Raw genomic sequence first — 144179 nt, forward strand, 5'->3', positions numbered from 1 at the left:
ACGCCTCACTGGGTTTCCTTGCAGGCCCCATAATCAGAGGAGGAAATCACACAGGTGATTAAACAAATGGTGCATCGTAAGGCCTTTGATTCGCAGCTTACTCTGTGCCTCTTCCATGTTTACGAATCGGCACAGGAGATGGGGGTACTTCCCGGATCTCTGAGAGAGGTGCTACTGGTGGTCCTGCCCAAAAAGGAGAGGGATCCTCTGTTAATTTGAACTTATCACCCTTTATCCCTTCTTAAAACAGACTGGGAAGGAGATCCTGGGGAAGGTGCTAGCCAATCAGCTGATATGGGTAGCTAAACACTTGATTGATCCCAACCAGAATGGGTTCATTCCTGGCTATAACTCCTTCCTAAATTGACATTATCTCTTTATGCTACTGGACTGGAGAAGGGCCTCTGGGGCGGCTCCCTGGGTGGCCTTCTTCAATATCAGAAAGCATTTGACACCCTGGGGTGGGCATACCTGATGGAGGTTCTTAAGAAGCTGAGTGTGGGTCCATGGTCTTTGGTTTGGGCCTCGCTGCTCTACAATTCATCACTGGCAAGGGTAAAAATTGGCACCACTATATCAGCCCTATTTCACATTGACTGAGGTACTTAGCAAGGTTGCCCCCTATCGATGATTATCTTTGCACTAGCCATGAAGCCCTGGCATGTGCACTTTATGCCATGGCTCCAGACTGGGGTATCCGGGTCAGAGACAGGCGGCACATAGTCTCCCTCTATGTGGATGATGCTCTATTGTATCTTAGAGATGAAGCAGACAACATCCTGTGTCTCATTGATCTCTTGCGCCTCTTTGGGAAGGCATCTGGGCTCAGGGTAAACTGGGACAAGTCTCAGCTTTTCCTCCTCAACACTCCCCTTCCCTGGAGTTTAAACACTAATAAATACCTAGGGGTACGAGCACATCACTTGGATAAAGATGTGATGGACGCTAACATAGGTAGGGCACTAACAATGATATAGAGTTCTATGCCATTCTGGACCGGCCTCCCACTTTCCCCTATGGGTCATATAGCAATTTTCAAAATGTTGGCGCTCCTGAGACTGCTTTACTTCCTCTCTGCCATCCCTATCATGCTGACCAAGGGGTTATTTGTTGGAATTTGATCACTTTTGATCACCTTCATATTGGGCAAAAGGAGGTGTTGAGTAGCAATCTCTAAATTGCATGCCCCTTTTACTGCATCAGAGTTGGGACACTGGTTTGTAAGGAAAGCTGTGCCAGAGACATTGCAGTGGCTGCTGGGCTCTTAAGCAGTGGTTCCCAGAGGGGAAGGTAACATCCTCATGAGAGTGGCTAAAACCTGCTAGTCCACTTACACCACCAATTGTCACTTGTTCATGCCCTATAAATCAGACTTGCCCCTCTGGGTGATACTTGGTTGTACTATGCTCTGGCGATGACAGCAGGCAACCAAGTGGATAGAGGTGGGCATCACTACTACCTGGGGAGACCTATTCAATGACATGGTCCTGTACATGTTTGAACGTCTGATAGAAACATATGACATCCCCCTGAGCTCCTTTCTGATGTATGCTGCACTCGTGAGTCATCTACACTGGGTTTGGCATAGACCTCATGATGAACCAGAAACCTCACACTTCTTGCAAACACTGCTCACACATGGGGTGGGCAGCCAGGCCATCACATGCCTCCATGGCCCTTTATGCATGAACAATGTAACACTACTCCAATCACCGAATACTTCCTGGGAGACAACATTAGACACACCCCTGGCAGAGGAACAAAGAGAGAAATGCATAGGAATTTCTAAAACGATCTCTGTCAATGTCAGACTTAAGTATATGCAGGTTCACTATCTAAATCATACCTACCACACTCCTGCAAGGATAGCACAGATACACCCAGGAACTGTGGATACCTGTCCACACTGTACCTCCGCTGAGGCGGATTTTATCCATATGGTGTGAGAATGTCCCTTCATCAGTAAATATTGGTACTAGGTACTCACCCATACCTCAGAGATACTGGTTTCTTGCTTACCGAAAGATGCCTTGCATTGCATACTTGGGATTTTCACATGTACTGCTGTATGTTAACCCCTCAGAGTTTTATTGACCTGCCCTTTGTACTGGCCAAGAGTTGCATATCCATGGGTTGGAAATCTCCCTTTCCCTCACCTATGCAGCTATGGCTCAACAACCTGCATTTTGGTATAGTAGCTGAGCAGAATAGGCTATGTGGGCTGGCCCTAGGACAGGGTGGGACAACTGGACCCTCAGATTGGGACAGATACCTGGCAGCAGTGGAAGCCAAATCAGACATGAGACCACCCTGAATTATTAGCCAGCATTACTACCTCAGGGGGTCACGCAGGCTCTTTGTGAATCCCACAGGGCACCACAGTTCTTGGTGGTGGACTCCCCTTGCATGTGGGATGGTGTGGTCCCACCCCAACTTCAGCCTGCTTGATGTCCCTGGCTGCCCTGCCATGCATCACCTCCCTTTTTTCTTGTCTTTTCATTTTCCCAATGCCGATACCACTGTGGCTGTCTGCTTTTCCCACCTTAACCCCTGCTACCTGGTACAGACCCCACCCCTTCCCCACTACATTCCCTGCTCCTTTGTTTTCTATAGAGTTGGGGACTTGCAAACTTTCTCCGCTCCCATAGAGATGTGGCCTACACATGCACACTACTGAGTGGTTGAGCTAGTTGCTCCTTCACTACTTGGAAAGGGAATCTATGTTTAATGAATGCCTTTAGTCAGCAACCACACACAAATGCACAGGGTGCTCTTTACTGAAGACTGTCAATGTATGCCTGTATTATTCTGCTAACTATACACGTTCCCAGGTTGAAGACTATTAGGCACTGTAAATATGTGCTGTTCTTTACTTATGCCGAATGTGCATATGCTATTAAAGATTTATTTTTAAAAATAGCTTGGGACTGAGACAAATCCAATTCAGACTCACTGCGTATTGCCACCAGTGCAGTGTCTGCCTCACTGAGAGACATGGGCTTGCTTGGACTTTTGGTGGGGTGGTGCCATTGGTCATGCGGGAGTGCTGCTCCCAGCGTGCTGCTCCCAGCTTGCTGGCTGGAGGATGGTGCGGCAAGCACACAAAGTTTTCCTGAATAAGGAGGAGGAGGGCAGCAAGCCAGTGGCAGCAATCTGCTTCTTCTCCTCTTCAATGGCCACTTTCTTGTTTATTGTTGTTGTTTGACTATGTGACCAAGCCATTTTGTGTATTCTGCCAGTGTGTTTTTGCCATACACCTGCACTTGTTCTTGTTGCACTTCTTACTTTGGGCCCATTTTCAAGCTCTGACAGCTGGCAATTAGCTGCACAAGCGGAAGCAGAGGAGGACTCATATGTTGTGGTCAAATCACTTTTTGCCGGCCTTCTTTCTCGCAGTACTGTAAGAGATGTTTCTTGTGCATCTTCAAGCAAATAAACAAGAAAAAAACATTTACTGAAATGTGGCATTTATTCAGTTGAATTATTCATAGTATGGACAATTTAATTTAGTGAGGTTATCCCGAATAATGAACAACATCAGTGAGTCAATTCCAATCCACACTGTAGCATAATATTTCAATCGGGATAACAACATACAGATGTAACTGTTTGCTTTATGTGCATCTAAGGGGAGACACCTGTGGCAGGCAGGCGTGTGCAGGGAAAAATTGAATAATCCTTAAAAACTGAATGCTGGTGTGGGCCTGTGGCAGGCAGGGGGTGCAGGGGAAAATGGAATAATCCTTAGAAAATAAATGCTGGTGTGTGCCTCTGGAAGGCATGAGGTGGAGGGGACTGAAATAATCCTTAAAAAGTTCATGCTGGTGTTCTCCAATGGCAGGCAGGTGGTGCAGGGAAAAATTGAATAATACCTTAAAAGGTGATGCTGTCGTGCAACTTTGGCATGGGATGCAGGGGAAAATTGCCAAACAACAACATCAAGCAAAGAGGCATGGAAAACAAGAAGACATGCAGGCCTATGGCAAAAGCAGTGATGCACACTGACAAACTGCACAAAGTAGCTGCCAGCCACATGGTCAAACAGCAACAAGAAGCAAGAAGAAATGGACAACAAAGAACACATGCAGGCCTATAGCAAAAGCACACTGACTGGCTACACAAAATGGCCACCGGCCACATGGTCAAACAACAAGCAAGGAGGCATGGACAAATACAGGCCTATGGCAAAAGTACATTGATTGGCTCCATAAAATGTCAACATGTTCAAACAACAGCAACAACGAAAGAAGTATGGATAACAACAAACACATGCAGGCATATGTCAAAAGCACACTGGCTGACTGCACAAAATGACAGCCAGTCACATGATTAAACAACAACAAGGAAGGAGGCAGGGACAACATAGAACACACTCAGGCCTATGACAAAAACACACTGAGTGGCTGCACAAAATGGCCACAGGCCACATGACTAAACAACAATAAGCAAGGAGGCATGGACAGCAAGAACACATGCAGGACTATGGACACTGACTACACAAAATGTCCGCTAGCCACATGGCATGGAGAACAAAGACAAAATGGTGGCCTATGACACACACACACACCCACACATACACATATCCACACACACACTAGCCAGACAAAGGAGGCAAGGTAAACAATAAAGAAAACACAACCAATATTTTAGCAATGCCAAAAACGTAAGTTAAGTCAGATATGACATTTTTGACCAAAACATTACAACACACATCCTCCCAAAACATGATATTAACCCACCAGCATGTTTCATTTAATCCAATGCCATCCCTGGCCTAAATCATAGATGTTTTAAAAAACATATATCACAGAAACAGTTGTTTCATATACCCAAAGACTAGTGGTGACTGCATGGCCCATGGGCAGATTAGGCAGCATGATCAAATATATGATTAGTGTGAATGTAACAAACATGCAGAAAATGAACTTCCCTTATAAAAGATAAAAAATGTAATACAAAATAAATAATAGGCCCCTACTGCAACTTCAGGCCACCCACCACAACCACAATCAAATTTACAAATTGTAAAAAGTACAAATAAATACTGGTGCATGCTCTCAAGCAAACAACATCCTAATCAGAAAGTTTTTGAACTTACTTGTTGTGAGGTCACTAAAACATAGGGCCAGATTTAAGAAAAGCTGCAATGCACCCAGTGCAGCTCCACTTTTCTGGATCTCCTTAGCGCCCCCTAATGCCACCATGTGTGCACCATATCTATGATGCGGAGCACCATGGAGGTAGTTAGTGAACTAGCATCAGAATTTTTATGCTAATTCGTAGCTTTGCAGGATTAACATAAAAAATGTTGACACTAATCCTGCAAAGCCCAAAGAGGCCCATTGCAAACAATGTTGATCCTCCTTTTGAGACCTCCTCTGAGCAGGCGTTAAAGGTAGCGCAAAGGGTTACAAAGTGGTGCAATGCATCTAGCGATTTTTGCCTCATTGGGACACATTAGCATAAAAAATGACGCTAATGTGGTGCAAGGAGGCGTAAGGAGCTTTTAAATCTTTCCCATAATCCTTAAACTCCAGTAGTATATGTACAGTAGGAATTTGAGACAAAGAGAGTGATTCTTTCACCTTGAAATTCAAATGAAAAGTGACCAGAAGCTGGACAGAGCACTGGGAGGAGCCCTTTGGACAGGAAGAGGAAGTTGGAGTCCCTAAGGCACTTCCTTCCTGTTGACAAAAAGAAAAAATTAAAAGAATGTTTTCTGCAGTAAAAAACATCCTGAACCATCTGTTTGAGCTGAATATTCATTTGAAAAGGTATTTATGAGAGGATTTAGCTGCTTCTTGGATAGAAATGCTACTTGAGAAGCAGCCGCGACTGCTTGCAATCACCACCATCACAAAATGGTGCCAGAAGGCTCTATGGAGACCAGAAAGTGTGCTAGGAGGTGGCAAATTTCGTTCACACTAGCAAGCACATGTTTACAGAGCCTTGCAAGTGCAAATGGGAATATAATTCAGCTACATGCTGGATGGCGATATTTGATAGGAACTAAGCATTTCAAGCTTCATGCAGATTTACCTGAATTCTGCCAATAACGCGAGTGGAATTATATTTGCTCCAGGCCTAAAGAGAAGTTCTGAAAAAATCACAACTAATACTGCCTATACCCCTAAGCCTTTGTACTAACCTTCCTTATACCTATATACTCAACCTGATTCAGGCAAATATTCTTGAAAGTCTAGTTGCACTCCTGAACACTGGAGAAAAACAACATACTATAGTGAACCTTTGCCTACATATTGGGCGTGAGTCTCAAAGGTAAACTTAGACCATAAGTCTAAGGCCCACATTTATACTTTTTTAGCACTGCGTTTGCGCCGTTTTTTAATGCAAAAGCAGCGCAAACTTACAAAATACAATTGTATTTTGAAAGTTTGCGCCGCTTTTGCGTAAAAAAATTACGCAACCGCTGTGCTAAAAAAGTATAATTATGGGCCTAAGTTTAGATCTAAAGTTTAACTTTAGTAGTAGTAAATTTAGACTTTTGGTCCAAGTTTAAACTTTTGGTCTCAACTTTGACCAAAAGTGTAAACTTTGACTTTTGGTCTAAGTTTACCTTTGTAAAATCGGGCTCCAAGTCTTTGATCAGCTTCTTGATTTAACATATTATTTGCATTTATCAAATTACCACTGGTCCTCACAGCTCCTTCACAGAGAAGACATAAACAATCTATCTGTGGTTCCTGTTTAGACACCTACTTCAGATTCACTTACTTAGTCCTGCGTTGTTATCTTTGTGTACATTTCTATGCACTTGCATTAGTCTCAAAATGCTGGTTTACACAGATTTATTATTACTAGTTTTATTATTATTATTTTCTGCCTGCCTTTGGCATCCTGTGGAATGCATACTTTAACCTCTGAGTTTTCTCTTCAAGTACCTGGGATGTGAATTGAGAATTCTGAAAATTGAGCAAACTAAAAAAAGGATTGACTGAGTGAGGTGGGAGTATGTCATTGTAGAGTGATATTAAGATGCATTGTTTACCTCAGTTTTGAACCATTTCATTGAATCCATCTGTATTATATTCAGGGTTCTATATCTAATAAACAGGTTATTAGATTACAGTACTAGTTAGAGGAACCATTCATTTCTGATTGCAGTTGGGCGTCATCTTTGAAGGTCTATTATTTTAGCATAGTCTTCTGGATAAGTGATAACAGAAGCTAAGTACAAATGCCAGAAAAAAGGCCATAATCAAGACCTCTGGAACACACCACATTATGACCTAGGGCCCCATTATAAGGTACTGGCAGTTTGGAAACTCTGAACAAATAAACATAGTTACTCTGTGTTAACACCCCACCAGAGTTCTACTTAAACTATAATACTTGTTCTATCTGAATTAACTGCATAGACCACACAGAATTGCCACTTCATTGAAGATTAATCTTCCCACTTACCACTAGCACTAAGAAGGTAAAAAATGGGAGAAAGAAGGGTGGTGCAGGGTGAGGGTTATTGTGAGGTACGAGAGAGGGTGTCGAAGGAAAGAGGAGAATGTGGCTTGGGAGGGGGGAGCATCAAATCCTCACCCATTCTTTAAATAGCTCTATTAGCATTTTCTAGATAAAAACATGGCAGAGAAATTGGACAGTAAAACATATATCCCCGGGTTTTATATCAGAGCAATACAAGAAATAACAGTTAAAACAGTATTTTTGGTAATGGATATGGAGAAATGAGATAGGAGGCTGAGCATATAGGACAACAAAGCCAGCAAAGTCAGTGAACATTGCCTCATAGGGTTTGCGTACAGTTCGTCAGAAGTACAGTTACCAATGTGTTAAAAAAACAAAAACCATGTGAACATTTATAGAAACTTCTGATTAGATGGCGTGTGGAGGGGGGTGTATGGAATGGGAATATACGATACAATATCCATGACCCACATGGAGCGAAGGGGATGGGGAGGGAGTCATAAAAATACAATGTGAGCGGTCTGTAAATGTAATTTCCAAATCAGTTAGTCCTACTGTACCATAGATGGTCCATCATGACCGAGTAGTGAGGCCATCGACAAGGCCAGCCCATTTGAGGAGATGAATTAAGGGTGGGTGAGTTTAACTTTATCCAACTATTTGAGAACATAGGTATCCCAAATAGTAGCTTATGCTGCACCACCCCATTAGAGCTAATCAGACACTATGACGCCCACTTCGGCCAGTGCCCATTTAAAACCAGTTAAATAGTGTGAGCGGTTGTGCAGCTTTCTAAGTCATGGCTATCAATCTCTTGAGCAGGGCCAGAGAAAGGTCTACCAGTTTCAGGTTGTATTTAGTACATTTTATGTATTTGGGAATCCCCCATAGGCAGAGGAGTGAGTCTGGGGTCAGCTGTATGTCAACAATTGTGGATATGTGGTCCAGCGCTTGAATCCAGACTTGTGCAAGCATCAGCCACTCCCATACCATATGTACAAATATAGCAGTGGCATGGCCACACCTGGGGAATGTGGGAGGTATCCCGGGGGGACATCACATACACATGCTCACCCATGTTTTAAAAGTGTGTGGGATGGGAGCTGGGTACAGAGACTGAGTTCCACTTGCAGCCCTGTCCCCCCAAAAAAAAAATTTGGCCACTATCGTAGCCAGGTTTTCTGGTGCTCTGGTCTGGTATACCCGAGCATGGGCAATCTAACTGTAAGGTCAATGGTGATTTGATTGACCAGAAGCCACATGTACCACTCCACTCAACTTTTTATCAGCGCTAATGATGGAACAGTGATATGACTCCATTGGGCCTGTCATGGACTGATAGCCCAGAAGGATCCCAGCAAAATTAGGCCCAGATTTGTGGTGGCCTAGCGCCATTCCAACGCCACTTAAATGTAATTTTTTTAAGCTAATGTGGCAGTGGTAGGGCAAAAAACGCTGCACCATATTCACAAAGTGGTGCAATGCTTACCTTTTGCCACTTTGTAACCCCTTGCACCTCACTATGCCTGTGACAGGTATAATGTATGCAAGTGGGCTTTCGGGCGCTAGGGGGGCCATAAAAATAGCGCAAAGGAATCTCTGAGAGTGCTTTGTGCCATTTGCATTGACATTTTTTAACGCCTGCTAAGTGCAGGCATTAAAAAAAGGCTCCCATTGTGTTTAATCGGCCTCTGGGGGCTTTGCAGGATTAGCGTAAAAATGTTGATGCTAGTACTGCAAAGCGCTGGACTAGTATAAAAATGATGACACTATTCCCCCTGACTACCGCCATAGTGCGCTGTATTTTAAATACAAAGCACACATGGTGGCATTAGGGGCGTGCTAAGGGGTGCAAGAAAAGTGGCGCTGCGCTAGGTGCAGCGCCACTTTTCATAAATCTGGGCCTTGGTTTGTAGTCAGCAACATAAGCTACTTTTTAGAGTACTTTTTAAGCCTGCTTAGCACCATTATCTAATGCCTGGTCAGGCCAGGCGTTAGGGTGCCTGTGGACCTACTTCCATGGTCAAAACCATGTAATGGGCCCACAGATGCCCACCCCAAGCCCCAATAACACCCCCACCCACACCAGAGGGACACCACACCCTCCCAGGCAAGTGGAGGTAAGTATTTTATTTTTATTTTTAGGTGTGCCATTGGGGACCCGTGGCATGGGACCTTCTGCCTGGCACTGGGTCTAATGGCCCTGCCCAGGTCCCCTGTGTTGGCCATTGGGGTGGTGGGCATGACTCCTGTCTACACTTAGACAAGGGTCATGTATGTGGCTTTTTGTGTGTCAGAAAATGACTCTAGGCTAACCAGCCTAATGTAATTTCAGACCACCAGCTCCATATTCCCTAACGCCATCCCTGCCCAGCTAGCGTCGTTTTTCAGGACGCTAGCCATTCTTTAGCGCCATCTTACATCATTCCATAAATATGAGGTTAAAATGGCTCTTAGAAATGGCGTTAGCTGGCGTTAGAGCAGTTTTGTGGCAAATAACATAAATATCGTCCATGGTGTCATTAGGGGGGTGCAAGAAAAGTGGTGCATCAAAGCTGATGAGCCACTTTCTTGTAAATATGGCCCGGAGAAAGCCGGAAAAACTGTCACCAGGGGAGAAAGCAGGAACTTGCAAGACTGAGATAAAGGACTAGGGAGTGTCTGGCAGGAGGCCTGATGTGGATTCAGAAAAATGCAGGCTTGGCCAACATGGCAGCTAGCATCACAGATGTGGCAGCAAACCTCCGCATTGTCTAGTGATGTCACATGTTGCATCACCTTGGTTGCCTGCGCTCTTTTCTAATGCTTGTACAGCGCAAATCTTTCCAATATTCAAAGTACATTTATGAACTTTAGCTCACTGTTTGCCTTTTATTTCGGGAACATACTATATTTCATTACTTTTCTGACAGTTTTAATCTGGAGGAAAGTCAACGCTGCTTGTCTGCTGAGCAGAAATATTTGCTAAGCATTGAATACCTCAGGGTATTTTAGGATGCTCATGAATTTATCCCACTTCTCTCTTGTGTGATGCGCGATTTCCTAAGAAGAAGACTCGTCCCGTGTTCACAAGGGTCACTTTAGGGGCATTCCAGACAACCAGACGATTTGCAGAGGCCTCATTATTATTTAATTGCTACTTTCAATAATTCCTAGAAAGAGGAGTCAGCTAAAGGTTCACCATTATATATACACTTGTCAGCTGCTGTCTTCTGCAAATAAATAACACTAAGCTCCACAGGTGCATATTCAGAACAGCTAGGAAGTGAGATTCGTCAGCAAGATCCTTAAAGGAGACTGACAGAAACGCATATCAGATAGATGCTCTAATATTGTGCAAGGAAGCGGAAATTAAATGAACGCTGCCAGGTGACAGGATAATCCCATCTCCAGGCATTTTTATCTTTAAACATGACTATCATCTTGCGCACTGAAGAATTTACTAAATCGATGAGGAGATTGAACTCCTGCCGCAGGCGCTTCTTTAGAGAAATCACAGCACCCAGTTCTTATGCAGTAAAAAGGCCTCTTGGGCACATTGCAACTACGTATTCTCTCACATTTGGAACCCTTCTAGATTGCCAGTTAACAGGTATTATGAGCCATGCCAAAGGTCATCAACACAGGTGTGTAAGAATCTCCTAACAACTATAGCCACCACGCCGAGGACCCAGCTAGTTCTTCTTCTTCCATAGTCCACAAAGTTGCATCTTGATTGGTCAGTATACACAGCCCATGCTGGGCATCCAATGTCTCGTATGGCTATCACAACTGGAACATTCACCAGAAATGCTCCCTCCTGTGGCTAGCTTCCACTTTACCTTTTTGGGGCACTTAGGAAGCGTCATACACACATGTTTTGTGGCTGACATCAGACCAAAGTTTTCCCAAGGAAGGAGGACTTCTGTGACCAATCAGAGTGAGATATGGCCTGCAGAGTATAGAGTTGGATTCTATCTCCATGTGTAACTTATTATCTATCCTCCATGGACAACGGTTTGCTGGAAGAAAATAAAAATCTTGCAGAGCTCAATGGAGCTGTAATGGAATAGGAACATCTGGAACCAATGAGGGAAAATGGAAGATGGTCAAATGTATGTTTATTCTGTCAGGAGGAAGCACTGCCTGGGATAACTTTTGGGATCATTGCTACACGAACAGCGGATTGAAGTCAGTCTTACCTACTCTCCACTCATTCGCTTTCCAACTTGCAGGCCCATTGTGGCTCGTGGAAAGTACTGGCCTGTGCTGGATTCCAAGGTCATTCTGAGACTGGGGCATGGCTGTCCCTGGCCTTGGCCTTAGGAGGCAGATCAGAGGATTGCATTGTTCAGAACATATGTGAGATAGCTAAGTCGCACATGGCAGAGTGCTACAAAGTGAGGCCTTGCAGTAAAAGAGATGAAGAAACTACGTAGTACACTGATCTGTGAATCAGCATTTGCCCAGTGCAGTCCCTGTGCTGAACCATGTGCCTTATCACATAGTGGGACATGAAGTGCCGAGAGTGGTAAATGCTGCAAAGAGGACAGATGAATAGATATCCTAACTACAGTTGCTGAGGAGAGGTGAAGTGGCACTAAAACCACACATGGGTCGAGTGAATCCTTCATTTCGTGGTTGATGCCCTCAGTGTTCCCTTCCTCATGTAGTGGATTCCTCCTGACCCTTCCATCATCGACAAAAGGCTGCATATTTGTTCAAGATCAGGAAAAGACAATCAGGCCTCAAAAACAAGTGCATCTGAAAAAAATCATATTATTTTCCCACCCCTAATTTACAATTACTGGGGTCTTGATAATTTTCAAGAGCATGGCAATAATGATAATGAAAAGGTCAGGGAGAATAAGAAGCAGTAATCGGTGTTACTGTGCAAAATCTGCATGTTTTCTCTCAGTGTTTCACACAGTATCTCTGTGTGAAAAACGCAAACTTTGAATTTTGACTGGCCAAGTAACATACAGTACCAATCCATAATAACGTACGGGCAACTTGTAATCGATGTTCCAGTAGAAGTAGAATACCTGACCTAAAAGGAAGAGAAAAACAACTACATGGTCAATCATGTTAAGAAAAAGATCCTGATTGACCCATGGAAACAAATCAAAGACACTGCTCCAGAATATAGAGAGAGAAAATAAGTCATTGGGAATGGCTTCCATATTATAATCCAATGTGTTGATTTCAATCTCCTACTACCTTAATTGATAGGTCAGAAAGTAGTTTACATGTAATACTATGCTCAGGTGGGAAATCCAGATGAGAAATACTCTACTTTAATGGTATATTCAGACTATAATCAGCTTTGTAGTCTTCTCTTCATTTTGAAAGTCTGAGCAGCTATTATTAAAAACCTCAGGTCAATAATCTGTCAACAAGTAATTACATTTATTTTTCTGGCTTTATTATTGATTAGAGAACCCCACCTATCCATTCTCAGCATCTACCGAAATCAGCACTCTTTTTTTTACCTTTAATAAATGGAAGGTGACAGCTATAACGTAATATTTTTGTGATCTATTCCATCCTACACACAGAATTAGGAGAACTTACTCTGATTAAAAGTGACCTTCTCACATATCATGTAACCAGTGCATCCATCACAGGAATCCTCTGTGTCCACCAACAAAACAATGTATCCAATGCAACAGCACATTAGCCATAAACAATTGCTCATAAACAATAGCATGCAACTCAAACCAATTGCATGCTTGTGATCATAAAAGGAGTGGGAACCTGGGTAGCTAAGCAGATTAAACAACTCATCACTGACAACAAACTCCTAAATCAAAGTTAATATGCCTTTAGAGAAGGATGCAGCATTGAATTGGTCCCACTAAAAGCAATTCAATGATGAGGCAAGGAAACTTAGGCCCTTATTTATAACTTTTTAGCGCAGCATTTGCGTCATTTTTTTATGCAAAAGCAGCACAAATACAGTTGTATTTTGTAAGTTTGCGCCGATTTTGCATCACAAAACGACGCAAATGCGGCACTAAAAAAGTATAAATATGGGCCTTAATGTTGGACAATCTTGCTTCCTCATTTTCTCAACCGTTCGACTGTATTTGAAACAACCATCAGACATTACGAAATATTCTGAAAGAAAGAGCTGTCATAGAAGACAAAGGGGGTCATTCTAACCCTGGCGGTAAAAACCGCCAGGGCGAACGACAGCGGTAGCACCGCCAACAGGCTGGCGGTGCACCGCTGGGCATTCTGACCGCGGCGGTTCAGCCGCGGCCAGAAACGGAAAGTCGGCGGTGTCCCGCCGACTTTCCGCTGCCCTTGAGAATCCTCCATGGCGGCGGAGCGCGCTCCGCCGCCATGGGGATTCTGACACCCCCTACCGCCATCCTGTTCCTGGCGGTTCTCCCGCCGGGAACAGGATGGCGGTAGGGGGTGCCGCGGGGCCCCCGTAAGAGGGCCCCAAAAATAATTTCAGTGTCTGCCTAGCAGACACTGAAATTCGCGACGGGTGCAACTGCACCCGTCGCACCTTCCCACTCCGCCGGCTCAATTCTGAGCCGGCGTCCTCGTGGGAAGGGTGTTTCCCGCTGGGCTGGCGGGGGGACTTTCGGCGGTCGCCCGCCAGCCCAGTGGGAAACCCAGAATGACCGCCGCGGTCTTTTGACCGCGGTACGGTCTTCTGGCGGTTCCCGCTTGGCGGGCGGCTACTGCCGCCCGCCAAGCTCAGAATCACCCCCAAAGTATTTAATTGGTTCTTGTTATGCCTTGAAAACAGAGGTGTAAGAATAAAAATATCTGTCTACTTTTCTAACTCACTAAGGTGGCTCACACTGTTCCATACTACCACTGATTCATTGAAACTAGCCCCTAGCCTCACTACTTAACAATGAAAAGAACCATGTTACTTATTTGCTTATGATGTTCAACTGCACATCAAGAGGTCTTCATCAAATAACATTACAGCTGTAGCTGTTCCACTCAAAGATCTGCTCGCATAGATGAAACATCACCTCCTCAAGTTGAACATCTCAACATGGAATTTATCTCACACAGGAACATTTTGATGCAATAAAGGCTCAACACTTTGTACTATCCTGACCACCATCCAGAAACTGTACATTGTGCTAAATCGGTGGGTTTTGTGCACCTTAAGGTACAATCACATGTAAATGCACTAATGGAGCCAATATCAACTGTTACTAGTAAGAGGAATTATACATCTTATCACAGTAGAAGACTTTAAACATGTAACTCAGTTTTTAGGGCTTTCACGGTTGATCAGCTGCTAAGCTCTGCTTTGTGGAATTCTCAAAAACATTTGATCTCCTCTTAAAGCAATCCTGCATGCAGCATCCCGGCTCTTTACAGCAGTGTTAAAATTCAACATTACTCCCAAGCTGATCTCACTCAGCTAGTTAGTTACTAGAAACCAGTACAAAGCAGCTTGCATAAACAAAATCTATACATTCTGGAGCTCCTAAGTAACTGGCCCAAAAAGTGACCATCTCAGGCAGTTACAGTTCCTAGTCAATTAACAACTGGCCGCCTGCCAAATCATCAAGAACTCTAGTAATGTATGTTCCAAAGCTATTATCTCCTGAATAGCCCTTCTTTGACCTGCACTTCCAGTGGAGTCTCTATCACCTTAACCGGGACTTTACCTTTAGCTGATCTTTTTTGGCTGAATATTTTACTTTGTTATGTAGCACTATGTTGGACTAAGTCATGCTTATTATTTTTTATCTTACTATTACTACCACTTATACTACTGTTGCTACCACTACTACTACTATTACTAATAATAAAGATGATACTGATGATGATGGTGATAATTATAATAATAAAAATGATGATTATGATGATGACGATAAAGGTGACCATATTTGTGCACTCTCTTTTGATGTGAAGGCTGTAATAGCAGGCAGGAGAGGTTGCAAAGCCACTTGTACTTTCCCTTAGTCTAATGTTTTGTCAAAAACGTAAAGAGGAAAGTGACGTAAAATTACAGGATCCCACCCCCATTGTGACCCTTCCGTTGTGTACAGCAGTGTTCTGATCAAAATAAGCATTTTCCTGAGACACCAAGAAGTCCGGATCTCTCATTTCCAGGAGGTGGAACATATCCTAAATATACAATATCAGGGCACATACATTAATACTAGAAACGTTCAGGACTTTAAAATTCGCTATTCGTATTAGATTCTTACATGTGCCACTCCATTTATAGAGATGTTCTAGGTATGAGCTTGAGGGCTGTCAAATCCTAGGTTCAGTCTCTGTGAACCTTATTTAAAATAAAGAATAACTTGATCCCTTCCAAGTTATCAATCATCTAGTCAGATCCTGATTCAACATCAGAGGAGCAAAGCCTGATGAGTCAAATGTGGCACAGAAAATAATAATTAGGCATGGCTAACTTCAGATGACTTTGTGCTGTTAGCTTTCTCTGCACTTAAACCCCCGTATCACTGTTGATTTTAATTATCTTGAACAGTTAGATGGATGTAAATTCTGTCAAACTAACTCAATTCAAGTCACTTGAGGGCACTGGTTCTCAAACTTTTTAATGCCACTCCCCCACCCAGTGGGGAAAATTAATAATCTCCGGGCCCCCCTAAGAATTTTTCACAATTATTCAATTAAGTTGGAAATGTTTAAATATGTCTAGACTTATTTACACATTGCAGTTAGGTTATGTTACCTTTTTAAACATGCAATGTGTTTTTCTGCTTAAAAAGCAGTGTTCTCTCTATAATGCCCCTTTTGGCCAGATCCTGGTACCCCTCCCCGATTACCTGAGGGCCTGCCCCCCAGTTTGAAGACCCCTGCTTGAGGGGATGGGTTATAAGTGTGCTTCATCTCCCAACATTTCTTTGACAATGCTACAAAGTGCTTGGCAGACATTTCTGGAAAGTTGTTTGGATTCTTTGCAGCTTACTTCTAGTCTGTATCTTTGTTTGATTGGTCGGTTGGTGCGTGTGCTAAAGGTTGGGGTGGGGTCTGGCCGGGATTGCAGTTTGCACGTTGGCACTGTCATGATGCAGTGCGCGCCAATGTGCCAACAGTGGGGCATATTTATACTCTGTTTGCACCGGAATTGCGTCGTTTTTTTTTATGCAATTCCGACGCAAAACTAACTCCATATTTATACTTTGGCGTTAGACGCGTCTAGCGCCAAAGTCCATGGAGTTTGCGTAATTTTTTAGCATGGACACCTACTTTGCGTTAATGACATGCAAGGTAGGCGTTCCCGTCTAAAAAATTGACTCCGAGGCATGTGCGCCGTATTTACACTCCCGGGCAAAATTCACGCCCGGGAGTGGGCGGGTCAAAAAAAATGACGTCCGGACGATTTTGCGCCGTTTTTTAGCGCCTGGTCAGGGCAGGCGTTAAGGGACCTGTGGGCTCGGAAGGAGCCCAGAGGTGCCCTCCCAAGCCCCAGGGACCGCCCCTGCCACCCTTGCCCACCCCAGGAGGACACCCAAGGCTGGAGGGACCCATCCCAGGGACATTAAGGTAAGTTGGGGTAAGTATTTTTTATTTATTTTTTTGTGGCATAGGGGGGCCTGATTTGTGCCCCCCTACATGCCACTATGCCCAATGACCATGCCCAGGGGACATAAGTCCCCTGGGCATGGCCATTGGGCAAGGGGGTATGACTCCTGTCTTTGCTAAGACAGGAGTCATTTCAATGGGGGTTGGGAGTCGAAAAAATGGCGCAAATCGGGTTGAGGCGAAAAATTTGCCTCATCCTGACTTGCCCCATTTTTTGGCGCCCAAGCTCCATATCCCCCTACGCCGGCGCTGCCTGGTGTACGTCGTTTTTTTTCACGCACACCAGGCAGCGCCGGCGGCTAACGCCGGCTAACGTCATTGAATAAATACGGCGCCCGCATGGCGCTTCAGAATGGCGTTAGCCAGTGCTAATTTTTTTGACGCAAAACTGCGTTAGCGCAGTTTTGCGTCAAAAATGATAAATATGGCCCAGTGTGTCTTATGAAATTTGAGCGTGACCTTAGGAATGAGTTTTGCGAGCCTTCACGTTTCTTGATTGGGTTTGGCATCGCCACTTACTGGACGTTTGCAACATAAGATAAACGTGCTACTGATTTGTTATACTGTGCTGTTGGGGACACACCATTGGCTTGCAGTTATTTGTCACCTCCCCTTTCCGGATTGACTTTTATCGTCATTACTCGTTTTTCCTAGAAGATCCATGTAGGTCACTATCACGGCAGTTCCACTCAAAGCCTGGATGAGGAGTGCGACAATGTCATAAGGTCTGCCCCTCCCCCCCCAACCCCGCTGCACATTGCCAAAACTGCTCTCCAAAGCGTTATCATTGTCAGGACCACTACAGAAGCCATAATTGAGAAGCAAGGCTATCTAAAAAGGACATTTTGGAGTACATTCTCTGTCAATAGTACTTTCAATAAGTGGAGTTTGAAAAAATCATTGTTGACATATCTGCAAATTATGTGGCAAATTATCAAACAACTGTGGTAAATCCATCGTGATATGGTAAATGCTGTAGCCACTGAATGGCATAAATCCACCGGCACTCGCCACTGTCCATTGCTTTATCAACAATTTATTTCAGGTACAAGGAATCTAAATATTTAATTTTTCATCAATGCTCATTATGCTCCACACCTTTAAAAAGAGTATTTTTAAGTTAACTGTCCCAAAATAAATATGTAAATAATACATAACAGCTTACGTGCGTAATGTAATGCTGTATTGCTATCTCAAGGTTCTGGTGAAATTTACAAACTTCTTGGTCGACAGTTTCTGCTTCACTGTGTCACTGAACCCTTTCATTGTGACACAAAGGACCTGCAGAGCGAGGGCGGTGTGCGACACAAGTTGTGAAAATAGCAGTCTCAAATATGAAGAACCGATGAAAAGTATTTATTTTTTATCATTTTCTATTCCTACTTATATTTTGCTCGTTTAGAATAGCGCCACCTGGTGGTGAGATCCAGACTAGTCCTGTACGATGGTAAAACACATTTTATACATCTTTGGCGCCACCTGCAGTTTTGAAAGCCATTTTTAGAATTCAAAGACAATCGCCGTTGAATTAATTTAAGCACTAATATGAGTGACAAGGGTACTATTGCCCGATTTTGTTTATTAAAAGAGCTACTCAGAATATTGAAACTATTGATTCATTTTCCAAAAGATGAAGCGTGTGTTCGCTGCTTCTTGCTGGGGCACAGAAATGTTTTTTTTGCAAGTTATGAGAAATCTCATTATTCATACGACCTATTAATGTACTGCGGGGCATTTATATTTTGATGTTAGACACATCTAACATCAAAATATAGGAGTTTTCACAATTTTTTGGATGCAAGGAGGGGCTAAATAATGGTGCAAAGCAGGCTTTGCACCATTATTTAATGTTTGGGGACCTGTGGACCCATTTCCATGGTTGAATACCATGGAATGTGTCCACAGGTGACCTCCCCAAGCCCCAGGAACACCCCTACCCACACCAGGGGGACACCTGAGGATGGGGGACCCCATCCCAGGTAAGTAGGGTAAGTATAGTTAAGTATGTTTTTTTTTATTTTTTAAGTGCCATCAGGGGCCCTAACTTGGGCCTCCCTGCATGGCACAGGGTGCAATGGCCATACCCAGGGGTCTCTTGTCCCCTGTGTTGGCCATTCGGTTGGTGGGCATGACTCCTGTCTTTCTTAAGACAGGAGTCATGATTTTGGTGGTTGTGCACCAGGAAATGGCGCTAGTCTAGTTAGAAGCATTTTTTTTGCCTCTAACCAGGCTAGTGTCATTTTCTGATGCATAACCCCTTCCTTCCCTGCCCCACGCACCACCCGGGTAACGTCTTCTTCAACAGGCCAAGTTTGGCGCTGGATTGTGCCATTCAAAAATATGGCGCCCGGCTGGCATTGTTAAATGACGCAAGCCGGCGCTAAACCTTTTGCTGCAAAACTGCACTAGCGCAGTTTTGAGGCAAAAAGCATAAATATGGGCCTGCATTTGTTTACATGCATCTATAACATTGTTTTAACAATTTGCACTTATGATTCATTAACGTTTTCATCTATTTCTTTCGACTTGTTTATTTTGCACTGTGATATAGGCGAACTCGGCCAAAGAGCATCGGAGCACTTTACAAGCACCCCAGTTACTTTGACGAAGGTCAGATACATGTTGTTTTCAGGAAGCGGGAATGTAACTGCTTTTTCTAGAATCACAGGATGTTGAACCGATGCTGGGGTTCCAACCTGGTTCCCTAGTTCCAAAGGCGGGGACTTTGGTAAAAATGGCCCTGATTTCAGAGGGCTTAGCTCCACTTTAGTGCTTCCTTAGCGTCATTCTTTTTACGCTAAGGTGGCGCTATGGTGGCACTAAGGTGGACTTTTCCCTGCACCATATTTACAAAGTGGCGCAATGCATGAATTGTTCCACTTTGTAACTCTTTGCGCTACATTATGCCTGCGCCAGGGAACTAGCGTCAAACATTGTGACACTAGTTCCCTTACTACTGCCATAATGCACCGTATCTTAGATACGGCGCACACATGGTGGCGTTAGGGGGCGCTAATGGGCAGCGCCACCTTTCTTAAATCTGGGCCGATATATCCTTCTCTTTGGTAAAAGAACAGGTTCCACTTTGGAAACTTTCATAGTTGCAGTCTCCCACAAGTCCTCAGTTGCGGGATTTCACCACAAAATTGAAACGTGGGCACCTACTTTAGTGGCGTAAATTGCGAATAGAGGGCGAACACTCGACTGGTCGCTTTCACTGATTTCCAGACATCTCGCAGAAAGTGCACACAATCTTGCCAAATTCTTAGGTAGGAGTTGCTCTATAGACGCTAGATGGCAGTGTAGGATAATTTAGAAGAATAGCGCTCCGATTCCCAGACCTCTGTTTTTTCCATTTTCTTTAAGGTGGACCGAGTCAGTTGTAAGACGTGAGGCCCCTCATCCTCGGGATCAATTTAGTGTGTGCGTTTTACAAAAAGCCCACGACTTTTCGGTAAACTGATGAATATTTAATAAAATATAATGATAGCTCAACAGGCTAGAATACAACAGGATCGGATACTTTATATAGATAATTCGCTCTAAAATGTACTATCGATCGATTGCTGATTGATGACCGACTACCGCTTTTCCGCATGGTGGCGCACTTCAGCATGATCGTGAAAGTACGCGAGCAAGGCGAATAACTTTAAAATAAGGTGCAGCAACCTTCACGGAGCATCTCGGCGCTGTAATTCAGACTGACAGAGAGGAGAAGCAGTAATAATTGAAAAGGACGCGACGGCAGCCGGGTTGTGCAGTGTCTGTAGAAAGGCTCAGTGAGCACGCGCAAGTGTCCCGCCGAGGCGTGAGATAGCAAGCAAATGACACAGATAGACAGATTTACTAATATTTAACTCAACACGACTCAAACCGTAGTGCAAAAGTTACCCTTCCAGTACAAATTACTATTCTTAGACACATCTCTGAACTTTTCCCACTTTGTGTGTGTGCTGTATAATGCTGCACACTTAAAAGTTTGGAGAAAAACACTTTTCCCCCCATTTTGTGCCTACCGCAGGGAAGCGTACTTTTTGGCGCACAGCGCCCTTGATGCAAAGTAGTGAATCACACTACCTTGCTCTATGTACTTTTAGACAACTTTTCAGTGTAAATAAAGTTTTGCACTACAAATCAAAACTTTGTGCTGGTTTGCATCACATTTGGGCCTATATTTATACTTTTTTAGCACCGCGTTTGCGCTGCTTTTTTACGCAAAAACAGCGCAAACTTTCCAAAATACAATTGTATTTTTCAAGTTTGCACCGTTTTTGCGTAAAAAAATGACGCAAACGCGGCGCAAAAAAAGTGTAATTATGGGCCTTGGTGACATAGAACTGGCGCGAAGTGATGCATTTTTCATATGATTGAGGTTATTTTATTTCAAATGAAGTGTGGTATTTAAACAGGAGAATAAGTTACCAATAGTAGGAGAATAATACATCAGGTTCAAACAGCAAATTAATAAGTATTATCTGCGGCATTTCAGATTCAAATAGCTCCTGTTGTTTGCCACATTTGGATGGTTGTAATACATGAGCAGCACACATAGAAAGAGGAAAAAAACGGGGAGAAATAAAGATATTTCTCTCTATTACGTCACTCTTACACCACCCGTGATGTTGCCTAGGAATCTGACACATTCCCAGGCTTGAAAATATGGGAAAGCATCAGATTCCTTCAGGTTCATGGGTGTTGTGAGGGAACACCATAAGCAACACATATCTAACAGCCCTTTCATGCAGTCTAATGCATGAAAGGGGTCCATATTTATAAGGCCATGAAAAGCCACACAAGGTGGCTTTGCATGGCCTCATAAGAATGGGCTGGCACACTGTGCCACTAGTGCATAAAATACAAAATGATGCACTGGTGGAGCAGGGTGCCACTAGGGCCTCGTAAATGAGGGCCATCATTTTTAATAGAAATCTCCCTATTTCATTTGGTGCTGTGTTTTGACACGTGCATTTGTAAGATATTCAAGCAGCAGAGAATATGGTATATTACATTGATGTATAATTGTTTATTAGTCTCTTTTCAATTATATAGCCTCTTGAAACTTTGTACAGACATCAGTTTGTGATTGTGATTCATCCAGGGATTTTGTCTCAAACCACATTGGTGTGGATGGGTTGTTTGGAGGGAGTGAATTATCCTCACAGAGGTGTTCTATAAAGGGGTGGATCTTACAACCTTCCAGCATAACCCATGTGAATGATAAATATGTACTGTGTTGTCTCTCTGCATGGTGGTTCAAAGTTTGGTTCATGAGGCTTTGTCTCTCACACCAGTCAACTAGTGAAGTAATGTCACAGAACGGTAATAGAAGAGGTCCATTGTCAGAGTTTTCTATTTCAGTGGTCAGTATTCTCCAAATGTTGGGTTCTCTTGCACCTGCGACCCAGTCAATACGATTATTATGGGCCTTATTCTGAGTAGCTCTGTATTTTGGGAGTAATAGTATGCCAAGTGAATATCAAGCCAGGATGATGCAGTATGTGCTAAGTACAGTATTCTTGAATTCTTGAGTTTCACTAAATTATTGGGTGCCCACCTGGAAGATTACCTAAGACAAAAAAAGGAAACTGTGACCTTTTCGGACAAAAGCAAATTTGGCAGGTATATCTCATCCCTTCCATTGAGTTATGCTCATCTGGAGGAGGATGGAAGGAGCTAAACAAACATGTCAGGGAATTGTTCAGCAACAGGTATAATGAGGAGCCCCACCATGTAGTCCAAAATCAGCTGCACTCACCGAATTATTGATATTTTACAATAGACTGATTTATATTATTATCTTCCAAATAATATGAGTGCGAATAATTGGCCTGGTTGCTAGTGACTCAGAGAATATAAGTGGAATGTGAATGAATCCTAAAGGCATTCCAGTCATCTTTTTGTACACGTCTCTAACCAATTAGTCTGATTTCTATGTTCTAACGAGCTGCTTCACAACATCATCTGTTTTAGAAGATCAATGCCGACTGGTACCTCCAAGCATAGCTTAGTGCCTTAAGGCCTGACGCTGGAGATTTGTCTCATAGCATCCCTTAACCACTGCCCATCTGCCTTGCCCAACATCAATTAGTGTTATACCTTTTTTAAATGGTAGTCTGCAGAGCAAGGAAGGGTCATCCCATGCTGTACTTATTTCAGTTTCTCTTCAAATTTCAGGACTCATGCAGTGGATACTGCTACCGTACCTTGCAGTTCCTCTGATACAGAACTGAGCAAGGCTGTTTATAGCTGCTGAGCCTCCTGAGAGCCAGTGCCTTAGTTTGCTCTAGAGAAGTGTCCGTGCTCTCGCATTAAAAGTATTGGAGCAGTGCTGATAAGTGCAGGTACTCCTGTTTTCAAATGAAAGAAGTGCAGGTACTCAGTACAATACCGGACAGTACCTGCCCTTTTAAAGCACTGGTAAGAGCTAACCACTTCAGAGACTAGAAGAATGCCTTCTCTGCCTTACGGGAGTGAGCAACTGAAAAATGCAAAAATACATGACAACGGAACACAATCAACTAGTAAAGCTGAAAAGAATGTGTCATGAAAGGCTTTTCTTAATCAGGGCCAGGGCCAGACTCTGGACGAGGCCGTGGTTGGAGTCGGAGTGAGACTGGAGTGAGACCGGAAGCAGCGAGGCAAAGGTGAGCTAAGGCGGATGGCCGTGAACGACATCAAGCACTCACTTACACACAGTTAAATGTCAGAGTCAGGCTCATTAGTGCCTTCAGCACAATTGGTGTTCCTCTCCCTATTCCCTGTAATCATTACACTCTGCACTCTATACTCTGTGCATAGGTTCCTAACCCGGCACAGTGTCCATTGACATATTTGTCTCTAGGGGAGGTCTTACAGTATCAATACATGTGGACACACACTCAGAAGAACAACTCGAGACCAATTTAGCAAAATACATCCGATTTTTATAAATTTTTTAAGACCAAGATCATCAAAATTGGGTAACTACTTTTTAAGCTATGATTTTTCAAAGCTTAGCAAAAATTATCTTTTTGTGCGTAATTACGCAACATAGCAATCAATAGGAGAAAACTTTAAAAATGCATATAAAATCAGGCAATACATTTACCAATGTCTCCTTTCATTTATAGGTTGAGGTTGTTGAGCTGTCCTGTGAACCAGATGGGGAAGTTTGGGCCACTCCTGGTTTCGGCGGGAGCAGCTGCTGAGAAAGTCCTTGAAGCTGGTAAAGGGCCCATGGAGGCCGGGTGCAGAGCAGATAGGTGAGCAAGGAGCTGTGTGCAAAGTTGCCCTTGGAAGCATGAGGCAGGACACTTTTAGGGTGATTTGCAGGTCAGAAGGGCCAAGCTCGGGGTGGATCTTACATGTCCTGAAGTCTCTCGACTGGGGCTTGGTCCTGGTCCTTTGAGAGTCTGGAGTGCACTTTTCTTCTTGGTGTCCAATGTTGGGTTTCCAATACCCTGGGCTAGTGCACCATTCAGCCACTGGAGGTCACAGTGCCACCAAACATGGCACACTTGCAGGACTTGTTCTCTGGTTCTGTCGGGTGGAATTTGGTCAGATTGCTGTGTCCGGTTCTTTGGTCAGCGACCGGTCAGTGAACTGGAATTCACTGGTCTTTCGCTTCTTTGTGGCAGGGAGTGATGCCTTCAATCTGGAAGGAGATCTTTGGTGATTTTCAGAAGGGTGGAGGTCCTCTCTGGTTCTGTAGAGTCTGTCCAATGTCCATGCAACCCCTCAGCAGCGATTGTCGAGTCCTGGATGCAGCAGGCAGGGTTTGGTGCCTTTTTCTTCTGGCAGCAGGAATGCAGTTCTCCAGCCTTGGGTCTTCTTTGTTACAGGCCTTCTTGTGTCCTTGAAATCTCATCTACAGGTCTAGGGTGCCCACTAAATACTGCATTTAGTGGGTGTTTAGGGGATTCCCTAGCAATGGGTCATCTACCTAAGGGTGGCTACACCCACTATGTGACCACTTCCTGTGGGCAGAGGTCACTTCTCTATCTCTGATAGGTTATTTTCCTACCATGCAAGATGGAGGACAATAAAATGGAGGGTTCACCTCGCATGCAACACCTTGTTGCATGCAAGGTAACCCCTCCTGTCCTTTGTGCATTTCCCCAGCATTGCTCTAGCCAAAAGTGGGGGTTTGCAATGGGGGTGGCCAGCTGTTGCTAGCAGCAGGGCTGGGGGTGAGTTTCAAGGAAGGTAAGCCATTTGAAGCTCACTGGCAGGGCAGTTCACATTCCTGGGGGAGGAGGTGTGACACCTTCTCCCAGGAAGGACTTTGTTTTCTGAACCCAGAGAGCAAGGGCTCTCACCCAGGGTTCCAGAATCGTGCCTGGTGGTGGCAGGCTGGTTGTGACTGCCAACAACCATGCCAGGGTTAGTAAGCTTTTGCAGGGGGCACCTCTAAGGTGGCCAGTGTGACAGTTTGAAAAAAATCCAATAATGATTCCAGTTTGGATTTATTGTTCTGAGTTGTTTGACACCGAACAACCCAGAGTTCAGAGTGGCCATCATGCAGATGTGAACCTTATACTGACCAGTGTCCAGCACATGCATTTAAATGGTTGCTCTGGTCACTTACTATATCCAGGGTTTGGCAAGGACACGGTAGAGGCATAATGATCATGCATCTATGCCCACACATGGATTATAGAACACCCTGCCTTGGGGCTGGAAGGCCTGCCAGAGAGGTGGCTTACCTATATTGCATGCAGCGTGTAGTGGACAGGTCACACAGACTGTATGACATGTCAGTTTTGCATTTTGGAATTGCACCAGGACACTCATCCTGCAATGGCAGTGCTGGGTGAACTTTAATGCATAGTCCCTGAGGGTGGCTCAATCTGTTCTGCTGCCCTCAGGGGTTTACCGTTAGTACCCCATGCCATGGGTACCTAGGTACCATTTAGTAGGGACTTATGGTGGCAACTAAAGGTGTTGTGAATTGTGCCAATGCACCACAACAGTGTTGGGAAAGACATCATGCCCAGGGAACCTGGTTAGCAGGGGCACCTGGCACTAACAACTTTGAATCCACATCAGATACCAGGCAAATAGTGGGGGGCTAACCATGTCAAAAGAGGCACTTTCTCACACTGCTAACCAATGGTAAAGTGCTTGTGCTCTCCCTTTCAAACCTGGTAAAATTGGAATATACTTAATTGAGACATTTAATTTACTTATACACCTCTAGTATAAGGTACATCATGTACCCCCGGCCTGCAAATTAAATGCTACCAGTGGGCTGTGGCACTTAAGGTGCCACCCACTAAAGTAGCACTTTAAATCACATCTCCAGGTCTGCCCCTGCAGTCAGAGTGTGCAGTTTTAAGCTGGAATTTCCACCTGGCAAAGCAAACATTTTACTAGGCCTAAACTTTCTTTTTTACTAACTACAAGTAACCATTAAGGCAGATCATAAATGCCAACAGGGCAGTTTCAATTGTATTTATGAAGTAGGGCATGTATATGATAATTAATGTTTTATGTGCCCTGGCTTTGAGCACTTCTCATAGTCATCTTCACAGTGTCAAGGCTGGCTCTGTCACAGGAAAATTTTGAATTACTATTTTGAAAATAACACTTTTAGAGAGTTTTCATTTTCATGCCAAAGGGGGCTTTCTACCAGTGTGCAGGATTCATCGCACTGCTAATAGCTCTCCTATGGTGAGATGTGAATCGCTCCCAGACAGTGGGCAAAGGGGTTAGATGTGGAGAGGTGTTTAACTCTCTTGAGCAGAATGGCCTGGGGGCTGTGCCAGCCCCTTCCTGATCTTTAAAGGATACCTACCCAGTCACTGACAGATGTAGCTCACACCTTGGCCTGTCTTTCTTTTGTCTTGCTAATCAGCCTGACTCCAAGCCCACTGGGAGGGAGGAGATGCCCAAGAACTGGTTTGGAGGCACCACAAGTGAGGGTTTGCCCATTATCATAGCCAGACCTCTGGATGGGCACAGGGAACTCTGACCAGAGGAAGAAAGGTTCTGCTACTTTGGATTTAATGCTGGAAGAAAGGTTCTGCTACTTTGGATTTAATTAGAGATTTCATTATAGAGCAGCAGTGTGGGGTAATTTACAGTAAAACACTTAGGAAGTGCCGCAAAAGTGGGCCAGGGCACCCCTGGGAACTTTTACTCATTTTTCCCATTGGTTAGGGAGTGGCCAGGAGTTTCCCTCACCCACAGGCTGGCACTGGGTATAATTATGGAAGCCCAAGTATCCTCCTGAGATCACATCTGGACCTGTGAGGAATCAGGAGGAGAACTGATATGCTGTCTAAAGAACTTGATAGAAGACTGGACCTACTTGCCTTGAACCCAGGACCTCAGAAGTGAATGCAGGGGTAAATTGACTGACCTTTTGTTTGAGCTACAGGGATACAATAAGCTTCCAGAGGACTTTCTCCTTGCAACTGCCCATGTGAGCAATTCAAACTGAACCTGTCCTGGACCCTGCTGCTGCTGGCCTTTGCTGGATTGCTTCCTAATTCTCAAATGGTGCCCCCCAGACCTGGGCTCTTGGTTTGTGTTAGATGGTACTCCTCATGTCCCCCAAACTGCAAGAAATGGGACTTACAAACATTGTGCCAATGTTATGCTGGGAAAACCAATGGAGCCCAGGAGCATAGTTGAAGACTCAGTCATAAACTTTGAATTGCTGGATGGCATCAGATTGCTGTTTTCCCCTGCTGAAGGCTGTATGAATTACTGAAAAGTTTGTAATCCTGAACATAGAAGGCTTTACTGAAAGCGATGCTGAGCTGAAGCCAATCGGCATCCAGTCCTTTCTGGGCACAGAATCTGGAGTTTGCCCACTTGAGACTTTCTGGCCTGTATTGCCCACTGCATCAGTAACCCAGCATTGTCAAGCCCCACTTCAGATGCAGCATGCAGCTTGCAAACCAATGATTCATCGGTGACCACTATTACTCCATATAAGATTCTAAATCCCAAGGTAAACTTTCCCCCAGGTCAATCCTGGTCCCAGTATCTGACCCTACTCCATTAAGCTCAGCCTTACTGTTTTACTTTGACCCGGTCTAGCGTGACCACATAACTAAGATTAATGCTTTGTGCTTTACGTCACTAGTTTTACATTTTAAAAATTAATATCTCTGGTTATACTTACTGTATTTTTGTCATTTTGGTGTTGTTTTATTTATTAAAATGTATTCTATTATTCTAAATTCCACTTTATTGCTGCTTGTGTACTGCAGCAATATTACATATATTGTCTCTCAGTTAAGCCTGACTGCTTTTTGCAAAGATTTCAGAGGGCTAAGGACAGGTTCATTTAGTGACTTTCACAGTTCCCATCACAAAAATGTGATTATTTGAGGTGGATTCTGATCCCCTCACTAGAACTCCAATTTCTTACAGTTTCATATCCCAAACACACTTATCCATCATAAAAATGTTTTAATAACATTATGACTTTCAGAGTATTGCCTTAGCGTACCCTGATAAAATCATTCAAAAAGTTAGATCGGGTTCCCTTCCTTGATGTTTGCCCTCCTCAGTTTTGGTCCGGGCAGGGGCTTTCATCATTCCGGAGATTAAATCTCAGTTTAATTTGTCCTTGGAACAAAGCACAGTGCCTGCCATGTGGAAAAAGGCATTGGTGGTGCCACTTTTGAAGTAAGCCAATGCTGATCTTTCCATTCTAGGCAACTATAGGCCTATTTCACTCCTTTCCATTTAGGGAAAATGTTGGAAACATTGGTTAATGTTCAGATTGCCAGCTATATCGAAAGAAATAATATTATCCACCTTTCTCAATCAGAATTTCGTTCCAGTTTCAGCACAGTCAGTTCTTCTGGAGCTCACTGAGTTTATAAGATGCCATCTTGACTTGGGAAAAAAGGGTAGTCATTTTGTGAGATTTGCCTGCCGCATTTGATACTGTGTCCCACAAAATACTGCTACAGAGGCTTAAAGTAACGGGGATTGTAGATAAGGCTCTGAACTGGCTCAGCTCTTATCTTTCTGAAAGGTGACAAGCAATGTTCCAATCACTCTACATTTCCTAGAATGGGAAAATGTGTTGTGGGGTCCCCCAGGACTCGGTCTTAAACCCTATATTGTTTAATATCTATTTCGCCCCCCCTTACTTCCTTTGCACAAAACTGAGACTTTAATATAGCCTTTTGTGCAGATGAAACTCAGCTTATGTTATTTTTTCACAATGTGATGATACCATGGCCGATAAATTTTAGGGCTGCCTGTCTGCTATTGCCAGCTGATTGAATAGCACCTTTTTAAAGGCAAATTTGAAAATTTCGTTTTTGGTAGAGTCTCCTCTACAGATTTCTCAAGACTGTGGCCAAGGGAACTTCTAGTTGCCCCTTCACCGACCACCACAGCTAAGAATCTTGGGGTTTATTTGGATGCCTCTCTTTCTTTTAACGCCCATGGGTAGGTGACCTCTACCACCTGTTTTCTCCTTCTTGAATCTCTCCGGAAGACTTTGAAACATCTCTTTTTTACCACCCGGAAAAATTTCACGTTCATTTATACATCCAAATTAGACCATGCAATTTTCTTTACCTGGGAGCCCCACCAAAGTTGATAAATCATCTGCAGCGTATTCAGAATGCAGCGGCATGTCTTAAGTATTCACAGGAGACAATCAATTCAACAATATCTCAAACAACTTCACTGGTTACCAGTCAGTTTGAGAATCACATTCAAAGCCTTCTTGTTTATTTATTGGGCTTTCCATATAGTTTGCGCACTTTGTATTCAATAAAAAGTTATCAGATACTCTAACAAGAGGGTTCAGCGCTCTTCTAATTTCCATTTTTTATGTACACCTAAAGTGTATAAAAGCAGATTAGATGGGAGATCCTTTTCTTTTCTCAACCCTAGGCTATGGAACTCCTTACCTGCTTACCTGTGAGTTAACTCCACTGAAAGCTTTTTCAGGCCTCACTGGAAGAATTTTCTCTTCTGTGAAATGGAACTTGGACAGTTTACTTCCTATATCATCTCAGCACTAATACACTTCATCTCAAAGCATCCATTTGCACTCTGTAAATTACATTTCATTCATTCATTCTAATCAGTAACACATATGTGAGTATAAAATGCAAAATGATGGTCATACATTGTTATGTACATTTGCAAAGCAAAAGTAATATTATTACAATTTATTTAATTCTAATATTAAAATATTTTCAGACGGAACAAAAGCAAGTTCAAGACATATCACCTCACAGAAAAGCAAAAAATTACTCTAGCACATGGGCTACACTAACAGCCAACAAAGCAAATGTTCAGAGATTGTTAATTGGAAATGTACTAAATACTTCTCTAATGCATGTTGTGGGAGGGCTGCTATGAAAAATGATGTTGTTATTAACATGAGAGACAACAACCACCCCCCTCAAATGTCACTGAAATCGAAGTAAGAACAATACTTTAAGATTTAAAAGAGACAAGCACTAGTTCCCAAAAGCCCACTACCAACATTCTAAAATATATACCCCTAAAGTACATGAACACAACACAGGTCAGCTACTAGTGAGACACGCTCTAAAACGCTTAATAGCACAAACTAAGAAAGCCACTAGTGATACTTATGCTGCCCCCAGAGTATATGAAGACATCCAAATTCCTGAACACTTACCCACTACACATAATAATGAACCCTTCCTACATGATAACCTAAATAATGACAAAGACCCTATTATATTTGCTACAGCAGCCAATTTATTAAAACTAAGCCAATGTCAAACATGGATGATGGACAGAACATTCAAGATATGCCCTAAACCATTCACTCAGATATACACTATCAATCAATCAGTAAATTTGTACAGCGATTCTTGTCACCCATGAGGGTGTTCAGGCACTGGCAGGGTCCACTTCATTAGCTGAATAGCCAGGTCATCGGGTACCTTTTGAACTCTGGATGAGATGATGAGGTCCAGATTTGAAAGCGTAGCGAGCTTGTCACATGTCTTTGCTGCTAGGTAGGAGTAGCAGCGACCTCTGCATCTACTACATCAGATGTGGGTGTGAGGGTTAAAGAAAAGGAAGCCGAGTGGAAGTGTCTTGTGGACTGATGGAAGTTCAAGTAGGTGGGTCCACAGTTGTGTATGGCCTTGTATGCGTGGGTCAGGAGCTTGAACTGGCCTCTTTTCCGTAGAGGGAATCAGTGGACTTCTCCGAGGTAGGGGGTGATGTGGGTTTGTCTATGGACATCCAGGATGAGTCTGGCTGTGGCATTCTGTTTGGTTTGTAGTCATCGGAGAAAGTGAGCTGTGGTCCCTGCGTAGTGAGTGTTGCTGTAGTATACCCGACTGGATAGGAGGGCTGGGATGATGTTGCATCTTGAGCTTTGTGGTAGCAATTTAAATATCTAACAAAGCATGCAGAGGATGAAGGAGCAAGCAGAGAAGACAGAGTTGACTTGAGTCATCATGGTTCCCGTGTTGTCCAGAATAATGGCCAGGTTCCTAGCGTGGTCAATGGGGGTGGGAGTAGATCAGAGTTCTGAGGATCATTAGGCTGCGTTCCATGGGAAGCTTTTGTTTCTGAAGATCAGTACATCTGTCTTGTCCATGTTGAGCTTCAGGCAGTTGTCCTTCGTCAAGTTGGTGACATCTGTCATGCAGTTGTGGAAGTAAGTCTTGGTGTTGAGGGTGCCTTCAAAGAGGGAAAGGATGAGTTGTGTGTTTTCATCATAGGATATGATGTTGAGTCTGTGGAATTTGATAACACTGGCCAGCGGTGTCATATAAGTTTTGAAGAAGGTGGAGCTGAGCGAGGATCTTTGGGGTACTCCACAGATGATTTCCTTGGGTTCGGAGAAGAAGGGGGAAGGCAGACTTTTTTGGTTCTTCCAGTGAGCTAAGAGGCTATCCATCTAAGAGCGGCTCCTTTGATGTCAATATTGTGCTGCCTGGTGAATATGAAAACACAAATATACTTCTCATATATGTCTTGCTACCTAATGAACAATGTAGCCCCTACTATGAACTACTAAACCTAATTAAAATTAAAGCTGACCACTTACCCCCACACAAAATAATAATCACCTTTGAACAAGCTATGATACAAACAATACTTAACCTGTACCCACATACAACCATTTTATGGTTGTTACTACTACTTTAATCAAAACATTTATAGACATCTCCAACAAGCTGCATTAAAAGTAGAATATGTAACAAACAGGCAGGCTGCCTTTGAAATAAAAAAAAAAACAAATGTATAAGCCTGTGTCCATGTAGCAGAGGTTGCTAAACTCTATATCTTACCTACAGAAAAATAATTTTACCAACAAAACTAACACAAATTATGTCCTGTAAAGGACTACTTTGAAGACACCTGTGTTGGCAGACTGCACTGCTCTGGACACAGACACCAACCCAAATTCCAAATACCATAGTGAAATGTCTACAGCAGGGTCATGGCTCAAGAAGCCAAAATCAACAATGCAGTAGAAGGGTGACACAATGCCTTTCAAATCACACTAGGGAGAACCCAACCTACACTCTATAGATTCATAGAAGCCCTTCCAAAAGAACAATGCTACAAACAAGAAAGAGTTGCACAATCAGTCCCCAATTAAACCTATAATACGTAAACTAACCAGTAGAATGTACAACATGGTACAAAGTAAATTTAGAATCTTTTTCAAACAACAAAGGAGCACACTGCTTAGAATTAAAAGCTATCTACACACTACCCAACAAACCTTAGCAAAGGTACACACTACTACAACTTAAGGATTTTTAAATAAATATTAAAACATTTATTTTTATAGACTAGTTAAAAAACATACACAGAAAACAGAGAAGAAGACAGATAATAACATTTCTAATAATGAATGAAAATTGACACATCAACAAGAAAATGGCACAGTATTAGAAATAAACACAAAATGGAACCAAGTAAATCCAACTCATAGAAATCTAAACTAACACATTGTTTTTACAGCAAATCCACATGCAAACACACATGCATGATAAAAAATAATTTTCCAACCCACAAATAAATACATTACACTTATAGTCCTGTGGCTGTAAATCTTCATCCATATGCCAGATATAAAAATATAATCCATCAAAAAGAAAACAAGAGGAGTCTAAAAGCCCCAAACAATGTAAAAATGATAAAAGTCCAAGGTAGATCCATCAAAGTTATCTAAATTCATGAGGAACCATTAAAAGACAGAAAAATCAAAAACAGAAACACTCCAGAAATGTAAAAAAGTATTTTTTAATTTTTACTTTTATTTTTAGAATGCTTGAGATACAGCTTAAACATATTTCAATGTGGACACTTAATACAATATTTAGATAAAAAAAAATATTATAATACAGAGAAAATTACAGAAAAAATATAACTGCTCAGGTAAACAAATGGCCGCCACATCATTGACCTTAAAGTGCAAGCACATGCAAATTAACAGATTTATTTATGCCCTAAATATCCAGAGGTAAAAATTAATTCCCCCCCCAAAAAACATAAATAAATCTTTCCTAGTGCCTAATCATTACTACACAGTATCCTTGAACGTATAGCACCTAAATTCTGCACTCTTCCTATGTAATTTATTGTTCCATGAACAGAAGGTAATTCCAAAGTACTGTGTCAATATTAATCTAACAACTGACTCAATAAAGTGACAGTGCAGATAGAGGACTTATATAACCAACATATTTAGCCACTAATTTTATCCGTGTGGATAAAATGCTTGCTTCCCTCTATATCAAAAAGAGATCAGAATGTGAATATGCTGCTTACTACTCACGTGCAAAAGAACCAATCTCTCCTAAGGAGTTTCTTCCACTGCACAGCGCCTAATGTTCACTCTGATTACTGGGCTACCAGAATGTGTCCTTTACATAGGCTAATGATGTCTGGGATTGGGCAGCACCATACATTGTGTACTGAACATCATCATTGTGATGTGTGAAGTGCGGAAAGCCCTATCTTAATTGGTGGGGTATGTACCCATATATGCATCTACTGCTTTCCTGGGAGCTAGGAGTCATGGAGGCATTCAGAACATGCTAACTCTGCAAACATGTCTGCCTCTTACTGCATGAGCTGTGAATTTACCCTGGAATTACCTCTTTAGAATGGTAAGTGCAATTTCCCAACTATCATTGAGTGTAGCTCATGTCTCAGAAAATAAGTTGTCTGTGAACTAGAAATACCTCACAAACACCTTCAGAGTGCCACAGTCTTGAGCACACATGTGGAATTACCTTCAGTTGCAAATTATCATTTTGAAATGCATAAAATGTGAGGTTCACTTTGGATTGTTATGCTATGGCAGCAGTTAGCAAGATGTGAGAATGAATTGTGCCCAGTCATTACCATGGGCCAGGCTGGGGTTGTGTGGAACTACAACTGAGGCCAAGCGTATTGTCCCTGTAGATCTATGAACCCTAGATGAGCACTGAAATAATTTGAACGCATGTTATAAGACAGCTTTTGTTTTGCAGGAAATGCATTTGGAATGGTAACAGAGGTAGCCAGATGTAATGATTTATCAAATAGGCCTAGTGCCCATGTTACACAGTTTGAGTGCAGGCATTATTTGTTTCACAAGTGCTTTTGCGTATGTCTCAACAATTTTTAACATCCATCCACACCAACGACAACTATGGAATGTAGATTCATACTGCACACACTCCAACAGATGTAGTATGACATAACATTAATTTGTCCACATTTAACACATCAGCATTGAAAAAGCTGTCACTGGTTATGATGGGAGGGCTTTCATGAGTGTCCAAGTCTTAGGATGTAGCCTGTATTATCGTCCAAGCTGTATGGACTGTATGCATCAAGTCAATGAGCATGGCTGTAAAGGTGTCTGTACAATAACGCACAAATAGTGTGCTGTTCTCAAACTCAGAATGGTGTGCCATTTTTCTTTGTGGCCAGCAGCACAATACATGCATGTGTCCCCACACAACATGATGATAGTGGTTTGGCTTAGTTAGTGTAGGACATGACCAGGGATGAGGTTGGGCAGCAGATGACACCACAAGTGTATCATGTCTACCTAGGGCTCAACCTGTGTAAAGCAACCTTTTTGTGTGTTCACTGTAGATCTGGGCTTGTGATAGTTGTAGACAACTTGAGGTACTACCAGTAACAATAGACAGATCTTTTCATTTACATATGTCTTTTTTGTCTCCTGGGTCCATAGAGGTCAACGCTCATCAGAAGCGTACCATATGGAGAGCCATCGCCCAGAAGGTGTGGATCCTGGCGTCTATCATCGGCATAGCGTTCGCTGTAGGAAGCAGAGGGAGAACCTTAGGCGCTGGACCCAGAAGATCACAGAGGTTTAGCTGGGGAAGTCCTCCCAAAGGGGATGAGGTGTGCATCGGCAGCTGACCCCCCCCCTAATAGCCTGCATTCTGCCAGTGGCCTATCCAGAGCTGGATGGGCAGTTGCGGTCCCAACAGCAGCTTCCAGGGGGTGAGTACTGGTGAAGTTGTTCATGATACCTTACAAACTGGTTTCTTTTTTCAGGGAGCTATTTGCATAAACATTGTGGGTGTGCCATGTCTAAGGCACAGTAAGAGTTATGGATTGTGTAGGTCTTGTAGTGAGTGCATGACAATGTTCTTTGCCTAATGGTGTTACGACCAAGAGGCCAACAGATCCTGGTCCACTGCCAATTGTCTGTTTTGCTTAGACATGTGGCTAAGTAAGGTCATGATCACCTCACGTTGTTTGAAGTTCTGGGTGTAGGATGTACCAGACAGACCACTTGTCTTTATTGTGTCAGGAGGGATGCTCCCTCACTACTGTGTTTGATGTGCTGGGACCAGCATTAGATGTGCCATAGCATACAGTGCACTTTACCTGCAGTAACTGTGCTTCCCATTGGTAAGTAGAGTTTCAAGTGATGTGAAATTCCAAACATCACTGGTGACATCAGCAGTAGTGGCTACATTTTACACACTGTACCTTTCCCTGAAGTTGTTTTATCTGCAATACTGTTTGAAGAAATATTTATTGTCTGGTGACATGCATCAGGGAGTGATTTGTGACAATGTTAGATTCATATGTGAGTGCCTGCACTCATTTTTACAGGGCCATTGGTTTTTCATGTCTCAAATGGTGCACTATTGTGCCATTTCATCAAAACAGAAGTGTGCCCACCTTTTCATGTCATTGTCACTTAGTGACATATAACAGACTTCAAAGGTGTACAGGCTTCTAGGAATGCAAGCTGAGAATGGTAATGCCACCTGTTTCCAGCCTGATTGATGATGTTCCTGGTGCCATATGGACTAATATGATGTGTGCATTTCTAGTAGGTTTCTCCTAATGTTTAGGCCATGATTCTCTCCAGCCTACTTTTCTATGCTACAAGTTATAGGTAGCCGAGCTTCCTCAGGTACAGCTTTTATTGTACTATCTTGAAACAGGTCATATGGAGAAATACCACCGGAAAAATGTAATCATTGTAAACTGTGCATTTGCATGTGACATGATCTCTGCCACAGCACTTATTGCAGCTACCTTGCTGAATGATTTGCCCATCATCACATCATGATGTTTCTCAAGGTGAATGAGCATTAGGGGGAATCTGGGGCTTGTGTTGACACTGTAAGGATGTCCTCTTGCTAGGCATCTGATAATCCAGCATGCATGCATGTGCTCCTGCTAATGTTGGTTGAAATGTGGTGAGCCATGCAGATGCAGTAGTGCGCGCCCTCCTCGGCCATGCCCCAGTCCCATCTGCTGCACAGAGTAAGGAGGCTATTGATGTCCTAAGATCCATCTCTGTCAGTCAGAGTGCCATTCTGAATGCCATCTAGGGGCAAGGCAGCCATCTGCATCAGATTGTGGCCTACCTGGAAAGAATTAATAGTGCTATGCCTGGCCTACAAAGATCCTTTCAGGCTCTGGCCTTCTCCCTCTGTGCAGTCTTTCATCCTCCCACCTAGTCTCCCCTCACCCCATCAATACCCTATCCTCCCACCTCTCCAAAGCACACACACACATTCCCACTCACAGACCCATACAGACCCAAGCGGTACAACCACACATAGGCAGAAACACAAGAAAAAAAAACAGGTATGCGTCCAAACACACTGACACTACACCCACCACCACAGAATCCATCACATGCAACACATCTACGCTCACCACAGATAACACAACATAAACGTACACACACCATCCCCATCACATCCACACACAGCGCATCAGACACTACATACACATGCACACAACATGTAGTACTGACAACACCATACCCACATGCACCCCCGCAGTCACAATCATTCACACACTTCACAATCAAACCCACAGTCACCACCACAGCAACATCCACCACACATACTCCCACCACTTCTACATCAGCAAGCACCACTGACACCACATACAGCTCATACATACCCAAAAAATACAGACACACACAAGCAAACACCTAACCCCCCCTTACACCCATACTTGCAGCACATTCATCAGACACTTCTGCATCTGCACCAACAACACTCCCAGGCACATCAGTCACAGTCACTCCCTCTCCCGTCAACATCAAACCCCTTCCTAAACCCATTCCTAAATTCCCTGCGGAAGACCTATCCTCTTCCTATCCCATCTACAAATAGGATCCCACCCATCCCACACCAGAGACCACATCTCCCACCTCCCACTCCACCTTTAGTATCCCCGCACCCATCACCTCCAGGTCCCCAGCTACCCCTTCCAAGAGAACTTCCATCCCTTCAACTTCCCAGACATCCCATCCTAGGCATCAACCCACTTCTTCCTCTTCCAAATCCACCACTTACCATCCTAAGTCCACCCCCAAACCCAAACTTCCCCCACCCAAATAATGTCCCAGAGGTGCCTGCCCTGCCCAATTGATGCCCCTTTGTGAGGAGGTTACCTGGCAGTGTCTGAAGAGGCAAGATATATGGCACAGCACTTTGCACAACACACATAAATGGACTGCCCATTGGCCTTTGTTTTTTGTTTGGACAATCTTTGAAGTCTATAAAGTTTTTACATCCTCTTGAATACCTTGGCCCTTGTTTGACTTTTCCATAGCTACTTCTGTGAACACCCAAATGCTTTAATATTGTTATGTGACACAACGTCATTGGATCTACATATTATGGCAGGTTATGCTCCTCGAATGTTTATGGTGTGTTTTCTTATTTACTTGCACGTATTGTGGGTGAATGTGTTGGGGATGGCCTTTTCTGGGCAGGCATTCATCATAGTGATGAACACTTGCCCCACCTAATTTCTGTGCTTTGTGACATTGGGGTGTGCGACTGCAGGTGTTTTATTGTCACCCTTAATGGTGATCAAGTGACAAGGTTTTTATATTTTATTTTTGTGACCAGTGCAGGACGTACATAGGTTAAGGGGCACTGTTGCATTGATGTATATGTGTGAAATATCCAAATTGGGCCAGACATTGTTTTGTGTATTATTTCAAATGGTAAAATGTTCAGCTAGTCCTGTGCATTGTCATCCTCATTTGGGTTGCACTTCTCCCTAAGGTGTATGTGTATGTTGGATATGTGTACCGAAGTCTAACCACAGCACTCTGTCTCAATCACAATAGATGTCGTTTAAATGTCTTTGAAGGATGAAAATTGCGAACCAATCTTTCTTGAAAAACAATTCTTCTTTATTGTAAGATTGCGATACCAGCAATTTCATTTGTGTTAAAACAGTCTTTTGTATCTATTTGCTCATTGACAGCCAACATGTGTTTCATCACTATTGTGACTTTCTCAAGGCATAAAAGCTTAGTTTGATGCAACCCATCTATGATATAGTTAGTTTATTCATAGGCAGGCTGTGCCTGGCATTCAATGTTAACAAGAATAAGTCAGAAGAAATCCATGCACTATCTTCTTTTCAGAGATGTCAAGGAGGCAGATACATTAAAAAAAATCCATAGCTGAATCATTAGTAACGTTTCATGGGACCACGATAAGTCCTAAGCCGTAAGGAGTATAACAGATCAGTGCCCAAATACATGTGCAACTGGTATCCTGACTTTTATTTTTCGCCATAGCATCATGCTAATCTAGCATGTGACCAGAGTCTGTGGCATGAAGTATATTTGTATGTAAAATTTAGTGCATTAGTTAAAATATGAATTATGTTTGTTAATACATCACGTGTTAGCGAAGTCCTTTTGATTTTACTAACATTATACATAGAATATACGTACTTAAAGAGGCTTTCAGCCACCTCTTTTCATTTATTGGTCTGTTGTTGTGTCTTTCACATTTTGCCTCTGCCCACTACAGAATGTATCACGGGGCAATGGGTCAGCCTACTTAAGGTGCTAGTTACCTTCACTTTAATTGACTACATTTTGTTCTTTCACAATGAACACATCCACACACAAGGTAGTTCCTTTCAGTACTAGTGTTTTTGTTTTTACTTTATAATTACTTTATTGTTGCCCTTGTGTTAAAGCCTGTGAAGACAGCAGGATGCATTCTACAAGATACGAGCTCAGACCACATTCCACCTCCCATCTACTACCAATGCAGTTGTAAATTCCTTGTGAAGTGTTTTATCGCACAGCATAACAGATTGCATCTATCTAAAACTGTTCTTTATTTAGTTATTCTCTTTTTAGTATGCATGCAGTACACAAACCAGTCAATCAATCAATCAATCAATCACTCATTCAGGGTTTGTAAAGAGTGGCTAATCACCCAACAGCAAAAACAACAAGTGATGGACGGAATGCTGAACATTGTCAAACATTCACCCCCAGTACAGTGATCTGGGCCTAAATCCATCGTTTTTTTGCTGCCCATGCCATTCCAGTTTGGACCCAGCCATATGCAAATCAGTCTTGACCCTGTTCCCCATGGGAACAGTCCAGCCCGAACTGCTAGGCCAGGTCTTCCCCAACAGGCCATCCAGGTGCTTTTAGATCCTGGATAAAGCAGGGAAAGCAAGGGAAAAGCAAGGAGAAGGCACACAAAAACAAGGGAAAAAGCAGGGAGAAAGCAGTGAGAATGAGGGGAAAGCAAGGAGAAGGCACACAAAAAAATAGTGAAAAAGCAAGGAAAAACAGTGAAAATGAGGGAAAAGAAAAAAGGAGGCATAAACAAACAGGGGAAAAAGCAAGGAGAAGGCAGTGAGAATGAGAAATAAGCACAGAGAAGGCACATTGAAAAAAAGCAAGGAGAATGCAATGAGAATGGGGATAAGCAAAAAGAAGACACCCAAAACAACGAGTGGAAAAGCAGGGAAAAAGCAGTAAAAATGAGGGAGAAGCTAGGAGAAGGACCCCAGAAAAGGGAGAAAAGGGAAGGAGAAACCAGTGAAAATGAGGGAAAAGTAAGGAGCAGGCTAACAAAAAACAGGGGAAAGCAAGGAGAAGGCAGTGAGAACAAGGGAAGCAAAGAGTACGGAACAAAAAAAAGGTGAAAAACTCAGAAGAAAGCAGTGGAAATGAAAGAAAAGCAAGGACAAGGCACAAAAAAATGGGGGTAAAGCAAACTGAAAGCAGAGAAAATGAGGGAAAAGAAAGGAGAAGGCACACAAAAAGAGGGGGAACTGAAAGGAGAAAGCAGTGAAAAATGAGGGAAAAGCAAGGAGCAGGCACACAAAAAATGTCAGAAAAAGCAAGGAGAAAGTGAATATGAGGGAAAAGCAAGGAGAGGGTGCATAAACAACAGGGGGGGAAAGAAAAGAGAAAGCAATGAGAATGATGGAAAATCAAGGAAAAGGCACTCATAAACGGGGGAAAAGCAAGGAGATGAGCGGAGCAAGAGTGATATAGCAGTACTGTGAGAGCTGCGCCTGGGACCTGCTCAATGGGGTCATCCTGCAGCCTCCATTAAGTAGATACTGGGAGGGCTGCTGGGAGGCGGAGGGTAGCGCTAGAGGTGAGGTGGGAAATAATAGGCGGCAGGTGGGAGTGACAATAAGGGATCAAGCATGGCAAAAGCAAGGAAAAGGAAGGAAAAGCAAGGAAAAAGTACACAAAAAAACAGGGGAAAAAGCAAGGAGAAAACAATGAGAACGGGGATTAGCAAGGAGAGGGCATACAAAGAAAGGGGGGAAAAGCAAGTAGAGAGCAGTGAGAATGAGGGAGAAGTAGGGAAAAGGTACTCAAAAACAGGGGGGAAGCAAGGAGAAGACAGGAGCAAGAGTGATGCAGCAGCATAGGGATACCTGGCCCCGGGACCTGCTCAATGGGGTTACTCTGCGGCCTCTATTGAGTAGGTCCTGGAAGGAAGGATGAGTGCTGGGAGGTGATGGGTGGGGATAGGCAGGAGGCAGGAAGTAGAGGGCAGCAGGTAGGAGTGGCAATGAGGAAAAAACAAATGAGAAAACAGTGAAAATGAGGGAAAAGCAAGGAGAAAGCACACAAATAATGGGGAAAAAGCAAGGTGAAAAAAGTGAAAACTAGGGAAAAGTAAGGAGACAGCACACATAAAAAAGGGGAGAAAGCAAGGAGAAAGCAGTGAGAATGAAGGAAAAACAAGGAGAAGGCACGCAAAAAACATCGGCAAAAGATAGGAGAAACCAGTGAAAATGAGGGAAAAGCAAGGAGAAGGCACACAAAAAACATCGGAAAAAGCCAGTAGAAACCAGTGAAAATTAGGGAAAAGCAAGGAGATGGCACGCAAAGAATGGGGGACAAAGCAAGGAGAGAGCAGTGAGAATGAGGGAGAAGTAAGGAGAAAGCACTCAAAAAACAGGGGGCAAGCAAGGACAAGACAGGTGCAAGAGTGACACAGCAGCACAGGGAAAGCTGAACCTGGGACCTGCTCAAAGGGGTTACTCTGTGGCTCCCATTAAATAGGTCCTGGGATGGGAGCTGGGAAGAGGTGGGTGGGGCTAGATGGGAGGTGGGAAATGATGGGTGACAAGTGGGAGGAGCAATGAGAGAACAAGCAAGGGGAAACCAAGGAAAATGAGGGAAATTCAAAGAAAAGGCACACACAAAAGAAGGGGGAAATGCAAGGTGAAGGCATTGAAAGCTAGGGAAAAGCTAGGAGAAGACACCACAAAATGGCGGAAAAGCAAGGAAAAAGCATTGAGAATGGGGATGAGCAAGTAAAAGGAACACAAAAATGGGGGAATAAGCAGATAGAAAGCAATGAAAATGAGGGAAAACCAAGGAGAGTGCACACAAAAACAGGTGAAAGAGCAAGGGGAGAGCAGTGACAAAGAAGCAAAGGCAAGGAGAAGGCACATAAAAAATGTGAGGAAAAGCTCACAGAAAGCACTGAAAACAAGGGAAAAGTAAAGAGAAGGCACATAAAAATCATGAAAAAGCAAGACGAAAGCAGTGACAATGAGGGAAAAGCAAGGAGAAGACACACAGATAATAGGGGAAAGCAAGGAGAAAACAGTGAAAATGAGGGAAAGATAAGAAGAAGGCACCAAACAACAGTGAAAAAAGCAAGGCAAAGGCAGTGAGAACTAGGGAAAAACAAGGAGAAGGCCTATGGAAAATAGGGGGAAAAGCAAGGAGAAAGCAGTTAAAAATTAGGGGAAAAAAGGGAGAAGGTACAAAAAAAATGGTGAAAAAAGCAAGTAGAAAGCAGTGAAAATGAGGGAAAGGTAAGGAACAGACAAACAAAAAATGGGGAAAGCAAGGAGTAACAAAGAAAATTAGGAAAATGCAAGGAGAGGACATACAACAGCAGTGGGAAAATGAGGGACAAAGCAGTACAAACTGGGGAAAACCAAGGGGAAGGCACTCAAAAACTGGGGAAAAGGGAAGGAGAACACAGGCTCAAGTGTGATGCAGCAGCACGGGGATAGCAGGGCCTGGGCCTTGCTCAAAGGGGCCTCCATTAACTAGCTCCTGGGTAGAGAGAGGGGTGCTGGGAGGCAGTGGGCAGGGCTCAGCGGGAAGTGCACAATAATGGGCTGCAGGTGGGATCGGCAATGAGAGAAAAGGTAAGGAGCAAACAGTGAAAATGAGTGAAAAGCAAGGGGAAGGCACACAAAAATCAGAGAAAAAAGGAAGGAGAAAGCAGTGAGAACAAGGGAAAAGCAAGGAGAAGGCACACAAAATAGGAGGAAAAGCAAGGAGAAGGCAGTGAGAACAAGGGAAAAGCAATCAGAAGCACACCAACAAATGGGGGAAAGCCAGAAGAAAGCAGTGAAAATGAGGGAAAAGCAAGGAGAAGGTACATGGAAAAGCGGGGGGAAAGCAAGGAGAAAGCATTGAGAACAAGGGAAAAGCAAGGAAAAGGCAAAAAAAACAGGGGGAAAAAAGCAAGGAGAAGACCAAAGCAGGTGAATGCAGCAGCACGGTGGGAGCTGGGCCGAGGAACAAAATGCTCCAGTATTATACGTGTTAATTCATAATTTGACAATTCTTCAGAAAACATTTATTAACAAATGGTTTGTAAATACATTTTGCTCTGGGAAAAAAAGTATCCTTTATCATGTTTAATGTACAGCAATTAAAAAGTAACTCCCTTCAGTCCCAAGGAGTACTCTGGTGATGTGTTAATTTTTTAGACCAAAAATCATTTTTGCTTTTAGTCAATGTTTTTTTCTTAAATGATGAACAACTGCCAGCTTCATGAGCAGAAACGTTTTACAAAAATCATGACAAAATAAGAGTTGCCAAAAAGCTGGCGGGCAATGCCAGACTTTTTAGCTTTGCCAATGCATGTTTAATTTGTGATTTTAAATGTAATATTATCTATTTATTAAGATCATATTTTTTTTTTTTTACTTTGAAACCTGTATTTTAACTTAAACATTTTTTTGTGTGTGTTGTTGGTATATATTTGCTTGATTTATTTTGCTGTTTTAATAGATTTAGGGCTTCATTACGACTTTGGCGGACCACATGTTCGTGGTGTGACTGCCAACAGGATGGGAGAGAAGAACGCCAAATATGACATTGTCTGTGAATTATACAGAATCCTGCCAAAGCACCGCTGGCCCCACCAGTGTTGTCAGACCGCCGCGGTCAATGAGAGCCACCATCAGTCCTGCGAAGACCATGTTTCTGCCAAACTCATTATGAGGTTGCACACCACCAGCATAACCTTCACCATCGGACCACCAGGCGGAAACTATCAGAATAAAAGGAGGCATTCACCTCCAGGAAGTCATACCCATCTGGAGCTGCCATGGAACCTTTACCAGATGTCCTCCTGCTGCCAAAAACAGCTGAATCATCACCGATGAGGAAGACAACAACCGTAAGTACACACACTCACCTGTTACATTCATAAAATGTATGAATTCCAACTGTTATATAACATACCATAGGGAGTGGGGTGCAAGGGCTATACACAAATGTAACAGTACACTGACACACACACACATACAACAACAAACACACCTACACATACACAGCACACACAGTGCAGGCAGCACACACACACCACACATCAAGAATACACAACTATGCACGGCAACACAGCAGAGGGCCAGCCCCACCAATTCACATGCAACAAACAAACTTCTAACAACAACACCACAACCGCACAAATATGTAAACATGTCAAAGACTCACAATTGACATTGGCCAGGAACTCCACACACATACAACACAATATACAATATCTGGGACGAAACACACACAATTACACCATCATACAACCTAGCAATCAAATACACATCACACACAGTACACCAAACCTATTATGCCATGCACAATACACACAGACTCAAACAAGCCAAACCCACAAAGCCACACAGTACTACAACAAACACAAATTAACACTAACACAACACACCACCATGGCAACAACAAATCAGCTACATACACATACCCATCACACAAAACACACACAATCTCTGGGGGATAAAAGCACTGCACACAACCTCACAAACTGCTCAGATAATACCGCAAGCATCAAGCAGCACACACACACAAATTCTGCCACACAACCAATGTCAGCCATGAACAACTCAAACCGAGGAAAGGAAATGCAGGACAAAGATGGAACATTAAAACCAACAACTGGTTGGTTTAACCTTTATGTGGAATAATATTGTAAATAAATAAAAACATGTCCAAGGCCATAGGTGGGTTCACAGCTGTTGAAAAACAGCACCAAAGGCACTAAATGGTGCCCCTACTTGACTCCTAGCTGCCATCTAACTTCCACAGGTAGGGACATCAAGAGGGCAGGCAGTCACCTCAGGGATCCTTGGGGAGCCGTGGGGGAGGGGGTAGTTTGGCCTTAGGCTTTGGAGGAGAGATTTAGTCTTTGGCTTGGTAGGGGGGTTTACGCTTGGGCTTGGGAGGGGGTGGATCTGTTTGGGAGGGTTGGACTTCTTCTTGGCAGGGGGAGGAGCATGTGTGCTGACAGGGGATGTAGGGGAGGCCTTGGAGGTGGAAGGGATGGATTAGGGGAGGGAAACAGACCTTTTAGGGGTGTCACGGTGGAGAAGGAGAAGGGAAAAGATCAAACTCAGAAAGGAAAGTTTTCTTGAACATGCGGGGACGGTCATCGGAAGGGGGTTTGGGTGTGGAGGGTGAAGGAGTGGTTGTATGATGTGTTGGTGTGGATGTTTTGGGTGCATGTTTGAGGGAGGTGTGCTTATGAGCAATGGGTGTCTGTTTGGTCGGCAGTGTGGGTGTTCATGTTTCTTTAACTGAGGGGGAATGGAGGGGTTGGGGGATGCCATGGTGGGTGGGTGGGTGTCTGTCTGTTTGGGTGGTGACTGCAGGTAGGGTGGATGTGCTGCATGTAGGCATGCCAGTAGTTGTGGTGTCTGCGGGTGTTGTGACAGGGTCATCAGGGATGTCTGAGGATCTGCTGGGGTGATGTCTCTGGGTAGGATAGGTATAGTGGTTGGATCACTGAATGTTGATGTGGTGTCAGCAGGTGTGCCAGGTGTTGTGTCTGTGATGCTGGAGGTAGTGGGGTGTCAAGGCAGGTCATAACTGTTGCTGTGTGTGCAGGTGGATGTTGTCTCTGTGTGTGCCGGTGGTGTGTCTTGTGGTGCTTATGTTTGTGGGTGCTACCCTAGGATGTTGAGGTAGATGCATGCCTGTCTGTTTGTGTCCTTTGGCAGGGTCAGGGAAGGGGGCATTTGGCCTCTGAAGAGGAAGGTGGAAGAGGGATGTCAGACAAAGGGTGACTGCCTGCTGTCAGTGTGAAGGCCTGAGACTGAAATGATCTCTGTAGGCCAGCCAGTACACCGTAAATACCCTCCAGGAATGCATTGCTCTGTTCGATTTGAGTTGTCAGTCCCTGGATGGCATTCACAATGGTCAACTGACCCACAGAGATCGACCTCAGGAGATCAATAGCCTCCTCACTGAGGGCAGCAGGGCTAATGGGTGCTGGGGAAGAGGTGCCTGCAGTGAAGAAGATGCCCACCCTCTTGGATGGGTGAGAACGCCCAACTTGGTGGGGAGCTACAAGGCGGGTGGTGATAGAATGGGGGGTGGCAGACATAGATGGTACTGGGGTTGTCCCCAATGGGTCTGCCACCACTAGGGAGTGGCCACTGGAGGAGAAGAGAAGAAGATATACTGGATCCGGTCTTCCTGTGGCACTCCCCTCGCCCTCCAGGCCACTGGGTCCCTTGCTTTCAGTGTACTCATGACTGGTGGTCCTGTGGCCAGAAGCTTCCCCAGTTGGCTGTGCCCTGTCTCCTTCGCCTGCCGGTGCTGATGATGAAAAACAGAAAGTCAGGTATGGTCATCACATTCACAAGATACTCTTCCATCATTCAGTACACATAAGTCACATTACATCCTGGTTACCAATACCCCACGGTAGTGCCAGTAAAGTGCCAACATAATGTCACTACAAAATTTGATGTATGTCCCTCATTATGAACATTGCCAAACACCAGCTAAGGTACCTAATTGACACCTATAATACCATGTATGAAGTAGACCAATCACACTAACCATATCGTTACAAGGTGACTTTGCCACATTATACAGGTTCCCTATCCACAACAACACAACAACATGGCCAAGCATCAACGAAGCAATAGTTTTGGAAAATGAAACACTCAACACTGATAATGCATACTCTACACGTACAACTATTTTAACCTGATGTCATGTACCAGGCTATGATACCTGTTGTAAAGTAAAGGCAAGCAAGCCCGGTATACACAAGCCAAACCTACTTCATTTCACATACTTAGAGCCATACACAGTGTACATATGCAAATCTGTAAGACCTCAAATTGCCATAGCTTGCAAGTTAAGGTAAAGGAGTCCGAACACGTAACACACACATGCACAAATAATGATGTGTCAAGGATTGAAAAAGCAATGTGGACCAAGACATCTAGGTCATTGTTCTTCAAACAACTAACATCATCTGTCCAGTAAGGGGCACGTTAGCTCTGACCTATGTCCCACACACAACCATAAGATGTCAAACAGAGTGTACCAGAAATATGGACAGTTGAACTGTGCTGCAAAATGACAATCAGACCTACCTAATCATGCAATTACTCTATCTTTGGACCACTGACTGAGTGGGTACATCACTAATCACACATTAGACATGCCAAGCCTTACACCTTTCTATGGTCGATTCTGTGGGCCAAAGCACATGTGTTGCTAACATGACAGATACACCTACCATGATGCAAGCCCGAAGCCCAGATGCACTTATATCACTGCTCACATGTGTATATGAACTACCACACCAGCACCACATAGGTATCAATGCCAACATTAGGCTCCCAAACAGCAAGGACTCATTTGCCACATCCTTCATAGCAAATGCAAGTATATGTAACTATTTGAAATGTTGAATCTTTCCTGAACCTTTCAAATGATATATGAAGGCAGGAGCCGTATCATATGTAGGATGTAGGATGTGGTATGATGTCTCCCAGAGGCAGTACACAGAATCTCAAATCATGGAGCTCTTGCTGGCTGCAGTAGCAAGAGTAAAGTGAGAGATGAAGTATGAAAGGGCAGTCACATTCGCCATGTAAGACACTGTCACTGCCGGCAGACATCGCCATTAGCCCACGACCACCAAAGGCAGCAATGTGTACCAATGGCAATATCCACCACAGTAGAACATGCCTACCTCCATGACGACTTTCGCCGGCGGACGTAGATCATTTCCTAATGTCCAGTATAGTAGGTCAGGCAGGTGCCATTTTAAGGTCCTTAGGTGGTTGGAAACGTCCTGATAAAGTTGTGTCAGGAGGTCAAAAACATATCTACACCATTGCTTTCAGTGCTGCCTTTGAGCAACCATGTATTTAAAATCTGATTTAATACAGATGTTGTGAGATACATGATATGTGAGTTATGTATCATTAGTGGCATGATCTGCACCCTCATGGCAATTGTATGGATGGTATTAGCGTTTATCATATGTGAAGCATTATATGATTGTCATTATCACAGAGACTTTCAGTGACATGCGTATCCTTTTACTAGTCATACTCAAGGTAAGGGGATGTGTTTGCAGCAATAGGCCTTTTTTTACCTGGGTATGTCCTGTGTACCATGTTTAACTATATCATATGGCAAGTCCACGCATCATGTGTGACATATGTGAATTCACACTTACAATGGACACAATTACTGATCGATATGCCTTCTTGTATTCCTTCATCTAGTTACCCTGGAATGAGAAGGGTCAGACAAACTCCAATGTTCAGTTCACTAGCAGACCTGCATACCATGGAGGATTGACATGTCATCCAGATCTACCACCTGGATAGGCAGACAATCATGAGTCTGTGTCGCCAGTTGGAGCCAGATCTGATGTCTGCCATTTGTCATCCAACTAGCATACCCCCCATTGTACAAGTCATGTTAGTGCTCCATTTCCTAGCCACAGGGTCCTTTTACAATATTGTGGCTCTACTGCAGGCATGTCCCAGACATCAGATGTCCACAACATGAGGTTTTGGCCCATGTGAAGACAGATTTTTATGCTTTGGCACACATCCCACATGTGGTGGGAGCCATTGATAGTACCCATGTAGCATTGGTTCCCCCAAATTGCAATGGACAGGTATATTTGAACAGTAGGAACTTCCACTCCATTAATGTGCAAGTAGTCTGTTTGGCGGACCTCTACATTATGTGCAAAGTACCCTGGTTCAGTTCATGATGCCTTCATCATGCGAAACAGCAATATCCCACTGCTGAATGCACAACAGTACACAGAGAGAGGCTGGTTGGATAGTAAGTGATGTATGTGATGTGTGTCATTTCTTATGTCTGCTGCCAAATGTAAGGATGTGAAAGATTTATGTTTGCGCACTTGTAACTATTTCTTACAGGGAATTCTGGCTACTCAAACGGTCTCTGGTTGTTGACACCAGTGAGGTACCTGACCACATCAGGGGAAGTTTGCTTCCATGAGGCCCACGAAGATCAAAGCGTGTCGTGGAGTAGACATTTGGGCTCCTAAAGGTTAGATTTCATTGCATTGATAAGACCGATGGAGCCCTGCTCTACTCACTCACCAAAGTGTATCAAATCATTGTTGCCTGCTGCATGCTCCATAGCCTCGCCCTGAAACGTCAGATCCCATATATACCAGATGAGGGAGAGCCAGCCGTTCCAGTGGGTGAGAATGCAGAATTGCCAAGAGAGGATGACAGTGATGAGGATGAAGCTGGAGACAGCCGGGCATATCTCATAAATTAGTACTTCAACTGACTGTAGGTATGTTGATTCTGTTACATACTTTACTCAGTGGTTTATTGGTGGGCTTCAAAATGTTTGAGAAGGGTCTTTGTATGACCATCAGACAGCTTGTTAGTTGCACAGCAGTACATTGCTTAGGTGTGCATAAAAATTGAATTTGGAGTTGTGATTTTTGTGATAATCTCCTTTGTTTATGTTTGTCACACTGTACAATCAGTGTTACTATTGTATTTGGGACATGTCTTAATGGGTCTCCCTTACCATTACCTGCCTATTCCTTTTGTATCAAATTTTTACTTTGCAGATTTCACAAAGTCATCCTCATTTGGTAAATTCTGAATTGTGTCACAGACAGATGGGATTCGCATGTCTGACATGTGAGCTGAACATGGATAGATCCAGGTACTATGGGGGTCATTGACCGCCAGGGCCGCGAATGGAGGAAGCACCGCCAACAGGCTGGCGGTGCTTCCCTGCCCATTCTGACCGCGGCGGTAAAGCCGCGGTCAGAAAACCGTGTCCGGCGGTTTCCCGCTGGATTTCCCCCGGCTGGGCGAATCCGCCAGGGCAGCGCTGCAAGCGCAGCGCTGCAAGCAGGAAGAGGCTGGCTGGAACGGGTGTCCTGGGGCCCCTGGGTGCCCCTGCACTGCCCATGCCACTGGCATGGGCAGCGCAGGGGCCCCCTAACAGGGCCCCAGCCTGCTTTTCACTGTCTGCCTAGCAGACAGTGAAAAGTGCGACAGGTGCAACTGCACCCGTCGCACACCTGCAACACCGCCGGCTCCATTCGGAGCCGGCTTCAATGTTGCAGGCCCCCTTCCCGCTGGGCCGGCGGGCGCTAACATAGTTAGCGCCCGCCGGCCCAGCGGGAAGGTCGGAATGCTGCCAGCGGTCTTTTGACCGCAGAGTGGTCAAATGGCGGTTCCCGCCAGGCGGCCGGCGACCGCCGCCCGCCGGGGTCAGAATGACCCCCTATATGTCATCATATTGGTGGTGTATGAGTTCCATGCCCATACTGCCAGGACAGTGGGATGGTAGTGTACTGTTCAACACATTTGACTTGTGTGCCTTGTTACCTGGGTTCAAGGGTGTTAAATGTATGATCTTGTGTATCTGACACATGTCATAAGGTGCAATCCACAACCTCTACCTTCTCATTGGTTTGATGTAGATGCTTTTTAACTTGTCTGTAGCTGTCAATGTGTAACCTCATTGCAGGCCAATGTGCATGTGTGTAATGACTCACATAGGTGAATAGCATGCCTACTGATACCTGACCATGGTAAGTAGAAGGTTCAATGACTGGGAAGTGTTGTACTGACCTCTGTCTGTATCATGGGGTATGCTCATTAGAGTGGTATGGTATGGGAGTGAGATAAGGCTTTAGCTGATGACAACTAGAACCACTCTGTTTGTCTATATGTATAGACAAAGACTGACATGTCCCTAACTTCATTAGTCTCTGGGGTGCTTGTTATTCACATCTATGCTGAAGCGTTAAATTGTGAAGCTGTGCTGCATTGTGTGATATTTGGCATCTTGTCAATCTATGTACAGGAAAATGCAATAAATGGGATTAGGAGTGTGTCCATTTGTATAAATGTACATATACCTGATTCAACAGTACATGTGAGATGGGACTTAACATATTTGTACATGTTGGACCTGGCCCTTGTGGCAGGTTCACCCCCCTGACTTTTTGCCTCTTTCTTCCTATTTTTTCTGACCTCTTGCTGTTGGCTCTAGGACTCTGAGCACTTTATCACTGCTGATCAGTGCTAAAGTGCAGGTGCTCTCCTTTCTAAAGTTGGTATGATTGGCTTATAACTAATTGGCATATTTAATTTACCTGTACCCTTGTACAGTGGTATCTGTATACCCAGGGCTTGTAAATTAAATGCTACTTGTGGGCCTGCAGCGCTGCTTGCCCCACCCACTGAAGTAGCCTTTTAAACCTGTCTCAGGCCTGCCATCTAAATTGACTTGCCAGGCCCAGAACTCCCCTTTTACTAGATGTAAGTCACCCCTAAGGTAGGCCCTAGCTAGCCCTATGAGCAGGGTGCTATGTTTGTACAAGGCGGGACATGTGCCAGGTTGCGTGGCCTGTCCTGGTAGTGACAAACAGCCTAACTTGGTTTCTCACTGCTGTGAGCGCTGCCTTCTCGAAGGATTGTGTTAGAAATGCCCTGCCTCATGTGTAAGGGGTATTGTCTAATTTATGAGGGGTAGGGTAGGCATGTTTGGTATGGTTGTAATGGTGGTAAGAAATGTTGCCTACTGGTGTAAGTGGATTTTTTATTACTATTACAGAAATGCCACTTCTAAAAGGTGAGCATTTCTCTGTGCCTATGACTCTGGTGTTTTGCAGCTTGACTCAAATCCACGTCTGGGCAGAGTGATATTTGGGCTTTGTGCATACTTTTCAGACAGCCTGTACACAGGGAGGGTGGAGGTGTCACAGAGGTGCATCTGCATGCTGAATGGCCTTCCTGGGCTGAGAGAAAGGAGAGGTGGGGCACACCTGCATTTGTAAAGGCTGTGCCCTGGCCTCACACAATAGGGTTGTTTACCCCCAACTGATGTTTGGAGCCTGTGCTGGAGGAGAGAGGGGGCACTCCCAGAACCAGTTGTAACAGGTTGGAACCTCCTCTCCCCTTCCTTTGTAACAAACTCTAAAACTGAGTATAAGTACAGGGGAATTTTCCCCACAATTTGGTGACATTTTGGAACTGGATACAGAATGCTGGAAGGACTCACTAGGAACTGCCATGGACTGCTGCTGCTGTGCTGACCCGTGACCAGCTTGGTCACTGTAAGAAACTGCCTGCATCCCTGTTGCGATGGCCTGCTGCTGGGCAATGCCCCCTGTGATCCTTTTTCCTTGAACTCTGTTCCCCAGGGGCAGGGTGCTGTGGCCCTTGATTCCTGAACCACTTAAAGCACAGGAGTGCTTCATTTCGCCCCAGTGCTTTGGAAAGCGCTTTATTCTGATTGCCCCTAGCGCTTGAGAGAGCTTTTTGCTGCAGTGGATATCACCGCCGTGTCCCGGGGTCTTTCAATTGCCCTCAAGCGATTTGAAAAGCGCATTGCCGTTGTGCAAAATTCACCGCTGCAGCCTGGGGAGGCTGTTTTGCTGAAGTGCGAGTGAACCGCACTGTGCGGTGCCCCCGGGGCATAAAGAAAGTGAAACCGGAGCAAGTCCGCTCCAATTGGTGCCTCCGGGGCATAGTACACTGTGAGGAGCATGTCCGGGGCACCTGAAGGTCCTCCTTTAGGACCAGAGGCAGCGTCGCGGCCTGGGAGGGCAGGGAGAGGCTTGTAGACCACATCGGGTGTAGGATCCTGTTTAAGAGTGGGCTGGAGGCCACCTTGGAGGACCCCCGCTACACCATGCCCCATTGTTGTGGGGCATGCTGCAGACAGAGAGGAAGTCTCATCAGAGGCTCCCCATCCCGCCAGGCCCCCAGAATGGGTGGGGGGACGGAAGCCTCACTGGAGGCTCCCCCCCAGGCCCCACTGGGCCCTTCTTTGGGCAAGGGAGATTGCGGACAGAGAGGAAGTGGGTGCCACCCCCTCGACCCCAGAACTATAGGAAGGCCCCCGTTTGGGGCAGAGGAGCGCCGGGGCCCCCCTTTTTGGTCTCATGGCACTGGAGGTGCCTCAGCATACCACAGGTACTTTTTAAAGACATATGATCTATAATGTTCCTGAGATATATATACATTGCATATTCTTATGTTAACCTGTTTTAATGATGATGTGTTGCATATATGTGCTGATGTTCCTTTTATGGGCATGCCGTGCTAATATATGATTTTGACTTGCCATATGTTTTATAAAGTTCCTGATTTAGGCATTTATGATACCTCTATGACAAGTGCATTGGTGTAGTAATGTGATTCCTGACTACTACTGCTTATGTTGCAGAATAATAAGTAACCTGTGTGTTATGTGTGACTACTGCTGGTACTGCAGAGTTACTAATGTATGACATTCTGACAACTGCTAAGGTAGCAGGATATTACTGACATGTTGTGTTTGGTCTAATGATTGCGTTGTGTACAACACAGTATATTTTCATATAACTTGGTGTTGTGTTTCCTTTGTGGTGGGGATAGTGCGTCACATGTGTTGTGTGTGTTGTGCAAATGCTTTACACATTGCCTCTGGGATAGGACTGACTGCTCGTGCCAAGCCACCAAGAGGGTGAGCAGGGTTTATCTTGGCCGTGCAACTCCCTTGCCCTGACTAGAGTAGGTGGGTTCTGCCTGGCTTAGGTCCATACCCAGCCAACCAGAAACCCCATTTCTAACAGTACAGAGAACTGTTCAAAATAGCAGAAAAAATGTGTGGGGGGGGTCAGAAAAAATGTGTGGGGGGGTTCTTCCGCTACAGAGGCAGGGGTGTCTGGGGTATGTCCTTCCCCTTGAGAGCCTCCATTCCACTGGCTGCCACAGATGTAGAAGGGTCAGATGTTACATGGCAATAGAAGGGGTCTGCTGTTCAGGTCATACCCTACTCAGGGGGGTATTAATGTCTCTCAGCACCCCTGTTACGGAGGCCATGTCGGCATTGTGGGCCTCCTTCTTTTACATGACTTCCTGGTAGTTGTCCCTCTGAAGCTCCATAATCTCCACCATCATGGTAAGTACTTTGCCCCTCACACCTTGGAGCTGTTGGTAGGCCCCAAGACATGGGAGATAGTGTCCTGGCCAGTTGTATCCCTAAGAGCCTCAATCCACTGCCCTATACCATCCCTCCCATGTACCCTACCCCCACGTGCCTGTGCCCGTGGCACAGTTTGACCACTCTACTGGTGCCAGGTCCTTCATTGTCATGGTTTTCTTGTGCTGACTCCGGTACCTGTACTGGGGGGCACATGATGGTATTAACTGTCCTTGGAACACAGGTTTTGGGGCGCATGGCTTATTGGGATGTACATACAACAGGGCTGAGAGGGGTCTATGTAGGCAGGATGAGGCTGACAGTTGTAGACTGACTAGGTGTCCCAGAGGGACCAGAGTCATCCTAAATGTCCTCACATCCAGGGGTGTTGTCCTCCCTGAGGGCTTGATCCAGGGTGGAAATGGCTGACCTGTTGAAGAAGTGGAACAGACAGTTACAGACTGTAATGCAACATGTGGTATCAAACTTTGACAGGTATATATGCTTTGAACCATGTACAGAAAGGCTTAGCTAGATTCCCTGGTGAGACAGTGACACTTGCTTTCAAATCTCGGGTAGAGCTATATGGGATACAGCGAAATCATATGACATACACCTTGCTATAGGATACCAGATTAGTTTGACAGTTGGATGACTGTTGATAGACTCATATCTTGTCTGCTGTGCAGCTTCACATTGTCCATGTTAGCTCCCAGTTTGCAATAGTTCAGTATTGAGGCAACAGACAGTTACAGAATGTGAAATGGAAACTGAGCTGTACATCAGCTTATGGGTAACCAATCTACCTGGCCATATATATTAGGTTACACCTAGTACAGCACACTGTATATGTGTGTGCTCCTCTCAGGTGAGTTGCTGTCAATGGGTGTTGGGAGCTAAAAGGGCCATTTTAGCACTGGACAGAGCTATAGGTGTGTGTTGACGGTATTGTACTGCCAGATGTCCATGGCATTGCTGTTATTGCCCTTGACAGTGATATTGTGAATCATTCAGGTAGATTTAGTTGATTGTGTAGTTGATGTGCAAGGCTATTTTCATTTTGGTATACTGTTATGGTTTTCTAAATGGTAGAAGAGTACCTGCTGGGAGCTGTAGTGCTGTCAGAACCTGTGCTACCCCTGCCATTCACAGACACTGTGCCCCCAGGTGAGTTTAGTTGACATGTGGTATGCCAGAGAGAGGTATTCGGACAGTTGGACACAGGAGTAGTGAGTGTGTTGGCTGCTAAGGTGTCAAAAGGTGATCAGTGAGCATGCAAGACAGAACTTTAGGGTGACATTTTCAATGTTGTGACTTAACTGAATCCACTCCCCCAGATATTCCTGCCAAGCCCTCAGGATGTAGCATGCCCAAGACCTTCTCCTCCCATAATGTGAACGTTGGGGGAGGAGGTGGGGGCCGAGCGCAGGTCTGGAGGTCTGCCAGTTGATACCTGGTGGCAATGGAACGTACCTTCCGCCTAAGGTCTTTCCACCTCTTCCTGATGTCCTCCCTTGTGTGTGGATAGCTACCTACAGAATTTACCCAGTGGACTATATTTTGCCACATCTCCATATTCCTGGCAACTGAGGTTTGTTGGACTTGTACTCCAAATAGGTGTGGCTCAACCCTGATCATTTCATCCACCATGACCCTCAACTCATCGTCTGTGAATCCAGGATGTTTTTGTGGGGACGTGGTAGTGGTGGACAACACAATAAGATTAAAAAAACAGGTGATGGGATGTGGTGCTGTGTTGTGAGTGGGCGATGGATGGTGTCTGGATAAAAAGATTGTGGGAATGTATGATGTGCAGGTGTGTGATGACTGGTATTTGGAGTGCTGAGGGCTGCCTATTCAATGGTTCCTGCTTCTATATGTGGTCTCTATCTTGCAGGTTATGGCATTTTTGATGCAAACAATTATGGGGTGTGAAATGGTGTGTTTTATAGTGCAGTTTGTAGGTGTGTCAGGTGTATGAATATGCTTAAGGTATGTGGAATTCAAACTTTCCCATGTGGTGTATTGCTGGTTAGACTGCTGAATGCCGTCGTTCACACCACCATTGGTTTACTGCCATGAAAGAACAGCTATCATGTTTTGTGGGTTGTAATTGGTTCAGTGGATTTTTGATGGACTGGCGGTGCTGGTGGTGGAACCGCCTCTTTTCCGCCCTCCAGAGTCCTGGCAGTGTCGGAATTTTGGCTGGATTTCAGCAGACCTGGCTGCGTAACTCATAATACGGCGGTCTGTATGACCACCAACATGGCGGTCTTTTGACGGCCACCACTGCAGCAGTCTTACTGTCAGACTGCCAAAGTCATAATGAGGCCCTTGATATAGAATATAGTACAAGAAATATTAAAAGTATTTTACACCATTTTTTTTTACATCTGAAATATTTGATTTTAATACAGTTTCCAGTGTGAAATTTTCAATACATTTTGCTGGAATTTTTTTTTATGTACTATATAAAGTTATATTTTCATTATATATTTTATTATGGATTGATTTATATATATATATTTCTTTTATATTTTCATATGTGAATCTTTTATTAGATTTTGCTGGAAATTTTATATTTACAATTTGAATTTCTATTTGAATTATATATTTTATCATGGATTCATTTATATTATTTTTTTTTTACCTTATATATGTATATTTAATTTTGTAACAACATTATTATTTAGAATTATGTCCCATATTTATACTTTTTTAGCGCTGCATTTGCGTCAAAGAGGCGCAGAATTTCAAAATACAATTGTATTTTGTAAGTTTGCACTGTTTTTGTGGCAAAAAGCGACGCAAATGCAGCGCTAAAAAAGTATAAATATGGGCCTATATCTTTATCTATATCTATAGATATATCTATGTCCATATCTAACTCTACATCCATCTATATATATATATATATATATATATATATAAATATAAAGATATATATATATATACACACACACACATATATATATATATATATATATATATATATATATATATATGTGTATATATATATATATACAGAGACATACATACATATATTTGAATGTCAAGATTGAGATTGTGAATAATCATGTACTGACCAACCTGCTATTGAGAGCGAAAAGGAACTATATAACAGAGGATGCCTACAGGCCAGAGGAGAACACTATGCTAGAAAGGTTCAAGGAGAGAGGGTACCCGCAATGAGTCTTGAATAAGGCAAGAGAAAAAGGGATGAGTATAACTAGTTCACAATCCTCTTCAACAATAATATCAGTGGCACTACTGATGCCCAAATGGCTGTGAGGATCATATTGACATACAATCATGAATCCAGAGAGTATTTGTTCTAAACACTGGAACATTCTTGAAAATTATACTCTATTTTGGTGATGCAGTGGGGGACTGACCGCAAATTACTTTTAGGAAGGGACGCAGTTTGAGAGATTTCCTGGTACACAGTGATATCACTCTTACACAAACTCTGAGGGACCACAAGCTACAAGGTTTTTTTCCATGTGGGCATTACAAAGCATTTAAGAACAGTAAAATGGTACAGAAAAACTCTGCCCCCAAAGGAGGGAAGGTAATTGCAAAAAAACTATTTGTTACATGTAGTTCCTGATATGCAACATATGTCTTGGAGTGTCCGTGCTGTCTGAGATACATTGGCAGTACGACCCACATGTTTAAGAAAAGAGTAATGGAGCATATGAGAGCCATTGCGAATGATAACCCCCCTCCCCAGTAGCTAGACATTTAAAGGAGAGGCATAATATGAACAATTTGTTCCTTTCCTTTTTTGCTATAGAACAAGTACCGAACAGTGTGAAAGGAGGGGACAGGCTGCCCACCAAACTCGTTAGGTCGGAAGACCATCAGTTCGGTCTTCCACCCGCTGGCCCTATTATGAGTTTCCCGCTGGCCCAGTGTGAAACTACCCACAACATTAATGCCAGCTCGTAATCGAGCCGGCGGCAATGTTGCAGTGTGTTGGGTATGACAGCACCTGTCTCGCTTTTCACTGCCTGCAAGTCATGCAGTGAAAAGCACGATGGGGCTGCCCATGGGGGCCCCGGCATCTCGTCTCGAGCAGCCTTTGCATGGCAGTGGAACCGGCATACAAAAGCTGGCGGACACAGGAGTTGTAATCCCCAGAACCACGCTGCCCTGGTGTGTTAAGACTGCTGGGACCACCAGGCCATCGACAGGTGAAAAAGTGGCGGTGCCTGCAGTAATACTGTGACGCTTTCACCATGGTCATAATGTAGCTGTCAGACCACCACCGCCAGTTTGGCGGTCCTAGGACTGCCAGACTCGTAATGAGAGCCTGAGACTTCGCAAACGTGAATCTAAGTTTATAATAAAGCTGGAAACTAAGGTGTCAGGGGGCCTTTACTCTGAAGAAGAGTTGGCTGTACACTTACAGAAGATTGAGTCCATCTACCATTCTGTCTTGTGTGCAACTTATATGATTACTATTTTAACCTCTGGTTTACCTTGTTGATTTTAGAGAATATTTGCACCTGGTTCTAATATAATGTTTGCTTGTTTTATCTCAGGAGGAAAGGAAGGGTCCCTTACCCTTTTCTTCATCTTCATCCAGGAAAATGACGTGCATTTAAGATCAAAATTTCTCATTTAATTTTCTATTTGATATTGTTGATGTGCTGTACTGGGTTGAGAACTGTGTTCAGTCCTAATGCTCACTCCTCCATGTTCTAATTGTTGATATATCGTTGATATTGATAATTGTTTCCTTTACCAGTATTTATCTCATGGCTCCAATAATATCTAATATTTTTTGCACAGCCTAGGAGAAGCAGGTAGCATCTGTTACCTCGAGAATGTTTTGTTCTGGCCATCACAAAATGACGAATGTCCTGATCGGACATGCTCTTAGTATAACTGCACAGGGGTTTGGATGTGTATTAGGGGTTGGGATTATTTACTGATTTCCAGTCCCCCCTTTAGTTGAGAGCTTATCCATTTAGATCCACTTTTGAAGTCCTTTACGTGCCTTTACTAACCATGTATGGTTTGCATAAGTGTTTCTATTTTTCATGTATTCACACACTGGTTTCGTTACATTTTCAGTATGGCCGCCGTCTTTTTCCTTCCTCTGCTGATTTTGTTCACGATATTCCTTTGTTTGTTTTGGGTACACAATATTTAAATGCACAATTTCGATTATTCATACTTTTATGTACTTTTATTGTTTTATTTAAGGTGGTCGTTTTTTGCTTTTAATTTTCACAATTTGTTTGTTTTTTAGTGTACTTTTTTATTTAAATATGTGTGTACAATGATTATACGAATTATATTTATTAAAGGATACATTATTTTTTATTATATAATTTAATAATGTGTGTTTTTTTAAAGATTTTTTTTATTTTCAAATATTCATATTTTCCATATGTTTTTTAATTAATGATATTTAGTTAATAACATACATTGTTTGAGTGTTAAATATATAATGTGTTGTGTTTAGTGTTTGTCACCTTCAAAAATTAATTTATATTCAAATGTAAATGGGTATGTGTCCAAAAAAGCAACTGTTTGAAACCTTTCATTAAATTGTTGAGTGGAGTGGGAATAGTAAATGTAACCCCCCCCTTAGTGTCAAACACCTTCCTTTAAATGGCTTAGATTAGAGTGGGAATAGCAAATGTCACCCTTTTAGTGTCCAACACCTTCATCTATGATTACAAGTACGACAGCCCTAGGACCGTCATACTTGCGGGGGCGGTCCGACTGCCATATCCTTGGCAGTCTGATCGCCGGATTAGGATTGTGATGGCAGGACCTCCACAAGCATGCTGCCACTGACAGGATCATGGCTCCTGCTGTGATGGCAGTGGGAATGCCGTGGTCAGCGAAGGTGTTGCAGAGCCTTGCGACCTTCTATTCCGCCTAGCTTTTCATGGCAGGGTCCATGAAAAGCTAGGAGGAATGGCAGGGAAGGGGCCCCAAACATGGTACCTGGGTGGGTTTGCTATTGGGCAGTGTGGCTGGGGTCACATATTGTGTCCCCCTATGCCTGCACTGTTAGTGCCCACTGTGTGCCATGCACAATATTGTGCATGACACACAGTGATTCTGGGGTGCTTCTGGTGCTGCACTGAGGTGGCATGTTTCCCAGGCCCACTTAATGGGCCGAAGCATGCCACTGCGGTGTCACCACCACAGGCTTACCTCCAGCCGAGCAGTGAGATCACGATACGACGGCGGGGAGAGCAGTGGACACAGCACAGCTCACTTGAATGTTAGAGCACGTTAAGACCTTCAGACTACTACACTGGTAACAGTTTAGTGCATATTTTCTAGAGTTGGCCAGTGTTGCGGAAAGGCAACCCCATTGAATCCCAGATCCTTGTGGTGCTAGAGGCACTCAATTTTCTCACAGTGTGAGGAATGTGCGGCATTTAAGGCCAGAAGTTGTTCTTTCTGTATTGCTTTCGGCACATTGGGGGAGTTAGATTCAGGGTTGAGTAAATCCTCAGTTTGAGACTTAGGGCATGATTATGAGTATGGGGGTCCTAAGATTATAATGCTGGTGGTCAGACTGCTACAAGACTGCGGCCACCCCCAGGATCGTGGATGCTGACCTGTTGGCACGGTGAAAGCCATAGTCAAGCACAACTGTGCTCATCACAATTTGCATTTCTGTCGGCCTTTTCATGGTAGGGACGCCGTCATAAAAAGACTAGCAGAAAGGCAGAGACGGGGCCACAGGGGTCCCTGCACCATCCATGTCATGGGCACATGTCAGCACATTCCGACTGGGTTGGAAGCACAGTCAATGTAGCTGGCATTCACCTCGGCTCTCTTTCAGAGCCAAAGCCAATGCTGCCGCACTGACTGTCTTGCCAGTCCTGTGAGCGTTTCATAATATGGTGGTCTGGAAGCCACCAACTTGGCGGCGTCCTCCAAACCACCATATTGGTGGTCCAAAGGTCAGACCTCCAGGTTTGTAATCAGGCTCTTAGGGGCTCATTATGAGTGGTGGTCTAGCAGTTGCGGTCTGACCACTACATTAAAACCCTGACGGTCGGACTGCCAAGGAACCACCAGGATCTTGGATCTCTGCGGTCTGGAGGAGGTGGAGATTCTAACCCACCAGGGCAGTGCTGCAAGCAATGCTGCCCTGGGGATTACGACTTCGTTCTCCGCCAGCCTTTTCATGGCGGTAACACTGCCATGAAAAGGCTGGTGGAGAACAGGTGCAGGGGCCACAGGGTGCCCCTGACCTGCCCATGTACTTGGCATGGACAGTGCAGGGGCCCCTACACAGCTTTGCAGACAGTAAACATTGTGAAGCTGCTGGTGGACCCTGCAGGCTACAACATTGCCGCAGGCTTGATTGCAAGCCAGTGACAATGCTGTAGCCTGTTTCCCACCAAACTAGCTGGAAACTCTTAGTGGGTCCAACCGGGGAGGTAGCCTGCAACCACCCCAATGCAAGTTCCGTGAGCCGAACTCATAATGACCCCTAAAGTATCCTTGCTACGGTTTCCTGGCCCCGTTCTCCTTTTACTAAGTGAGGTTTGGCTTCCTCCCAGGCTGATCTAGTATGAAGATCCACTGAGGATTTGAGCCACGCAATCCTTTGACTTTCCTTCCAGGGTATGGTTTCATACTTCTATACACTATTTTGCTACAATCATGAGAAGAACAGAGATCAGCTACAGCCAGAGACCCCCTCAAAAAAGTGGGGGAAGTGTATGGTCCCTCTTTTTTATTGTATAGAGCCAAAAATATATAAACAAAATGCAGTGAGATCAGAGCTGAGAGCACAATTTGACACAACTGGTGTTCCATGACCATATTCAATTGTGCACACTTTCAGAGTGCTACCAATGTCCCGTTGGCTGTAGTAGGAGCTCCTGCAATCCTCCTCTGCAAGAATACCTCAGCTCTGGCCTCTCGCACTCCTTGTTAACCACAGTACAGGGTATGGGGTACATGTTCCCACTCCATAATAAAGGGTGCCACCAAGTCTTACAGGACCTACAATTGTGCAGTTGCGTAACTTGTGGTTATGCATTTCCAATCTTTGCCAGCCTTTCTGTTTGATTATCGAATCAACATGATCACACTCTGGCATATAAAACACTGCCAGGTCTCACTGAACCACAGCTTTGGAGCATACAGCTATGCTCTTCCCATTGGCCTGACTATTAGTTCAACATGGCTGCTTCCCCAACACTTGCCCAATATGTCAACATTTACCTGGGGGAAAACTCATCAGGGTTCTCTTGCAAACAGTTCCAAACTACCATGATGTGATGAGGAGGCATGCCTGTCCAGAAGCACTCCCATCATCCCTCCCTCAGCTGGAGATTCAAACCCTTAAAGGAACTTAAAAATAATAATGTTGGTTTACTAGAAACCAAATTAATTTAATAAAACAAAAAACAAAACTCACAAGTTCAAGATAACTTGCCATCCATAAACTGCTAAAGTAGCATAGAGTACCCACTCAGACAAAATACTGTTTTGAAATATAGCATAAACATTGCATTACAACTGTAATAAACAAAAATGTAACATGCCAACCTCTAAAATAGCACTAGTTTAATTCCAAACCCTAACTAGGCCTGATATGCAATACTACAAAGCAACAGAAAGCAAACAACAACTAACTAACCATCAAAATAAAAACTATAACTCACATTAACTAGTGCTACCCACATCCTACTATTCCTAAAGCCCCTCTGGAAAAACTTAAAAAATATCTTACTTTTTCCACCTATCAGCAGCGGATAACAGGGGCTCGCTCAAAGCAAATATGAAGATAAATGACAGAAATAGCCTGCAAGGTACACTTAGCACAAAAAATGGCTGCTAAATTAAAATAAAAGAAAGAGTATCTAAAGGAAACAATAGAAACAAAGGGACTTTAACTAAATATTACAAAACAGATATGAAACAATGTTTTAAAATATGTACAACATTTCAATTAATGTACCATGAAAATATAAATTATTGTGTAAAGTATTAAATAGCAGTATAAAAATAACAAATAATATAATATAATTTAGGATAATATACTTTAAAAAGTATATAAAAGATGTTATAAAAATATAGGTATAACACATATACAATATGTACTATGTTTGCAAAATATTGAAAAATACCATCATGTGAAACAGTGTTACAAAATGTATAACAGTTTGTGGTTAAAAAAATATAGGGTATGGTAGGAAAATGTAAACAAATGTTTTATGTTAAAAAAATATATATGTGTTTAAATAATGTGAACATGTACATTAAATAAAATACAAACAAACAAAAAAAAAAAAAACATTCTGAAATAGTGTACTTTATTGTCTCTTTTAAACAAAAGTCAGTTTTAATGATGTTTGTGACACTTGCAATACTTACAGTTTTACATCAAACAATCACACTGTAAAATAACAAATTAGATCACATTAGACGACGTTACACAATAAAATAGTTTTGTTTACTACTACCACTACTATTTAACCCATTTTTGGGGCTATGTTGTACACTAAAGGGATCACAATTCCTATTCCCACTCCAATTTGAACCATGTAAGGTAAGATGTTATACAATAAAGGGGACACATTTAATATGCCCACTCTAAATCTGAGAGAATGCCAATAAGTACTATCCAGTCCTCCAAGATTGGTGATAATGCAGTGCTTAATAATGAACCCAAGGTGTTGAGGCAAGAGAATAGGTCCGACTCAGCTTTATCTATTGATACTATAAGGACTGCAAGTGCTTTGGGAGTGGAATATAGTCATAGAAGCCTGACAGCCTTGACTAGAGAACAGCAAGGAGCTCAGATATTTCCCACAGAATTATGTGTACAGTAGCCACAGACCAAGGTCAGCATATTAGAACCAGAGCCAGAGAAAAGATCATCAGATGTGCATTGAAGTATCCTAATGCCTCAGTATATGTTTTGCTTAAACAGCTGTTGGTCGGAGATCCAGGGAATGCAAATGATACATGAAGAGATGGTGAAAAATTAGAGGATAAATTAGATCTGATTGAAAAGGGGATACAAAATATTTAGATTTTGTAGATCTGCAAAGGTTGACTAAACCTTGTGCAACAATCCCATCACAAAACTACATCTCAGCTTTGTTTCAGACAATTTTGGTCGAAACACAGATTGTCTGCACTAAGTCTGCAGGGCTCATAGAGTCACCTTTAACACTCCCAAAGTTGGTGCAATGCTGCTAATTATAGTGATTTTCACAACTTTAGAATTTAAGAGGAAGTCTTTACAAACAACCATTCAGTTAAAAAATGTAAAAGTAGGAAATTATTTTTCTTGCAAAGTTTTTCCTGACCTATCATATGAAACCTCATGAAGAAGATGAGAACTGAAACATTTGGTTGATACCTTTAAAGCTAAGGGCATACAGGCACAACTGCTACAGCCCTCCAAATTATAGGTTCAGTGGGGGGGTTTGTTTTCATGTTTTCACCAGTTTGGGTGCTTCTGAGAATTTGTTTGTCAAATATGGGGGACCCCAATGGTGAGAAATGATAGCTTCAGGTAGCCTTTGGTGCAAGATGAATGCCAGGGTTGACAGCTCTTAACTTTGGGGGTTGGGAGTACATGGTGGGAGAAGGGTTGAAGGAGGGGAGGTGGGTGAAAGGGTTGGTGAGGAGAGGTGTTATTTATTTGGGCAGTCACTTCCTGGGTCACTTCATAAGGGGGAATTTGTTTGGGACAGATACTGAAGACTCACTTTGATGTAACAAAGGAAACAGTGGTTCTACGCCAAGAGATCAGAATGAAATCTTCTAAAGTTTCATGTTCAGTGCCCTAAGGCATTTAGAGATGTTTAGAGAAGAAGGAAAAGAAAAGAGAGAAGTGAAATAGACTTAATAGTAGTCTGCCATAACGTGAATGATTTAAACAATGGCTGCAAAAAGGATGCTGTACTTTTGAGTTTGCTGCAATAAGATCCTTTAATCATTCTGTTATAAGAAACATGTTTTATTTGGGATAAAGAATGTAACAAATTACATTATTCCAGGGTTAAACAGTGTTACTTTCATCCACAAGATCTTCACATAGAGGGACCACAATGATAATTTGTAAAAAAGCACAGGTTAGTTGCCTAACACCAGTAATATACAATGGGGCATTTTGGGTTATAGCCCCCATGGTAACTCTCAATGTGAGATACAATATTGTTTCATTTTATGGCCCTACTTCAGTCATTATTATGGGAGTTATGTGCTCTTCCAGGGATACCAATATTTGGATGAGATTATAATTTCCTTCCTACACTAAGCTTAAACTACTCAAATCCAAACTGAATGCAACATAAGAGAAGTATGGAACAGATCTTTAATGATATTTTTGTTTAATTAGGGGTACACAATGCATAGCACAAATTAAATCCTACTCCCAAGGTGTATTCCTATTATTCTAAGAAGTAGTGATCTACTTCACGGATAGATTTATTTTTTGCTCCCCTAATTATCCACAAAATCTCTCCTGAATATCACACAAGGGCTTTTTCAGAACCTTCTGTGATTGTTTTAAAATTCTCCCTATCTTGTTTGAGTGTAATTAAAAGGTGGCGCATGGCTTAATCATTGCTGGGCCAAGAATCACATGCTCAGTTAGTGTTGACAAATATTGAACACTTTTTTTTTTTTAAATGATAATACAGCGGATGGGAATATAATTTGGGAGGTGTTTAAGGATACAAAAAGGGGGGTTTATGATTTCAATCTCTGCTTATCGAAGAAAGAAAGAAAAATAAATACAAGATAGCTTACAGAAAGTGGTAGATGATGCAAACTATAAAGCTTTTGTAGACCAATTAACACAGAGCTTACCTATATGGCAAGAAAAGAAAGCCGCCTTAAAAGATTTTTTGGGGAGAACAAAATTATAAATATCTGAATCATCAACAGTTGGGTTTACAAAGAATTTGAGAAAATGGGACGATTCCTGGCTTGGATGTCCAGGGGCAAAATCAAAACAAAACTTGGTCATTGAAATTCAAGATCCCTGTATGGAAAAAAATAGAAAGAGATAGCACAGAAATAGCACAGAAATAGGGAAAGTTTTTCTGGAATATTATGACTCATTACATAAAGGGGGAATAGGGACCCAGCTTTAGCACAACAATTTTAGCAGGAAGTACAGATCACGGAGTTAAGCAGAGTTTGGTGCACTTCTAATACATCCAATTAGTGATGATGAGGTTAAAAACAGTATAAATGAATTGCCAGGGTGTAAAGCCCTGGGGGAAGACGGCATTGGGGTAGAATTTTACATGTGATTTAGTTCCCTTTTAGTGGCTATTCCTACTAAGTTGTTTATGTATATTTTACTTGGGGGATCTATTCCATCCTCTTTCAAAAAATGAGTTTTAATATTTAAAAAAAAAAAGAAAAAGATGAATTTGATTTGTCTTCATATAAACAGATGACTCTCCCAAATACAGAATATACAATTTTTACAAAAATGTTAACCAATCCTATCAGCATCAGGTTGTATTAAGACACACAGTTTGAGGGCCAGCACTTATTACTTGCATGAGTTCATTAATCTTGTTACAACTGATAATACATCTGAAGCTGTGGTACTTTTAGATGTGAAAAAGGCATTTGACCTTGTGAGCTGGGGTGTTCTATTTAAAACTATGGGGACATTTAATTTACAGATCAGCTCATAAGGTCAATTGCCAGATTGTAAGAAAACACCTCGGACCAAGTTTTAATAAATAACCAATGTGTGGGAATTGTACTCTGCCAGTAGAGGAACCTGCAAGGGCTGTCCATTATTGCCCATTTTATTTGCTTTATTTACAGAACGTTTGGCCCAATACATCCCTTTTGCATAAGGGAATTTGTCCCTTGCTGATAGGCGCTGCAAAAAATAAAATTATATGCAAATGATGTTGCTTTGTACCTATTTGCCGATAGGGATATTATTATGACAGCATTTCAGGCAATCCGAGATACATTAAGCTGGGAGGGATACAAAATGGATGAAACCAAGACTGAATCACTTTTGTTTAGTTCCATACCAGAGGTACTACCCCGGATAGAAGGTTTAACTATAATTCACACGCAAAAAGGTATTTAGGACTATCCTACACCAACCGTCCCTAAAATTTTGCTCCTGTATTATCAAAAACTAATTTTCTTCTGGCAATTTTTAAGTCTCTCCCTATTTTGGTGATTGACCAGCTATCGTTAATTAAAATGCCTATTTCACCCCTCATATTGTTCCTTTTTATGACTGTCCCTTGCAAATTGAAGGCTAGTTTTTTTAACAAGCTGGAGAGTAGTTTGATGTCATTTGCATGAAGTAATACATCTCACAGAGTGAGCCTAAACATATTGCAACTGTCCAAGGCTGAGGGAGATTTAGCATTCTCCTATTTAAGAATTTAATATTTAGCCTCTATTTCATTGTAGATTTGCAGCTTTTCGATGCGGGTCTCCTAGTTTTATCATTTTAATATTTCATATATGCTGAGTAGTTAAAGCATAGCCAGTTTAGTGAGGGCTATTAATGAACCCAAAATATTGAAAAAAGTGATGTATAGCACCAAGCAAAATGTCTGGGTAGCCAAACAAAACATTACTTGCAAATATAAAATACTGATGATTATGCTAAGAAGCCCCTGGTATGCTGTATGCGCCTTTCACCCTGTCTTTCATTGGCTACCATTTAGAGACGAAAAAATATTAATATCAATAAAATCAGACATTTTTTAGACCAGAAGAGAATTAAGGGGGTCAGTAAGAGTTTGGTGGATGGAAAATCCATCCACCAAACCCCTTATGAGGAGACCTCCTGTGGCCCCCTGCACTTGTTCTCTGCCAGCCAATTCATGGCGGTCAGACCACAATGAAATGGCTGGCAGAGAATAAGGTTGTAACCAACATGGCTCTGACTTCAGCACACCATGGCTGATTACAACCACAACTACGTCATCCCATCTGGATCACTGATCCTGGCAGAGACAGCTGTCTTTTGGCGGTCTGCCCACCAAGCTCTTAATTTGATGGTTGGACCTTCAAAGCTGTGGCAAGCTGGACCGCCACTGCGAGTCTAGTGAACTCCAGACTCTTAACTGGGCCCTAAGTCAGAAGCAGAGACATATGGTCTCTTTTCTTAATAACCTCTCTTTACTTGAAGTTTACCAAGCATCTGGGTTGGTTACAACAGTATTCATATTTGAAAAGGTGAATGAATCTCTAAGGTATTGCTATAAAGAACTTCAACATGATAAGTCCCAGCTATAATAAATATAGGTATGAAATGGCAGGAGAATAAAGAGATAGAGAGATATGAGATGATAAATTTTGATTGTGGGTTTTCATTGTTGAAAGGGGCAACTTTTTATAAAATTGTGTTTTTTAATGGTTGGATGCTTTATTATACCCCAAGAGGCTTAACAAAATGTTTACAATTACCAATAGGAAATGTTCCAGATATAAAGCACTAAGGGACTGGGAAGACATCTTTTGGTTGTGTAAGCCAGTCTCTGGATATTGGATACAGATCTTTGAATATATTTCACTAAGGATAGGAAACAGAGTTAAACACTCAACTTGTATCACCTTGTTAGGCCTCACCATTTTGTCACAGTTTTGGAAAAAATACACTCAATGTATTTATATTTCATTGCTTGTTATTGGAAATCACCACTGAATCCCACATTCGGGGAATGGCTTTGCAAGATGAGGAGGAGTCAGCACAGGGAAATGCTGGTACTATGCCCGGGTGAACAAAATACAACGCTGCAAGGAGATCTGGGGAGCAAATGTTAACAATGGTTAGGAACATTGGCCCTCATTACAACCCTGGCGGTTGGTGATAAAGCGGAGGTAATACCGCCAACAGGCTGGCAGTAATAAATATGAAATTATGACCATGGCGGAAACTGCTCAGACAGACAGCCACTTTAACACACTGACCGCCAGGGCAAAATCAACAGGCACCACGGTGGTAACAGTCTACAGCCAGGCAGAAGACAATGTTCCGCCCGTTTTATTATGAGACACCAATCCGCCACCTTTTCTGTGGCGGTACCAATGACATCAAAAGCCTGGCGGAAACACTGCACAGAAGGGAAACAACTCACCTCTGGACACTCAAGGAAGAACCATGTTGCCATGGAGCTCGAGTTGCATGTGGTCCCCATGCTCTTCTACCTTCTGCTCCACTATGAATACCAACGCCGGCGAAGACAACCACGGTGAGTACTGCCGCCTAGCATACAGGGGAGGGGGGAGGAAAAAGAGAGTGACACACACACACAACACCAAAAACACCATACACACAAGCAGATGCACTAACATTACATATTCACCCCATGTCCCTCAGGAATAATGCAAGGACAAATGAATTGATTAAAGAGAGTGTAATAAGATAAATATAGTAGCAATACGTGCATCAAAATCAACAAGTATATACATATTTACAAATGTAGGGCCACTGCCCAGTATTCAATGTCCGTGGGCCACAGGGTCCCATCACATAATCCAAGGCCCCACCTCACTCCTGCAACAACACAGAGAGAACACTGCAGGGGCATCAGGTCAAAAATAGCCAGGCACATCACGAGGATGGGGAATGGGGGGCACCTCAGCCGGAAGATGTTACAACGTCACCGGTCCTGGAGGGGGCAACATGACCATTACTCTGTCCTGGTGTGTGCAAGGCCACAGTCTCTCAAGTGGGTGACTTGCCCACTTTCTCTGGAGGGGGCAACGTGCCCTGTGCATGGTCTTGGGGAGTGCAAGCCCACAGCCTCTCAAGTGGGTGACTTGCCCACTGGTTCTGGAGGGAGCATTGTGCCCAGTGACCTTCATCCTGGGGAGGATGGGGTGAGTGGATGGCTTCTTCCACTGGTTCTGCAGGGGGCATTGTGCCCAGTGAGCTTCATCCTGTGGAGGATGGGGTGAGTGGATGGCTTCTTCCACTGGTTCTGGAGGGGGCATTGTGACCAGTGAGCTTCATCCTGTGGAGGATGGGGTGAGTGGATGGCTTCTTCCATTGGTTCTGGAGGGGGCATTGTGCCCTGTGAGCTTCATCCTGGGGAGGATGGGGTGAGTGGATGGCTTCTTCCACTGGTTCTGGAGGGGGCATTGTGCCCTGTGATGCAGATCTTGGGGAATGCAAGGTCACAGTCTCTGAGCTGGGTGTCAGACCCTCAGGATTTGCTGGGCCAGGCCGCACAACAGCCCATGGGCAGAGGACTAAATACTGTCAGCCGGCAGTGACGGCTGCCCAGTGGTGGTAGCAGTGGTGCTGCTGGTGGAGCTGGCAGTGGTGGGTGGAGACTCCAGCCCTTCCCCTGCAGCCTCAGATGGCTGAACTCTGGGGCTGCTGCTGCTGGATGTGGTGCTGGTGGTGGTGCAGGTGGCGGTGCTGGCAGTAGTGGGGGGAGGCTCCAGCCCTTCCCCTGCAGCCTCGGATGGCTGCACCACCATGGTTGGTGGTGGGGGCTCTGACAGAGTACCTGCACCAGGCCCCTTGTCTCTACTGCCTGCTGTTGCAGGCCCCTTGACCCTCCTTCCTGCAGCTGGGGCTGCCTCCTTGTCCTTCCTTCCTGCAGCTGGGGCTGCCTCCTTGCCCTTCCGTCCTGCAGCTGGTGCTGCCTCCTTGCCCTTCTGTCCTGCAGCTGGGGCTGACTCCTTGCCCTTCCTTGACGCACTTGGGGCTGGCACCCTGTCTGTCTGCCTGGCTTGTGGCTGGGATCCTTTCCCACCTGGAGTAGTTGGGGACACTACTGTGCCCGTGGACTGGGTGGCTGAGTTGCTTGCCTGGGTTTTGACTGCCCTAGTCTGACGTGAGGGATGGGGGGAGGGGTAGGGAAGAGGTCAATGGTGGAGAGGAAAAGCTTCTTAGGGACAGTTGGGTGGGAAGAGGGAGTGGTGGTAGGAGGTGTCTGTCTGCTGTGTTTGGGTGTAGGTGCCAGGGCTGGATGCTATTGTGAGATGGATGGCTGTTGGGTGTCTGAGTGCTTACGTTTGTGTACTTTGGGAGGAGGGGGCACAGACACAGTGGGAGAGGACACAGGGGACGTGTGCATGGAAGTGGGGGTGGTGACTGCCAGTGAGAGGCGTGTGCTGTTAGGTGTACTGGTGATGGGGGTAGTGATTGAGGATGTAATGCATGCAGGTGTGAGTGGAGATGAAATTGGGAGGGAGGAGGACGGCGAGGAGGGGGCCACAATGGAGGCAGTGGATGTTGGTATGTCTGATTCTGGATGGTGTTTGTGTGAGTGCCTGTGGGATGAAGTGTGGTGCTAGTGTTTGCCATGTCCACTCTTGTGTGTTGACCTGGGTGCATGCTGGTCTGACTGTGTGCTTGTGATAGGTTGGGGTTGAGGGGAATGGGAGTGGGTAGAGGAAGTTGGAGGGGGGGTGGAAACTGGGAAAATGGCTGCCATCAGAGGGAAGGCCAGAGCCTGGATTAATCTCTGCTGGGCCGTCATGCCAGTGTGAATGCCCTCCAGGAATGCATTTGTCTGTTGCATTTGGGCTGCCAAACCCTGGATGGCATTCACAATGGTTGACTGCCCAACAGGGATGGATCTCAGGATGTCAATAGCCTCCTCACTCAGGGCAGCAGGGCTAACTGGGGCAGGGCCTGAGGTGCCTTGGGTGAAGGAGATGCCCACCCTCCTGGGTGAGCAGGCACAGGAAGCTTGCTGAGGGGCTGCTGGGAGGGCGGTGCCGGTACAGGGGTGGTGGCTGTACCAGTAGCTGGGGTGGGCACAGAAGTGTCTACCACCACCAGGAAGCTCCCATCAGAGGAGGTATCCGTGTCCGAACTGTCCCCTCCTGTCTCCGCCGTGATGCTCCCTCACCCTCAATCCCACTGGTGCCCTCACCGTCGGTGGATTCAGCCTCCTGGCTCCTGTGGGATGCAGCTCCCTCCGTCGCCAGTGCCTCTGCTCCTCCGCCAGATGATGCTAATGCACTGAAGGACAGAGTAACAAAACAAAAGGGGGAGGGAGACACAAAGGATACACTTGGTCAATGGCGCACACAACACCACCATTGGCGTACACAACACACTCACACACAGGGAACAGCCATACACACTAGGCAATGCACTACCAGTCAGAATGCTAGTCACCAAGCCATAGATAGGGACACCTAATGCCAATTGTAACATACCTGAGGCCCACAGACCCCTGCCCAGTAGTGGATGCCTACTAGCTTGGTTGGAGTACTTTCACATCAGAACCCTGCCCAACATGGGACCAACTCTGCAATACCAGGCCTGGCCAAAGGGTGCCCACAGGACCCCCACCCGGATCCCACCCCACCAGGTGCAAGTTGTATATTGGGGCACTGTACTCCCCCCTTGTGGCTGCTGTGATGTCCCCAAGCGCCCATCCAGCTCTGGATAGGCCACTGCCAGTATGCGGGCCATCAGGGGGTTCACGGTTCGACGGGCACCCCTTCCTTGTTGGGAGGCCATCCCCAGCTGGGCCTCCATGGTCTTCCCTGCCCAGCGTCTCAGGTCCTCCCATTGTTTCCAACAGTGGGTGCTCCACCTGCCGTAGACCCCCAGGGTCTGCACATCCTTGGCGATGGCACGCCATATACCCTTCTTTTGATGGGTGCTGACCTGTAGGGAAATGGACACAGGGAAAGGTATTTGTCCGACCGTCCTGCCTGTTACACTCATGGCCCACCATGCCCCTTCAAGTCCCCATTAGCACAGACATGGCCCGCCATACATGCTGCACGCTGCCCAGGGCCCATCCACCACCCCCCCCCTACATAAGGCCTTCACACACAGCACTTCATGCATTCATGCACCATGCATCGTACTCACGGTCTACTCACCTGTTGGTCTGGAGGCCCATAAAGCATTCAGTACTGGGGTAGGACCCCATCCACCAGTCACTCCAACTCCGGTGAGTTGAAGGCAGGGGCCCTTTCACCAGTCACTCGAGCCATGGTCAGTTCCAGACACAATTCACAGCAGCACATGCAGTGTAGGTCCTCTCCTGTTGAAGGTCAGGTAGCAAGTGAGTGAACAGATAGAAAATGGCGGTCACATCCGCGGCGGTGCGTACCGTCACTCCCGGCGTAAATCACCATTGGGCACTGTACCCCATAGGGCCCAATGTTAACCAACATCAGCGGAATCACCTCATTTCCACCTTTCCCTCCATACAGGGCAGGCGGATGCCATTTCAGGGGGGGCAAGCCATGGATCCTAACTGCATCACAGTACACAAATGCACCATTTGGACAACTCCACCAAAATACTGTTACAATCACAACATGCATTGAACTGTAGTGGTGGGAATGTAGAGATAATGACCAGCTGCTCACTATTTTACCCATAGTTTGCAACCGCAGCAGATAAATAGGAGATGGAGACATCCCCCCATGTACAGACCCCTGGTGGACTTGGCAACAATGGAGGACAGGCACATTATACTCACCTATAGACTTGACAGGGACACAATAACGGAGTTGTGTGCCCAATTGGAGCCTGACCTAATCTCTGCTATCCGTCACCCCACCGGGATCCCCCCTCTTGTGTAAGTGCTATCAGTGCTCCTTTTCCTGTCAAGTGGCTCCTTCCAAGTGACAGTGAGCTTAGTGGCAGGAATGTCTCAGCCAATGTTCTCAATAGTGTTGACCAGAGTGTTCTCTGCCCTGATTAAACACATGTGCAGCTACATCGTTTTCCCCCAGTTGGAGGATTTGGCCACAGTGAAAGCTGATTTCTATGCAATTGGGACATATCCCCAACATTATTGGGGCTATTGATGGAACACATATAGCATTTGTCCCCCCTGGCGAAGTGAACAGGTGTTCAGAAATCAAAAGAGCTTTCACTCCATGAATATGCAAATGGTGTGTCTGGTAGCCAGTACATCTCCCACGTCAATGCAAAGTATCCTGGGTCTGTGCATGATGCCTTTATCCTGAGGAATAGCAGCATCCCAAATGTGATGGCTCAACTCCAGAGGCACAGAGTGTGGCTAAAAGGTGAGCCCTGGTTCCCACCCAGTATATGTTGGTGTATGGGTATGGTGTGGGCCCTAAGGCTGAGTGTGTGGCTAACAGTTGTCCCTCAATATTTGCAGGTGAATTTGGTTTCCCCAACCTCTCATGGCTACTGACCCCTATGAGGAATCCCAGGACAAGGGAAGAGGAACGTTACAATGAGGCACATGGACAAACAAGAAGAATTATAGAGAGGACCTTTGGCCTCCTGAAGGCCAGGTTTAGTTGCCTCCCTCTAACAGGTGGATACCTGTGCTACTCATCCAAGAAGGTCTGCCAGATCATCGTGGCATGCTATATGTTGCACAACCTTGCCGTGCATCGCCAGGTGCCTTTTCTGCAGAAGGAGGAGGCTGGAGATGGCCGTGTGGCAGCAGTGGACCCTGTGGACAGTGAAGATGAGGAGACAGAGGATGAGGACAACAGAAGTGCAATAAGTCGTCAATACTTCCAATGACCCACAGGTAAGACAGTGTAAATTCACATTTAATTAACAGTTTTGTGTTTGACATTGTCACTGTCAGGCTGTTTTTACCACTTCTATGGCCACTCACTGTACCCTTTGGCATCTCTATTTGAAGATATTTGTGCCCCACTATCTCTCCTGATGTGTTGACTGCAGCGAACTACAGGTCTTTCCTATGTATACATTACTGTACTGTTGAATTACAATGTTTAAACCTTGATAAACTAATACATCCTTAAATCATTTGACATACTCCATAATTGTACTTTTTCAAAGGGTGTTTATTTAAGTGCTAAGAAGTAGAGGGGGTAGTGGAATGGGCTGGTTTGATGATGGTGGAAAGTCCAGGATAGAGTCCAGTCTATTTGTATCACAGGTGCATTGTCAAAGGGGGCATAGGAAGGGGAGCAATGGCAGTTCAAGGTTTTCAGGGTGACAGAGTGGGACACAAGGGTGACAATCAGAAGAGTCTTATTTCCTGGTGGGGGTTTTGGCAATAGCCTCTGGCTTCTGCCTGGATCACAGGGGACGTTTGTGGGGTGGTTCTCCTTCTGCAGAGGGAGGGGTGCTGGTGGCCTGTTGGTCCTGTGGCGAGACCTCCTGTCCGCTAGTGGCAGCGGAGGTGGAGGGCTGTTCATCGGTTTGGCTAGTGTCAGGGTGGTGTGCCACTGCCTCCCTCATAGTGTTGGCCATGTCTGCTAGCACTCCTGCAATGGAGACCAGGGTGGTGTTGATGTCCTTCAAGCCGACCCTGATCCCCAGGTACTGTCCCTCCTGCAGCCGCATGTTCTCCAGCAACTTGTCTAGTATCTGGCCCAGCGTATCCTGGGAATGTAGATATGCTCCCAGGATCACGGTGAGTGCCTCCTGGAGAGTCGGTTCCCTGGGCCTGTCCTCCCCCTGTCGTACAGCAGTCCTCCCTGCTTCCCTGTTGTCCTGTGCCTCTGTCCCCTGAACCGTGTGCCCACTGCCACTGACCCCAGGTACCCTGATCGTCCTGTGTTTGTTGGGTGGCCTGGGGTCCCTGTAGTGGTGGACACACTGCTGATTGACCTGTCCTGGGGGCAGAGGTATGGGCCCGCTGGGTGGGTGCTGTGGAGGTGTTTCCTGAGGGGGAAGTCTCTGTGGTGGTGTGTGACTGTGCCTGGGTAACCGACTGTCCGGAGGCCAGGTTGGTCATCCAGATCCAGGCGACCAGAGCTGCTGTCATCACTGTGGGCCTCTTCTGGGGGGGGGGACTGGATGTTGCTGGCACCTCTTCTCCGGTGACATTGGCTGGGATACCTGTGGGGATGTAATTGCAGTGTTATTGTTTCTGCGTGTGACATATTGTTGATGGGTGTGTTGCCCTCTATGGTTGTTGTTGCCCTGGTAGATTTGCCTTTGTGTGAGTTTCTATTAGGTGGGATAGGTGATTCTATCTAGTGTGCATGTAGTGGTGATGGGTGTCCATGCAGGTCTGTGAGGGGTGTCCATGCATTGGTGTTGCATGCATGGCTTGGTATTGGGATGAGTGGGTTGTGATGGTGGGGTATGTGGGAGGTGGTGAAGTGAGGGTGAGGGTGGGGGTTTGTGATGGCATGCAGGTAGGTGGGGTGATAGGAATAGAGATTTGACTTACCAGAGTCTAGTCCTCCTCATACACCTGCCAGGCCCTCAGGATGCATGATTGCCAAGACTTGCTCCTCCCATGTTGTTAGTTGTGGGGAGGGGGCGGGGGTCCACAGCCAGTCCTCTGTACAACTTGTTGGTGTCTTGCTGCCACAGAATGCACCTTCCCCTGTAGGTCGTTCCACCTCTTCCTGATGTCATCCCTTGTTCTGGGGTGCTGTCCCACGGCGTTGACCCTGTCCAGGATTCTCCGCCATAGCTCCATCTTCCTGGCAATGGATGTCTGCTGCACCTGTGATACAAATAGCTGTGGCTCTACTCAGATGATTTCCTCCACCATGACCCTTAGCTCCTCCTCTGAGAACCTGGGATGTCGTTGTGGTGCCACTGGTGTAGTGTGAGTGGTGTGGGTGAGGGTGTGTGGGGTGATGTATTGGGGTGTGTGATGTAAAGTACGTGGATGGTATATAGATGATGGTGTTATGTGGCAATGGTTTGTAGTCGTAAAGGGTTGTGAGTAATGTTGGTGTGTGTTTTGTAGTGGTGTGGGTGTGTGAGTGTGGTGTGTGTATGTGTGTCAGGTGTGTGTAGATTGAATTGTCCAATGTGGAGTCGTTTTTTATGTGTGCGTGTATTTTGAGCGCAGCGGTATGTACCACCAATGGTTTACCGCCTTTGAATGTCTGCCGCAATGATCTGTGGGTCATAATGTTGTGGGTGTAGTTCTGTTGCCATAACGGTGTGGGTTTTGCTACCGCCAGTTTATCACTGACCTTTGAGCTGGCGGACTTGTGTGTGTGGCTGTATAGTGATGGATTGGTATGTGTGTGTCATAGTATGGTTGGCGGTTAGCCGCTGCGGCGGCGTTATGTTGGCAGCAGTCGGCATGGAGGTAAGTGGGATTTACTGCCAATGTCATAATGAGGGTCTTTATGTATAAATCTGAGCGGCATATGCATGTGAGAAAGTTACCTGTTCCTCTGGTGAGCCATAGATATGGCCATACAGGAGAGGACCTCAGTTGCCCGCATCTCTAACTCCTCTGCTGATAAGGCACGGGTCCTCTCACCTGCTTGAGTGGACATGACATCTCCCAGAGGTCACAAACAGCAGCTACAATGTAAAAGGTCTTGATAGCAGCAGTGTCAGGAGGCAAATTAGCTTTTTTCAAAACTGCAGAGTACATGTGTGCAACATAGGTGTTCCTCCTGTGCACACCACAATCAACAATGTCTGCTGTGCACTCATCCACCTACGGCACTCTGGACTTCTGGCGGTGGTGTCTGAAGCACAATGTCCAATGTGCGAGGTCAGGCAGTCGCCATTTCAGCAGCTGATAATGCTGTAATGGAGACTGATTTCTGTGCCACCACCACTACAAATGTGGGGTTACAACTGTAACCCTGTAAAGTACTTTTGATAAGGATTTTAATTAACCCTTTCATGTGTCTTGTGCGTTTGTGTGCATGTTGGCTTGATTAGCGCAGTACACTGTACACCATCATTGACAGTATTCTCCCCATTCCCAAATATGTGGCACATACTTTTTTTAAATATACATGAGTTGAACATTTTGCCCATCATTGGGCAAATTACATGCCAGGGCAACAAAGGGGATTTTTAATGGATATAGCACAATATACAATTTAGATGAAAAATTATTTTTGAAAAATGTAAAGTGTTATGTACTGTCACATGATTTTTAACTTCCTATTCACATATGTTACTGTAGACATTGTGAGCAACCTTCACATACTGTTTCCAATTCACACTTAGGTATCCTGTGAGAGGGAGAGGACAGCCTCTTGTGTATCGACCATTTCCAGATCTTCAAACAATGGTAGAAAGGGATATCATCCGCAAGTTTCAATTGAATAGTCAAACCATAATGGACCTATGTCATAAGTTGGAGCCTGGTCTCCTGCCACAAAACACAAATCCCACATATTTGACACCAATAGTGAAAGTGAGGGCAGTATTACATTTCCTGGCAACATGTTCCTTTAATACACTGTGGCAATCTGTGGTGCTATGTCACAATCATTGTTCTTTTGTGTGCTAAAAGATGTGCTTTCAGCATTGATGTGACACCTGGACAGCTACATTCAGTTCCCCAAGCGTGAGGATTTAGCTAATGTGAAGGCTGGATTCTATGGAGTGGCTAGGACACCACATGTTATGGGACCATTTGATAGCACTCATATTGCCTTAGTACCACCACATGACAGGGAACAAGGTTACTGCAACAGGGAGAACTTCCATTCGATCAACGTGCAAGTTGTCTGCATGACTGATCTGTACATTTCCAACATCTGTGCCCGCTTGCCTGGATCTGTCCATGATGACTTTGTCATGCAGAACAGCACTGTAACCCTGCTGATGTCACGACTACAACAGGAGAGGGCCTGGCTAATTGGTAAGTATGATTTAACTTTGTGTGGGTGATGTGAGGTAGTATAAACAGGAACTGTGTAACTTATTGTTGCACATCTCACTGTCTTCCATATTGGAGACCCAGCCTATCCCAACTGGCCATGGGTGTTGGCCCCGCTAGGAATCCTTGAACTCCAGGGGAAGTCCGCTTCCATGAGACCCATAGAAGGACAAGGCAGCCAGTGGAGTGGGCTTTTGGGCTCCTTTAGGCCAGATTCCGCTGTCTGGACACAACTGGAGGAGTCCTCCTTTACTCACCCGGGAAGGTCTGTCAGATCACTGTGGCCTGATGTACGCTCCACAACCTAGCCCTGCCACAGAACATACCTTATATTGCAGAAGATGGAGAGCCTGAAGTGCCACCAGGTGAGGAACATGGAATGCTAAATGATGATGATAGTGGTGAGGAGGAAGGAACTGACTTGTGGCAAGATCTCATGAGCAACTTCTTCTCATGAGTGTAAGTATTTTGTCAACCTGTCATGACTTGGACTGTGCCACCTACTGTTGTAGTCATGATGGAAGAAGTATTTGAGGGTGAATATCATGAAGGACAAGCTCATATTACTCCTGTTTGAATTAAAGGTGTTTGTTGAGCAAAGAATGACAGATGCTAAATAGTTTGGCAGTGCTTTGTTTTGCTCAATCAGATTGGAAAGGACTATGTTCTCAAGGATTTGTCTGTCTTAAATGTCTTACCTCAATGGGTTGTCAGCTAATTTTCCAGTCTATTCTGCTACAGGTACCTTCCCCATAGCATCATCATTTGGACATTTCAGAGTTGTGACAATACTGGTTATTTGGTGTTGTTTTGATGTACAATGTGGAGAACGGTAGTCCTGTGAAATGACAGAGACAAACATTAGATGTGTGAATTCTGCAGCAGGACAGCTTGTACAGTGATTAAGGGTGGGCGGAGCTCACGGAGTTTTACACCACGGAATTCCGCAAAGTTAGTCAAAAACTCAGTGAAATTCCATGGAGTTCGTGTGTGGAGGAATGCAGCCTGATCTACCTCCCTGGCTTGAATGTGCCCGATCTCTTAATCGTTAACCAGGATTGGGCCTTGTTAGTACCATTAACCAGGCTCGACCCTGCTTAGTGCTTCAGAGACTGGGTGCATTCAGGCCAGGGTGGTATGTCGTAGGTATCAAAAGCTGCTGTTTCAGTCCTGTTGTGCTGACAAGGCCACACCTGCACACTTCCCTTCATCAACTACCCTCCTTCACAAAATTCCTATGGCGGGCTAAGCACACCCCCTGTCTAGCACCAGCCTTGCAACTGCTTCCTCTGCACTCGCACACAGCCTCAGACCTCCCTTTGTTTAGGGCCCAGCACAAGCAGCTGTAAACAAGCTCACCACCAGCAGCCAGGTATTTTCACAAAGTGCCTAGCCTTGCTTTCCACTGGGCTCTAAGGCAACCTCCCAGGCCACACACATCTCTATCTGGTGGAGGCTGCAAGGCTACCATTCAGCAGCTGATGCTAGCCTGGTTTCCAGCTCTCCCTGCTGGCCTCAGCACCATACCCCATACCACCACTTCTTTTCCCAGGGACTCTGGGGCGACAGGTTCTTTTCAAGTGGAGCTGTGGCTGCAAGTTTCCTTTTTTTTCCAAGCACAGACCCGCCTCATATGCAAATCCTGTCCATGCCCAGTGCTGGCCCCGTGTACACACATAGAAGAGAAAACAAAACAAGAATTTGACCTGAATGCTGTCTGTGTCCAGGGTCCCCATTGCCAGTGGCCTGGCTCCCTACCTCCCCCGGCCCTCTGCTTCTGGGCTGCTGAGGACAGTTAAAGGAGGAAGGCCTGGATCCAGAACTGGTGCCGGTGCAGCCCCTAAGCAGAAGCTTGCATCATCTCCAAGCCACTGACCGGCAGAAAGCAAAGCTGTAGCCAGGGGTCTCCTTGCCTGTTGTAGGACAAATGTTATCTTCGTTTTGGGCAGAGTGTAAAGTGCTGCCCACACAGTGCAAGCACAATGTGCATGCCAGTGAGCTCTACTTGACTGCCAGGTTAGTGGAGTTTTTGGCTGAACTCCGTAAACTCTGCCAGTGGAGTGCAACTCTCCGCCCACCCTTAACAGTGATCTTTTGGAAGTAAGGCATAAATCATTGCACTTGTTCCTTGTCATGTGTCATGTGTGTACCAATATGTGCTACAACATTTTATTCTAACACACAAATGGCTAAATCTTCATTGCATGTAATGTGTTTCTAGCTGTGTTTCATCAATGTAGGGCAAGGTGCACGTAGCACAACACAGAGATTTGTTGTTGATATTCCACAAGATACTGGGAATGTTGATTGGCTTCTTCCTGTGCTCATACAATGTGGTACTGCCATATGTATGCCTATTGGGCTCATTGATGAGGAATTCCCTTTGTGGACTAGGTGATATGGTTCCTGCTGGTGACAGAAACCACTTTAAGTCTGCCTATTCACAATTAAATGGTAAGAAGTATCCTCTCCTTCCGTGTTCAGTTTGTATGCACAATAAATCATGGCCACGGGTGTAGAACATCGTTGTCTTGTCTGATTTGCTATGTGTTTGACATGGGGCATGACTAGTGATGATGCAATGTACTGAAGCTGGTATATGGGTACACACATATATGTGTGTTTAGGTGAGACATGGTTGTGCTCCTGAGCTAAACCTTGGATATGTTCAACATATCCATAATTACACAAATATATATTTATACCAGTGTTAAGGTCATGTGGCAGTACATGCATACAAAGCTAGATGTGTGAAAGACAATAGCAGGAAATTAGACAGTTGAAACTTTTTTTTTATTTTAGTGAACAGGAGTCATGTTGGAGGAAACCATATTTGTAATTGCCACAATGTTAAGAGTCCAAAATCCAAAATACTGCTGCTGTCAGAAAGGTATCTGTGTGCAGAAATAGTCCACAGGGTGAAGGTGTGACACAAACTGGGGGGAATTATGGATGATGTATCTTGGCGTTGAAGGTACTGCCATCCTCACCTCTTGGTAATTTTCTGGGACGGCACCGCTTTCCAGTGTGGGGGGATCCACAGCTGCAGAGAAAGGGGTGTCTGATGGCGTGTCTTCTTCTGGCAGGGCCTCTGTTTCTGTGGTTCCTGCAGATGTAGACAGTCCTGACAAAGTTGAATGACAGGTAAAGGTTGATGGAGCTGGGAAAGCCCTGCACAGGTGGGTGTAGATGTGGATCAGCACCCCTATTTGTGAGCCCATGTTGGAGTTATGGGCCTCCAACTGATTCTGTATGTCCCTATCCAGCTGCTTCATTTCCCTCAGTTCAGTGAGTACCTGGCCCATCACACCTTGGAACTCCTGGTAGACTCTCAAAACATGGCCGAATATGTCCTGGTTGTGAATGTCCCCAGTGGCCTCACCCTGCCTACCCACAGGTATCGTCCCACAACTCATTCCACAAAATGTCTGTGCCCTTGGCCCAGGGTACCCACTCCTATTGGTTCTTGGTTCCCCTGTAACTGGGTAGTAATTGTCACATTCTTATCCAGGACTGGGGGGCACACAAAGGTGGTTACTGTGCTAGGCACACAGGTTGTGGTGGATGATGTTTGCTGAAGTGCTGTGGCTGGGGTGAGAGGTGTTGTTTTGGGCCCTGTGACACTCACACCTGATGTCTGCCCAGACAGGCCAGATGGACCAGACCCTTTCTCCTCATCCAGATCACCAGAAGTGCTGTCATCCCTGATGGCTTGGTCCAGGGGTGGTGTGGGTGTCTCCTCTGTCTGCATGGTGTTCTGCTCGATTGACCTGTTTTGAGATAAAAAAACAACGTTATTCTTGGAAGTGTGTTGGCTATAACCTAGTCTTTTCTTTACACAGTGAGTACAAACCTAGGAAAACAAAAAAGTAGAGATTCATATTTGGATATGTTTCATTGGTCTTAAACTTATTGTGAAGACATTTGTAGACATGAGAGTAATGTCCTTAAATAATGCAGCTCTTTGGATGTCCTGAGGTGTTTCCCTTTTGTATTGATGTCTGCACATGACATCTCCCCAACATGCTAGCAAACACAGTGGAGATTTCACATTTGTATCTGACCATTTCAAAGGCCTAGCTGTGTACCAGTCAGGGGAGAGCATAACTTGTTTGCATATTTCACATTACTCATTCTGTGGCAAGTGTTGTGACAATGTCAGACAAATAAGAATGTTGATAACATTTTTTGAATGTTTTGAGTTGAAAATACAAAGCTTCATGGTATTGTAGTCTTCTAGGAGGTTCCATAAATCAGGAGTCATGATTCTTTTTTTCAGCAGGGCTTTTTTCTTCAGATGAACTTCTCCCAGGTGCAGGAATGTTTTAAGGAAGTAGTGGTGGAGGTTCCAGATTTATCCTGTGGACTAGCCAGTAATTGTAGGGATTCTAATGCCCAATGTGAACAATTTTCTCCTGGTCATCCCACCTCCTTTTCAGCACTTCCTCTTTGCCTTATTGCACAATTCCCCAAAAGCCCTGTTTCAAGATTGCGGGAGGTAGATGCCACAAGGCAGGCCTGTCTTCAGTTTTGTAGCTTGCACTTACCTGGCAGGGTCAAAACTGTTTTTCCCTCATGCTGTGTCTAGAGCTTACCTTTCTAGGTCGGTCTTGGGAATAAAAAGAAGAAGCACTCTTTGGCATCTCCAAGTCTGAAGGTGAAGTACTAGAGCTGTCCTTTGTTCTGCCAGCAGTTCCTGTATGCTCCCAAATGGCAAATTCCTGCTAGGTTGTCAGAAGTTAACACCCATTTGCCATTCATGATTCCAACGGCAAGCCATTCTCCTCTGAGTTAGAATAATGAACTCTCCTAGTCAAGAATGTGTATTTTAGCTCTGAGGTGTGATGAGCTGTGGAACTGATTTTAACCCATTTATGACTCAGGCACACTAAAGTACATTTTTTACAAGGTTGCTTTTCTCCTTAAGTTATCAAAAACCTGATTCTGCCATCAAGTCAAAGTTTAAAAATTAAAAAGGAGGTAGAAAATAAAGATTTTAATCCTACCTAGGCCTAATAGAAAAAGGTCTAGCTGGACCTAATGAGTGAAATAGCTTCTGTTTTTTATTTCACAATTAGGACACACTAACCTCTATATGTAAAGTACTCTATGTTTATATGTTCTCACTCTGCCCTGCGGGCTTATAAGCATCATTTTAAAAGTAACAAATGGGTTTATATAAATAATCTTTTTCTACATTACACAGGCTGTTTTCTCTGCCATATGTCACTCTAGTGCATGTAAACTGCAGCATAGCCAGAACATAGGGCCATATGTACGAACACATTTTCCTATAGACACAGAATGGGCAAAACTGCTTGCTACATCTGGCCCATAGTGATGCTCCTAGCAGAAATATATTTTTGTCATATATGTGGGTGGTGTAAATAAACTGCACAGCCAACATCTGACATTTAACTTTCTATCTCATAGACAACCTTAAAGCACTGTTTACAGTGGACCTAAAGGGAAGTTAAACAGACAAAATAGGGAGTTGCATTGTACAGTGCACCCATCAGAGAGGATGTACAGGTACTATACAAATGTTTGGCAGTGGCAAATTTCACAGAGTTCTAAAGGCAGCAAAACAGGGTCCAGAAAAATGCAAAAACACATGCAGAAAAAGCACATTTGCTACAGTGCATTTCACTGATTTGCTCTACTTTGCATAAAGCGAGCATTCCAAAGTTGATACTTGTGAATTTCAACACTACCATCCATGGATTTTGATGGAAAGCTAGTTCTACAAATATTTTCAAACTTGGCTTTGCATAAAAAATAATGCTTTATTGAGACAGGTATTAAGTAGGAGAAATGCATTTATTTCTCCTAACATATAACACATTTCATATGTGCTCCACTGTAAGCCACACATCCAGTGTGTGAAATGTTTTAAAGTTTGTCTATGAATAAGATTTTGTACAGAAAGGATACCCTTCCAGTTCAAAACCTATGCTAGACATCACAAACACACCTTTGCACTATGGTGCAAAAGTTTTGACATGGTACCAGGCACTCTGGCCCTGATTTTAACTTTTTCCTGCAAAACTGCGCTAACTCAGTTTTGCATGAAAAAGCATAACGCTGACTAGCACCATTCCAAGACGCCGGCCGGGCATCATATTTATGGTATGATGGTAGCCGGCAGTAAGGCCCGGCTAGCATCATAAAAAAGGACGCTAGCCAGGTGGGGGAAATGTAGGGGAAAGAGGAGGCTGTGCGGCAAAGGATGACGCTTGCATGGACACAGGCGTAAATAATGCCTCCAACCTGTCATCCTTTGACATGCAACCCCTACGGACATGACTCCTGTCTTAGTAAAGACAGGAGTCTTGCCCCCCAGCCCAATGGCCATGCCAGGGGACTTTTGTCCCCTGGCATGGCCATTGAGCACAGTGCCATTCAGGGGGACCCAAGTTCGGCCCCCATATGGCACTTAAAAAAAATATATATATACTCACTGGTACTCACCTGTAACTACCTGGGATGGGGTCTCCCTATCCTTTGCTGTCCTCCTGGTGTGGGTCGGGGTGGGTGGGGGTGTCCCTGGGGCCAGGGAAGGGCACCTGTGGGCTCTTTCCATGGTCTCTGACCATGGAAATATGCTCACAGGTCCCCTTATGCCTGCCCATACCGAGGTGTTAAATAATGGCACTAAGCAAGCTGAGCGGCATTATTTAAGGGACCCATCCCCTCGTGCTTGATTTTAGCATGGGGGATAAATATGGCGCTAGGGCCGTAGCAGCATAATTTGAACAGAAACTCCTGCCTTGCATCTCATTGAGGCAAGGTAGGTTTCCATGTCCAAAAAAGGACTTTAACTCCATAACTTTGGCGCTAGACGTGTCTAGCGACAAAGTATAAATATGAAGTTAGGTTTGCTCTGAATTAGCATGAAAAAAACTGATGGTAATTTAGTGTGAACCAAGTCTAAATATGTCTCTCTGTTTGTGCTACAGCAAAGGGGAAAAGAGCAGCAGAAGACTGTGGCCCTGATTTATACTTTCTCACGCAAAACTGCGCAAATGCAGTTTTGCATGAAAATGCATACCTCCTGCTAGCGCCATCCCAAGAAGCCAGCCGGGCATCATATTTATGGTATGACGGTAGCCAGCGGTAAGGCCAAGGTAGCTCCATTAAGAAGGACTCTAGCCGGGTGGGGGAGGCATAGGGGAACCAGGAGGTTGTGCGTCAAAGGTTGACGCTACTATGGACAGAGGCATAAACAATGCCTCCAACAAGATTAGCGTCATCCTTTGACGCACAACCCCCATGTACATGACGCATGTCTTAGTAAAGACAAGAGTCATGCCCCCCAGCCCAATGGCCATGCCCAGGGGACATATGTCCACTGGGCATGGCCATTGGGCACAGTGCCATGTAGGGGGGACCAAGTTAGGCCCCCCCATGGTACTTAAAAAAAAAAAAGAATACTTACCGGTACTTACCTGTACCTACCTGGGATGGGGTCTCCCTGTACTTAGCTGTCTTCCTGGTGTGGGTGGGGTTAGGAGGGGGTGTCCCTGGGGCCAGGTAAGGGCACCTGTGGGCTCTTTCCATGGTCTCTGACCATTGAAATATGCCCACAGGTCCCCTATCGCCTGCCCATACCGAGGCGTTAAATAATGGTGCTAAGCAAGCTTAGTGCCATTATTTAAGGCCCCCATCCCCCTGTGCTTGATTTTAGCATGGGGGATAAATATGGCTCTAGGGCCATAGCAGCATAATTTGCATGGAAACGCCTACCTTGCATCTCTTTGAAGCAAGGTAGGTTTCAACATCCAAAAAATGACTTTAACTCCATAACTTTGGCACTAGACTTGTCTAGCGCCAAAGTATAAATATGGAGTTAGGTTTGCACTGAATTAGCATGAGAGAAAAGTACGCCAAATCGCCGCAAACTGAGTATAAATATGCCCCTCCGTTTGTGCTACTGCACAGGGCAAAAGAGCAGCAGAAGACTGTGGCCCTGATTTATACTTTTTCACGAAAAACTGCGCTAATGCAGTTTGCATGAAAAAGTATACCGCCGGCTAGCGCCATCCCAAGATGCCAGCTTGGCATCATATTTATGGTATGACGGTAGCTGGCGGTAAGGCTCAGCTAGCATCATAAAAAAGGACGCTAGCCGGGTGGGGGAAGTGCAGGGGAAAGAGGAGGCTGTGCGGCAAAGGATGACGCTAGTATGGACAGAGGCATAAATAATACCTCCAACCAGACTAGTGTCATCCTTTGACATACAACCCCCATGGACATGACTCCTGTCTTATTAAAGACAGGAGTCATGCCCCCCAGCCCAATGGCCATGCCCTTGGGACTTATGTCCCCTGGGCATGGCTGTTGGGCACAGTGCCATGTAGGAAGGCCCAACTTAGGCCCCCCTAAGGCACTAAAAAAAATAAGAATGCTCACCGGTACTCACCTCTTCCTACCTGGGATGGGGTCCCCCCATCCTTAGCTGTCCTCCTGATGTGGGTGGAGATGGGGGGGGTGTCCCTGGGGCCAGTGAAGGGCACCTGTGGGCTCTTTCCATGTTCTCTGACCATGGAAATATGCCCACAAGTCCCCTAACACCTGCCCATACCAAGGCATTAACTAATGGGGCTAAGCATTATTTAAGGCCCCCATTGCCCGTCCTTGATTTTAGCATGGGGATAAATATGGCACTAGGGCCTTAGTGGCATTTGTTGCACGGGCACGCCTACCTTGCATCTCGTTGATGCAAGGTAGTTTCCACATCGAAAAAATGATTTTAACTCCATAACTTTTGTGCTAGACGTGTCTAGCGCCAAAGTATAAATATGGAGTTAGTTTTAAAATTACGCTAATTCAGTGCAAACCGAGTATAAATATGCCCCTATATTTACTAAATATGACTCTGGCTGCCCACTCCCCCAGAGCAGTGCAGCACAGCACAATTGGTTGCTATGCTACATTATGCTATTTATAAATATCTCTACCACAAAGTGCCAATGTTAGTCAAAGTGCACAGGTGACTGGATCATAGCCATTTTTTCAGAGCAATCATGATAGAGAACAGGCCATGTAATCCTGGTGGATTACCTTGGTCAATAGTTTACCTTTGCATTTTCAAGTCAAAGATGAAAACCTCCAGCAGGGTGGGACTCTGTGACTGGTGAGGGATCCACAAGTCAATATACAAGGAAGATAAGATTCCACTGATACCTTTGGTCGCTGGCTTATTTCACCTTGATACATACTCTCTTTTCTGGAGCTCAGTTTATCCAAGCAGGACAAAGAACAGTGCTATAGCCAGTCAGAGGCACCTTGCATTCTGGGTCCTGCTGCCCTTTGATTTTTGGCAAAAGATGTGCAGAATTTGTGATGTCCTTTTCAAAATATGTGGGGTTTTTACAATACATTGTGCAATACACAAAATACATTTTGATGGTATTTACAGTAGTTTTTCACCACACGCGTTTAATTGGCACAAACAAATCACAAGAAACTGGCAGGAGACTGAATAATTTGATCTGTCCTTTTTATAAAGTGCTCAGATGCCCCAAAAGGGGTGCTCTAGTGCTAGAACTTGCTACAGACCTATGAAGAAACTTGTAGATTGATGCTGGAAAATACAAGTTTTCAAATGCTCCCTGAAGATGGATTCAGAAGTGTTCAGACGAATGTGGAAAGGGAGGCTGTTTCTGAGTTTGTGCACTAAATAGAAATGTGAGTAACTTCCTTGTTTGGAGAGTTTAAAACGATGATGCACAACCAAAAAAGACCCTTAGTGCATAGGTTGGACAGTAGGTGTGAATAAGATGTTTAATATAAAGAGGCCCTCTGTGTATATAAGGCATGACAAACATAGCAGAGAGTCTTGAAACTAGCCAGTTTGGCAGTTGGAAGCCAGTGCAAATCTTTCAACTGGAAGAAGATGGAATGATGAAGAATGTTCAGACGAAGATGAGATACTGCATTTTGAATGTCTTGCAGCCTGAGAAGGAAGAGGAAGAGTCTGAGAAAGGCCTTAGTAGAGGACATTACTGTAATCCAGACATGAGGTGATGAGAGACTGAACAACAACTTTCCATGTAGGTATAGGAAAACAAGTAGCAATATTCCTAACACTGCATAGTAGACCAAAGCAATAAGCCAGTAGTTTATTTTATTAGGAAAATGTAGGTTAACTTATCAACTACCCAAATGCCTAGGAGTAGGTATAGAGTATGTGAAGGACAAAGGTTGTTAAGCCACCAGCTAAGAGATCCTAGTGATGGCTGATCACCAGCTGTAGCACATCTGTCTTGTTAAGATCTAGGCAGTTGAGACCCAGCCACCTAGCTACTGCTGACAAACAGTTTTTGAGTCGACCTGAGGTAGAAACAGGACAATTAGCTACTAACAATAAGCTTGACATAGGAGAATGTGATGAAATTGAAAGAGAGTATGATTGTGGTCAGCAGTAGAAGATATGCATTAAATAATGAGGGGCTTACGGAAGATCCCTGTGGCACTCCACAAAGTAGAGAATATGCAGTAGACATAAAGGGTTTCATAGTGACATTAAAGAACTTGTTAGAGAGAAAAGAAAGAAACCAGCTCAGAGCCGTTATACAGATGGCTTACTCGTGAAGCTAGTTATTTAATCTGGCATGAAGCACAGTATTGAATGTTATTGAGAAATCCAAGAGTATCAGAGTAGTTGTGGGGCCTCGATTGAGGAAAGCACACCAGTGCTCTGCAACAGCTAGCAAAATAGATTCTGTGCTATGCAGCGTTCTCACACCAGATCATGACTGATGCAGGAGTTGATTGGTTTCTAAGAACTGAAAAAGTAGAGGAGTATCATGTTTTTCAATGATCTCAACTGGTAGACACAACAAGGAGGTAAGTCTGTAGTTGACAAGGCCAGGAGAGTCCAGAGGAAGCTTTTTCAAAAACGGTATTACTACTGCATGCTTACAATTGGGAAATTTGTGGAAGTCTGAAGTGATAAGCTGAGTAGGTCCCTAATCAAAAGATATGTAGCAGGCGCTCCATGAGCAGGACCATGAGGTGGAGCAGTGTCAAGGGGCGGGGATGATTTAACGGTGTTATCAACAAAGTATAACATTTCAGTATTGATAAGAAATAGGTCAAGGAGAGAGGAGCCTGTGGTAGAGAAGGAATGTTTTTTTCACATTGTTTAAAGAAACTATATGGGCTTCACATAGTCTTTACATAAGCTCGAGACACCGTGATAGTAGACATAGAAGAAGCGGGGTTGGTAAATGTTTTCACAATAGAGAAAATTTCAACAGAAGAGTTATAGGCAAAATTAATTTTGTTAGGCTAGTTACCTACCGAACAGTGTCAATGACTTTCTGGTAGATTTTAATGCAGAGTTACATTTCAGTTTGGCAGTAGAGTTGTAGTTGCAACTACCTGAATGTAGTATTGCTCTATCCTTGCATCTGAATTCTACAACATGATCACTAAACTATGGGGATTGGCCTGATTTGTAGGACATGCCTGTATTTTAAGAGGAACAGCATCTTCAAGGATGGTGCTAATCCACTGCATACAATTTGAAGAGGCATTTGCAATGTCTTCACATTGTGAAGAAAATACTTCATTTGAGGTAAGAACGTCTCTCAGTGAGGCATGTCTTACCAAATCTTGTCTCCCACTGGTAAAAATTATACAAAATGTTGAATTATACAGAATGGAGAAAATTTCACACATTTCAGTTCTATTGAAAGATTTGACGTAGGGATGGCAGTGTTAAAAATCTCCAAGGATGGCATATTTGAAAACTGAAGCCACCAAAGTCCTCTCCAGGCTTTGTTGCTATTGTTACCTCATACGCTCTTCGTTGGAAATTTGTCATTGTTTTTAGTTTGAAATCTTCCAGTAGGATAAGACTGGAAGCTGAGGTCGGGCATTTCTGTACACGGTTGTGTACCTGGATACTACAGTCCTACTGATGCTGCAAACCTCCCTTTTGAAAGCTCCTAGAGAAATAAATCAGGTAATCTTGATGGCTGATTCTGCATCTAGTTCAGATTGACTTGGTACTTCATCCAAGTTTTCTGGAATTCAATTGTTTTAAGTTGCCACTGCTTTCTTTGATTGGAGGTCTTCTTTTGAGGAAGTCCCAAAGTTACCAAACAGAAAGCGACCTCCTTCATTATAGTTTATTTGGATACAATATGTAATTCATTGGTACAATCCTTGACATGACAATTATGCTAAGAACCACATTTAAAAATGTTGATCAGAGGAAAAAATTTCTTATAATTAGTTAATATTAAACAAGAAAGTGGTCTATCCTATTAACCCCACTATACCTGAGTAAATTCAAGCAAAAAATAACAAGTGGTATAATAGTAGGGAAAAATATAATCATCAGTATAAAAAATGAAACTGTAAATCAGTCATTGAAACTGCAATTTAATTACATTGTCTCAATTCATTATGTTTTAATCAGACGTAGGAATAGCCTATACACATTATAGAAGATATTATAAACATAAATAAATATCCAAAAAGCAGAAAATGAAAAAAACATTCATGAAAGATTTAGGGGGTCATTCTGACCCTGACGGGCGGCGGAGGCCGCCCGCCAGAGTTCCCCCCTCCAGAACACCGCTCCGCAGTCATAAGACCGCTGCGGTGATTCTGGCTTTTGCACTGGGCTGGCGGGCGGCCGCCAAAAGGCCACCCGCCAGCCCAGTGCAAAAGAGCCTTCCCACGAGGACGCCGGCTCAGAATTGAGCCGGCGGAGTGGGAAGGTGCGACGGGTGCAGTGGCACCCGTCGCGTATTTCAGTGTCTGCAATGCAGACACTGAAATACAATGTGGGGCCCTCTTACGGGGGCCCCTGCTGTGCCCATGCCATTGGGATGGGCACTGCAGGGGCCCCCAGGGGCCCCACGACAACCCATACCGCCATCCTATTCCTGGCGGGAGAACCGCCAGGAACAGGATGGCGGCATGGGTTTGTCAGAATCCCCCATGGCGGCGCAGCAAGCTGCGCCGCCATGGGGGATTCCCAGGGCAGCGGAAAACCGGCGGGAGACCGCCGGTTTTCCCTTTCTGACTGCAGCCAAACCGCCGCGGTCAGAATGCCCTGCGGGGCACCGCCAGCCTGTTGGCGGTGCTCCCGCCGACCATGGCCCCGGCGGTAGTGAACCGCCGGGGTCAGAATCACCCCCTTAGTCCTTCGATCATCTCCTTATTTCAAAGCAATGTGGTTATAAACAATACTTGCAATGTTAATCCACATCAGAGAGATGGTTGCATCATGTACGCATTTCTATATCGCCATTATTTTTATACACGTTTACAGAAAGATGTGTAACCTAGGATATCCTTATGGGTAGTATTTGCAATTCCTCCAACCTCTCCTTAAATACAAAAAGTCGACGCGTTTTGGCCACCTTTAATTACAGGCCTCATCAGGACTATTGGAGAGAGAAGTACCTATAATAAATACAAAAAACAAATCCCCAAAAGAACAGCTCAGGACTATTGAAACCTCCACTGTGGGAGATTCTATTAAAACTTATAAATAGAAACAAATACCTAATAACACAAATGTTTCCACAGACTGATCTCATTAGTAGCATGGTGACTGATGCAAAAGTGAGTGATAATCATTAAGTACGGAGTCCCCTATAAGTGACAGACCTATTTCACAGATGCTGCTATCCATGTGAGACTAATTAAAGTGCTGCCACACCTTGCCCAACATGCCAAGAACATGGATTTCTATATAACTGCTTCTTTTGAATTAGGATCAGTCATAAACTTTAACCCGATTAAATTCTTCCTAGAGAACAAATCAAGTGGAGGCTGCCCGTCAAACTCAACCTGCCACTTGACCACTGGTGCTGTAAGGACACCGCCGGCCCTGTGGAGAAGAGAGCCTTAACATTGATGCCGGATCGGAATCGAGCCGGCGCCAATGTGGAGGTTCAGCGGGTTCAGCAGCACCCATTGTGCATTTCACTGCCTGTAATTTGGGCAGTGAAATGCGCAACGGGGATGTGCATGGGGGCCCCTGCACTGCCCATGCCGAATGCATGGGCAGTGCAGGGGCCCCCAGCAACCCCATTCCACCAGCTTTTCCACGGCGATGTGAACCGCCATGGAAAGGCTTGCGGAATGGAACTCATAATCTGGCGGATTACAACCACTGGGACTGCCAGGCTGGAGGCTGTCTCTAGCCTGGCAGTGTCGGCGGTATTACCGCGGCATTTTAACAGCAGTCGTAATTTGGCGGATCGGACCACTACCGCGGCTGTCAGATGGCCACCCCAAGATCGCCAGACTTGGAATGACCCCCTCAATGTTTCACAAATGTTTTTTTATTTTCTGTTTTTTTGTACATGTATTTATGTTTATAATATGTTCTATAATGTGTATAGGCTATTCCTACGTCTGGTTAAAACATAATGAATTGAGAAAATGTAATTAAATTGCAGTTTCAATGACTGATTTACAGTTTCGTTTTTGATATTTATGATTGTATTTTTCTTACTATTACTGTTATTTTTTGCTATAATTAGTTACTAGTCACATCTGGAAGATAAAAGCTATTTCAGTTCCTGGTCGGACATCTGATTGGTGATTAAAAACTATGATGGCTTGAAACCTGCTTCATATCCAGACACCTATTTCCCAGCATAAGGTTGATGGCTTCACAATTTGGCCAATTACCTGCACTAGCCAGCCAACCAGTCTGGAAACATATCAGACCAAAAGCAGGTAGAATCTGCAAAGCCAAAAAGGTGGACTTCATATATTTGAGGGGTCATTCCGAGTCTGGCAGTCTTGAGACCGCCAGACTCGGGTTGGCCATCGGACCACCGTATTCGTGGTGGTCCGATCCGCCAAATTCCGACCACGGCTGAAATGCTGGGGTAATACCGCCGACACTGCCAGGCTGGAGACAGCCTCCAGCCCGGTGGTCCTGGCGGTTGTAATCTGCCAGGGCAGCGCTGCCCGCCGGATTACAAGTTGCATTCCGCCAGCCTTTCCATGGCGGTTCACACCTCCGTGTAAAATCTAGCAGAATGGGGGGTGCCGGGGACCTCGAGGGGGCCCCAGCACTGCCCATGCACTTGGCATGGGCAGTGCAGGGTCCCCTTTGCAGAGCCCTGTTGCACATTTCACTGCCCTCTTCACCGCAGGGCCGGCGGGTGGAAACACTGTTTCCACCCGCCGGCCCTACGGTGAAGTCAGAATAGGGCTGGTGGTGTCCTGACGGCACCAGCGGTCAGGTGGTGGGTTGGGTTTCGCCAAACTCAGAATGACTACCTTGATGTGTATGTTGAATAACCTGTACAAACTGTGTACATCTTTAATAAAAAAAGAACCTCAATCCTAGAGGCTACTGCACATGCAAAGAAGCAATAATAGCAAGGCTTAACCCAAGAGATCAATAGTTGAACTGCAAACTGGTGATATTTTTTACAATTCCCCCTCCTCTGATATAATACAAAAAAAGAAAACAATCATCACCACAAGATAATGGCACTGTGCTATTTTGATAAACTGCTGGCAATGAAATCATACAAATCAAACTTATAAGAAAGGGAATGGTTAGTCTGTGATACCTTTACTAGGTGTTGATCCTGGCTGAGACATCATTTTTCATTTGAATTATCATATCTCTTAATCAATTCAATTCAAAGAAGCTTTATTGCGGCTACAAGAGCCAAAAAAGCGCGAGCAGTAATAAATACAAATAAATGCACATGATAAAATAAAATTGCAGGTAAATATGGTGATAAAAGGGAATGAAATATAAATAAAAAATTCAAATGGAATAAAAATGAGATAAAATAAAATGGAAAGAAATTAGAAAAAATGAAATGAAGTGAAATGCACTCTGCAGGATGTTGGGACAGTCTTATTTGGAGTCTTTGTCCAGGAGAGTTTTCCCTCTAATAAGCCAACTAGCTCCGAGGAATTTGGCGATAGCGATCACTAGCGTTGGTCTGGTGTCTGATCTGAGGATTCGCAGAGCTAGCGCAGAGCAGCGTGCTCCCAGTAGTCTGCATGCCGGGGCCAGCCATTTCCTACGGGGGGCAGTATACGCGGGGCATGCAAAAAGGAGGTGAGGGAGATTCTCCACGGGGGCTTTGCAAGCAGGGCATGCGGTGGATTCGTTGTTTGACCAGCTGCTGGTGAAAAGTCTTAATGGGAGTGTTCCAATGCGGAGCTGGAAGTACAGTTTCCTTTCCCTTGGGGCCGTGATTAGGTCCCAAAAAGTTTCGTACTTGCATGACTCTTTTAGGTTGGCAAAGTCACAAGATAATGTAGTGTGGAGTGCAGCCCGAGTGTCTTCGTTGTTGGCCCTTTGCCAGTAAAGTTTCTTTAGTTCGCTTTTCGAGGGAAAGACTGACGTGGCTGGTGAGTTCCAGAGATCATCGAGCCCGATAGAGTGGAGTAAATCCTTGATGGATCGTAGCCAGGGGATTCTGTGCAGGTGGTCGGCTTTTAGGATGACCTGTAGAGCTTCGGTGAAGATGACAAGTTCCGGAGTGGTCCAGAGACGCCGCCAGTACAGCAGAGGTCGCAGGCGGGCTTTGTGACCAATGCGTTTGATGCCGAGGTCCTTGAAAAGAGGGAACAGTGGGGTGCTTAGCGGAAGGGACACAAGGTTTCTTAAGAAGTTGTTTTCAGCGGTGGTTAGGTCTTGGGTTTTGGTATAACCCCAAAGTTCAGCCCCGTAGAGCGCTGAGGAAACTGCCTGGGCTTCGTATAATTGTAATGCTGGGCGAATTGGTTTTGTGTGTGAGAGGTGGAAGTTTTTTAGTAGAGCCCCAGTTGTTTGTCTTAATTTAAGGGCTTGTTTTCCTATGTGTGGCTTCCAGGACATGTTGTCAGTGAGTGTTATGCCCAGGTAGCTGAAAATGCCCACCTTCTCGAGTGAGGAGCCCTCTAGAGTAAATTTCCCTTTGAAAGATCTGTGGGGATTAAGGGTCATTAGTTTGGTTTTCGTTGCGTTGATTTCGAGTCCCTGGGATGAACAGAAATGCTCGAAGCACGCAAGGAGTTTCCTTAGACCACTAGGGGTCTTAGATATCAAGAGAGTGTCATCGGCAAAGAGTAAGACTGGGATTTTTTGTGTGCCAAGTGAAGGTGCGTCAGCCTGCAGTCTGAGGAGGGAGGGGACAATTTCGTTGATGTACAGGGAAAAGAGGGTCGGGGCAAGTACGCAACCTTGCCGCACACCCCTAGAGACGTGGATTCTATCGGTAAGTTGGCCCTTGTTGCCCCACCTGACTTGTGCGTAGTTGTCCTCGTGGAGTCGTATCAAAATGGCAAGGATGTGTTCCGGGATTCCCATCCGAGAGAGAGTGACCCACAGTTTGTTGCGAGGTACTAGGTCAAAAGCAGATTTGAGATCCACGAAAGCTACATAAAGGCTGCCTTTACCGATGAACACTGTTTTCCAATATAATAATAGGAATCTGAGGGCTTGATCAGTGGTGGAAATCTTCTTTCGGAAACCGGCTTGGAGGGGGCTAAGGATATCGTGGTCAATTATCCATTCTTCTATCTTCCCTAGGAGGCAGTGGCAGAAGACTTTTTGGACACAGTCAATTAGACTAATGGGTCTATAGTTACAGGGAAGAGATCTGTCGCCCTTTTTAAAGATTGGAATAACAATGGCCGCTTTCCAAGAGTCGGGAATTGGCGCCCCAGATGCTATTGCGTTAGCTAGAATGGTGAGATATCTTGACCAGGATGCTAGGTCTGTTGAGAATAGGTCTGCTGGGACGCAGTCTGAACCAGGGGCCCTGCCGCGTTTTAGAGTGCTTAGAGAGTAAGTTATATCACTTTGGGAGAACAACAGGGGTGCTGCGGTGGTTGGTGCTAACGAGTGAAATAGGAGGGGGCCCGTGCAAACAGAGGTGGGGCTATCATGATCAGGGGAGTACAGACTACTAAAGTGGGCTATCCAGTCTCTTGGGGCAATATTGGTTGTGATGTCCAAACCACTGGTTTCTGGGCCTCGCGCTGCCAGGGACCAGAACAGACTATAATTTCTCTCGCGCACAGCGTCGCTGAGTGATGTCCACCATTTGCTATCTTGATCACGCTTGGCTATGCATATTGCAGATTTATAGGACTTCCTAGCTACGCGGATGGCGATGGGGTCCTTGGATTTAATGGCTTGAACTAGGCGCTTGTTTAGGGACCGGCACGTTTTGTTGAACCAGCGGTGCCTGGCTTTGGGTCGTTTGTCGTCGTGGGCTGGGGGTGCTGAGAAGTGGGTTGCGATATCCCTAAAGCAGGAGGTGTGGATTGAGCTAATTTCCTGGTGGGGTGTTGCTGAACCTGCCTCTAGGTCCCTTAGTGTGGATTTTAGGGTGTTGTTGGCAGCATTGATGAGTGCGGGCCGGGCCACAATATTGACCCATTTTAGGTGTCTTTTGTTGTTGGCCAGGTTAATACCCTCGGGTGCTACTGCTGCGGGGTTAGACGTGGCTGGGAGGTTACCTAGGGCTAATGTGTGGACAGAAAGAGGGTTGTGATCACTTTCGGTCCTTTCGATGATTGTCATATCGATGACTAGAGGCCATAATCTTATATCGAATAGGCAATAATCGATTCTGCTGGTGTGGTTCGTTTTGTTGTATGTGTGACTACCGTTGGTATCTGAATTAGTTCTGCCATTTAGCGCCCTGAGTCCAAACTCCATGGTCAATGATTTTACCTGAATCGCAACCGACGTCCACCTTTTGATGGGTGCAATGGACAGGGCGGGGATAGACCAGACTTGATCTTCCTCGCGGGTGGACCTGAGATCGTCCCAGTCAAGGGGTTCGAATGTGACGTTGAAGTCCCCAGCCACAATGGTTTTATGATGGCGGGGATAATTTTGTAAGAGGGCTACGAGGGCGCAGAGGGTTTTGGAGACTTGACCCCCCCTGACCCCTCGAGCGTAGATATTAAAGATGTTCACCACAGAGTCAGGCCCAAAGGATAGACGAAGGCCTAACAGGTCGGGAGAGGCGGTAGGTAGCTGTGATATATGGCAGCTAAGTGATGTTTTGATCCAGATGGTCAGACCCCCTGAGGGCCTGCCTCTCGTGCTGGCCACAGCGGGGATGTGGAAATTTGAGTAGCCTGTTCGGAAGAGTGGGTCGAGTGACCATGTTTCCTGTAGGAGACATATGTCATGTTCGTCAATAAATGAGGAGAAGGATGGAAGGGGAAGAATAGGTTTCAGACCTGCCACGTTCCATGAGACAAGTCGTACCCCAGATTGTGACTGAGTTGTCCTACCTAAGTGCCCGGGGTTTTTGAGGTTGGCTGTCAGGGGTTGGTTTGGCAGATGTGGCTGGGGGAGCAGGGATGGGTTGATGCCAATGTTTGCCCGTGAGGTTTGTGGTGGTTGGTGATGTTCCTCTGTTGGAACAGGCCTGGTCCTGATCAAGGAGATGCTTGCGGGCCTAGACAGCAGCTCTAGGTTTGGTGGGCAATGTGCCTGCAAGATGGGTGGAGCATCGTTGTCATGATTGCTCGGTGAGCCGGAAATGGTCGCGGTATCATGGGTAGGGGGGTGAATACATGGACAGACAGTGGTGGGGTAAAAGGAGGATCTGGGGGTGATGGATGTTGGAAGGTTGCAAGGTTTGCCTGCATAGATTTTAGGTGGAGCTGTGAGTCAATCATGTTTACCAAGAGGGGATAGGTTTTCTGCCGGGTGGTAACTCGGGCGTTCCTCGTGGAGCGTGGGTGACCTGGGCTGTTTAAACCGGATGCGTGAGTGTGCAGGTGGGCTTGTTCTTGCGTCTAGGGCCACCAGATTGTTCGCCATGGTCCTGTTCTTGAGTGTCAGTTTTAGGATATCAAAGTGAGTTCCCGGATCTGGCCGTCGTACTACGGTAATTAGGTCCTCACGTATTATGGATCGGCAGCCTCTAACATGGCGAATCCAGTGGATTGCCTTGTTTTTGATAGAGTCTACCCCTTCCTTGTGCGCCAATGTGGTTAACTTGGGAACGTTAACCATTAGAACTATATTACCTAAATGGGACTGGTCAGTGGCAGGTTGCGTAGAGTATTTTGAGGCAGTGTTGCTCATGGGTTTGAGGGTATTATGATAGATGTCTAGTGAATTTCCTATGCCTAAATTGTGGAAGAGGGGAGACTGGTGGGAGTTCATGGTCTTTTCTTTGGTAGGGTGAGGGCCAGCGTGGCTAGAAGCAGAGGAGTTGGGCGAGTTTGTTGTGATGCCTGATAGGATTGGATTTTGGGCAAGGTTACTGGTGGTCGCGTTATTTGCGTGGGTTAGCTGTTTTACTATTGCAAGTAATGAGTTAACCATATGCTTGAGTTCTGTGACTTCCTTCCTTAGAGCTTGTATGTATTCGATATGCTGTGGGGTTACATGGGGAGAGTGCGTGTTGGTTGCTGCTGGCCCATCTGCCAGGGTGTCTGGGTTGATGTCGTCGCGTGATTCAGGGAGGTTGGTTAGGGGATTGAAGCGGTTACTGAGCTGGATGGAATCGTTGATGGCAAGTGGTAGGTCTTCTACTAGGGAGGGGGCCGCGTGGGTGATAACGTTCCTACTTTCACCCGCCCCTGTAGTGTCAGTAACTTGTTGCCCTCGTTTCATGAAAATCTCAGCGATTTTCATGGAACCTTCCTTCCTGCTAGTTGAAGTGGGCCCCTCCCCAGTTGCAATAGAAATGTTTCCCTGGGGGCTAGTTAGTATTCCGTTGCATTCGCCCAGGAGAGAGTCGATTCTATCCATAACGCAATTGCTAGCAGCATGCTTATGCCTTTTTCGCTTGGCTTTTAGTACTGTCCCGGCCCCTGCCTCTATTGCTTTCCTTTTGCCCATCTGATGTTAGTGTAGGTGCAGGGTTAAATGATAAGGTGTCAGATTAAATGGAGCAGCTGACTGGGGAGACAGAGTAGGAACTAGCAAAAGGGACTGAGTACAATATGGCCTTCTTGGGAGATAGATGTTAGGGGGGTGGCCCAGCCCAGCCTCTGTCAGCCGCTGACGGGCGCAGGACGGGCCCGCCCTTGGCCCGTTTTAAAGGGCTCCTGCCCCGCCTCCAGAGATCACGCAGCGCTTCCCGCGACGGCGGGAGCGCGAACAAGTTTTAAAGGGCTCCTGCCCCGCCTCCAGAGATCACGCAGCGCTTCCCGCGACGGCGGGAGCGCGAACAAGTTTTAAAGGGCTCCTGCCCCGCCTCCAGAGATCACACAGCGCTTCCCGCGACGGCGGGAGCGCGAACAAGTTTTAAAGGGCTCCTGCCCCGCCTCCAGAGATCACACAGCGCTTCCCGCGACGGCGGGAGCGCGAACAAGTTTTAAAGGGCTCCTGCCCCGCCTCCAGAGATCACACAGCGCTTCCCGCGACGGCGGGAGCGCGAACAAGTTTTAAAGGGCTCCTGCCCCGCCTCCAGAGATCACACAGCGCTTCCCGCGACGGCGGGAGCGCGAACAAGTTTTAAAGGGCTCCTGCCCCGCCTCCAGAGATCACAAAGCGCTTCCCCTCTTATCTCTTAATCACTTTTAGTGCTGACATTCTATTAAGAGCAATTTTATCAAGAAAGACATACAATTATTTTGTTTCACTATGCACAGATGCATTTAACCTTTGCTTTTATTTAATAGTATCTGTTTATAGTTGTAATATTGTTATGGATTTAATTACCTGAAACAATACAATTGATTGATATAATAGAAACACAAGTATAATAGACATGCTAATTAATATAGAGTTTTTATTGTGCCAACCAACTAGTAGAGGGCCCTAAGTAAGCTTTATGTCACACACACACTGACCTAGACTTCACAGGCAATATTAAAGCAACCAGCAATGCTAAACAATGCTAGCTCACATCAGACCATAAACTTATAAAATTCAATAATGCAGATATATCAAACATGAACCTGCCCAGTAAGTCTCTGCAACTTTAACTCATTTTGGTAAAACAGCTTAATTAAATTAAGGTGACTCACAGAGAACTTAACAACAGTTCTGTTGACTCAATGCAATGCATAACTAAGACTCTTGACTGAGTCAAAGCAACCGGCAGTGGTACAACTCAAATCATACCATACCAAAACGGAAGGGACAATCCTTTAATGCAACTCACATTGATAGGACACTCCTGCAGGGGTGGAGGAAATTTACTTTTTTTTAGGTCACTACATTCTCCCCACTTGCTTCAACAAAGCAACAGCTACTGTACCATACCAGAATGTCATGGCCTTAATATTGCCTGACAAAAATATTGCATCCTAAATACTGTTTACAAAAATATCACTGCAATTGAGTTCATAATAGAAATTCAGTACTGGAGTTATATGACTTTATTTTTATTAATGACATTCTGATATACAACAATAAATTATTCAAGGGAAACTGTTGCTGTTTTCTATATGCTGGATAAGAAGGTTATGAACATTCCTATTTGTACAACCCCCAAGAAAGGTTACTGTTTTTGTCAAATCGAGTTGGGCATGAATCTTTATATCTGGGAATATGTGGTGTTGTGGTTCATGTATGTTTCCTATGTAGTTAGGTTAACTATATCAATTTGTGTTTTTCTTTGCAAGATGCCATATTTTACCACTAAGATTACTTATCCCATTGCAAATCAAACAATCCAAATTCCACGTCAAAGATTCATTTTTCTCTGAATTACAAAAGCCACCAACCGTTCGCCCCACTAAAAAATAAGTAAGCCCCCAAAAACGAAAAGCCTTACCACAAGCAAAAAAGTAAAATATAGCATAATTAGGCCGAAAAACATTTGTAATGACATTGATAAAATTACAATAGATTTATTTAGCTGCCTGATCAGAGAAATAAAATATAACCATTGTAAGAAAGTTGATTGTTAATTGGGGTGTGCTACTGTCCTCCATAAGGAATAATAACAGTCCTTGTCAATGTGATCCTTGAAAGTAATTACATTACAATGAACTCAACCCCTTGATAGCTATGGCACAGAGCAGACAGGTTAACTCAGGGAAATGTATAAACAATTTATACAGTACGGAAACACTAATAAGGTAAAAACATCAAGTCATAAAAATCCCAATCCAAATTAGAAAAATGGAGTAAAGTGTAATAAACAAAACAACTTCAAATGAAAAAAAAATCCAAAAAGGGAAAACAGAGGTACACATTTTTAAGATGTTTAGTAAAAATAGTGCCAATAAGCTCTAAGAGACAATGAAAGTTAATGGACAAGTATTCTGGGACGTATGCACGATTTGAGGCTGACTGCAATGGAGCCCTGGTTGGATATGCCAAGTAGATTTGTCCTGGTGAAAGTTTAGAAGTAAAACAAATTGAAGAAATTCTTCATCCCACTTCAGCAGGGACTTTGTCACTTTTTTGCAGAAATATGTTGACATTTTATCTAAGACTCAAAGCAGAAGAAGAGTTTGTTACTTTTTGGGAAGAAACATCTTTTTCATTTGGGACACTGCTGAAATTGTAGCTGCTGCCATGGAGCTGAAGGCCCAATGCCTAAAGAGATTGGTCTCACTTGCACTCTTGAGCTTTCGAGATTTCTTACTGTAAATTTTCTAAGTTCTGATGCAGAATGGGACTTTGTTTTATTTTCAAAGGTGTGGAGATCTGCATATGGGCCAAGGTGGAATTCAGTCTGACATTGGGGAGCTGCTGATCAGACACTTTACCCTACATGTCCCCTTGAAGCACTGAAGCTCAAGAGGAAAGATTTCCAAGAGCCTCTATACTTTCTTCGGTGCCCACACAACCACAGGAGTACACATCTAATGCCTCCGGACCCTTAGGTGAAGGCACTTAGAGACTCTAAGGGTGTCAGACAGAGGGCAACACCAACATCCAGTGAAGCACCAGTTGCCACTGGGAACCTGGGCACTTAAGAGAAAATTATTCTTACAGCTTGTTGTGCCCCTGTAGCCACACAGGAGGTCAGCCAACTGACCCTTCGAGTCCACTTATTTTTTCCTGGGTATAAGATGAAGCAGGTCTTGTCCCACAGGACTCATCTCAGGTCACAGACAGCAGGTCCAGTCCTTCTCTGATCTTCTGCAGGTCCAGAAAGTGTACTGAGGAGGATGCCTTGGGGTGCCACATTTATGGCTGATACCAGCAAGATGGTGGCAGTCACTCCTGCTCACTCCCTAAATAACTGAGTAAACATTCCATAGGGCAACTCTATCTCTGCCTACTTTTTCAGTTGTTCCTGCTTGCCTCACCTCAAGCCACCCCAAAATCCATGTGCCACTGCATTTTCAAGATCGCAAAAAACTTCAGCTACACAAGCTTGGGCTCTGAGATCTCAGAGTGTGTACGAATGTCTTGGGGAAATCACCAGTGTCCTCCTACATCTAATACTAAAATCCAATTTGAAAAAGTCTTAAACCTACAACAAACCAGGCGACCTTAGTCTAATGAAACAACGCAGGGTCCCTCAGAGACTAGACAGGAGATACACAATTATCCTTATCTTGTCCTGATATTCCTCTTCAGAGCACAAACCTTTTTCTTGTGCTTCAGGCACACCTGTCAGAAAGTGTTTGGCACTGTTGTGCGGACAAAATGTATTATATGACGATGGGGAGGAAGATGGGGGGGAACATCTGGTAGATCGGTATCAGTAACTAAGATATACAAAACAGTGGTGCCCAGATTGATAGAAGGTAATCAAACCTAGTGTAATCTGTTCAGAAAACCTTATTCATTTTAGCACAAGCGTCCTCACCCAACTGGAGGTTCAACACTGGGCCCCCCTCACATTATTGGAAACAATTCCCAATGTGGGTGTCTATCCTGACCGTGCAGGGGAGCTCTTGAGGACTGAAGTGGGTCCATTGTAGTTGATGGTGGACCCCAATCAACAGGTGTGAGTGAAATGAATAATTGCTGTAGAGAGGTAAACTGTTAAAACTTCCTTCTGGTGGTAACAGAAAGTTTTGTTGGGGTCCCTAGTGGGTAGGATTAAAAGCCTCTTAGACAAGTCATTCAACTCCTGTAAAGAAGGTTTACAAGGTGATTAACACCTTGGATCAAAAACAATGAATAATGAGAGGTGCCCAAGGCTCTTTCCTTTCTGACATCAAGAGTGAAAGCATAACAATTTTCTCAAACTCATGCAATACTGAAAATCATAGCACATGCATGGAGACCTAGTTTCAATATTTATGTCTCTCTTTTGCAGCCACCAATGACATCAGATTACTCCTAGACCACGGCCACACCGCAGCACTCATACTCCTTGACCTCTCAGCAGCTTTTGACGCGGTCTCCCACAGCACTCTGCGCATCAGACTCCACAACATAGAAATCCGCGGAAGAGCCCTGGGATGGATTCACTTCTTCCTCTCCAGGAGGACACAGAGGTTCAGACTCACACTCTACACTTCCAGACCCACACGAGTCAACTGCTGAGTCCCCCAAGGATCCTCACTGAGTCCCACACTGTTCAACGCATAGATGGCCCCTCTTGCGGCCATTGTCAGAAGTCACTGTATGAACATCGTGTCATATTCCGATGACACACAACTCAACATTTCCCTCACCGAAGACGGCCAAAAGGAACTTTCACTCAGGAATGGAAGCCGTCACCACCTGGATGAGAGAAAGCTGCCTCAAGCAAAAGTCCGACAAGACTGAGCTCATCATCTTCGGAAATGCCACCTCAGTTTGGGATGATTCCCAGTGACCCACATCCCTCAGCACCCCCCCTCCACCGACAGAGCACGCCCGCAACTTAGGAATCATCCTTGACTTCTCCCTATCCATGACCCGCCAGATAAACGCTGTTGCCTCCTCCTGCTGGCACATACTCCGCAAACTTGGGAAGATCTTCAGATGGATCCCAGCAGACTGTCACAGGACAGTCACTCACGCTTTAGTCACTAGCAAGCTCAACTACGGCAATGTCCTCTACACCGGCACCTCAACTAGGAACATCAAAAAACTTTATCTCATCCAAAATGCTGCCGCCAGACTCATTCTGGCCTCTCTCACCGAGAACACGTCTCCCAACACCTGAGAACCCTCCACTGGCTACCGGTTGAGAAGCAAATCACCTTCAAGCTTCTCACAGACACGTGAAAGACCATACACAATGCAGGACCAGCCTACCTCACCACACCCCCTCAGATCCCTCTGCTCTGCCCAGATGGCCCTGGCCACAGTCCCTCGCATCCGCAAAAAACACCGCTGGAGGATGACCTACACTGCAGCAAAGAGCTGGAACAACCCCTCCCTTACACCTCAGATAAAGCACATCGCTCACCATCTTCAGGAAGAACCTCATGACATGGCTCTTTGGATGAGCCCCCTTACCCCCAGTGCCTCAAGACCCTCACGGGTGAGTATCTGCACTTCACAAATATTGATTGATTGATTGATTGATTGATAAGAATAAACAGAATACTCCAATTGAGGTGAATTTACAGAGAGATTTGTTCCTGAAGAAAGTCCATAGCAACAAATGTAGGGCATCCTATATAGGGCTGAAATATCCATCCTCAAGATGTTACCTGCAGAGTTAAGGCAGAAGCCCACATTGGTAGTAATAAACTCCAATCTGTGGAAGAACCTGGCAGTGAAGCATGCTACCACTGAATGGGTGAGGGCTTACATCCTAAATTGAATGAGGTTTATCAAATAGAATACATGAAGTTCAAAAGACTTCTATCAATTTGGGCACCATTGTCCGGGTGCCAACAGGATGCCCACAACTCTCATTCCAAATTTTCTGCGTTGCTCAGAGGATTTATGTCCTCCTATTCAGGTCCCCTTGTCAATCAAGAGGACATATTGTGTAGCTCCTCGGAGGAACTTTATACCTCGTTCTCACCTCAGTCAGGCCAAGTAAGGCTGGGAGTTGCTTGGGAGTTAATGCAAATTAGCCTCGAAAAACTCCGGGCAGGATAGAGCTAACATGCTCAAAGTCACTTTTCCCTAATATTTATCAAAAATTCTACTTAATTCTATTGGATTTTAGTAACTATTAAAATAGAGGTTTAATTGTTTTTCTAGATGCTCCCACCACTGAGATAGAGCAGTATTATTTTAATTTGCCCTCTGGATTCCTACACAGGATAGCTAGGATTCGCACAATGAATATAGTTTTCTGAGCCTTGTCACTGTAGGTACATGGCAATATTAATTTTCTACATGACCCTTTTCAAATACCATGCACCTTGCCTTGTGGGCTACAAGCCTACTTAGGGGTGACTTAATAATATTTCAAAGGTAAGTCTTTATCTGTGAAAAAGGGCTCTATGACAGGTCAGACTGCAGCTTTCACACTGTTGCAGTAAGACTGCAAAGGTTAGACCTGAAAGTCATGTTTGCACTGCCTCTTATTGTGGATGCAACGAAAAGTGCTGTAGGCCTCAACTGGCATTTAACTTACATGTGCTGACTGCATTTTCTATATTATGTACTAGGGACTAACATGCAAGGTAAATGTACTAATCAGGAACAAGCTTTTTAACATTTTTAAGAGGGGAGCATAGTCATTTTACTCTGGGTTAGCGAGGACAAGTGCACAGAGTTCTAAAGCCAGCAAAACAAATTGGCCAAAGATCTGGGGGGACGTCGTGCAAAAGATGCTAATTTCTTACAGCCCTGCTTTAAATAAATATTGTGGTTCATTTATTACACCATACTGTTGTATTGCACTGTGTAGTTACTATTGTTTTTCGTGTGCATTAAAGATGACCACACACTCTATCACAGTCTTTATAATGATACTAATTCTCACATATTTATTTGGTTCATTAGTAGTCTCTCATTTACACGTGTATCGTACATCAATCTGAGCCACTCATACTTGAAAATAATGCTTAATCTTTAACTTGCTAAGATGTTTACTTTAAAAAAGCTAATGTGCAACTTTAGTTTGGCACATATTGATATAGTGTCAAAAAATTGAGGTTTCTCTTCTAAAATGATCATTCTGACAGATTTGCAGATAAAAACGGAATCGCAGGCAGGTTTTATTCCAAAGCAAATTCCTCTGAGGCCACCTGCCCATTTACTGTAAGACAGTGTTGCAAAAGGGCCATGTTATTCATTCAGCATGTGTGACTTGAAAGTAATGATTGCTGCATTCTAAGTGGAAAAGCAGATTTTCCTGAAAGCTGTTTGTTGTGGGAATCAACCCGTAGTTTATTATGTTACCGGAAAGAAAACTAGTGAAGTTGCCACTTTTTACAGATGATGTATTTCAGTAACCAGGCGCTGTAGAGGAAAAGCCGAACAGAGTACCATAAAGTAAATAGAATGAATTTAAATTTCAAAGGGCAAAAACATTTAGTTAAAATGCAAAAAACATTTATCTCGATTCAGTGACGTTTTTCTGTGAGTAACTGTCTTAGGTGGTGTATCTTGTATATTAACCTTGGAATGAAGTAAGACGTAACTACTTCTTGAAAACAATTTGGGGCAGATTTATGAAAAGTGGCACTGCACTTAGTGCAGCACCACTTTTCTTGCTTCCCATAGTGACCCCCTAACACCAACATGTGTGTGCCGTATTTAAAATACGGCGCACCATGGCCAAAGTCAGGGGGGCTAGCGTCATAATTTTTTACGCTAGTCCGACGATTTACAGGATTATCGTAAAAAAATATTACACTAATCCTGCAAAGCACCCAGAGGCCCATTGAACACAATGGGAGCCTCTTTTTAATGCCTGCTCTTAGCAGGCGTCAAAAAAAGCCAATACAAATGACACAAAGAAATCTTTTATATTCCTTTGCGCCATTCTTTCGCCCCCCCTACCTCCGGAACGCCACCCTTGCATACATTATGCCTGGCTCAGGCATAATGTGGCACAAGGGGTTACAAAGTGGCTCAATGCAATCATTGTGCCACTTTGTTAATATGGTGCAGTGTTTTTGTCCTTCTAACGCAACATTAATGTACAAAACAATTGACGCTAATGTAGTATTGGTATGGCGCTAGGCTCACAGAAATCTGGGCCTTTGTAACTCAGGCTGTAAGGGCTTTGTCACCACATAACTGAAAGTTAGGGACTTTCATGGTATGACTCTTACAAATATTTTTTTTAATCTAGTCTCGTTTGTGCCACTGGTTGCACAGACGTTTGATTATCTAAGTGTGGAAGTGTATTGATGGATCTAGCATCACCACAACAATTTTATATCACAGTAAAAACCAATTCAGCATCACAAAAACGACATAGAGTATGGTGTCTGAACCATGAAGGTTTATTAGCAGGTGAATCAAAGTTAAAAGTTTAATCAGTTAATGGATCAGTTTATCAAAAGGGCATATATATCAAAACGATGGTTCACTCTAAGTTTATATATATTGTATAAAGAACTATACGAATCATAACCAACAACAGAAGAAAAAATAGAGGCAGAATCATTTCCATAATGAACTTCCCTACCCTAAATACGACATCATAAGTATCAAAGGGCACTTCTAAGCGGACGGTGTCAGCTCAAATGAACCAAATTAATGTTCACGTGAACAGCTGAAATGTTCAAGAGTCAAGAGTGAAAGCCCAAGAACCAAAGATAGGAGCATCAGCAGAGTGGGAATCCGTCTTCACTCTGTGAAGTCAAGTCGGGAATCTGAACTATTCTTAAAACACCAAATCCTGTTTCGTCGTCTTCTGGAAACAGGTAGACTCCCTGCGTTCCCATCCGTCGACAAAGGCTCACACAGCTAGACAACCTTGTAAATATCAGTAGTCTGGTCCTCCTGGTACAGAAGGCTCCGTCTCATCCCTACACACTGCATGAAGCACAAGAAAAATCAAATTATCATTAAACAAGCATTACTAAAACAAACAATCCTTCTAAATACCGGGGATGATAAGGATCCTGCAAGGGGAAGGGAAAATGTGAAAGCACACTGGAACTAACAATGCATTTCATAAAGAAATACTTCAAGAGGGCCTGGCCTACTCGCAGTTAGGGTAACATTAGGTAAATGTCAGTTAAATGGATTTAGCCATGTCATAAACAATTCATGGATTATACTTTAGTCATATAAAAGTAGCTTGGTTATATTGATATACTGAGATGTTTTAACCCACAAATCGACCTTTAAGTACACTGATTTAACATATAGTTAGTACAATTAAGGAGCACTTAAGTTATGATTCTCCAGTTTAGTCAGGCTTTATTACATGTTTTAGTAGAATAAGCAATTGAAATTAATATGTTTGAATGGGGAATACAGCATTTATATTACTGCTGCAAAGTTTGTATCAAAAGTACTTGTGGCAAACATACAATTTATTAACTTGGGCTGCATATAGATTCCTTAAAAAAATCAAGAAAGTTGGTTTACGTTTAATGATGGGACATGGCTCTCTACCCCTAAATGTAGTGTCGGAATTTGCAGAAAGGTCACACAGGCAATTGAGCTCCTACCTTCCCTGCTCTCAGTGTGAGGGGATCAGGCTTTGGAATATAAATGCTCAATACATGGTGTAGGAACTGGCTTTATTACAATGTAGCACAAATTTTGAGTAGCTAAACTCTGCCACAAACCAGACTGTAGCATTAAATCCATTTTGCGCACAGCCTAGACTCATGCAGAAGGCGCTCCTGTTCCACCTCAATAATATTCACGTGGCAAGAGCCTTGTTACTATTGTCCTGGAAATCCTGATTTGACCAGTAATTTGTTTACAAGATCTGCAACACTCCACAGATTTAAGAGTATTTCAGGAGGGATTTCGGCTTCTGTAAACACCTGTGATCTCCTTGTGAAAGATAAGAGGAAAACACGCAGTATGAACATGTCATTTCATATATTTAGAGTATTTCTGCTCCTCAAGTGTCTGTTGAACCCAATATTGGTACCTCAGGGGTGGAGGGGTGAGGGATTTTGGGTCGTTTTGCATCTAGTTCACAATGGGTGTATACGTACTGTATGCAGAAATGGAGGGCCAGAAAACAGTGCTTAAAATTTAAAAAAAAGTGTGTTCCAGGGCCCTTCCTAGGACACCAATGCAGCTTACATTTCCGATTACCCCTGTCAGCACTACCAATGACAGTAGAAACATAACTACTAACCATCACACTCCTAGAAGTGTGACAATTCAGACTTTTCCTGGTCACCCTAACCTATAGCAAGCATTTGCAATGCAATGGGTCTAGCAATTGCTCGAGTTAAAGCTATATGTGTTGTAAACTCCCAACTGGACTTTTCTTGCCACATAAACTGAAAAGCAAAAGTAAAACAGTTTCACATAAGTGAGCCGACAGCTGCCATGAGCGCAAAGCAGACACACAAAAGGAAAGAGAAGTTTTCTTGCAGTGAAACATATTGGCAAAAGTGCAATTATCCATGTAACCAGCAAAAGTACAAATATCCATGTAACAGGATTGATGTCATGCAAAGTGCTCGACTACAGCCCAGCAAGAGCGCGCTGCCTATGAAATAAAGAGAAAAGTAGTTCAGAAACCATACCTAAAACATGGAGCCTCGTATGTTTTCAGTAGTTGGCCGGTGTGCTCAGGGCGGGCTAAACATTGGAAAAGGCATGACGTATGCATGCCTTTCACTAATTAAATAAAGAATATTTTAAAAGGCAAGCCCATGAACCAACCAAACTGATGGGTGTCACATGGGCGTGGTTAAAAGCCCACAGAGAGATTACACCAGGGACAGAGCAATTTGCGCTCGACCCTAAAAATGAGGTGGGTTTCAGATATTATTATTTATTAATGTTTGAATGTATATTGACTTTTTAAACATTGTTGTTGTGCTCACCACGTGGTGGTACCGCTGTCATCATTGCCGGTGCAGAGAATTAAGTGCAGGTATTGAACACCGGAAATCACTGGCTTAAATTTAGCACTGCTGGAAAGCAAGGCAACCCTCTGGGCTGCTTTTATTTTGTAATGCCCAGGCATTGAATCGTGTGCCCTCCCCAAAAGGACAATGGTCACAATGCGATGATGTTATTTTCAAAAATGTACACTGTGGCATTGGAAAGCTGTCATACCACAGGGGAAGCTGGCATACGTGGCCAGCTGATACTTCCCAGTGCTTACATTATCCTTGGCAAGCAGTAACCATGCTAGTCAGCCAAATAAGAAAGTAGTGGGTCGAAGTATATAGAGTCTTGATTCTATGTGTGTATAATAGGAGTTTTTACAAGCAATACACACAGAAAAGCCATAAAGTGGCAAAATAATGTAGATGTAATCCTTCCTTTCCCTGTAAAAACGTTTGATAATGAAACATGGTTTGTAATCGAAGCATAAACCACATTCTAGTTAAGACTGCATTGTTCAAATAGCTAATGTTAGGCACTGAATGCTGCATTTAGAAATAAAATGTTGCATTTAAGAACCTATTTACATGCCCCGGGTGCTGCTGTTGTATCACTTTTTGTGACACACTGGCTGCGCATAATGCAGACATATATACAAGTCCATGCAAAGGCACGTTTTCATGGCCTTGTAAATATGGTGTAAGGGAACGCAGCGCAGGCCACTGCGGTGCCTTACAAAGCGCCAGGGAGGCATACCATGGGCAGTGTGATGGGTGTTCCCACGCAACATAACAATCTCTCCAGGGCAGACGAAACGAGGAGAAATATCTTTCTCGTAGCTTCCTCTTTCCATGTGTCCTGCATTCTTCAGAACACATAGAAAGAGGAAAATGCCGCTCTGGATTGTTTTTGTGCAGGAAGGTGTCCCTTGCTGCACAAAAAAACCTGCTGTCAATGCCGACAGCATTGCACCATGGTGCAAGTGTGCATGCATTGGCGCTAGTCAGCAATTGTGCACCAGCACAGGGGAAAAGCACAGAAATGCACCATATTTTGTAAATACGGTGGATTTCTGCCCATCACTGTGGTGCAGGGCAGCACAGCGAGGTCACTTGCTGCGCCGCCCTACACCACGGGGCTTGTAAATATGCCTCTTTGTATCTTTACTTGCTCATCTTTAATATTATGGGTTTTACTGGAAATGGTTTGCTTCCATACAAGTCTTAAATTTTACAGGAGAGATATGAAGGTAATAAGCAGTTTAAATTTACAAACTTCTAACTTGTTAAGATACTTTGGCTAATATCAGCGTAAGCATTGTCCATAGTATAATGTAGTAATGTCTTGGAATTTTGAACTTACCAATTCTGGTCGACAAATATTTTTTTGCATGCATTAAAACAGGATTTTAGAACATATGGTAATTTTATAGGTGATTTTATTGCATGTGATTTTATTGAATGCTATAAAATCACACTGGAGCAGAATGCATAGGAAGTTACCATCACAAACAGCACACAAAGAAACTAATACGAAGACCACCTTCATTAGGAGATAAGCAACATGAGCGTGGTGGTGGCAGCATATTCTGGAGTGATAAGTACTAGTTAACAGGTCCTTTTTACCCATTGTAAGCGGCTACAGGCTCACTCACCTTTTTAAACATTTCTCTGCTATGTGTTTACCTTACCCTTTGCCTACATCAGGTAGATGTGGTGTGCTGCACAGGCCAGGAGTAGTGACCCTTCGCTGGATGTATGAGTGTTTGGGAAGGGTACAGTACAGGGATAGAACAGTACTGAGTGTATGGATGCTGGTGAGAAATACATTACATGAGAGATGTAGTGTTGTGCAGTGTGTGCACAAAAATGCATGTGCTGGGTGTATGTGTGCTTGTGAGAAGTTCACTAGATAAATGGTGAAGAGTGCAGTGCACACATGCTGTGTGTGTGTGTGTGGGTGCTGGCAGTGTCTGTGTTTGCAAATAGCACACCATGGTACAATACAGAAAGGCTAAAATACTGAGTAGTGCACACAGACTGAATGTGTATGCTAAATGCATGTGTGTCTATAGTGGTACAATGCACAGAGGTGACAGTACTGGAGAAAAAGTGTGTTGTTAATGTACACTTTGTACAAATGTGCCTGCACTGGTACACTAAATGGAGGACCCTAGATTCCATTTTGGGAAGCCAAGGACTGCTTGGGGACAACATGAGGAGAAGAGGAATCCCTCAGACAGATTTGTGTATTGTTACATTCCTGTGAGCTGGATGGGACACACACTGGAGGAAGGGAGGATGGCCCTCGACTTTTACAGTTCAAAAGGTTGCTTTGATTCAGTGATAGATCACAAGCAAGGGAATTAGACACATCTGATGACAGGAGATGGGGCTGATACAGGAATCATAAAGAGTAGGGCTGAGAGCCCAGGATTAACCTTTCAATGCACAGCCTTCCAAGTGTGAACTCTGGTCACTCTCATGAACTGTGGTTTGGGACCACCAGGTTCAGAGTCTTGCCTGCTGTGTCAGACAACATTTCAAGAGGAAAGAAGAAAAGGAAAAATGTACACTTTACAAGATGCAGAACCCCAACTTAAAACTTTAAAGACTCAGACCTTTAATCACCTTTGGTTTCTAGAAAATGACTCTAAAATGGGAGGTTGAAACCCCCAAAACCCATTATCTGCTAAGCAGCCAGAAGGGCTGTGTAAGAAAGGGAACCTCTGCAAGACTTCTGCCTGTGACCAGGACAGGGGGCAACAGCCAGCTAGTCTCCCTGCTGGTTGAGAGGACATCACACAGGGGAACCAAGACCAACTGACCTTGAGCAACAGTGCTTACCACTTGCCAAGACCAGTGTGTCCTGTGAGAAACAGGAGATTGTTGGAGGGAGTTAAGTCCAGTGGAGAGCCCTACCAAGAGGACTCCTTATATGAGGTGAGAGAAGAATGGCTGTGCGGGCCATTGCCTGTGTGCAGGATTGGTCTGGCGACCCCCACATGCCTGGAGAGGACTGTTGTGATCTGAGCCATGTAAGGAGCACTGTGCAGGAAGCACTAGGCCCACACTGCCTCTTTGTAGCCACCCTGTATGCCAAAAGGGTCACCATTCACTTATTGGGCCAGGAGCATTGAGACTTTTGTCTGCCTTTATTGGTGACCCCGTCTACCATGGGGGCCGCTGTGGTGATGGTGATTGCGCAGGAAGAGTCTGTGCACATCTGCAGGCACTATGACAACCCTGTATGCAAGTAGGGGCTGTGTGTATCTGTGGCCAAGAGTTTTGGTAGTTGTCTGGATGCAAAGATTGCTGCAGTGGCTGGCGGGTCAAGCCAGCACACCAACTGATTCCCCAAGGATCATAAGGGCGCCACTGGAGATGCCACCAGAAACATTGCACCTTTGCTGGGCTCCAGTCAGGAACCAGAGAATTAAATTTGCACCCCCCCTATGAGGGGAAGAGTGACTTACCCCTTCCTTCTTGAGCAGGAGCAGCAGCGATTGGTGGGATGAGCCAGCAGTGTTCTGGGCACTACTGTCACGAATAAGGAATGGGAGCACCCGTGGAGGGGGCACTAAGTGAATGCTTCCATACTTCCAGAGCAGGTAAGACCAGAACTGGGCCTTTGCGTCCCCAGGTGCTCGCTGCTAATCATGCTGTTGACTAATTCCTAAAGAGTCAAAGAGGAACTCTTGAGTACAACCTCATAGTCAGCATTCGCTGTATGTGGCCATCAGGGAATGGGTAATACCACCGACCACATTATAAGAAAGAGGGTGGGAATGGGATTTTCCTGACAATGACTAGTTCCCTAACCTCAAGGTGATTAAATTATTGCTGATGAATATTGTTATTTTTTTGTGTGTGTTGAGTTAGAAATAAAATACTTATTTTTCTTAGAAAAGTAAGCATTTGACAGGACATTGATTTATTGTTCGTACTGCGAGCACTTTGAGTTATGAGTCTTGTTCACTTACCTGTATCTACATCCCATCCTCCACTGGGAGACTTTGATTGCTCTTCCACAGCTACCACTGAGAGGCAAGCGTGAAAGGGGTACTTGGCCCAGTTGCTTAGGATCCATAGTAGGCCAGGCTATGGGTCATCAGGAGTAAAAGGCCTCAATCACCATGGTTGAGCCCTGAACCCCTTCCTACCCTATAGTCTTCTGAAAGGGGTTCTGACAATGATGGAGAGGGAAAGAAAGGGAATAGCTATAGAAGTAGAGAAAAAAGAAAAGCCATGGAGAGGGTGAGGCAAAGGGGAACGGACAGATTGATAAAGGGAGTAGCCTGTCCAAGAGTGAATGAATGAAGTTAAATCAGGATTTTTAAACCCATACACCAAACCTTTATCAATCCCCAATTCCTTCTTCCATATGGGTCCCAGTTGGACTTGTACACGTGGCCCTGTATCAGCTACAGAGGAGCAGGAAAGTGTACAGCACTCATTATGGAAGATTTTCTATGGAATGCCACTGGTGGTTCATGTATGGTACTGCTCTGGGTGGGGGCAGTAGGGATGTCCTCCATCAAATGTGAGTACAGGCATGATGACACTGACATTCTCACATTTTGGTTAATGCCAATAGTATGTATGATTACAGAGCGATGTGTGTAGCGAGGTTAAGGCTGTGCTCAGCGCTTACATGTCCTTTGTATGCCATACACAACCAATTCCGGTGATGTGAACTGGGTCAGATGTAAAGTCAAAGAACATTTGATGTAATTTCCTGTGATGTTCTCATGACCACTTTTCAAAGTGAAAAAATGATCCATAATTTTAGTTACCGAAAGTATGTCCTCAGATAAACCTCCTCTGTACTGATTGCTATTCCTCCTCCTTTCCACTATTTCCACAGATGAGTGTGTGCCCTTTGATGAATCAATTGCTTCCCTGATATGACTTGTCTGTAGGCCTTTTAATGCCAGAAAGCAGGTTTGAGGCCGCTAAATGGCTGTAGCTTTACATCGACAAATGCAGGATCCTTGCCACCTGCACAATTGGCTTCTCCTTCCAAATCTCTATTTTGCAAAGTGAGTAGGACATCGTTTTAGATCAAAATGGTGCAATTACACATTCTGAGTGGACTCCCTCCTTAGGCTTCTCGATACCTACTTAACTACTTATGATCATTGCTTAGGCAAACATGATGTAAATCACGGGTGTCCAACACAGGTTCGTGAGGGCAGAATCCATGGCCCATTATCATCATTACTACTGACAAAAAGAAAGAGTTCCACGTAGGGACTCATTACAGATGCTCGGGTAAATTATGATCCCTGTGCCGATTAGTACTTATTTTGTATACTCCTGATATGAAGAATGTCAAGCCACAATCGACCTCTAAATTTGTAGTTAACAACGTTTGTGCAACAAAGATCCACAATGCAGTTATTGAACTTAAAATATCACATAGTGAAAATATAGATGTCCAGAGAAATAAATGGTTCATGAGCAGCACAGAAGGCGATCATGGGTAGAGCAATTCATCGCTGCCAACAGGACTATATATGGAAAATAATCAAAACTAAAGTTAAAAATAATTTAAAATCTTCAATTAGATGTATTCGTATATTTGCAATACATTATATTTCCTTTCCAATAAACTGTGGGATAGATTAAATAAAGCCCACTGTCAAGATCAAAACTTTAATGCAATACATATGAACACTATGCACAGATTTAAAATTCCCTCTCAAGACCTTCGACCATAAAACTTCGAAAAACAAAGTCAACATATTACAACATGTAACTTTATACCAATAAAAAAGCCCGCCCAGTTACCTGACACAAAAAGTACCCTCCAAGCATCACAGGTTATAAATGGCAGTGTGTTTACAGGTGGCAGGAGCAGGTGTTGAGGAAACCCTTTATAGGCACGTGCCCTTTGCCAAGAAGACTACCCACTGGGGATTCCTGCCACCTTCGAGCAATACCTAAAATACATCTTGTGTGCTATTGGGAAATTACCAGAACCAACTACAATACTGGCATTGTGCTTGGAACTGAAAGCTTTTCTTGTTAACACCAAACTCTAAGTTTGTGGGGAATGATTTGACTATGTTTGGAAATCGTGCAGAGTGCAGGTTCCTAAAGGCCAAGGGGCCAAGATATTATCTCTCTCTGGCCTAAAACTTTCAGGTACAACTACATATTATTCATCAGACTCTTCATTGGTGACTAGAACATGAATACAATTGATACAGGGAGGTTTCCTTTTACTTGTAGTTCTTAGTTTCCATTTAAAAAAAAACATACATTAAAACATTTCGATATTTCATAAATAAAGAATAATTTGCAGCACAATTATCCCGAACCCTCAAATGTTGACAACGCAGCATGCACAAACAGCGTGCTCAGACGGGATTGTCCCCTTCATGGAGCACGGTCGTGTTCCCTTGCCTTACGTACCAGACAGCGAGTATCCGATATCCTGGTTCTGGCACCAGGTTTAGGCCAGTTCCCTTACGTGAGCGAGGTCTTGGACAATCCGCTTGCGTGGGTAGGCGCATCAAGCATACTCTTATTTTTCTGACAGAGAAGGGGAGTAACGGATACCCCTGCAGACCCCGTTGTGCGATGAGGGGGGCACATCCCATGGTCCTAGGGGGACCCCCTCAATCTCAGCTGGTGGATGTTTTGCAGTCTGACTGTATCTTTCTAATATCCTCCGTGCAGCACGCTTGCACAGAACTGCGCCTAATGTTAAAAAAAAGCAAAAAACATTGGCGAGAGAGAGAGGAGGCCCACTCAGACCAGGATACCCTTGTTTACTGCAGCAGGTGCCGTGGCACAGCTCCTCAGAGTTGTGAGAGGGCACGCTGCTCCCTTTTACTACCAACCATGGAATGCATGTACCTATTTTCCGTGCTTGCATTAGGGCCCAGGTATCCTAGCTATGCCACTGCTTATATAACAGAATGTGAGCAGTTGGGCTGTTGGTTGACTGGAACTTGAACCCTGGTCAAGCAGGAATCACAATTCTTGTCAGGCTGAGGCACAAGCAAACTCCAAATTAACCTGTGCTCACCCTCTGGTAGCTTGGCACTGAGCATTCAGGCTTAACTTGAAGGCAATATGTAATGTTATTGTAAAGCACTTCAAACAACAAAAACAGTGAGATACCACACATAAAGAATCCCACACTATGTTAGAAAAATAGTATTTAATGTAATAAATAAAACAACCCATGATTGACAACAATTGAATAGGTTGAACTTGAGTTATGAATCTTTAAAGAATAAACTGTAAAACAATGCTTAGAAGCAAGAGGTGCAAACAGAAGATATCTGGTCGCACCGGACCAGGACAATGTCGAAAGTTCACGCCAACCGTGATGGAGCACAAGCTTGATACAGAGATCCTGTTAGGCCCGCTGAACCAAAGTACCTTAATTACTGGTTGCAGAGCATTGCGTGGGCCCTAAACACAGATGTGCCACGCAGCCAGGATGATGCGCCGGTTCCGAGATGCGGTGAGTCTGCGGTGCTAGATCCTGATGCTTTGACACTGAAAATCCTGTGAAGGGGCTTGTGACGCGTAGACTGGTGTCAATGATGAGTGGTGCTGTTGAGACAAGGCGTTGGATCCGATCCACGCAGTGGTGGCGATGCAGAGGCTCAGCATCGTCAACACGGCTGACATCAATGAGGGATGTGAGGAGCTTGTGCCAGAGAAAGGGTTGCACAGTGGCAGTTCTGAAGGTGAAGTGTCAGTCCCAAGATGTAGAGAGGGAAGTCTAGTTGTGACAGTTCCATCCCACACAGCAGCAGTGACGCGCCAGTTATTTCCATGCAACAGCAGCAATGCATTGATTCTGCTCCCGCACCAGAGGATGTGTCAGTTCCACTGGAGAAAGCACCTTAGCCTCACTTCCAATGGTCTAGGAATGGGTGGCATCATTTGTCAGGATAGATTCACAAACTGCAGAGTCCAGGTGCAGGAGCAGGGTGGTTGGAAGTTTTTTTATGTCCCTGAGACTTCAGATCAAGAGGTGAGCCCACTAGCCCTTGGAGTCACTCTGGTTTCTGGGCTGGAGAGATTCAGGTCCAGTCCTTCTCACTCCCAAACAAGAGGGCCGCAGGTCAGCATAGCAAGGTAGGAGTCCAGCAGAGTAGCAGTCCAGCAGAGTGGCAGTCCTTCAGCAGCACAGCAGTCCATCTTCCTGGGAGAGTATCAACAGGTCCAGAAGTGTACTAAAGTAGTGGTGTCAGTGGTCCGGTACTTATACCCAGTTAGGCCTTTGAAGTGGGGGAGACTTCAAAGAAGTGCACAGAGTCCCTGTCCTTCCTGTCCTGGCTCCAGACTCATTACAGGGATTATGCAGCCCTTTGTGTGTGGACAGGACACAGCCTACGCAAGTGTAAGAGAGGCTGTTCTCCAATCTTCCCTCCCACCCTGCCCAGGGTTACACATTAACCCCCATAAAGTCACACCTAAGCTCCCATTGTGTGTGGCTGTCTAGGAGGAATAGACAAAGCCCAGCTGTCACCCCACCCAGACATGTGAACAGAGACAGGCGGCAGGCACAAAATGGCTAAAGTAGGAATATGCCAACTTTCTAAAAGTAGCATTTTCAGAATTGCAGTTTAAAATCTGACTTCACCCTAAGTTGTGATTTTAAATTGTGATTCCAGAGACACTAATCTTGGGAAATCTATCACTTCCCAATTGGAGGTTATACTTATAAAAGTTTCCAATGTTATCCTGTGGGAGAAATAGGCCTTGAAGTATTGAAAACTGAAGAGTTTTTAACTACCAGGACATGTAAAACTTCGGGAAGCTTGCACTGTTGTTGTCTACAATGTCTCTGTTCTGTTTTTTCAGGAAGCATGCACAGACGCTTCCCAAACTATACTTGTTACGTGCCATGAAAACTTCGGATGCCTCTCTGTGTGTTGGTCCTGTTCTGCATTAGGAAACAGGCATTGATTCACCTCATGCCCATCCTAGTATGTGTTAGCGACATTTGCACTGTCACTTGTGCTGTTACTCTACTTTTTGTGAGGGAATCCTGTATCTTGCATTGCATTTGAGAAAATACTCAAAATAGTTATGAAGGAAGACAAAGAAAATCAGTGTGAAAGAAGGGAATATGTGGCCAAAGAAAAGAGAAAAAAATAGAACATTTACAGGTGGGAAAAAATAACAAAACAAGAAAAGGGGATAATATCAGAGATGAAAGGGAAGTAAAAGAAAAGAAAACATGCATAATAAAATGAAGAAGAGCATAACATGGATGGAAAGAGCTAAAATGAGAAAGAAAAAGATGAAAGAAACAGAAAATGAACAAAAGATGTAACAGTGACTGAAAGAAGAAGGAATATCAAATAAGCAAATGCAAGATGGGGAGATGTGGAAAGAAAGAAGAAAGGGACAGTACGCATGAATAGAAAAGACTTGTTATTATTATACGTTATTCTGTTCAGTACAAAACCATTAAAGTACAATACAATGTATTTAAACTTCTCTTCATATATCTGTTACAAAGTAATACAAATCTACTTCATAAAATATTGTATATACAAATTGTTGAAAACATTTACAATGTACAACATTGGTTGCCTAACATATATAATATCTATGGGCAATGATTGCAATACAAGAATGGAAAGGGACTTGTGCAAAGTTGCCTACTCACAGGCCCTGGGTCGATTGTACAGTGCACTGGATTGGTAGATAGCATATATAAAACCAGTTCACAAAAACTTCAAGAACATCCACCAACTTCCCTGACTATAATTGAAATCTATTCCCAATTACACATTAAATTATTTCTCGGTGCTCTATAAGTTTTCGCCCTGGCTTAGTGATGGTAATCTATAGTTATTCAGGTCGAATTTGCCCATCTTTTCCTTGCAATCCTAATGTGCAGCATAGTCATGATAATTTATACTTAGAGAGGTCGAATGTGGCCATCTTGTCCTTGCAATCCCAATAAAAGTACATATTATACTGTCATTATTTGGGTACTAGCCAGAACATTACCGATGTTGGTATCATGCTATCTTTATCAGCTTACTGCCATTAACATCACTGCATCTTACTTGATGATGATGATGATGATATTTGTTAAAAGTTCAGTCCCCTGCACTTTGGTACAAGCCCAGCTGCAGACAGAAACCACACTTAGGCTGAAGACAATGGGCGCAGAAGTATTGCTTTTCAGTATTCTTAAAGTGTGGGAATATTGTCTAAGTTCACCTTAACACACGGTGGGCATATCCATCTCCTCCTGGGAGTCACATAGGCGGGATAAAAGAACAGTAGGTGCGCCACATTCCCTGCTGCAGTAACGGGGCACAAAATACAGTGGCAGTCATAATTTTTATTATCACTTTTTTTCATTTTGATGTGAATGTTTTAATTACCAAGGTGTCAAATTGAAACTTTTTGTACAGTGTCTTGGCTAATGGTGGTTGAATGTCGTCCAAAAACCTTTTAAATGATGGTATGAGTTTGATATCCAAAAACTGAGCTGGCAATCTCACTTTATTGGGACAGTGGTGCAAACTGGATGTGTCATTTTTCCAATAGGTAGCCTTCAGTGATCATATGGATGTCAATGTTAGAGAGGATGGGTCTCTCCAGGAAGTTTCCACTCCTAAAGCATTAAGCCACGTCTTTATGTGGCTGAGTCATGGAAATGTAATAGTATTGTCTAACTTCATTAACTCTTTAAGTCCCCCTAAAGGGGGATAACTCCTCCACAGACCATACCCTAACCCAGTGGTTCCCAACCTGTGGTCTGGGGACCCCTGGGGGTCCGGGAAGCCTTCTCAAGGGGTTTGCGAGAGCCTAGAAACAATATTAACCAATTAATGACGTTTATGTGAATAAAGAAGAAACATTTAATATTGAAACATCTTAAAATGTCTGTAGATGTGAAAGTCTCTGAGGCTAAATTTGTAGGAGCAGTACAAATGTATCAAACAGAATTTAGTATGGATGATGGGGTGACTAAATTGAATTTAGAAAAGTTCCAGCCTTAAAGTTAAAATTAATATTTTGAGTTTTTTATATTTGATTGTGAATTAAATAAAATATTTCATAATTTGTATATATGTTTGATGGATGCTCGTTTCTGTAAATCTTTTTATGTTTTGTGGTTCAGATCAATAAAATTACTTAGGCTGGAGTTCCTGGCTTCCAGTAATAACCCAGTGGGGGTCCCCGGATTTCAGTCATGATATAGGGGTTAGAGAATGAGATGGGCTAAGAGGAGGAAGAGCAGAGTGATAGTGATCACCAAAAAGGAAAAGAAGAGGGGAGTGAAACCAAAGTATTAGAGTTAATTTCTTGTTATCATACTTATAGGGAAAGAGCCACAGCATCACTGGATTTCAGGTTTCAATCTGTCTGCAGTGCCTAAATGAACGTCCCAACCCAACCGGAGGTTGTGCACCAAATTATGGCTCCACACAGAGTATGAGAATTATGCCTCTAAGCAGAGTAACACCATTCGTGGCTCACAACCTCCATAGACATGGCTCCTGTCTTAGAAAAGGCAACACAGGACAGAAAAAGTTTTTTAGGGGCAGTCGGGGTGGACATGGAGGAAGGTGCGGGAGTGGAGATAGAGGGAGTGCTTGTAACAGGTGTAGGTGTGCGTGAAGTGGATGCAGGTGCCTGTACAGTATGCTGAGGTGTGGTGGCTGTGTGTTGAGTGGGTGTCTGAGAACGTTTGAGTGTCTTGGGAGGAGGGGGGGTGAACACAGTGGGACAAGACAGGCTGCCAGTGTAAATGGATGTTGTCTGTGTGTCTGCAAGTTTAGTGAGTGTGCTGCAAGTGTCACTCAAATTCGTTGTGGTGAGTGCAGGTGTGGTGTCTGGGGTGCATGACTGGATGTCTGATGTTGTGGTGACTGCAAGAATGGGGCCAGCAGCAGTGACTGAGGGTGCAGTGCTTGTGAGCGTGCATGTAGAGGTGACAGACAGGGATTCTGGAAAGGTGGACACACTGGGGGAAGTGGATGTTGTCGTATGTGCCTTTGTATGTTGGCTGTGTGTATGCCTGTGGTGGGAAGTGTGGTGCTTGTGTTTCTCTGAATGTTTTTTGTGTGTTGAGGTGTGTGCATGGCTGTCTGAATGTGTCCTTGGGATGGGTGAAGCGAGTGGGGTGCTTTAAGGGGTTGAGGTGGTTGGAGGGGGGGCGGAAATACCAGGGACACTGGCTGCCGTCAAAGAGGAGGCCAGACCATGAAAAGATCTTCGTAGGCCAGACATGGCACTGTGAATGTCTTCCAGGTATGCATTCCATTGCAGCATCTGGGATGCTAGCCCCTGGATGGCATTCATGATGGTTGTCTGCCCTGCAGAGATGGTCCTCAGGAGGTTAATAGCCTCCTCAGTGAGGGCAGCAGGGCTGACTGGGGCCGGGGATGAGGTGCCTGTGGTGAAGGAGACGCCTACCCTTCTGGGTGAGTGGGCACGGGCAACTGGGTGCGGAGCAACTGGGAGGACAGTTATAGTATGGGGGTGGTGGAAGATGTCAAAGATTGGGTGGGCCCATTAGGGTCCACCACCTACAGGGAGCTTCCATCGGAGGAGGTATCAGAGTCACTACCTCTAGTGGTAGTAGCCTTCCCAAGGTACTCCCCTCACCCTCCAACCCACTGCTCCCCTTGGCGTCGGTGACTCTGTCTCCTAGGAACCGTGGGCTGCTGCATCCCCACTCACCGGTGCCACTGCTCCCTCCCCAGATGATGCTGATATACACAGGCGACACAAGAGTACAGGGGTGGGGAGACAAAACAGGAGATAAATATGTTAACACCTGAATGTATGTACATATTTGGTTCACTCATACTCCCACCCAGCTAATACACCAACACGCAGCACCTACAGCTATAGTCATGCCCATGCTCCTGACTAGTTGCCACAACCCAAGCATACAACCATCTCCCACATTACAGCAGGACCTGAGGAACAGCAGACCTGCCCCTAATCATCTAACTGCCCATGGGGGCCAAATTGCTATAAGACACCAGGCAGAGTTCCTGCCACTAGACAGCATACATACTACAGCACCCTCAGACATCCATCAAGGAGGCAGAAAATGGTTTCGTTTCTCACCCCCTTGTGTCTGCTGTGCAGCCCTCAAGCGCCCATCCAAGTCTGGATATGCCACCGCCAGAATGCGGCGCATTAGGGGGGTCAGGGCCCGACAGGCACCCCTTCCTCGTTTGGAGGACTTCCCTAGCTGGGCCTCGCAAGTCTTCTTGGCCCAGCGCCGCAGATCCTCCCAGCGCTTCCTGCAGTGGGTGCTCTGCCGGTTGTAGACCCCCAGGGTCCGCACCTCCCTGGCGATGGCCTGCCAGATTCTCCTCTTCTGATGGGCGCTGACCTGTAAGGGACACACAGAAAAGTAACACAGAGGTCAGACAATGCCCATTTGATACCGCTGGCTATACGTCCCCTATGGGACGGACACCTAACAACATCATTCCACCACCTCACTCATGCTGATTGTCAAACATTCAACACCAGTGCTGTTACAAATCGTGCACACATGCATACAGACATCCACCACCATCACACACATCCATGCACCCCATCTACCTACTCACCTGCACCTCTGGTCACCCAAATAACTTGGCATACAGGAGTAGGACCCTGTCCACCAGCTTCTCCAGCTCCTCCATAGTGAAGGCCAGGGGGGCTCTTTCCCCTGTGACTCCTGCCTCTTGAGTAACCAGAGTCAGGACACAGCAGCACACTCAGTGGAGTACTTCCATGCACGGAATCCGGGAGTCAAGTGAACCTGTAGTGTAGCCATTTTTAATGTAGTTTAATGCGCGTTTGCTTTACGTTTTAGGCCTCTGTGCACTTTGCCCTAGATGCATTTAATTTAGCCTTGCACTGTTATTCTACTATAACCAGTTTCACGGTCTTGTTTTATTTCCATTCTATCACACTGTTTAGCTTACTTCAGGACTGAGTTTGTAAACAATACATTCTTGCTCACTCTGTGCTTCAGTCAAGGATACAGTCTGGTACATTGCCGATAGATATGGTAGAAGTTTAGTCTTTGTGGTTCGTAGGCGGTACACATTCTTACGCAGTAACATGCAGTCATTTTATTAAACCAATCTTTAAAACTCAAACTGCCTTTGTCATTTATATATGAGACCACATTGTGTATGAGAGAACTGGTTGGGATCTGAGTGACCATGACTTCCCTGGGAAGCACTAAGATGTCATGCGCTCGACTGCCCAATTGTCTCTTCCCTTTGGGAGAGATGAGGCACTGCTAGTTAGCCAGAGCTCAACCCGGATTTGGGGTGACAAGGGTCCTCCGGTGTGGGTTAGACTTAGTCCCCCACACTGCGAACGATATTGCCACCCAAAAATCCAGTAGTCTCATTAGGATAATGAGAGCCTACGCGACATGGCGCCGCCAACGTTTGGTCTGGCTCTATTTTTCGGGTCCACCACTCTCTCTCGGTCTTATACATGATAATGATCCCTCAGTTCCTTTAATGGAGACGTCCGTGTGTAATAAGGATGAATCTTGAAGGTACAAAATGTAGGCTCTTTAATAGGAGTATCTTAGCCACAAACAGAAGATGGTACAGCCAACAGTCGCTCACCAACAGCCTCCTCAAAATATCTCACTCAACACTCTACCCTGATGTCAAGCATGACATCAGTGCCAGAGATGAGATCCCTCACATTCTAATGCAGTATTCTATTATAACATTCTACCGCACCGTGGCACTGAGGACTTCCACCACCGCAATATAGGTAATCCTAATTACAGCAGATGGTTGTTCAAGCTTGAACCTTAAAAGGCAAGACCCCGTATTGGTGTGCCCTCTCTGAACCAGTGCTGTTTTTTTTAATGGCAAATCCCCAGGTAATACAAATAGCTCTTAACCTGAGACAGCCGCTCACAGCACATTTGCTTGCACATGGTCTTACGATCCAGGGTGGTCCAGTCACATTTGTGGTGGCCGCCCATGCAGCCTATAGAACAGAACTTTTCTACTCCTGGGTCACATTCCCAGCAGTTGATGGGAATACAAATGCATTTCACACATATACGGTTGCAAACGCGCCTTGCCAGTACAGGGTGTATGCATACCTAGAGATACCTCTATCTTATCAAGAACATAATAATTGGCTTGATGGCGCCCTACCCCATACTATATTGCCAGTAAGGTTAGGTCCACTGAGTAATGATGGTCCGACCTGGCCTTTATTGGCCACATATATACCACATCCTGCGGTTGCAAATATGCCGGTGCAAGGTACACCAACATTAGCGAACCTACCGGAAGTGCTTAAACAGATTCAGGATGAATATTGGGCTGCCCCAGCCTTAGATTTAGTAATGCAACTGATGGGCAACTTTGCGACGGTTTCTTCAATAATACTAAGTAATCTTAAAGGGGAGGCAGTTGCACTTGCGGTGCGTATGCGTCTTCGTGATGTCCCGCAACTAGATCAGGAGCGTGAACTGCCTAAAATAATAGCGGAAACATATTCCATATTCCAGTATTGGTCGAGGTAGCCTAGGGGCTAGACCGCAAAAACCACAGTTTCAGGGAAAAGTTAGTAAAGAAAATGCTAAACAACAACCTGAGGGTAATAAGAAGCGCTGGGAGAAAAAACAACAGACACCTAAAAAAGAAAGGGGAGAATCTCCGCGCACGGAGACCCCGCAGACTAGGTATAAACTCAGAAATAGGCATAATTTGAAAGACCAAGAGGAACGTCCAGTAGTTCCCGAATCCCTCTCACTACTGGGGAAGATGTTCCGCTTCAAGTTATTTATACCAACACTGTTGCCTCTCCGAGCTTGGGGAGGGTGGATGATGATCTCGCTTTAGTTCCACTGACAACTAATAACTTGGAAACATTTGATCGAGTCACCATGACTACTGACGTTGCGCGTGGTGCTATCTATAGTGTGCCACCGCGAGACACACCAACTCCTCCTTTGAATACGGCAAGACCTTTTGCACAAACTGCCTCTGGGTACTTTGCCAACAACAACGATGGTCTATCGGACTCGTTTGCATCTTCAACTACTGACCCAAGTCCACGTAAGCTGATGTGCTGGCTTAAAGATACATATTTTGTTCTTACTTGGAACTATCTGTGGCTCTTATTGACTATGTCAGCTTTTTTTCTCTGGATAGGGTTTGTCATTACCTTTTTTCTATTGATACATGGTCATTTTCTTCCTGAGAGATCAGCGGTTGAACAGGTGAAGGAGGTGTTGAAGCCACATTTTTCATCACATAAGGTTAGAAGAGACTTGTCCTTTGTGAACATTTCTGCAGTGCCAATTCAGGATGGGATTGTGTGGGATAACGTAATGTTTGATATATACGGTCCCACTGAGATAATTCAAATACCGTATGTCCTAAAGTTATCTATGAATGATATCGTAATACCAGGCATTGTATCTGATGATTGGGATGTGAAGACAGTTGATTCCATGATGACTGAATTACAATATTATACTGTCTATGAAAATGAAGATGTTTACCAGTTTAGAGACAATTATGGTGACATGTTTTGCTATAATTATTATGGGCACCATTGTATACATAAAGCCAGTAGTCCAAAAACGATATTTGACTATACGCAATGGGAGCATTGCCCAACTCCCCCACAAGGGAGTTCCAAAACTTATTCTGACAAATTTATGTATTTTTCTGGGCATCATCGACTGAATGCTAAGTCATATTATTTTAAGTTAACTCCGTCTAAAGATAAGCAAATGTTGTTGACTAATACGAAATTCATATACTCAGATTCCTTTGTTTCCCGACTGTCGATTGAAGGTTATGAATATTGGTCAAATAATGTTGATTTGAAAAGTGTTTGGGGAACAAAACATTGGCAGACAAAGGGTAGAGAAACATTGTTTAGAGCGTGTCTCATCCCAGTCCAAATGATTTTTTTAAATGAAACAGTACAACAGACTAGCTGTTTGGGCTTAGCAACGATTAGAGAATTGAACGTGCCTAGCATACCGGCCCCTGCAAAAATTAATAACTGGCAGAAATGCATAAATGCCACCTTTAGTGAGCTTACAGACTGGGTCCAGAATGGTACATTTAACACTTCATTGACACGTTCGGGCGGGTGGTTATTGTGGCCTATAGACACCAACGAGTGCCATCACCGTTTTGTCACCTCATCGGGGGGTTTCAGGGCGAGTCGGCCCTTGACCCTAGGGTAGGTCGCTTCCCCCGCCGCTTCAGCTCCACCTGCCCAGGCTCCTGACACCTCCCAGCAAGACCAGCTAAACCGTAAGTACTCCCCCCCACCCAGCCCCTCGCCCAGCCCCTCGCTACTCACCTCTCCTTCCCTGAACTTCTGTCTTCTGCCTTCCGCTCTCTCCTCCAACCTTTCTCCGTACCTCTGCTGTCCATTTTCCTTCACTTTCTGCTCCTCCCTCTGGTAGCCATCTTCCTCCGTTCTCTGCTCATCTTCTGCAGCCCACTTGCTGCGTGTTCTGCTCCTCTCCTGTGTCCTTCTCTTCCTCCTCACCGCATTTTCTTCCTGCTTTGCTCTTCCTCTGTATTCTTCTTTTCTCCTCTTCCTCACCGCATTTTCTTCCTGCTTTGCTCTTCCTCTGTATTCTTCTTTTTTCCTCTTCCTCACTGCATTTTCTTCCTGCTTTGCTTTTCCTCTGTGTTCTTCTCCTCCTCTGCACCCCGCCCTGCGTGTTCTTTTCTTCATTTCTTCTTCTGTGTTCTTCTGTGCTCTTCTCCTGCACCCCGTCCTGCATGTTCTTTTCTTCTTTTCTTCTTCTGTGTTCTTCTGTGCTCTTCTCCTCCTCTGCACCCCGTCCTGCGTGTTCTTTTCTTCTTTTCTTCTTCTGTGTTCTTCTGTGCTCTTCTCCTCCTCTGAACCCCGTCCTGCGTGTTCTTTTCTTATTCTGTACTCTTCTCTGCGTGTTCTTTTTCTTCTTCTGTGCTCCTCTCCCCTCTTCTTCTGTGGTCTTCTCCTCTTCTCCTGGACTCTTCTCTCCTCTTCCTCTGGACTCTTCTCTCCTCTTCTCCTGGACTCTTCTCTCCTCTTCCTCTGGACTCTTCTCTCCTCTTCTTCCTGACTCTTCTCTCCTCTTCTCCTGGACTCTTCTCTCCTCTTCTTCCGGACTCTTCTCTTCTCTTCCTCTGGACTCGTCTCTCCTCTTCTTCTGGACTCGTCTCCTCTTCTTCTGTGGTCTTCTCTCCTTCCTCTTCTATTCCTCTCTTCTTTTCTTCCTGACTCCTCTCCTCCTCTGTAATCCCCCCTTCCTTATCTTCTTTCCCTTCCCCTCTACCTGACACCCCCGCCCCCTGCTTTCCCGCCGCCACCTCCCGCTTGGCCCCACTCCCCCTACTCCCATTCGTCGCCCCCCCCTGCCCCCAGCTGACCCCTCGCCCCCTCCTCCCTCTTAAGGCGGCCACTGTGCGGCCAAAGGGAAGCTCGTCTGCACCCATCCGCGCCTGGACCGCGCACAGCGCCACGACCCCTGGCCCCCAGCACTCCCAAACCCAGCAGCGCCGCTACAGCCCCACCTCCCTCCACGCTCTCAACCCGGTACGCTCCAGAACATGCTTCCAAGCCAACCCAAAACGCACTCATGGACCACCTGCCTTACCTGCAAACACACCTTCCACCGCGGCTGCACCCCGCCCGCCAGCCCACGCGCCAATAATCATCTTTAATGCATCCTCATCAACGCACGCTCCATCCACAAGCACGCCATTGAACTATGGGACCTCCTGGACTCCACCGCACCGGACGTCGCCTTCATCACTGAGACCTGGATGAACGCCTCCTCGGGCCCCGACATCGCCATAGCCATCCCCGACGGCTACAAGATCACCTGGAGAGACCGCACCAACCAAGACAGCGCCGAACACATGCACTTCCAGATCCACACCGACCCCAGGACCACCCTCAGAGGAACTCTCATCTACAGAACCCCTGGGCCACGCGCCCTCTTCAGCGAGTCCATCGCTGACTTCATCTCCTCACACGCCCTAGCCTCGCCGAACTACATCCTCCTCGGAGACCTCAACTTCCATCTGGAGCAGAACAATGACCCCAACACCACCACCCTACTCGCCAACCTCGCCAACCTCGGTCTCAAGCAACTGGTGAGCACCCCCACCCACATCGCCGAACACACGCTCAACCCCATCTTCTCCGCCAGCAACCACGTATCCTTCAGCCACTCCTCCGTAATACACTGGACCGACCCCAGATATGTCCACTTCACCTTCAAATGCAAGACTCTCCACCTCTGCACACAACCCATCCCACGCAGAAATTGGAACAAAATCCCCACAGAACAGCTTCTCTCCACTCTCAGCGACAACCAACCTACCTTCTCCACCGACCCCAACAACACAGCCCTCAGCCTCACTCATTGGATCACCAACCGCGCGGACAACCTCACACCCCTCAGACGCCTCCCAAGACAAACCAGCACCAGGAAACCCAAATGGTTCACAGACACCCTCAAGGAATCCAAAAAAAACTGCAGTATCCTCGAGAAAGCCTGGCGCAAAGACCACACCACAGAAAACATGTCTGCCCTCAAAAACGCCACCCGCGAACACCATCAGCTGATCCGCGCCACCGAAAGAACTTCCTTCACAGACAGACTGGACAAGAACACTCACAACAGCAAAGAACTCTTCAACATCGTCAAAGAGCTCTCCAATCCTAACGCCAACTCCAACTCCATCACGCCCTCACAAGACCTCTGCAACTCCCTCGCTACCTTCTCCCATCGTAAGATCACCGACCTACACGACAGCTTCGGACACCAGACCCAGCCAACCACCACAGAACCTACAACCCCAGCCATCATACTCAACGCCTGGACTCACATCAACACGGAGGAGACCAAAGCTACCATGAACTCCATCCACTCCGGTGCCCCCTCGGATCCCTACCCACACTTCATCTTCAACAAAGCCGATGACATCATCGCCCCTCATCTACAGACCATCATCAACAGCTCGTTCGCTTCTGCCACCTTCCCCGAGATCTGGAAACACGCGGAAGTCAACACCCTCCTGAAAACACCTACGGCGGACCCCAGCGACCTGAAGAACTTCCGCCCCATCTCGCTCCTCCCCTTCCCTGCCAAAGTCATCGAGAAGACCGTCAACAAGCAACTGACCAATTTCCTTGAAGACAACAACCTACTCGACCCCTCCCAGTCCGGATTCCGAGCCAACTACAGCCCAGAAACCGCCCTCATCTCAGTCACAGACGACATCAGAACTCTGATGGACAACGGAGAAACAGTCGCCCTCATCCTCCTCGACCTCTCAGCTTCCTTCAACACCGTCTGCCACCGCATCCTGATATCCTGCCTGCGCTCCACCGGTATCCAAGGACTGGCCCTGGACTGGATCACCTCTTTCCTCGCTAACCGCTCCCAAAGAGTCTACCTCCCTCCGTTCCGCTCTGACCCCATCGAGATCATCTGTGGCGTCCCACAAGGTTCCTTGCTCAGCCCGACTCTCTTCAATGTCTACATGAGCCCCCTCGCCGACATCGTACGCAAACACAACATCAACATCACCTCCTACGCTGACGACACTCAGCTGATACTTTCCCTCACCAAGGACCCCACCAGCGCCAATACCAACCTGCAAGATGGAATGAAAGACGTCACAGAATGGATGAAACTCAGCCGTCTGAAACTGAACTCAGAAAAAACGGAAGTCCTCATCCTCGGAAACACCCCGTCCGCCTGGGACGACTCTTGGTGGCCCACGGCCCTTGGCACCGCACCAACCTCCTCAGACCACGCACGCAACCTCATATTCATCCTGGACCCACTTCTCACCATGACCAAACAGGTCAACGCCGTATCATCTTCCTGCTTCCTCACTCTCCGCATGCTCCGAAAGATCTTCCGCTGGATCCCCGCCGACACCAGAAAAACTGTGACCCACACCCTCGTCACAAGCCGCCTGGACTACGGAAACACCCTATACGCAGGAACCACCACAAAACTCCAGAAACGTCTTCAGCGAATACAAAACGCTTCCACCCGCCTCATCCTCGACATACCCTGCAAAAGACACATATCCGCCCACCTGGGACACCTGCACTGGCTTCCCGTCAACAAAAGGATCACCTTCCGGCTCCTCACCCACGCACACAAAGCCCTCCACAACAAGGGACCTGAATACCTCAACCATCGCCTCAGTTTCTACACTCTCACCCGTCAACTTCTCTCCGCCAACCTTGCACTTGCCGCCGTCCCTCGCATCCACCGCACCACGGCAGGTGGGAAATCCTTCTCCTACCTGGCGGCCAAGACATGGAACTCCCTCCCCGCCAACCTCAGGACCACCCAGGACCACCCTGCATTACGGAGGCAGCTCAAAACCTGGCTCTTCGAGCAGCAGTAACCCCCTAGCGCCTTGAGACCCTCACGGGTGAGTAGCGCGCTTTATAAATGTTTTTTGATTGATTGATTTGACCCTCGCTATATATCACCAGAACATGCTGAAATAATTACTACATATAGTGTGGGTAAATTGTGCCAACAATGGTTAAAATCATCCTCACTAGATGCAGTCAAGACACATTTTACTCTCCTGTCTAATAACACTGACTTGCAAGATTTTTTGTCAGGCCCGAAGACACCACGTAGGAAGCGTTTCTTGTACGAAGTGTACAATGAAATATGGAAACTTTCCCAACAGGAGGCTGCAGCCCGGTTAAGGCAAATAGATCAGGAAAATTTGAAACAGCCATTAGCTGTTGTGGATAATGGAATTCACACCTTGTCCGACCGAATATATACGATTAACAACATTGTTTCTTCAGCCATAGACATTATACGATCTGATATGTCTTCTTTATATCATGGACAAAGTCAGACTAGGCCCATTATGCAGTTGGGTTGGACACTTCAGACATTGAAGGCGGGTCGCGTTCCGTGGCAGCACATCAGTGCCAGGGAGATCTTTTCTTCCTTTCATTTAACGCGACAACAACAACTAATGGCTAAGAAGGAGGCGACTTATGTCATGCTCAACATTGAAAAATTAGAAAGATTGCCTTTTACCATGGTCGAGATTCCCTCAGCAGAGTGGTTAATACACGGGGTTATTAATCTGCCTATTTCTACATTACAATTCACTTCTTGTTTGAAACATGTTCCGGTAGGCAGATATGAGAAGCTGGGAGATAGTTACATCCATGAGGTGTGGGAGCTTCCCTTCATGTACAAATGCCTCAATGGCATGAAAGAGGTCTTTCTTAGCGGCAGTGAATGTGAGACTTCAGTCAGCCATAAGATGATTTGTAAGCTGCTGTCCTTGCATGGGGCATGTAATGCCTCGGTTGCGAACTTGGCATGCTATCTGAAGGGAGTTCCGGTCCCCTGGATTAAACGCACATTCCAGATGCTTTCAAACGGCAGCTACGTCCTCCTCAATAGTGAAGACTGTTGTGGCATGCGGGCCGGAATAGTTTACGTTGTTTCGGTCACCAAGGTTGTTAATTGCTGCGGGAATGTGTTGTTTCCCCCCACTAAATTAAGGGAGGTAGCAGATATCTGGCCTCACATTGCTACTTCCAAGGTGAATTTGGACAAGTTAAGTAGACTAAAGGCTTTATTGTTTCAGAAGCATGTGGCCCTTACATCTGCACGCGAGACCTACGCACTTCAGGTGGCAAGGTCATCAGCAGAAATACAGTCCCTGTTAAATACAAATTTTCCAAGCCACTTTGGTGAACTTGTGGGACGTATATTTAATGCGCCCAGCATGGCTGGATTCGCACATTTTTTCAAAGCCGCTGGTGTTGGTTTCATTCACACCTTCTCTTCCATATTCGGTTTAATACCTTCGGCTATTCATTCAATTTTCGGAAGCATTTTGGGGGGATTTCCGATAACTTTGGCCTTATTAACCGGCATTTTGCTGTTGCTGTTGTTTTTCCGCAATGGCTGTCCCGCCACAACAAGGACGAATGTGGGCGCTCCCATCAGCGCAGCTGTGTCGTGAACGCATGATGCAGCACTTTGGAGCAACACTCCTAGGACATTTAGAGTGTGACTGGTCTCTGTCATTCAGACCGGTTTTGGATTGTGTGCAGCCCGTGTTTCGGTGCTGTTGGTGCGATTTGGAACATGCACTAGCCGCCTGTCTCTCCCAGCAACGGCCCCCAGTGGTTGATGCTGATCTGTTGATGTTCCCGATGAGGGCTCATTACTAGACATGCGCGCTGCGGCTGCGTTTGCTTCGTGAGGCTGCTTGCGAGATACCCTTCCTGTAGGAAGTTGATGTTACCTCGTTCACAGGCCTTGTACGGGATGCCGCCCTGGTTGACACTGGAGCTTTGGAACACACCTGCTCCTTGATAGTCTTTGGCGTGGATTTTCCGGTTTTGTCATCTGCTGAAGTGGAGAACCTTCTGCTTTCCATGACCAATGTTATATGAATTTGGCATTCAGCCACATGCTTATTTTTAAATTGAGGGTTAGTGTGCTTTGTTGTCCTCTTGGCTTGTTGAAATTCTGTAGGTTTTTTTTTTTTAATTGTATTTTAGCTTAGGGCATTTTTTAGCTTTGACTTAAACCACTTTCTACCGTCAAGGGGAGGGTGTAGTGTAGCCATTTTTAATGTAGCTTTATGCACATTTGCTTAATGTGTTAGGCCTCTGTGCACTTTTCCCTAGATGCATTTTATTTAGCCTTGCACTGTTATTCTACTATAACCAGTTTCACGGTCTTGTTTTATTTCCTTCTATCACACTGTTTAGCTTACTTCAGCACTGAGTTCGCAAACAATACATTCTTGCTCACTCTGTGCTTCAGTCAAGGATACAGTCTGGTACATTGCCAATAGACGTGGTAGAAGTTTAGTCTTTGTGGTTCGTAGACGGTACACATTCTTACGCAGGAACATCGGGGTGTTAGTTCACATCAATAGTATAAAAACACTTTCTAGTCCCAGTACACGTAAGAGGGAGATTACGACCAGGAACCCACAACTAGACGCTGACTGCCCTGTTGCAGATGCTGATCCCGATCCCAGGCCTTTGCTCAGGTATGAGGGTCGATGTCCTCCTGGGGGAACCTGAAAGGCAGGCTTACAGCTTAACATGCTGTGCTCAAAATAGAACTTCAGAGAGAGAACGTAATCTAGTTGCATTATGATAGCGTTATTTTTATGTTTTACTCTCCTCGTTACTATTTCAATCCTACTGTGTTGTATGGTTCTGGTTATTGCAGCTCAGGCCTTGTTATCTAAAATGCAGTCATTTTATTAAACCAATCTTTAAAACTCAAACTGCCTTTGTCATTTATATATGAGACCACATTGTGTATGAGAGAACTAGTTGGGATCTGAGTGACCACGACTTCCCTGGGAAGGACTAAGATGTCATGCGCTCGACTGCCCAATTGTCTCTTCCCTTTGGGAGAGATGAGGCACTGCTAGTTAGCCAGAGCTCAACCCGGATTTGGGGTGACAAGGATCCTCCGGTGTGGGTTAGACTTAGTCCCCCACACTGCGAACGATCTTGCCACCCAAAAATCCAGTAGTCTCATTAGGATAATGAGAGCCTACGCGACATGGCGCCGCCAATATTTGGTCTGGCTCTAATTTTCGGGTCCACCAGTCTCTCTCGGTCTCATATATGATAATGATCCCTCAGTTCCTTTAACGGAGACGTCCGTGTGTAATAAGGATGAATTTTGAAGGTACAAAATGTAGGCTCTTTAATAGGAGTATCTTAGCCACAAACAGAAGATGGTACAGCCAACAGTCTCTCACCAACAGCCTTCTCAAAATCTCTCACTCAACACTCTACCCTGATGTCAAGCATGACATCAGTGCCAGAGATAAGATCCCTCACATTCTAATGCAGTATTCAATTATTACATTCTACCACACACCTTCCCTTTTTTAAACAATGAAAACCCTTGAGAACACAAGAAACTATGTACAAAAGGAAATGTAATACCAAACAAACAAGATGTAAACTGAAATAAAATAGATTACAATTTCTTTGAAACAACTACACGGTTGAGATTCCAGACTCTACCATCTTTGATTCTCACTGCATTCCTGAAGAGCTTGACAACTTCAAATGGACCCATAAACTTACTTCCTGACTTGCTAAATCTAGCGTTTCTAATTAAAATTGTATCACCCACTTTCACCTCAACCTTGCAAGTATTTTTTCTCCTATCATAGTTTTCCTTTCTTTTCTCTAAGCACTTTTCCTCTTTCGCCCTTTCCTCCTTACTTCTGTCACTCCATGTTACACACTCATTCCTACCCCAATGCACCCAACCTGGCGCCAAACAGTAGTCAGAAAAAATGGTGGCGGCGAGATGTTTTGCATACCTCCTTGTTATTTATTGCCAAAATGATTTAAAAGTTACAATATAAATGTTCAATATACCTTTATTGTACAAAACGACAAAACTTAGAAAAGTGTTCTCATCCATTTTGTTGTAAATGTTTATAAACCATCCGGTCTTTTTCTAAAGGAAATTGGAGTAAGGAAACTTCAGCAATAAAACAGTACACCAGAAGAAGATCCGGCTGAAGAAAGAACAATGTAAGTTACAGTGTGAGGTAAGTATACTTGAAATTAATTTCTTTATTTTAATGTTGTCAACAAAAAACGGCGATCGTGTAGTGCACGAGATAAGCACCGCTGGGAAGAAAGACACGCACCCTGAACAGTTGCTTCGTCGCGAAAATCAGATTATGCACATTTAGCTGCAAGGCTTCACTTCAATCATTATTTTAAACTTTCGTGAGCGGAAGAAGAGTTGTTAAAAATCGCGCATTGAGTAGGAAAATATGAAGAGCGCGAGCATGATGATCCGTTTGAAGTTACAGTGCGCGCTCTGAAAACGTATCACAATAACACGAAAAGCGGCCCTTTATGCTATAATATACAGAGTGATTCCTGGATTGAGGGACCTCACCGCCGAAGATCAGGTTGATGTATAGAAGTCAAGTGTTATTGAAGATTAGCGTATTATTTTCTCAGCGCATGGTGATAAAACTGAAACGCTTGTACATCCAAAAGACACAAGATATGAAGCGTTTCAATATTAGGCACGAAAGCGTTTAAATCCAAACAGGGAAAGATGTTTCTCACCGTTTTGAATTGAATCTCCAGCTCCCTCGATGTAGAACTCCTGAGGGTCTAATTGTCTGGAAATGAATGCTGGATAAAGTAAAGTCCTAAAATATAGTGTTAAGATACTCCTGAGCACCCTCGTCGCCAAGTGTAATAAGAATGAATCTTGAAGGTACAAAATGTAGGATCTTTAATAGGAGTATCTTAGCCAGAAACAGAAGATGGTACAGCCAACAGTCTCTCACCAATAGCCTCCTCAGAATCTCTCTCTCAACACTCTACTCTGATGTCAAGCATGACATTAGTGCCAGAGATGAGATCCCTCACATTCTAATGCAGTATTCTATTATTACATTCTACCACACCGTGGCACTGAGGACTTCCACCACCGCGATATAGGTAATCCTAATTACAGCAGATGGTTGTTCAAGCTTGAACCTTAAAAGGAAAGACCCCGTATTGGTGTGCCCTCTCTGAACCAGTGCTGTTTTTTTAATGGTGAATCCCCAGGTAATACAAATAGCTCTTAACATGAGACAGCCGCTCACAGCACATTTGCTTGCACATGGTCTTACGATCCAGGGTGGTCCAGTCACATTTGTGGTGGCCGCCCATGCAGCCTATAGAACAGAACTTTTCTACTCCTGGGTCACATTCCCAGCAGTTGATGGGAATACAAATGCATTTCACACATATACGGTTGCAAACGCGCCTGGCCAGTACAGGGTGTACGCATACCTAGAGATACCTCTATCTTATCAAGAACATAATAATTGGCTTGATGGCGCTCTACCACATACTATATTGCCAGTAAGGTTAGGTCCACTGAGTAATGATGGTCCGACCTGGCCTTTATTGGCCACATATACACCACATCCTGCGGTTGCAAATATGCCGGTGGCTGAAGTTTGTCGTTTATATACAGACTGAACGGCTACATATAGATGCTTAGTACAATTTGTGATGCAGACATTAAATACAAACCTAGCGCGTGCTGCTCCAGCAAAACCACATGCAATAGCTCCAGGTATGAACCCGGCGAATGTACACTCTATTATGGGTAAATTTCCAGCAAAACGGGAGGAGACTCCATTTTGGCTGGCACAGAAAATTAATATGCTGGAGGCGGTATTTCCCCATACGGGACCTCAGGACAAACATAAAATATTAACTATATGTTTACCATTTGGCATGGTTCCCACAGTGGGACATTGTAATACATGGGGCACGGTGTTTGCCGCGCTCTACACAACGGCACACCGACATTAGCGAACCTACCGGAAGTGCTTAAACAGATTCAGGATGAATATTGGGCTGCCCCAGCCTTAGACTTAGTAATGCAACTGATGGGCAACTTTGCGATGGTTTCTTAAATAATACTAAGTAATCTTAAAGGGGAGGCAGTTGCACTTGCGGTGCGTATGCGTCTTTGTGACGTCCCGCAACTAGATCAGGAGCGTGAACTGCCTAAAATAATAGCGGAAACATATTCTAGTATTGGTCGAGATAGCCTAGGGGCTAGACCGCAAAAACCACAGTTTCAGGGAAAAGTTAGTAAAGAAAATGCTAAACAGCAACCTGAGGGTAATAAGAAGCGCTGGGAGAAAAAACAACAGACACCTAAAAAAGAAAGGGGAGAATCTCCGCGCACGGAGACCCCGCAGACTTGGTATAATCTCAGAAATAGGCATAATTTGAAAACGCCTGATAGATATCAGTACGCTGATACACGCCAATCTCGTTCCTTTCAGGACTCATCGGAAAAGAGAAATGAGAGAGGTGGGCGGTCAGAGCCGAGAACAGAGTATGTGAAACCGAGACAGGACTCACGACGCTCTTCGGAAGTTTCTGTCAAGAAGGAAGAGAAACCGATACCACAAAAACAACAGTCTAAAAAGAAAAAAGTGGCGGAATTCTCAGTTAGACATGCCACTCAGGAAGAGAGTTCTCTTGAAGAACAAGACTTGGGCACTAGCACTGCTAGACAGCGTGGCAGAGGTCACAATAGTTCACCGGACTCTTCTAGAGCATCTGGAGGTGAAAGCAACTGATGACTTCATACAAGTTGAAACAGGGGATATGCGTGTCTCTGAACCCGATAGGGTGTATGCACTGACTTTACAATTGGAAGGAGACATTGAACGCACTACAAACGCGATCTTTTGGGATCGTGTAGTCAAGATATATGACATTTTGCTGGCTAAGCAGGATTTGCCACCTGACTTTGTTCGCACTTGCCCAGTTGGGGAGGAGGTTATTAAACCTTCATTCTCACCACTTGTTCCAGGGGAACTCACTGAGTCCTATTGCATCAAATGGGCTCTAGCACAAGCACCTGCCTTATATAGAAATCACGTAGGGTGGGACAGGGATTCTCCATATCATTTAATTCCGATTAAGGGTGAACCTCAGCCACAACCACAGTATCCCATAAAACATGAAGCAAGGGCACCGGTGAGGGAAATACTTACACAACTAGAATACCAGGGAGTAATTGAACCCTGTGTCTCACCGATGAATAATCCCTTGTTCCCTGTACCTAAACCGGACCATTCATATAGAATAGTCTTAGACTACAGACATTTGAACGGACATACACGTTCATATGCTATACAAAATTCACATAGCGCCGCACTGATGAATAACAGTGTGCGGAAAAAATACAAAATGACTTTAGACATCTTGAATGGTTTCTTCTGCCAGAATATAGCACCCGAAAGCAGGGATTTGACAAGTTTTAGCGCATTAGGGTCCCAGAAATAATTCTGTCGTTTACCTCAGGGGTATAGGAATAGCCCGGGACTGTTTGCGGCTCGTGTGACTGAAATTTTACACAAGTTGGACCCTGAAGCATTGGCATATGTAGATGACATATATCTTACAGATGACGAGTTACTACAACATTTAAGATGGGTAGCCCGCATTGTTGTAGGGTTTGCCAAAATTGGTTACAAATTTAACTTCAAAAAATCTAAAATTGCCTTCCTCAGTGTCATATTCCTGGGATATGAGCTGTTGAATAAAGGTAAGAGCCTAGCGCCACAATTTTTAGAAAAATTTGCACAATTGCAACCACCTAATATGATTAAGAAACTCCAATCATTGTTGGCTTTCTAAATTTTGGCAGAACATACATTCCTGATTATTCTACGCACATAAAACCTTTATACAAATTAATCCATCCTGATTTTTCAAGCAAATTCTGGACAATCGAACATACACATACTCTTCGGGAGTTACAAGCAGATCTCCTAGCTGCTAAACATTTACATACACAGGACAATAAGAAGCATTTGGTCATCAGGGTGATAGCTGGGGCCATTGGGTTTACGTATGTCACATTTAATGAAGGTGAGACAGTCCCGATTGGATACAAGTCCCACTTGTATTCGGCTGCTGAGCAACGATTCGCACCAACAGAGAAAATTCTCACTGCAGTACAGATGGCTGTTATTAAGGAAAGACCTCTTGCCCAGGGTAAATGCATTATAGTCGTTTCCCCTATTCCAGCCCTGGAGGCTGGTACAAAAGTGAGCATTCCTAACGCAAAAACACTACACCCGCGATGGATATAATGGGCTACGTCTTTAACAGCCACTGATATAGATTACATTTTTGACCCAAAATTTCAAACTCAGGAATTTCTGCAATATGAAGTCGAATATCCAGTTCCCGCTGACACGTGGCTTATTGATCAATATCAAGTAGTCATGTACACTGATGGCTCTGCGCAACCAGCGGTGGGGACAAAACACCAATATTCTGCTGCATGTGCTGTAGTGAGTGGCCATATGGAGGGGGAAGAATTCAGCCCCCAACATACTTATACACAAACATTAGGGGATTGTACAGCACAATTGGCTGAGCTGAAAGCTCTACTGATGGCATTAGAACATACGAATCCGACACAGTTCACACTGATTGTTTGTGATTCGTATTATTGTGTCCAGTCTTTTAATGAATACCTCCATTACTGGCGCTTGAATGGGTTCAGAGATTCAAAGGGTAACACCATAAAACACAGACTGCTGTGGGGGAAGGTAGCGGACCTGAAGGAGACGCAACCCAAAGTCCATGTTGTACATACTCTTGGACACCAGCGCGTTGGAATACACGTTGCTGGGAATACTTTGGCTGATGAAGCCGCCAAGTCGGCAGTGGCAGTTGCCACTGTGGCCGCAGTGACTCGTTTGAGTTCCAAACCAGACACAGAGATTCGGGCTGCCATAAAAGCTACGGTTGATGGCACGCCTTTTCCTAAAGGATTTCCTAATGAATATCAATACTTCATGGGAAGTATGCTCAACGCTGAGGTTAAAATACCTAGTGTAGGCACACGCGAGATCCTCAATAAAGTTGTAAGACCACAATTGATTAATGCAGCGCATGAGGGGGTGTCTTCTGCACATGCTGGCGTGGCCGCCACACTTTCACTATTACAGGCCTGTTACTGGTGGCCTGGTCTTTATAAAGAGACTAAGCAGTATGTCCTTTGTTGTGACATCTGTCAACAGATTAAAGTTTCAACGGCTAAGCGCCTGCCGCAGACACCCCTCTTAATATCTAACAGACCATTACAATGTGTGTATTTGGATCATTGCGGTCCACTCACACCGGATAGTGCATACAAATATATACTAGTCACTGTTGATTCTTGCTCCAGATTTGTGTGGGTGTGGCCACTGCGCTCGGCTGATGCTCGAACTGTTATTAAAGATTTGCGTGTCTTTGTAGGTACATATGCAGTTGCGGAATTCCATTCGGACCAGGGCCCTGTTTTTGCCTCAAGGGCATTCAGGGACACCATGGCTTCGTTGGGGGTCCAGCTCCAGTTCTCGTCTCCATTTCATCCTGATGGAAATTCAGTTGTGGAGTGATTAAACCGCAATTTAAAGCAATCCTTAACAGCCAGAGTCTTAGGTACGGGTCGTAGTTGGCTAACCCACCTGTATGGAGTTCAGAGAGCACTGAATAACCTGCCTAGAAGGTCCCTGGGGGGTCGTACTTCATATGAGTGCCTGTTCGGAACACGAATGTTTGTTCCAGATCTTGATGGTCCTGGTGTGGAGGCGGCGGAAACGACCTTTGACATAAATGATTGTGTCACTGTTTTGCAGGAATTACAACAGTTCAGTGAAGATAACTCTTCTAAATGTGCTGCCTCCACAGGAATTAAGGATGTGCCAGTAACACCTACTGGTTGGATTCCAAGAGTCGGGATCTTGTGTGTGAAAAGCTCACAGTGAAAAAATAATTTGGCCCTTCTTATCGAGCACCTGTCCCTGTGTTGGGAATACACGGAACGAGAACTGTTGTTTTACCACCGTTGCCGGGGGCCAAAGAAAATCGCTTTGTCTCTATTGATGATGTCAAGTTACAACATGAGGGCGATTCTGCACAGCAGACCAAGAGGAACGTCCAGTAGTTCCCGAATCCCTCTCACGACTGGGGAAGATGTTCCGCTTCAAGTTATTTATACCAACACTGTTGCCTCTCCGAGCTTGGGGAGGGTGGATGATGATCTCGCTTTAATTCCACTGACAACTAATAACTTGGAAACATTTGATCGAGTCACCATGACTACTGACGTTGCGCGTGGTGCAATCTATAGTGTGCCACCGCGAGACACACCAACTCCTCCTTTGAATACGGCAAGACCTTTTGCACAAACTGCCTCTGGGTACTTTGCCAACAACAACGATGGTCTATCGGACTCGTTTGCATCTTCAACTACTGACCCAGGTCCACGTAAGCTGATGTGCTGGCTTAAAGATATATATTTTGTTCTTACTTGGAACTATCTGTGGCTCTTATTGACTATGTCAGCTTTTTTTCTCCGGATAGGGTTTGTCATTACCTTTTTTCTATTGATACATGGTCATTTTCTTCCTGAGAGATCAGCGGTTGAACAGGTGAAGGAGGTGTTGAAGCCACATTTTTCATCACATAAGGTTCGAAGAGACTTGTCCTTTGTGAACATTTCTGCAGTGCCAATTCCGGATGGGATTGTGTGGGATAACGTAATGTTTGATATATACGGTCCCACTGAGATAATTCAAATACCGTATGTCCTAAAGTTATCTATGAATGATATCGTAATACAAGGCATTGTATCTGATGATTGGGATGTGAAGACAGTTGATTCCATGATGACTGAATTACTGTCTATGAAAATGAAGATGTTTACCAGTTTAGAGACAATTATGGTGACATGTTTTGCTATAATTATTATGGGCACCATTTTATACATAAAGCCAGTAGTCCAAAAACGATATTTGACTATACGCAATGGGAGCATTGCCCCACTTCCCCACAAGGGAGTTCCAAAACTTATTCTGACAAATTTACGTATTTTTCTGGGCATCATTGACTGAATGCTAAGTCATATTATTTTAAGTTAACTCCGTCTAAAGATAAGCAAATGTTGTTGACTAATACGAAATTCATATACTCAGATTCCTTTGTTTCCCGACTGTCGATTGAAGGTTATGAATATTGGTCAAATAATGTTGATTTGAAAAGTGTTTGGGGAACAAAACATTGGCAGACAAAGGGTAGAGAAACATTGTTTAGAGCGTGTCTCATCCCAGCACAAAATGATTTTTTTAAATGAAACAGTACAACAGACTAGCTGTTTGGGCTTAGCAACGATTAGAGAATTGAATGTGCCTAGTATACCGGCCCCTGCAAAAATTAATAACTGGCAGAAATACATAAATGCAACCTTTAGTGAGCTTACAGACGGGGTCCAGAATGGTACATTTAACACTTCATTGACACGTCCGGGCGGGTGGTTATTGTGGCCTATAGACACCAACGAGTGTCATCACTGTTTTGTCACCTCATCGGGGGGTTTCAGGGCGAGTCAGCCCTTGACCCTAGGGTAGGTCGCTTCTCCCGTCGCTGCAGCTCAACCTGACCAGGCTCCTGACACCTCCCAGCAAGACCAGCTAAACCGTAAGTACTCCCCCCCACCCAGCCCCTCGCTACTCACCTCTCCTTCCCTGAACTTCTGTCTTCTGCCTTCCGCTCTCTCCTCCAACCTTTCTCCATACCTCTGCTGTCCATTTTCCTTCACTTTCTGCTCCTCCCTCTGGTAGCCATCTTCCTCCGTTCTCTGCTCATCTTCTGCAGCCTACTTGCTGAGTGTTCTGCTCTTCTCATGTGTCCTTCTCTTCCTCCTCCTCGCATTTTCTTCCTGCTTTGCTCTTCCTCTGTATTCTTCTTTTCTCCTCTTCCTCACCGCGTTTTCTTCCTGCTTTGCTCTTCCTCTGTGTTCTTCTTTTCTCCTCTTCCTCACTGCATTTTCTTCCTGCTTTGCTTTTTCTCTGTGTTCTTCTCCTCCTCTGCACCCCGTCCTGCGTATTCTTTTCTTCATTTCTACTTCTGTGTTCTTCTGTGCTCTTCTCCTCCTCTGCACCCCGTCCTGCGTGTTCTTTTCTTCTTTTCTTCTTCTGTGTTCTTCTGTGCTCTTCTCCTCCTCTGCACCCCGTCCTGCGTGTTCTTTTCTTCTTTTCTTCTTCTGTGTTCTTCTGTGCTCTTCTCCTCCTCTGCACCCCGTCCTGCGTGTTCTTTTCTTCTTCTGTACTCTTCTCTGCGTGTTCTGTTTCTTCTTCTGTGCTCCTCTCCCCTCTTCTTCTGTGGTCTTCTCCTCTTCTCCTGGACTC

The sequence above is a fragment of the Pleurodeles waltl genome, chromosome 8 (assembly GCF_031143425.1).
Source record: "Pleurodeles waltl isolate 20211129_DDA chromosome 8, aPleWal1.hap1.20221129, whole genome shotgun sequence".
In the NCBI taxonomy this organism is placed as follows: domain Eukaryota; kingdom Metazoa; phylum Chordata; class Amphibia; order Caudata; family Salamandridae; genus Pleurodeles; species Pleurodeles waltl.